We start from the raw sequence: 109108 nt of genomic DNA, 5'->3' as shown, positions 1-109108 counted from the left end.
CATTCCATTATTTTATTTCAGACTGTGTATCAATTGATATTTTTCTCGAGGTCAAAACGACCGTGCATCGGACAACTCGGTAGAGATTCGTGTTATAGGCTGAAATTATATACTCCTCGTATCCTTAATATAAGACCCATTTAATTAATTTGATCAGATTAAGAAAGTTAGGTAAGTTGGTTAATTATAAGAAATATGACACGTTTTTCCTAAAATACTATAATCATCTTTGTTAATACCCCATCTTCCTCTTTTACTTGATTATGGTTGAGGGAGTATCCATAGGGATAATGTAAAGAAAATTGATAAATATGAGAAATGGGTCTTATATTTAGAATCAAAACTAACTCAACAATTGGGTTATATATTAAGGATCGAAGGAGTATTTTTTATTTTGAACGTCTATGTAAAAAAAATTTTAAGTTAAAATTTAGCATAAATATATTATTAAATTTTTTATTTGATTGGCCTAAAATTTTTTTTTAGGAAATGAATATTTGATCTTTCTTATATTAAATAAATGTTAAATATGAAGATACTATGGTTAAGAAATAGTGGAATTGTGATTCATTTTCATAGCAAGAGATATTAGTGTGTATCTTTTTTTGACAAATAAAAAGAGGATCATAAGTAGTTAAAATGGAAAATATGTATTTTTTTTATAAGAGTGTAATTTTTCACTTACAAAATTCTAGGTGAGTTGAATTTCAAAACTCACTACATCATTATGGGCAAGGTCGATGAGCAGGGCTACAACTCATCCTTTGAGCTAAGTATTAGGCAAGGCCTTGGCCTATCATGTGTACCTCTAACCACTTGTGACAACCGTTCTTTTAAAACCCATTTAGATCAAAATTTTCAATTTATCCGAACGATTAACCATGATAGAAAAGAAGAAACCTTAAAATTTTAAAATTGCTATCATGGTTAAAAGAAATAGACTTCTAATAAGAGTAATATCGATCGTTACCTTGAGCCTTGGACTTCCAAAGTCCAGAAATATAATTCAACCATTAGCCCAAACCAAACTTATATTTTCAACCATACTAACTGATAAATCAGTTTAATATAAACTATATAGCTTATTAGTCAAAAGTCAACACTTTCAAAGGAGCGTTACATGCAGAGTCTAAAATGCCTCGGGCCTCCTCACGCCCTATCATACCAAATAGTAGTAATTAAAAGTATTATTTTACATCATGATAGTAGATGAGCCCTATGTGGCAATATATAACAAGTCAGCATATAAAACAAAAGCAGGGAGGCTATACAAGTTATAACAGCACACTATGCCTCCGGAGCCTTCCCTGATGGGCCACCACCTGAACTATCGCCTGAAAATGTTAAACCACGGGGTGAGACAAATGCCTCAATAACCAGCTTTCCAACTCATCATACATACTAACACGTGCTCGTGAGGTGTCAAGTGGGATAGTTATTAATTCTCGAGAAACATAGATATATCCATAAAAATATAATTTCAATCATCCAAACCCTCACTATGGGAACCAACACACAAGCCACATAAGTCTATCCCTCACTCTGGGGGACCAATCAAACATATGGGCCTATCCCTCACTCTGGGGGACGAATAAGAAGCCACAAGGGCCTATCTCTCACTATGGGGGACGAAAGAAGAAGTCAACCAATGTGCACCAATGGCGGCCTTACCACGTGGTAGGACAGGACTCAATCCAAAATCCAAATAACAACCAATCATTCATAATATAATAAAAATGTCTCAATCTTTTCTCAATATAATCCATAAGATATAAATCATATATCTTTTCCAAACTTCTCAATCACAATTCCAAAAACCCCACAAGACAATTTTCATAGCTCAAAAGATATAACATATCTACTCAAGTTTCAAATATCAAATATTATTCTAAAAATAGCAAAATACTCACAAACAACATATTAGCACATATAACAAGTGGAAAGTGGTTACCTCTCACCAAAGCAATACTAAGGATTATCACAAGGTCAATCCTTTGCTCAGCCAATAATTAATCTACACAATTAATATAACCACATATTAATATAAACTAATTAATTAATTAATTAAACTTCTCTATATTATTTAAATTTATAATTTAATTAAATTTTTACTCTAAATTCCCGCAACTCTCATAACTCAAAAATTATTAAGTATTTTAGAAACAACTTAAAATTTCTAACAACCCCAAATTATTTATTTACCACCTCCAAATTATTTACCTTAATAAAAAGGGTTTTCCACAATTTCCAAATATAAAATTACTATATTCTAAATTCTAAAAACTCTCATTTTCAGTTTAAACCTCAAAATCAAACTCTTAGAAATTTAATAATACTTTAAATATTTATAACTAAATAATATAATCAAAACTTTAATGGTATAACTACCATATATATATATATATATATTTCCATAAATAATAAAATTTTTAGCTACAATAATTATTTTAAAACCTCCAGTCACCCAATAAATAAAACTACACCGATTAAAATCTTAATAATACATCAAACAGTCCAAATAAATTATTTAACTTAAATTTAATCGGTAAAAATATGTTATATCCCATAAATAACAGATTTTTCAACTAGAAAAATTAATTTAAACACTAAAACTAACAAATAGAGAAATCTAAACCGATTAAAATTAACAACTCATTAACTTCTAAATTTCGATAATCATTTTTTGTAAAAACTCAATACTTAGATCATATATAAGTTTCAAAATTTTCTCTAATCACTATAGTAATACTACTATTATGAAGCATAAAATATATATGAAATATTTATGAAGAAAGTTTGATGAAAAGAGATAATTTCATGTACCTAAAATATCTTCAAAGCTTGCCGTCTGCTTCACCGGTATGCTTCTCTCACGCACACACACTTCTGCTTCACCAGTATGCTTCTTGCGCCTGCCGTGGGGGAAAAGGAAATGAATGGTGGGGGTATTTAACACCCCCACACAATTATTGGGGGAGGGGAAATTTCAAATCCATCTCCCACGTTTTCCACCCCCAACTTTCCACACCCCCCTCCAACTTTCCACCGAAATATCGGTGGAAAGTTGGACTTTTGTTTTTTTTTATTTTTTTATATTATAATAAAATATTACTATATTATATTATATTATTTTTCAATTATATATTTTTTTTAAGGATATTACACCACCTATAAGAGTGTTAGACATTACTTTTATATATGAATTTATGTATAAAAATATTATGATTCAATTTGATATATCTTTCCATAAATTATTCATAAATATTTATTTTTTAAAAAAAAACAAAGAGTTACAGAGTTATGTGATCTCTCTTGCTTGAAAAATAAATTATAATATTTTTAACTTATGTATAATGTCACTTTGAATAAATATTATTCCTCTGGTTTTAACTTATGTATAATGTCACTTTGAATAAATATGATTCCTTTGGTTCTTAATGTAGGACTAAATTGGAAAGTTGATGCTGGTCTTATATATAAGGCTTATTTTACATGTTTATTAACTTTTTACTATATTAATCCTATTGATGTCCTCCTCAATAATAATCAAGTAGAAGAGGGAGAGAGGGAATTAAGAAAGATGCTTAGGGTATTATAGAGAAAAAAACATATCATATTAACTAATTTAACTAACGTCCTTAATCTACTTAAATTAGTTAATTGAGTATTATATTAAGAACCTGAATACTATACAGTGAGTGGTTGGTTAATCAAATTCATGACATTGTGCATTTAGACTGTGTACTAATTATTTTTCTGCTCAAGGTCAAAACGAAGACTTTATGGCGGAAAAAATATCGATCAAAATGAAGACTTTAAGTTCCAGTTCTATCATCTCACTTCTGGTAGTAAAAAAAAAAAAAAAAAAATCTAATTACCAAATTTATTCATTTCTTTGACATTATGTGTTTAGAGTGTGTTTTAATTATTATTGTGCTCAAGGCCTAAACCGCCGTGTATTGTGATAGACAACTCAATGGAGGTTCATAACATCTTATAAGCTAAAATTATATATTTTCATGCCAACATATAAGTTTGGTTATCTATATTTGTATCAAGTTTCAGTTTAATTTCTTAAAATTTCTTTGAAAAATAATTTTTCAGTTCCTTAATATTAAGATGATTAGTTTTGTTAAAAAATGTTGACTCAATAAATTTAACCAACAAATTGAAATTATGACTTTGCAATTAAATACTGTCATACTAATCTTTAATTTAAAGTGAGCAAGTTGAATAAATATTATTAAATTTTTTATTTGGTTGGCAAAAAATATGTTTTAGTTTATATTAATGAAATGAATATTTGATATTTCTTATATTAAATAAATGTTAAATATGAAGATATTGTGGTTAAGAAGTAGTGCAATTGTAATTTACTTTCAAAGCAAGACAAGTCATTGTGGGGGCGAAAAGAAAAAAGATTTCAATGGAGGGTAGTTAGACAAGTCATTCCGGTCCAATGAGGCTTGTTCTTATTTGGATATCTTGAACTATGAACCAACAGCACACAATAAAGAGGGCCTAATTATTACTTTCAAATAAGGAGGCCATTGTGGTCTCAAATAAATTCCTAATTATGAAAAACATTTTGTTGAAATCCACTAGGACTATCATGAGATGGGAAAAGGCAACAGAACAGAAAACTCTTAATAATCAAAATCTCTGATTTTTTATTTTGGGGGCTTATATCGGAATTTTATTACTTCACAGAAAATAAAATAAGTTGAATTCTCCATCTCACGCATTGTCAAAACTGCTATTTAATTCTAAACTTTTCAGAGTTTAACAACTTTCCCGTCCTGTTCCCAAGGAAGTCAGACAATGCTCCTAATTAGGAGGAATTCATACCTAAATACTCCTCCGATTCTTAACATATAACCTAATTATTAAGTTGATTTTGATCCCAAATATAAGACCTATTTCTCATATTTACCAATTTTCCTAAATTATTCCTATGGATATTCCCTCAACCATAATCAAGTTGAAGAGGGAGGGAGGATATTAAGGAAGATGATTATGGTATTTTACCAAAAAATGTGTCATATTTTTTATAATTAACTAACTTACCTAACTTTTTTAATCTAATCAAATTAATTAAATAGATATTATATTAAGGACCGGAAGAGTACGATACAGTATAATTCTCACAGTCATGGCTGTAAACCAGACAGTAAATGCTAGTATAGATTTTTACCCATTGGTTGACTTAGTTGAATGAGAATTTAGGCGGATTCTAGATGAAGTTTCTGAAAGCTAAATCATTTAAAACAACTACTTACTCTACTTTAAATAAATCACTTGGTTTGTTAATACCATAGTCTTGAAGAATTATGCTAGAATTGCATGTCTATATACATAGTTGAATGCTGTGAATATCTTATTTCTATAAGAGTTTCTCAGCGAAGCTTCAATAAAATATTGTTTTCCAAATAAAGTTCTTCTAACAAAGGATTTAAACAAGAAAAGTGCTTAATGAGGTAAGCAAATCACTCACCATGTAAAAACTTGGACACAAATTTCAAAGTCTTGTATTCATTTCTCAAGTATAAAACAAGAGAATCTTTATCCATGGTAAGTACCCACAGTTTAATGAAGAAGGGAATCAAGTTGTTACAATCTGTAACCATGGCACCAGTAAATTATCTGCAGCAGCAATGCCGTTACGTCCTAGTGCAACCCCAAACAGCTAGAATTTTACTCAAGAAAGAAGGGAAGTTATGGTCCTACAATATCTACTGAAAAACTCAACTATTAAAAGACTAACAGAATTTTTGTTTAAAAAAAAAAAAAAGACTAACAGAATCTCAAAATTTGAGGAAGATAGGTTTGAGCAGCACTGAAAGCACACCACCTTCTTGGCAATCAATTTCATGGGAGTTGTACTTAAGAATGAACAATGAGCAGTTGGATGTGCTATCTTGCTCCTGATGTTAAGAGTAAAAGCGAAAAGGTGGTGGCCTTCCTTAGCAATTGAACATTATGAGGATAGGAGTCTCTCACGTTCACTGGACACCAATTAAGAGCCTGTCAAAGAGAAAAGTGAATCAGTCTCTGTTTGTAATGCCTCGAGGACTTTTCCATTGGGATTTCACAATGCAAGGAATTTAAAATGCAGTAAGTTCATTCCATGGATTCTTTAATGTTTTTATAACTAACAAGTGAACTTTAAGTTATCAAAATTTCTCACATTTTGCATGCTTCCAATCCATGGTCTTTAAAAATAAATTATTACCATTCACTCTCTTTCCAACACACATACTCAAGAACTGCACAAATACCCACAAGGATATGCTTCAGATCTGGATTTCGTAAGAAAAATGTTGTGTTGATTTCAACTTGTACAAGTATCGACTTAATGGTATGCTTGAATCAAGAAGAATGAAGGAGAAAGACAGATTTGAGTTAGATTTGAAGTTGGGAAAATATTTAAATCAAATTTTCTCTCCCATTCTCCTCAATCCAAACATGCCCTTTTCACAATTCTTTTCTCAAGACACTCCAGTCCAAGCCTACCAAATATTAGATATGTGACGTCTAGCAGTACACTTAGGACTCCTATTTACATACTGACCATCTATGGCCTTTCTTAAAAGGGTGTTGAGATATGCCGAGTCCTGTGCTTTGAAATTGTTGGAAAAGCTCATTAGCCACTTTTTTCAGTGTTGTGTCCGATAGCTTCTTAAGTCCAGTTTGAGCAATTATGTTCTCTGCATATTCTTCTGTTGAATGAAGAACCCATCTTTCACTGTAAAGCAAACATGCCAGTAGCAATCAATAAGTTATAGATTAATGGAAAATGATAGAAGATTAAACAAATACCTATGAGAGCCTGGCTTACTGCCCTCGTAATGAGCCCACCTTAAAATGCTAGAATTATTAATGAAGAAGCCTTTGAAGGGTGTCTAAAAAATTTGAACCACAGATTGAATTTATTTCCCAGAAGATTATCTTTAAGTATACATTCAAAAGACTAAATCAAGCCATTATTTTACTTTAGTATGATTAACTATAATAATTAGACAGACACCTCTTGTCTCCTCTACCAAGTTCAATTTTCAGTTTCGATAGCAAGCCATGTATACAGAAGGAAATAGAAAATGGCCAAGCCAAAACCAATCATGCGGTGAATAAGGAAATCAAACAAGCCATACAGATTTCATTCACTATTAATGACAACTTCAAAGGTGTATAGCTACTATCATACTGGGATTAGAGGCTCTACAAATGCCAGCATTACAGCAAAACATGGCCTAACAGGAAGATCATCCAACTTTGCTGATAACTCTGGCATCAAATTCATATCTGCATTCATCGCAAAAGTTACTGTTGACCATAGAAATGCCATAGTAAGTATCATTTGACATAAAGTACCCACAGTTTAGATGCTAAGTTTTCACCTTTCAAAATATAAACACACACACACACGACCAAACTAATTACATCAACGCCCCTGGGGCAGATTCAATATAAAAATAGTCAATACGCAGTCTATTTGTCCAGCTCATCAATTCCATGTTGGCTCATCTACTAAACAATAAACTAGCAAATTAATCTGATATCACTGTTAGTCAACGTAAAGGAATCTTTAATTCATCGCAAAAATGCTGGTTAAAGAGTCTCTCTACTTTCCTTAATCTCTATTTCTGTCCACTTCCCATCTCAACCATTAAGATTAAAAGTTTAACCATTCAAATTTCATTTTTTAGAAAATAATTTTATGAAATAATTTTTAGTATTTTTTGAATTATTCTGGCTAAAATTTAGTAGTTTTATTTTATTTTATTTATTTATTTTGAAAATTTAACATTTTATTTATAATTTTATGAATATGAAATCTAAACCATTAAAATTTCAATCTTATGATCGAGATGAGAAGTGAATAGAAAATGGAGGGGAAGGGAAGTGGAGACACCCCTAACCCCATTTTGTCTTTGGATCTTCTTTTTGAGCAAGGGACAGCCCATAATCTGTAGCATGTAAATGGAATTGGGAAAACCCTCCTTTGGAAAGTGCTGGAGTTTAGGGCAGTCGCGAAATCCCAATACTTCCAAAGAGGATAAGTCGCAAAGACCTATGTGTTCCAATGATCTAAGATTTGGGTAGTTATGGAATGAAAGATAAGTAATAGTAGGCAGATGTAGTCCAATATCAAAAAGAGACTCGTCATCTACATCTCCAATCCCTAAGTGACGTACCGAAGTAAGCCTACTTAGATGCCATCCCATTCGAGAGGCTACAAGTTTCAGGCATTCCAAGACATCAAGATGTTGGAGATTTGATGGGAAACCTTCCTCTGAAAATGATTCCACTTGTGGGCAACATCTTATTACCAGATATATGAGAGAGGGAATGAAAATGCGTATCTTCTCTGGCAGTGATTTCAAATTCTTCAATTCTTCAATGCAGCACAACATTAGTTTGGGGGCCCAAAACCCTCCTTTAGGAAAACGTGCAAATCTTTTTTTTTTTTTTACCAAAGGAAAACGTACAAATCTAGGACACTTTTGTATGTACAAGTCTACTAGAGAAAAACAGTTCCCCTCTAAAATAGATATCATTTCAAGATTATTACAGTCAATCAACTTCAATGATTGAAGCTTCGAGAATAATTCCAGAGGAAAAGACTTGAGAGAGTCACAGCTGCCTCTTATCTCCATCTCAAGAATGAAGTTATGAAAATAGCATAATGGGAATTCTAAGTGGGGACAATCAGAACACTTCAACTCTTCAAGGTTACAATTGGCAATGACATTCTCAATTTTGTCAACTGATAATAAATTTTTGAAGCCTCCAGAAATGCCAAGGACTTTTAGAGATGATGGAAGCCTTTCCAACTGCTCATTTATGCAATTTCTTAGAACCAATTTATCTAGAGATGGATCCCGGGGAATGGAAGATAAAAGCTCCTCACAATTGGAAATTACAAGCATCCTTAGAGAAGGAAGTTGTTGAGGAAGTTGCCCTTTCAATTTGGGACAATTTTCTATACTCAACTCTTGAAGATGAGGGAAAGTTAGTGACACAATTTCACACTTCCATTCCTCCTAGCTCTTCATATCTCCAAACCTCAAGATTTCTAGGGATGAAGCATTAGAGCTACTTCCACAAAATTCTGGACCAATAGCTACTATATTATCAAACCCTATAATTGACAGTGACTTGAGAGATGGAAAGAGGCCAATTGATGGCAAGGATATACAATATCTGCAATGCCTTAGCTCTAGGGACACTAAATCGAACAACGAATGATTTGCAAGCCAATTTGGAAACTCAATACCACCATAGTTGACAATTGATAGCTTTTCAAAATTTTTATGTGGTTGAAAGTTCTCCAACACATCCTTATCATGTGGTGATTTTTTGTTGTCTATGCACCATTCTAATGTTAACTCCTTTAGGTGTATCTTGCTTCTCAAATTGACCACTAAAGCAGCCGAGGAAGAAACCATATTTTGCAATCCTGAGATGGAAAATGATCCATGAGGATCAAGTCCTTGTAAATATTTGATGTTAGTCTCTCCAAATTTGTTTATAATAAATGATGACAGCACTTGAAGATTTTTCAATTTATCCAATTGCTTTGGCATCTCTCTCACCTAAGTTTCATGAAAAGCAAGGTGACATAGATTCATGAGTTTATGAAAATCCATTGGCAACTTTTCCAAAAGACAACAACACCACAACTTTAGCGTTTGCAAATGATGAAGTTGGCATATTGAATCAGGCAGTTTCCTTATTTTAGTTTCTGATAAGTCCAAATAACAATGTTTGAGGTTTCCTATTGAATCAGGTAACTGCATGATGAAATGATCAGACAAAGATAAAACTCGCATGCAAGTGAACTAGGATGGCAAATTGTGAGTAAGCTTGCCAGATATAAAGTGAAGAATGGAGTTACAGCTTGTACTTCTTTGACCTTGCATAGATAGAGGCAAGAAAGTGTGTAATTTATTAGCCCTGTGTACAACCTCAAATCGTTCAAATCTATTAATAGTATTTCTCAAAAATGAAATATGACGGGTCATTTCTATCAACTTATTTGCATCATTTAACTCCAACCTATGACAAAAATTTCCATATTCAACTTTTGCCATATCATTAATAAGAGCATGCATGACGAAATGAGTGTCATCTACTGATGATCGTTGAAAAAGTGACCTTAATAATAGGTCATGAAAGAATTGTTCTCCTAGTTCTCTCGTATCTCTGCTTTGATGAGCACATGTCAGAAAATTTTTTGCCATCCACAACTGAATTAAATGCTACTTATCAAAATCATAATCTTTGGGAAATAGTGAACAATAAGCAAAGCATCTTTTGAGATGAGAGGGGAGGTAGCAATAACTCAATCTCAAAGCAGGGAGAATCTTGCTATCACTTTTCTCCTCCCATATCTCACTTTCCAAAATTTCATTCCATTGCTCACGAGCTGATTCTGTGTATAAGAGACTTCCAATAGCTTTTAAAGCCAAAGGTAGCCCTTTGCATTTTTTACTAATTTTTCTGCCAATTTCTTCAAGGTCCAAGTTTGATCAAAGAACATTTCCATCATGGAATAAATATCTACTAAATAATGACCAACTATCTCCTTCTGATAATGGCTTCGATTGAAGTATATTAACAGAACGCATCGTGGAAGCAGCTTTTCTGCTATGGGTAGTTAGAAGAATTTTGCTTCCTAGAGCCCCATGATTAAATGGTGATTGCAAGGCCTCCCATAGCATATAATTTTCATTCCACATGTCGTCTAAAACAAGGAGAAATCTCTTTTGAGTTAGTTGTTGTGTCAATTTAATTTGAAGCATATTTAAATCATTGGTATCATCCTTAGATCCAGTGATTGCCTCATAAACTATTTTTATTACTCTCAACACATCAAACTCATCAGAGACACACACCCAAACTTTGAGGTTGAATCCATCCATCACCCTTCTATCATTATATACGAGCTGGGCAAGAGTAGTTTTACCCAAACCACCCATACCCACTATAGAAATCACAGATAGTTGGTTGTTATACTTTTCTGACAAAAGCCATTCAATGATGGTTTCTTTGTCATCATCTCTACCATATGTTCCGGCTTCATCCACTAAAGATGTAGCTGGCAATCTATCTGGTATAGCAGTTTTCAATCTTCCACGACTATCACGTTCATTCAATCTTAATATGTCCCTTTGAGATGCAAGATATTCCAGATTTTAAAGGACATTTTTCGTCCTGGATTCAATTTCCTTCTCAAATGAACTAACGGGAGTAGTAAAGAAGTTTCGTACCTTGCCAATAGCACTGGTTCGACTCTTTTGTTCAGCTTCCAGCTTGCGCTTGCACATTTCATAATCAATCTCATCCAAGACATCCTCAGCATCGAACATGGCATCTTTAACCAACTCAATCCAATCCTTCACCTTCGGATTAGTGATCTGCTTTTGCTCTGCATCATCAACCACAGCATCGATGGATAACAGTACGATCTTCAACTTATTGAGCAATGTCTGGTTCAATTTTGGTTTGTTGAAGAAGTCCAGAACATCCTGAGAAGCTAGCATATCAAAAGCCACCTGAAGAAAATCAGAAAGAAAAGCACCGCCAACCAAAGCTCCCGCCATAGATGAAGATGTTGTGCTTGTGCAAATGCAAAACGGAAAAGAACGCGATGAAAATGCGAAAGTGGGAAAGGTTATTGCAATGCAAGGAGTGTGTGACTTTGGACCGGTTGGAACAACTTATAAATAGCTTATATATAGCTTTTCAATAGTGATTTACGGAATGTGAGGCAAATATGTAAGAAGAGTTTTGTCTCGACTTACGTAAAACGTGCTTATAAGAGATTTCCACCGCTATCCCAAGCAGGCACTTTTGGGTTTTGTGAGTGTGGCTAGAAAATGGCAAAATGCGTTTAGTTTTTATCCTCCCGCCAACCACGCTACAAAATATCGATCAAAATGAAGACTTTCGAGGTCCCAGTTCATTCCATTATATTTCTTTGACATTTCGAAGTGTTTTGGACTGCGTATTAATCATTCCATTATCATCTTCGTCCCGTCAACCACGCGAGAAAATATCCATCACAGCACAGACTTGAAAGCGACATTGCATTGTGCTTTACGATTCAATGGAGATTCCTTGCCTCATACGCTGAAATTATATATCTTTATTATATACATTTATGTAAAACAAAATTTAATACAGTTTTTAATCTCGAAATTCGACTTCATTAAATATTAAAAAGAATATTAACCTTTTATATTTTTTTATATAATGAAATGAGTGTTTGATGCTTCTTTTTTTTTTTTTTTGGGTAAGAATGTAATTTATTTTATTAAAAAAAATGAGACAAGTTGAATTTCAGATACTCTCTACATCTTTGTGGGATTTGAGATCCATCTTTACCAATTACTACCTCCGGTCTTTAATATAAGACCTCGTTTGACTTTTATTTTGATCATAATTATAAAACACCAATCCACTTTGTCTCTCATATTTATGCATTTTTTCTCAAGGTAGTTTCTCTAATAATGGTATTTTTAGCCAATAAATTTGATTAGCGAGAATATTTTAGGAAAGACATGCCTATTTATTACAAATAATTAACTTCACTTATTTTCTTAATCTACTTAAATTAGTCAACTAGTTCTTATAGTTAGGATCGGAGGTAGTAGTTAGTTAATCATATTCATAAAAGTGTCTACAAATTTCAAACCCATTCAAGAGATGAGCACCATCAAAATATGTTTACAAAGCACCAAATTCAGGCCATCTATTAAGCTTCAAACAAATCCAAACCATGTTTCTTCTTCTTAATGTCCACTTTAGAGAATATATAGCTCATGGCCTCGACATTCGCTAAAGTTGACACATATGTTGCCAAATACCGATAAGTTTTTCTTATCACAGTTTATTAATTTCAATTTTATTTCAGTTTTCTTCTATCATTTGTAAACATTTCATGAGTTAATATATTTTCATTTTTCCTTTTTTTTCAAAAAGAGAAAAAAAAAAACTGCAGCCCAAATAGGAGGTTATACATTTGCCTTAGGGCAAACTTGGATCTTCATATATATACACACAAATATATATATATATATATATATATATATATATCAAAAACCTTGTATGGATTCGAAGTGTGAACTTAAGCAACAGGCTTTTACAAGTTCCAAATAAACCATATTCATAACACTATCTTTTTCAAGAACCAAATGTGGCGGCAGCAATTTTCCATTCCTCTCTGCTAATAAGATGAATCATCAGTCGTCATCAGTATCAAATAAAAACTTATAGTAAGCTACATTGTTCACAAGTTGCACGTAATAATAAGTCTTATTCTACTAACTGGGTAGATCAACATTCACACTACACCACTGAGACTTGTTTCTTAAACTCCATGAAATGTAGAAGATCTAACTTCTCCACTTCCATAACAGCACCAAAACTATTATAGGGAGTAGGTGACAGAGGTAGTTATGTATAGTAATAAGTAGCTGCAAGCATCAGCTGTATTTTTTTGTACAGATGTGGGTTAACAGTCTTTATTAAGTGTATCTATAAGACAGTGATACAAATGATTAATACACCGATTCTCCTTTCCCTGGAACCTCACAACTATGACACAAGACGGGGTGTGCGTGTGACATATATACACAATAGAGAAGTTGTCTATATACAAAAAAAATTTGTTTATATTCTCTTCTGCAAGACAACAAATATTACCATGAAGATAGGAGAAATAAGAAAGAGAAGATAGGGCAGAACTTGATTTAGTGCCTTTTCTTGCACATTGAGGTCTTCTTGTAAAGGGTAGTTAGACTTGTTTTCTATGAAAGCATCAAAATAATTCTGGTGACCCGTGTTCCATGAAAATGGAGATCCTGTTGTCACCTTCATCATTTCCATAGCCTGCCAGGTTTTAAGATTTAACCCATCATGCATGGCAACAAGTATATAAAACAAAAGGTTTCCTATTTTTGTGACGGGCTTAGGCAGAGAAGTCCGGGCACGCTAATATGTGCATTGTCAAATACTGTTTAATTATAACCATTTAATTATTATTAATTTTCAATATATGAAAGTATAACTATGCATTATGAGATTCGGACGTAAAATAAATAGATCTAAGGGAGAATTACGATGAGATCTCAAAGAAGAAAAATAATTACAAAATAAGTCCCAAATGTCATTTTCTCTTCTGGAACTTATCATTACAGGTTGATTAGGTTGTTATTAGGATTTTTTTAGAAATTATTTTTTTTCCTTGGGACTTGATTACACTTCTCCCTAGATCTAATTACTTTAAGAAGTCCTGATATATATTGTTACTGAAATAAAAAGAGAGAGGGAGAAGATTGAGCCCCACTATTGTCAATATGATCTCACAAATACGGGGCTTTCCTGTCCTCCCCACCTCGAAAAAAACAAAAAAACAAAAAAAAACAGCGGCAATATTTTCATGTGGAACAAAATAATTACCTGAAAGCTGAACACAAACTGTCTTGCTTTCTTGCTCACTTTAGGATTTGGGTGAGATTGGAGTTTCTCATACATAAGTCGAGCTTCATTGGACCTGTCAATTAATCAAGTTGTTACACGAGGCAGGAGAAAAAAGTAAAGAGCATCTACCTAGCCTTTCAAATCAAGAGGTTATTACGGCCCCAAAATAAGATTTGGATAACGCTGATCCTAGTTATGACAAAGAGTCAAAGGCAATAAAAAAGGCAACTCTTATTCAATAGATGGTATGTGATATAATGATCATAGCCAGGAGACTTTTGGTATACAGAATCAGCAACATCCTTAATATTCAATACCTCGAGCTTTTCTCTGGCCATATATTGTTCCTCCCATCAGGTAGGAAATCCTGCGAATTGGCATTATCTCCCTCACTGAGGCTTAAATTACATCGCTTTGATGGGAAAGATTTTATTTCTGGAATGACACACATCAAGGCTTTTGAGAAACCTTACTTAACCCGAAGGTATCAATGCCTGGTTGGGTTTGAATTTTGGGTCAGATCTCTGTATTCCCAATGTAATTATTAGTTTTTTTTGGCGTAAGGAGGTCTGGTAATAACATTTTCCTTTTGAATAAAAGACTCCTCCACCAAGAGATAGCCCCGGTTCTCTCTATAATGAAAATATTCAGAGATTTCTTCTAAACCAATGTGTTAAACTAAATTGAATTTCAAATATCATGTGAGAGGCTCTGTTTAGGTTCTTTTTTCTGGGATTATGAACATGCGTTGGAGGTATATATCCTTTGTCACATTGAAACATTTTGTATCTAAATAAAAGAATTTGGTGCTTGCATTTTGTCTTTCCATGCAAAACAACATGAAACATATGGAGGCAACTTATGTACTATTTGAAAAGAAATATAAAGATAAGTAGTAGTCATTGAAATAAATTAACCTTTTTTAATTCTCGAATGAAGAAATAAAAGATGCTGGATTAAACACATATAACACAAAGATTTGAATAACGCTGATCCAGTAAATTCAATTTTCTTTTTTTTGTATTCAAATTCAGTGGCAGGTTTATATATACCTGCTGAGGGAGTCTTGACAAATTGACCACTGCAAAGCAGCTAATCCATGCGGCTCACTCTGCAGAGACATGATTAATATAAGAAGTTTTCTTTTTCAGTATATTTAGTGAAGTCGAGAGGGAGATTAACAAACTTACTAAGCAAAAAGATAACTTGTACTTCTTTCAGTTTTAGCAAGTAGCAGTCACCTTAAAAGTTGATTTCTCCATAACCTTTTCATAGAACGGCAATGCTTCTCTCAGCTTTCCAGCATTCATTAATGAGTCACCTTCCTTCAATGCCTGTAAGCATTATGTTATTTGGCATAATTATGCCCCAAAGTCATAATAAGCAGCTCAAGATTTGGACAAATAAATCTATAAACAAAAATAGAGACTGAGTCAGTAGAAGTTTGTTGCAATGCAAAATTTGGACGTCATAAGATATGATTTTCATGAATACATAAGAACATATCTTTTACGAATGTGTGAAATCATAATGACATGAATTTCTTCAAACTATTTAACAAATGAAGTGTACATCTTATTTTTTGTAAGTCAACCAAGCAAATTAAATTCATTTAGCCGGTGATAGTGAGGCAAGAGTTGAAATACTTTAGATGCCATTATATGAACTTTCCTCCTCACACTCAGATTTTATCTTTGGCTCAATATTTAACCCAATTTTCTTCTTGTAGGCCGTAAGTAATTCTCTTGTTCGTTCTTCTTTAGCAGACTTTTCTTCTTTAGTCTCTAGGTCATCCCCAGGACGCATCACTCTTCCTCCACCGTACTGAAAACACCCAAAAAAAAAAAAATTAAACACACAAGATATTTGGGGGGAAACGGAGGCCAAATTGAGAAATATAACAATTCCCGAACAAGCGAACTGAATGTGAGCAAATTAAGGAAATTGCAAAATTGCAGAGCTCGGTATCAAATATTATATACTGTTTTTGAAATATTGCTGGGTCTAGGAAAGACACCCCAAGTAGAAACTTCTGGCTTGTAAAGATCTGATGCATCTTCCTCAGTTTGCTCAGGCTTGGGAGCTGTTGTTGCAGCATCAAACTTGCTCGTGTCCCCAACAATCAGCTGCACCTCAGGCATATCACTTCTTGAGAAAGAGTCAGAAATTGGAACCAATCCAGGTGGCAGTCCCCTCGTATTTTTCTTATCCGCAAATTCAAGTCCCATGAAATCCATTTTCGAAACTGACAGTTGTCCCTTCTTACCACCACTATCATCCACAATATTACTTCCTGAAGACCCTTCATTCCCTTCCTGCAATCCTAAGAACCAATTCAATTTTCAAATACACACAGCGCAAACTACAAACAGTGGAACACATAGCTTTCCATTTTTAACCATTTACTGAATTAACTACATGAATGCAAGAAATTTCTGCTTAGCACAAGATACGCCTGTAGAATTACCTTGACCCGTTTCATCAACCACTCCCCCTTTATTCTCCCTATACTTCTTGGCTTTCTCCATTGCGATCTTCAGAGACAGTGGCACTTCCTCCTGCCCACCATCATCAACAATATTTTGACCCGCAATCAACCCGTCATTCGTATTTGATTTTTCAACCGAACTCGCAGCAATGTTTTGCTCAACTGAAGAGAACCATGAAGGCTGTAAAGAAGCCATAATTTTGAGGATGGTAAGAGAACTAACAGAGGTTTGAGAAGGCGTTTGAAAGGTGAGAAAAGGGAGAAGCCATCGGGAAGATGGAATAACTGTAATAAGAAAGAGTGAGTGCTCCCCGCCTTCTGGTTAGATAAGGCAGTAACGGATCCCGCCGTTGGATTATTGGGCACATGTGGACCGTTTATACCAGACCGTCTAAACATAGTTTTTTATTTATTTATTTTTACCTCATGTTTTTTTTACCAACTTATTCTGCCCATTATTTAGGATGGAGAAATTGCTGAAAAAGTCGTGATTAAAAATTTATAATTGAAAATCGATGCAACTTTTTCAGTGATATACAACATATTTTTTCAACTCTTTTGTTTTATAAATGAGAAATCTCTTTTGAGTTAGTTGTTGTTTCACATTAATTTAAAGCATATTTAAAACATTGGTATCATCTTTAGATCCAGCGATTGCCTCATAAATTGTTCTTGTTACCCTCAACATATCAAACTCATCAGAGACACAGACTCATACTTTATGGTTGAATCCATCCACAGTCCTTCTATCATTATAAACAAGCTGGGCAAGAGTAGCCTCACCGGCCCATACCCACTATAAAAATCACATATGGTTTGTTTTTATATTTTCTAACAAGCGTTCAATGATGGTTTTTTTGTCATCATCTCTAGCGTATGTTCTATTTTCATCCACTAAAGATGTAGTTGGCAATCTGTCTGGCACAACACTTCTCAAGCCAGCACCACCATCACGTTCATTCAATCTTAATATATCCCTTTGACATGCAAGATATTCTAGATTTTCAATGACGTTTTTCATCCTGGATTCAATATCCTTCTCAAATGAACTAACAGAAGCACTAAGGAAGTTTCGTACCTCGCCCATAGCAATGGTTTCACTCTTTTGTTCAGCTTCCAGCTTGCGCTTGGACATTTCATAATCAATCTCATCCAAGACATCCTCAGCATCGAAAACCGCATCTCTAACCATATCAATCCAGTCCTTCACCTTCAGATTAGTGCTCTGCTTTTGCTCTGCATCGTCAACCACAGCATCGATGGATAACAGCACCATCTTCAACTTATTGAGCAGTGTCTGGTTAAATTTTGGTTTTTTGAAGAAGTCCAGAACATCCTGAGAAGCCAGCCGATCGAACGCCACCTGAATAAAAGCAGAAAGAAAAGCACCACCAACCAAAGCTCCCGCCATAGATGAAGTTGTTGAGCTTCTGCAAATGCAGAACGAAAAAAATTGCAGAAGTGGGAAAGGTTATTGCAATGCAAGCATTGGCAGTGTGTGACTAAGATTTAGAAGCAGTAGTGGGAACGTTTACGGCAAAGGCCTAGTGGGTTGGCGATGGTGGTTGAAAAAAGGTTTATTTTTATCACTGGCAGGGTGTCACTAAGAACTAAATGCAAAAGCGGCAGCGGTTGTTGCAAAGGCATAGTGGGTTGGCGATGGTGGTCGGAAATGGTTTATTTTTATCATACTGGCATTATTATACTCTTTGGCTTAATACACCACCTAATTATTGAGTTGATTTTAGTCTTTAGTTTAAATATAATATAAGATCTATTTTTCATATTTATCAATTTTTTTAAATTATCTGTACTGATACTTCTTAAACTATAATCAAATATGAGAGAGAGGGAAGATATTGAGGAAAATAATTATGATAGTTTATGAAAAAATATATCATATTTTTTATGATTAGCTAACTTATCTAATTTTTTTGATTTAATTAAATTAATTAAATAAATCTTACATTAAAAATGGGAGGGACTGTTATTATATTTCTTTGACATTGTAAAGTCTTATGGAGATTGTGCTTAACACCAAAACGATGGTGCATTGTGCTTTACAGCTCAAAGGAGATTCGTCGCCTCTTATACGCTGAAGTATGGTTTTTTTTTTTAATTTTGTTTTATTTGGTGAGCCAAAAATAAGCTTGTTTTATCTTTTTGGTTAATGAAATGAATACTTGATACTTCTTATATGGATAAAGTATATTTTAAGTCCGTTAATTTTATACAAAGTTTCAGTTTTAGTTCCTTAACTTAAATATATTTTTAGTTTTTTAATTTGAAAATCATTTGATTTAAATGATTATTTTTTATAACAATCTTGATTATTTTAAAAATTAAACTTGACATGTTAACATTTAAAAATGTTTTATTAACATTTGAGATCTCATTATCCATTTTCATATTAAATAAATGTTAAATATGATACATGGTAATTCTACAATAGTGCAATTGTAATCCATTTTTATAACAAGAGATATTAGTATATATATTTACAAAAATAGAAATGGATTGTAATTATTTTAAATAGAAAAAATATGTATTTTTTAATAAAGATGTAATTTATTTTTAAAAAAATTAGATAAGTTAAATTTTAGAAACTCATTGCATTCTTATGGGATTTGAGATGTATTTTTATAATGTTACCAATTAGTTGGTATGTCATATTATCAAGGTTCATCAAGCTTAAAACAAATATTGTGCGCTTGTTTAAAGCTATGATTTATAGGCACTTATAAGTATATATGTTTATGTAAATCAAGATACTTCTTCATATACTTGTTTCATATTCTATAAATTACATTTTAAGCCATTTTAAACAAGCATGCAAGCCATTCTTCTTCTTCATAATGTTCACTTTAGAGGATGCATAGCTCAGGCTTCTATATTCTAAAAAGTGGACATATATGTTGCCAATCAATTTTTCTTATCACAGTTTACTAATTTTAGTTTCAATTCAGTTTTCTTCTTATGAGTTAGTGTATTTTCATTTTTCCTTTTATTTAAAGGAAAAAAATTTGCAATCCAAATAGATGGCTGTACATTTGTCTTGGGGCAAACTTTGATCTTCTAGTATATGTATACATATATATCTCAAAATCTTCTATGTATTTGAAGGGTGAACTCGACAGGCCTAAAAGGTTTTGGTTAAGGTGCAATTTTAATAATATAGTTTTTCGCTAAGAGTATCTAGCACCATTAAGTTTTGACGGCTACAAAATTATACACAATTTTTAAAAAACAAGGCAACTTTACCACTACGTTAACTATGTCAAGCATTTGTCACCTTTTAGTTTGGTGGGTCCCACATTTGTACACGTTTCCTCCGCTTTCCCCTTCCCTTTGCCTCTATCTCTCCCTTCTCTCTCTCTCTCCCCTCGCCTGATGTACTTGTTTTTCTTATTTTCTATCTTTCTCTCTCCTGTCTCGGCCTCATTTAAACACTAGTCTCCCTTCCAACTTTCTTATCGAATAACAACAGATGCCAAGCAGTCAAAACAAATCCCAACCGTAAACAATTTTTAACGGTCTTCCTCACACCAAATACAAAACAGAGGACTCTCTTTCACAGAAGGAAATTTCTTTCAATAAAGAATACAATTTAGTCCTTTTCAACTTACCTAGCATGTCCTCTACAACTTGGAGCTTGACGAATGAAGCTAATTAATTCAAGAATTATGGCAGTCCAAGCAGATTAATTCCAAACAATTAGAGGCCTAACCATCTTTCTAAAAACTATCCTTTGATCATTCCTTCCAACTACATCAACCAAGCTGATTACCTTGACTTTTCTCCTATGTCTCATCAAACAAGCTCGACAAAATGTGGTTGGCCGCCTCCCAACTTGTTAGACCACATAGCATCTCATTTCCTTGCCTTGCCTTCTCTGTTCGCAAAGTCGATAGACTCTAGTGTCGATGCCTCTGTCTTCTTTTCAGATCCATCAAATACAGTAGTACACACTCTCCCCCTTTAAGGTTCTCATGGAGAACAGTCATTTGGTTCTTGAATTCTAAGTTGCCATTGCTAGAGGAAGAGCAGACGAATTTGCAAAGGGGCCAGAGAGAGAGAATTGAGTCTGATGTGTTTTGGGGGGGAGGAATTGATGTAAAGAGAAGGAGGAGGAGAGATAAAATTTAAAAGGGTAATGTGTAATGTTTGTAGTGGAAGGATTATGCTGAGCCAGACACATAGCGGGACCCAACTCAAAAAAAGAAACAGTCGTTTAGACCTATTAACAGAAGTGATGAAATTGCTACATATTTTAAAGTTTGTGTATAATTTTGCACCCTTCAAAACTTAATGGTGCCAGACGCTCGTAGCGAAAAACTTTATTATTAAAATTGCACCTTAATCCAAAAGGTTTTTGTAAGTTTCTAATGAATCATATTCATAAGACTATCTTTTCCAAAAACCAAGTGCGGTAACAGCAATTTGCCATTCTTTGCAAATAAGATGAGTCATCAGTCGTCATCAACCAAAAAAAATTCTGTTTATATGATCTTCTGCAAGGCAACAAGTATTACCATGAAGATAGGAGAAATAATAAAGGGTAGTTAGACTTGTTTTCTATAAAAGCATCAAAATAATTCTGGTAGCCTGTGTTCAATGAAAATGGACATCCTGTTGTCACCTTCATTTCCCCAGCTTGCGAGATTTTAAGATTTAACCCATCATGCATGGCAACAAGTATAAGAAAACAAATGGTCTCCTATTTTTATGCCAGGCTTAGGCAGAGAAGTCAGAGCATGTTAATATGCGCATTGTCAAATATTATTTAATTATAACCTTTCTTGGAATTTGAATCAAGCTCAGGGGACTCACCACACATAGATCCTCTTTTGAACCCTAGTTGTTCTCCTCAATTATAAACCTGATAACTTATTGATCCTAAAGCTCTTTAGAGGATTCTACTTTTCTCATTTCATGTCCATGACCTATTGCTGTTGGTTTTGCTTCATGTTCCTCTACATTGGCGTAGATTTCGATAAAATCCACTTCTGCATCATCACATGCAGAATTGTCATCATTAATAATCTGCTCAATACCAAAAATTTTCTTTTGAAGGGCACCTTTAATCTTTGAAGGCTTAATCTTACTTCATGTTCATGCTCTTCTGGGTCTTAAAAATTACTTCTCCTTTCCCACAAGAAGCTCTTCAGTGGAGGCAAAGGAGCATGCTGATAACCATTAAGAGAGCAAAGTGTCTATGGGAAAACCTTGATTGAAGTTCTCTTTGACTTAGTAACCGACGGATTAGGCATGGGGCATTTGGGCGACAGAGTACTTCAAAGTTGAACAACGGGTAGTTCTCGGTGCAAGCAGGGCTACTTCGAAGGATTTTCTTGGTCATTGTAATCTCAACTAATGTAACAAGCCCAAATCCAGATGTTGTGGTGAATGGGCCAGGCCTGGTACGACGCAGCCAGCGTGAAAGGAAAAAGACCTGGAAGCTACGAATGCTAGAGGAGAATACATGTTAAATAGGGTCAGAATCCGTTGAGGGGGGGCATGATTTGGGTTGATTCTCTCTCTCTCTCTCGGTGTAACCGTCTCCCCTCCCGATCTTTCTGTTGCTCCTTTCCCCACCTCCCGTATCTTTCTGTTTCCTCTGTTTCCTATGCGGGTTTTGCCTACGCTTGTATGGTGCGGACTGATTTTGAATAATACATACTGGTTAATCGATTGCTTGAGTATTATTGTTATTTGAGTGTTACAACTAAATTCCTAGTTATGACAGACAGTTGAAATCTACTAGGACTACCATGAGATGGGAAAACGCAATATAACAAGAAATTCATATCCAATAGATAATTATGTGATAATACGCTATCACAAGTACTTTTAGATTTTTGGTATACAGTATCAACATTTAGTGATCATGTAATTCTTAATATGCAAACTCTAGTTTTATTGGCTTTATATCGGAATTTTATCATTGTACAACAAATAAAAATCAATTGAAGTCCTCGTCTGATGCGTTGAGAAATCTTCCTTAAACCATAGGTAACATAACCTGTATTAGGGTCACCTGCCAAGTCATTGTTTTATGCTTTTTTCCAATGTTAATTTTCCCAAGGAAGCTTGAGAGTGCTACTAATACGAAGAGGAATTCATGCCCAAATAAAATATTTGTCACAGTCGTGGTCGAAAACCAGAATCAATAAATGCTTGCATAGACATGCACCCACCGGTTGACTTAGGTGAATGAGAACTTAGGCAAATTCTGAATGAATTTTCTTAAAGCTATAAATTAAAAATAAATATATAAGAGGAGTTGCCAAGTCGTTTTAAACAGCTAATTACTCTGCTTTGAATGAATCACTTCATTATTAATACTATAGTCTTGCATTCTACTAGAATCACGCGGGCGTGTGTATTTATATACTTGGTAAAAATGCTGTGAATATCTCATTTGTAACAGTTTCATAGCGAAGTTGCAATCAATAAAATATTATTTTTAAAATAAAGTTCTTCTGGCAAAATGATTTATACGAGAGAAGTGCTTGAAGATGAAGAGGAGATGAGGTAAGAAAATCAAACAGCATATAAAAATCTGGACACAAATTTGAAGTTTAATTAAGAAGGTAATCAAGTTTTTACTATCCGCAAGGATGACACCAACAAGCTATCTACAGCAGCGATGCCCTTTAAGGCCTTCACACCCTAATGCAATCCCAAACAGCTAGAATTTTACTCAGGAAAGAAGGAAAGTTATTGCTTACAATATCTACTCAAAAACTCAACTTTTAAAAGAACATATACTGCAAGACCAATAGAAACTCAGAATGTGAAGAATATAGGTTTTCAGCAGCATTGAAAGCACACCATCTTCTTGGCAATCTATTTCATGGGAGTTGTAATTCTGAATGAACACTGGATAATTGAAGGGCTGTCTTGCTCTATCATGATATATCTTTAAGCAAGGGATGTGCTATCTTGCTCCTGATGTTAAGGGAAAAGGAGGTGGCCTTCATTAGAAATTGGACTATATGAGGAGAAGAGTCTTATGTTCAGTAGACACAATATGAGAGCCTGTCAAACAAAAGAAAAGTGAATCAGTTTCTGTTTGCATAATGCTCTCAAGATTTTTTCATTGGGATCTCAAAATGCATGGAATTCATTTAATGGACTCATGATATATTTTGTTTTTATAACTAACAATTAAACATAACTATTTGAAAGATCTGGGATGCAGGGACATGCGAGAAAAATCTTATGCTTTGACACTCTAATAGTATCATGTTTATGTATTGGACTTATCCCTTTGGCATCACCCAAAAGAATAATAAAAAACAGTACAAAATACATGACTATAAATATATGTTTGTAAATGGCTAAATTCTAACATAAGGGTAGATAAGTTAGGTGCAATGCCGTCAGTTAGTTAACAAACTAGCCATCATTAATTCCTTATTCCCCTGCCCATAAATGTACCCCAATGTACAAACATCAAATGTCTGTACTTTTATGATTGCGTAGAAATGCAATTCTCAGTCGATCTCGTCCCTTTGTTCTCTCTTTTATCTTCCTTCATTTCCACTCTTTCCCTCTTTCTCATACTTCTAATATTAAAGAAGTATAACAGTTGCAATGTACCTTTGTGAAGCTGGTGCAATTTGTGGTTGATACAATCATCAAGTGCTCACTTTCAGACGATGTTCTGTCGATATGACCATCTAAAAACCTGTGTTACACAATCTTTAGGATAGATAGTATGTATGAAGTACAATTGGTAATCAGCGAGTAAAAGATCAATGTAACCTAAATAAGAACAGCTCTACACACTAGAGTCTAGTCTGAACGGGCTCTGGAGTTTGGACTTGTTGCACAATTAAACTCGCTTCTCCCAACTTTCAAATTCAACAACAACGGAAACCAAGTTAATTTGGGCGAATTTCACTAACCAAAGCTCATGAACCACATCACAATCACTCTTTTATTAAACAGTCAAGTTAAATTGAGTTTGATTAAAAAGAGTTCATAATATTTAAGGACTAAATCCCTTTTACAAATACTAAATTGCTCTTAGATTGAAACTAGAACTAGAATTGCATCTTTTCATCTGCTTTTAGTAAAATTAAAAAAAATTTGTCGTATTGGGACACAGCAAGATAATATGCTTGATAGGCAAATCATATTATTTCTTTTTGTTCAATTTTAAACCGAAGTTCTTCTCTAATGCATGATATAGGACCAATTGTTTCCTAATTAAATTTGAAGTGTATGACAGGAGAAAAAAGAGCTTATTATTTAAAGAAAACCATGTTCATTCTGCGCAGTGCTGCTATCTTTCATATCTACAAAAAGGAAAATAAAAATTCAAATAATCAAGTAAATCTATAAATAAATCGGTGCAAAAATAGAGGCATGTTTCTATGATTTGAAGTTCGAACAAAATCAACATGAGTATGGTAAAGTTGAGTAAAATTGAGTTTGGCTGACAAAAATTCATAATATGTGATGACTAAAAAGATTTGATATCATAACAAGATTATATACAGAATAAACAAATGATATTATTTCTTGTGCGTCAAATTTTACGATGAATTTTTTCCTCTTAGGGCATAGTGTCAGACTCTTGTATGACAGACACAAAAACAGAGCTATTATTGGTATCTACAAATATGGGAAACAATATACTACATTAAACCTGGTCAAAATAATATATGATTTGAAATCTATAACAAGTGAATTATTTGCGAATTGTGAATCATTGGGCACATTCTTTGGTTAACATTCAAATGCATGAATCTTTCAATCTAAAACAAATGGCCAAAAGAAAGGAAAATATGTTCATGATTTGACATTTAAAAAGGGACTAAATATATACCTAATGAGTGAATGGATAGCAGAAGAACTGATGCCATCATCAGTGAGAAGCTCACTTAAAGTTGCTACTGCATCATCTTCAGTGCTAACAAAAGGAATGCAAGAAACCTTTGCCCAATATTTTCCTTTCTACCTTTGGATATGCTTTTTGAGCAAGGGACAGCCCCTGATCCTTAGTTGACAAAGAGAACCAGGCAAACCCTCCTTTGGAAAGTATTGGAGTTTAGGACAGCCACAAAATCCCAAGAGTTCCAAAGAGGTCAAGTGGCAAAGACCTTTGTGTTCCAATGATCTAAGATTGGGGCAGTTATGGAACAGAAGGCAAATAAGAGAAGGTGGAAGTAGTCCAATATCAAGAAGAGACTCATCATCTGCATCTCCAATATGTATGAAATGTAGTGATGTAAGGCTACTTAGATGCCATCCCATTCGAGAGGCTATGAGTTTCGAGAATTCTAAGACCTCAAGATATTTGAGATTTGATGGGAAACCTCCTCCTGAAAATGATTCCACTAGCGGACAGCATTTTATTAACAGATATGTGAGGGAGTGAAAGAGAATGTGCATGTTCTCTGGGAGCGATTTCAAATTCTTCAATTCTTCAATGCAACAAAATTCTAGTTTGGGGGCCAAAAACCCTCCTTCAGGGAAAAATACAAATTTAGGACACTTTCGTATGTACAAGCTTGTAAGAGAATAATGGTGCCCCTCTAAAACAGATATCATTTCAAGATTATTACAGTCAATCAACTTCAATGATTGAAGCTTTGGGAATAAATCTAGTGGAAACGACTTAAGAGAGTCACAGCTTCCTCTTATATCCATTTCAAGGACGAAGTTATGACAAGATCTCAATGGGAATTCTAGGTGAGGACAATCGGAAAACTTCAACTCTTCAAGGCTATAATTGGCGATGAAATTTTCAATTTTGTCGACTGATAATAATTTTTCGAAGCATCCAGAAATCTCAAGGACTCTTAGAGCTGATGGAAGACTTTCCAATTGCTCGTTTCTGCAATCTTTTAGAACCAGTTTATCAAGAGATGAAACCCATGGAATTGAAGACAAAAGCTTCTCACAATTGGAAATTACTAGCATCCTTAAAGAAGGAAGTTGTTGAGGAAGTTCCCCTTTCAATTTGGGACAATTTTCTACACTCAACTCTTGAAGATGAGGGAAAGTAAGAGACAAAATTTCACATTTCCATTCTTCCCAAGCCTTCATATCTCCAAACCTCAGGATTTCTAGGGATGAAGCATTAGAGCTATTTCCACAAAATTCTGGACCAATAGCTACTATGCTATGAAACCCTATAATTGACAATGACTTGAGAGATGGAAAGAGGCCAATTGATGGCAAGGATCTACAGTACTTGCAATGCCTTAGCTCTAGGGACACTAAATTGGACAACAAATGATTAGCAAGCCAATTTGGAAACTCGATAGCACCATAGTTTCCAATTGATAGCTTTTCCAAATTTTGATGAGGTTGGAAGTTCTCCAGCACATCCTTGTCATGCTGTGATTTTCTATTATCTATGCACCATTCCAATGTTAACTCCTTAAGGTGTATCTTGCTTCTCAAATTGACTGCTAAAGCATGTGAGGGAGAAACTATATTCTACAATTCCAAGATGGAAACTAATCCATGAAGATTAAGTCCTTCTAAATGTTTGATGTTGGTCTCTCCAGATTTGTCTATAATAAATGATGACAGAACTTGAAGATTTTTCAATGTATCCAATTGCTTTGGCATCTCTCTCACCTGAGTTTCACGAAAATCAAGGTGACGCAAATTTATGAGTTTATGAAAATCTATTGGCTATTTTTCCAAAAGACGACAACGCCACAACTTTAATGTTTGCAAACGATGAAGTTGACATATTGAATCAGGCAACTTCCTTATTCTAGTTCCTGATAAGTCCAAATAACGTAGATGTTTCATATTTCCTATTGATTTAGGAATCTCTGAGATGATATGATCACACAAAGATAAAACTCGCATGCAAATAAACTTGGATGGCAAATCATTAATAACCTTGTGAGATATGAAGTGACTAATAGAGGTATAGCTTGTATTTCTATGACCTTGCATGAATAGAGGCAAGAATGTGCGCAACTTATTAGCCTGGTATGTAACCTCAAATCGTTTGGATGGATCAATGTCGTTTCTCAAAAATGAAATATGCCGAGTCATTTTTGTCAAATTATTTACATCATCTACCTCCAACCTGTGGCTAAACTTTCCATATTCAACTTTTGCCATATCATTAATAAGGTCATGCATGACAAAACGGGTTTCATCTATTGTTGATCGTTGAAAAAGTGACCTCAACAACAGGTCATGAAAGAATTGTTCTCCTACTTCTTTCCCATCTTTGCTTTGATGAGCACATGTCAGAAAATTTTCTGCCATCCACAATTGAATTAAATGCTCCTTATCAAAATCATAATCTTTGGGAAATATTGAACAATAAGCAAAGCATCTTTTCAGATGAGAGGGCAGGTAGCAATAACTCAATCTCAAAGCAGGGAGAATCTTGCTATCCTTTTTTTCCTCCCAAATCTCACTTTTCAAAATGCCATTCCACCTCTCATGAGATGATTCTGTGTACAAGAGGCTCCCAATGGCTTTTAAAGCTAAAGGCAGTCCTTTGCATTTTTTACTTATTTTTCTACCAATTTCTTCAAGGTCAGAGTTTGAACAAAGAATATTTCCATCATGGAAGGCATATTTGCTAAACAATGACCAACTATCTCCTTCCGATAAGGGCTTCAATGAAAGTATCTTAGTAGAACGCATGGTCGAAGCAACTTTTCCACTGCGAGTGGTTCGAAGAATTTTGCTTCCCAGAGCCCCATGATTAAATGGTGATTGCAAGGCCTCCCATAGCATATAATTTTCATTCCACACGTCATCTAAAACAAGGAGAAATCTCTTTTGAGTTAGTTGTTGTTTCAATTTAATTTGAAGCATATTTAAATCATTAGTATCATACTTATATCTAGTGATTGCCTCATAAACTGTTCTTGTTACTCTCAACACATCGAACTCATCAGAGACACACACCCAAACTTTGAGGTTGAATCCATCCCTCAGCCTTCTATCATTATATACAAGCTGGGCAAGAGTAGTTTTACCCAGACCACCCATACCCACTATAGAAATCACAGATAGTTGGTTGTTATACTTTTCTGACATAAGACATTCAATGATGGTTTCTTTGTCATCATCTCTACCATATATTCCGGCTTCATCCACTAAAGATGTAGTTGGCAATCTATCTGGTATAGCAGTTCTCAATCCAGCACGACTATCACGTTCATTCAATCTTAATATGTCCCTTTGAGATGCAAGATATTCTAGATTTTCAAGGACATTTTTCGTCTTGGATTCAATTTCCTTCTCAAATGAACTAACGGGAGTACTAAAGAAGTTTCGTACCTTGCCAATAGCACTGGTTTGACTCTCTTGTTCAGCTTCCAACTTGCGCTTGCACATTTCATAATCAATCTCATCCAGGACATCCTCAGCATCGAACACGGCATCTTTGACCAAATCAATCCATTCCTCCACCTTCGGATTGGTGATCTGCTTTTGCTCTGCATCGTCAAGCACAGCGTCGATGGATAATAGCACCATCTTCAACTTATTGAGCAATGTCTGGTTCAATTTTGGTTTTTTGAAGAAGTCCAGAACATCCCGAGAAGCCAGCCTATCGAAAGCCACCTGAAGAAAAGCAGAAAGAAAAGCACCACCAACCAAAGCTCCTGCCATAGATGAAGTTGTTCTGCTTGTACACATGCAAAACGAAAAGAATGAGATGAAAATGCAGAAGTGGGAAAGGTTATTACAATGCTAGGAAGGTGTGACTTTGTGGGTTTGGTGAGTGAAGCAAGAAAATGCGTTCAGCTTTCAGCCATAACCGTCAACCACGCCAGACAAGATTTGACTTTCAAGTTCGCAGTTCTGACTTCTAACGTCGGGTCACAAAAAAATAAAAAAATCTAACTATCAAATTCATTCCATTGTTTTGCTTTAAAAAAAAAAAAATCATTCCATTGGTTTTTTTATTGGTTTTTTTTTTGCCAAACATTGTTTTATTTCTGTTTTTGATTGAATTCTGGAGACTCACTACATCCTCATAAGATAAGAGATATATCTTTACTAATTAAACTAATCTTTATTGACTATAAGAGTGTAATACCTTACTTTTATATATGAATTTATGTATAGATACATTATGATTCAATTAATTATATCTTTCCATAAATTATTCATAAATATTTAAAAAAAAAAGGTTACACAGTTATTTGATCTCTCTTGGTTGAAAAATAAATTATAGTATTTTTAACTTATGAATAAGGAAGAATCCTACAAAAAGAAATTTGAAATTACTAAATCCTAAATCCGATTTGATAAAAACATCTTAATAAGTTTTGATAATACTAGACTTGTAAATAACAACATATTTTTGTTACAATTTCTTACTTAAAATTTAGTAATTTTCATTTTTTTTATTGGATGGTTAATCAAACTTATGTCACCTCAAAGGCATGAGCGCTACCAAAATACAGCGTTTCTTTAAATGTCATGTCATTTTTATGAAGCACAAAATTACAAGCCTTCAATTAAGCTTCAAACAAATGCAAGCCATGTTTCTCCTTCTTATTGGGACCAAGAGTTTGCGAGTAGATGGTCTTACTCTTAAATACTGCCATCCAAATAGAAGGCTATACATTTGTATAGGGGGCAAACTTTGATCTTCCAAAACACACATCTCTTAAAACCTTCTATGGATTTGAAGTGTGAAACTAACAGTCCTAACAGGTTTTTGCAAGTTCCAAATGAACCATATTCATAACACTATCATTTTTCAAGAACCAAGCGTGGTGGTAGCAAGTTTCTACCCTTCTCTGGGTTAATAAGATGAGTCATCAGTCATCATCAACATCAAATAAAAATTTATAGTAAGCTACGTTGTTCACAAGTTGCGAGCAACAATAACAAGTTTTATTTCATTGAGTGGGGTAGATCACACAGTCACATTAGACCACTGAGACTTATTTCTTAAATTCCATGTAATTTAGAAGATATTACTTCACTTACACAACAGCACCAAAACCATTATGGGGAGTAGATGACAGAAGTAGTTATGTATGGTTATGAGTAGTTTCAAGTATCAGCTGTAGCTTTTGTACAGATGAGGATTAACATTATTTATTATTAAGTGTATCTATGTGACAGTGATACAAATGAATAACACACCGATTTCCCTTTCTCTGGAACCTCACAGCTATGAAAGAAGACGAGGTGTGAGAGTGAACAGATGCCTATATTTATATACCAAAAAATTTGTTTAAATTCTCTTCCTCAAGGCAACAAGTATTACCATGAAGATAGGAGAAATAAGAAAGGGAAGATATGGCAGAACTTGATCCAGTGCCCTTTCTTGCACATTGAGGTCTTCCTCTAAAGGGTAGTTCGACTTGTTTTCTATAAAAGCATCAAAATAATTCTGTTAGCCTGTCTTCAATGAAAAAGGAGATCTTGTTGTTACCTTGGTTTCCCTAGCCTGCCAGGTTTTAAAATCTTCTTGCTTCATGTTCATGCTCTTCCGGGCCTTAAAAATACTTCTCCTTCCCGACAAGAAGCTCTTCAGTCGAGGCAAAGGAGCACGCGGATGGCCATTAAGAGAGTAAAATGTATCTAGGCAAACCTGATAAGTATATATTTTATAATTAAATAGGTTAGATATTGAAATATATTTAGCCAAATTTGTGAATATCTTATACCTATTTAATTAAATTTTGATATGTTTCCTCCTCTTCAGTTAGTTATAGGATAAAAATGAATCTTTGTGCAAAATCTACTCAATTTATTGTTTATTTTGCAGAAAATATTTTAAACATAAATGGAGAGTTAGGAAAGAATATATATATATATATATATATATCTCTCTCTCTCTCTTATGAGAGGCGTCAAGAGTGGAGATGAGAAGCAGCCGTGGGTCCCGTTGAAGAATGAAGGAATAAGTCAATTGCAATTGTAATAATATAATATATTATATTATATTGAAGGTATATGGATAGATATGGATAAGAGGCGGTGATCCAAGGGAGAGAAGAGGCACAACCATTATAAATAGGAATTGGGAGAGCAGCGAGTAGAGAGAGCAGTGTTGAATCAAATCACTGTGACGGCAGCGAGGAATTGGGACGAACAGGATTAAACATAGCGAGCAACCAGCGGGATAGCAGCGAAGCATTCATCTGATTCTTAATTCTTTTTCTAGCAATAGCAGCAAAAGGAAGAAGGATTATACAACGTTTTGCTATCTGCTCTTCATCTTTTGTTCTTCTATTATTTCATTCTGAATATTTATCTTTCACGTTATGGATTTGATTTTAGCCATGTGTGGCTAGTTTTCTTTTGACTTAGAGTAGCTATGAACTTATTTCTGGATTAGACTTTATTTTCATTTAATTAATTATGCTTGATGTTAATTTTGGTTACTTAGTCCTGTTTTAATATATCTATTTAATGTTTGGCCACCGTTAAATATGAGTTTGAGCATTAAGGTTAGCTTTGACGAAGGAAATCTTAGTTAGGCTCTAAGATTGAGTAATATGGAATTAGATTTTTATCTGATTTGCAAGTGGGATAGAAATATACCTAGGAGCCCCATATAATTGATGAAAAGTAAAATCAATTTATCCTCTTAAGTATTTGAGTTAGACATAACCTTATTATTTAGGAGAGGGTTATAAGTGAATCAAAAGACACTTTTAGCTATAAATACTCTAGATTAACTAAATTAACATTGAGACTAATTAGTTAAATAAAAGTAAAAGTCTATGAAACTAGTAAGCAATTAGTAACTCTAGGTTACCTTTAATATTGAATTTTTTCTGCCTTTATTTGTTTTATCTGATCAACCATAATTTAGCTTGCTTAACTTAATTGAAAATAGGAAATTTAATGCCTAAACACTATTTTATCTGATTCTCCGTGGGAACGATACTCTATACTTACTCTTTATTACTTGATCGACACATGCACTTGGGTTATTCACAATTTGTGTGCATCAAGTTTTTGGTGCCGTTGCCGGGAATTAAGGCAATTAGTTTTTAGAATTAGAGGACCTTTAGTAATTTAAGCTTAAGCATTTAGTTTTTTTTTTCTAATTTATTTTTGCTTATTTTGATAGTTAGGACAATTTTCTTTACTTAAATTTTTTTTTTCATTGTCCAATTCGATGCTTGATCTTTCCCTCTTTGTCTTTGCAGTAATTCATAGTATATACCACGTAGATCAAGAAATACACCTGTGAAGACAAGGATCGTGAACGACCTTCTAAAGACAACACCACCTGAGCATCCAGTTTGCAAAACTCTAGAAAAAAAGATGGCTGAAGATGAGAATGATAGATTGGGTGTTAGTGACTTCTTGGGAAAACAACCTCGAGGGTACCAATCTGGAATCAAAGTACCCCAGTTCCAAGCCACTAATTTTGAGATTAAGCAAACAATGCTCAAGATGTTGGAACTTATTGGACAATTTAGGGGATGCAATAACCAGGATCCCAATCGACATCTGGTCGAATTCCTTGATGTGTGTGACTCTTTTAAGCAGAATGGAGTTCCGAGTGATGTCATTCGTCTATGGCTCTTTCCTTATTCTTTACAAGGGAAGGCTAAAGAATGGCTCACCAACTTGGAAGAAGGAAGCATCTCATCATGGGATGACTTAGAAGAGAAGTTTCGATCCAGATTCTTTCCTCATAACAGGATAGTGGATGCCAGAACCAAATTGATGAATTTTAGCCAACAATTTGATGAACACTTGTATGAAGATTGGGAAAGATTCAAGCTGCTGGTCAGACAAAGCCTAAGACAAATCAAGAGAAGTGGGTCCTACTTAAAATCTTTAGTAGTCGGTTGACACTTGAATCAAAATCGGAATTAAATGCCGTTACTAATGGAGGAGTTAGCAAGCAACCGGTGAACCATGTTTGGAGTTGCTTGGACGACTTGGCTACTGATTATATTCAGAATAGTAATGAACGGAGACAAGTGAAGTCTGTAGAAAAAGTTGCTGATGACTCTTCTTCACAAGTAATAGCTATGCTCAATACTCTCAACAAAAGATTTGACCACTTAGAAGCTCAAGTTGACAGGTCCAATAGAGGACAACTAGGGGTTAATGCCATATATACCCCATGCGATTATTGTGGAGATAGACATGCTTCTGAACAATGCCCTACCTTTCAACAAGTAGAGCCAGTGAACTATGCTGGAAATTTTCAGGGTACTAATCAGAACAATCCTTATGCCAATACTTACAACCCAGGATTAAGGAATCACCCTAACTTGTCTTGGAAACATGGTTCAACACATGATCGAGTGTCAACTTCTAGTGTAAGGCAAGTTTCACCTCCTGGATTTTCTCAAGTGGAAAGGCAACATATCCCTAACCAAGTGCCCAAGGTTGATTTAGAGGAAATGATAGCTAAGCTCATGTCTTCTCAGATAAAAAGTACACAAGAGCAAGCTAACATAAATGCAAGAGTGGACGCGGCCCTCAGGAATCTTGAGGTGCAAGTAGGACAGATCCCAACTGCTGTTAATGCACTACAACAAGAAGGACTACCAAGTAATCCTATATCTAATCCTCGTGAAGATTGCAAGCAGGAGTGCAAGGCGATTACTTTAAGGAATGGCAAACAATTATCAGAGATACCTCCTTCTACATCAAAGTCTAAATTGAAAGAAGAGGTTGATCAAACAATTGAGATACATTCAGATTGTGAAACTAGAAAAAGAAAGGGTAAGATAGATGAGCGTCCTAAGGTGGTGCCATCCCTTCCTTTCCCGCATGTGTTTAGAAAGAAGGTTGAAGATCAACAATATTCCAAGTTTTTAGAAATTTTTAAGCAACTTCATATCAATATTCCATTCTTTGAGGCACTGGAGCAGGTGCCGAAGTATGCCAAGTTCCTTAAAGATATGCTCTGTAAGAAGAAGCGCCCTACTGAATATGCAACTGTGGCACTAACCAAGGAGACTAGTAGTATCATCAACCCACAAAGTCCCCTTCAGTGTAAGGATCCTAGCTCTTTTTCTATTCCATGCTCGATTGGTGAGAATTTTGAAAGTTGTGCATTATGTGATTTGGGATCTGCGATGAACCTTATGCCCTTATCTACTTTCAAGAAGCTTCATCTAGGAGAGGCCAATTCTACAATTGTTACACTTCAATTAGCTGATAGAAGTCTTTCTCATCCATATGGCATTATTGAGGAGGTACTTGTTAGAGTTGGATCGTTTGTTTATCCTGTCGACTTCATAATTCTTGACATGAAAGAGGATAAAGAGATTCCATTAATTTTTGGAAGACCATTAATGGCCACATCCAGAGCATTGGTAGATGTAGAAAAGGGGACAATAGCTTTACGGCTTGGCAATGAGCAAATTACATTTAGTATGGATAAAGCAACAAAGTATTCAAATAGAAAGAATCCATGTGAAAAGGTTTCTGTAACAGATGAGGTCAATTATAATGAACTAGATCTTTCTGCCAACAAAACCCCCCATTTAAGGTGGAAATAACCATTGATTATGGAAGAATGGAAATTTTAAGACTGATGCTCAGGAGCTTAATCGCCAATTAGGAGGTGATGTAGAGAGGCTTAAGATCTCTACTGATTGGTTAGAACCACCTTGATGATCTGAGAAAGTCCGACTGTGGACTATAAAACAAGCACTTGTTGGGAGGCAACCCAATAATTTTATTTTCATTTATTGTTATTTTTTGTTCTGTCTATTATTCAAGTTTGCAAAGCCTCGCTTGTGGTTCCAAGCCATTGCTCTCACTCACTCTTCTCTTTTTGGAAGATGGTGCATCATTAAAGGATCTAAGGAAGACCTCCAAATCATAGTTAGAAAATTAAATCAAGGGAGTAATAGTTCCTTTCTCTTTTATTTCCTTTATGTAACATTGAGGACAATGTTTGATCTAAGTGTAGGGGATGATCTAAGAAATTTAAGGGTTTAAGATTTTTTTTTTAATAACTTGAATAATTTGGAAAGAAAATAGGCATTTTGCTTTGATTTTGAGACTACGGGGACTTAAATAAGTATATCTTAGGAGCTAGTTGCATTAAGGGAAGTTGATTGCATGTACTGAAATTTATGTGATGATGCATTGTTTAGCTTGATTAAGTTGAGTAAGATGGTATAACCCTATTGGAAGGAATTTTGAGCTTGAACATTCAATTCTAGTGTGATTTTTCACTTGTTTGAACTTACTCTTCAGAATTTGTCTTAATTCTTTTCACAACTACCTTACACATGTGAAATTCTTTAATATGATTGAGGCATTCATATTGCTAGCCAGCTAGACCAAATGGCTGACCATTTAACATATACATCCTTTGTTACCCCTTTCAGCCTACTGGTTTTTTCTTCCATCTATTATTCATCACATAACACCTTTCATACATGAATGCATTAATTATTTTATTTTAACCCACCCTACTTGGAGTATTATCATTAATAAATAGCATTATGCAGTATTGTATCCTTATGATCATGTAAAACGCATGCTAGTAGTTAGGGTGTGAAAAAAAAACAGAGAGAAAGAAAGCAAAAGAAAATTTCAAAAAAAGGGAAAAATGAAAAAAAAGGGAAAAATTTTTGCAAAAGAAAAAAAAAAGGACTCTTACACCCCAATTACTTGATAGGAAACTCATTTATGAATAAATATTGCATATATTTTTGTACTCCAAGTTATTTTACATCAATCCTTCCCATTAATTTCATGCACTCTTGAGAAATTATTTTCATACCCTATGCATTACAAGCTACAAAGTCCTCTTGATTATTGAATGCACATGTAACCGGTGGTAGGGAACTAGAACTACTACAAGCCTATGGTAAAGTAACTGAGCAAGTGAACTGAGTGAAAAAGAACCCCAATGCTAGTAAGTTGAGTGATACACTTTATCTCCTTGAGTGACTATCTTGCTTGAATTCAGCCTTATTAAGCTTTGTATCTTAATGAGTTTCTTTATATGTGATTGATGACTTGGATTGTAGACTTAGTTCCTAAGCTATGTCTACTTTAATCTTTGAAGTCTCTTAGTCAATTCAATTTGTCTCTCTTCTTAACTCCTCTCTCTTCTAGATTAATTTTTGCCCAGGAGTGCAAAAGTCTAAGTGTGGAGGAATTTGATAAGTATATATTTTATAATTAAATAGGTTAGATATTGAAATATATTTAGTCAAATTTGTGAATATCTTATACCAGTTTAATTAAATTTTGATATGTTTCCTCCTCTTCAGTTAGTTATGGGATAAAAATGAATCTTTGTGCAAAATCTACTCAATTTATTGTTTATTTTGCAGAAAATATTTTAAACATAAAGGGGGAGTTAGTAAAGAATATATATATATATATATATATATATATATATCTATCTTGTGAAGAGGCGTGAAGAGTGGAGATGAGAAGCAGCCGTGGGTCCCGTTGAAGAATGAAGGAATAAGTCAATTGCAATTGTAATAATATAATATAATATATTATATTGGAGGTATATGGATACACATGGATAAGAGGCGGTGATCCAAGGGAGAAAAAAGGCACAACTATTATAAATAGGAACTGGGAGAGCAGCGAGTAGAGAGAGCAGTGTTGAATCAAATCACTGTGACGGCAGCGAGGAATTGGGACGAACAGGATTGAACGTAGCGAGCAGCCAGTGGGATAGCAGCGAAGCATTCATCTGGTTCTTAATTCTTTTTCTAGCGACAGTAACGAAAGAAAGAAGGATTATACACTGTTTTGCTCTCTGCTCTTCATCTTTTGTTCTTCTGTTATTTCATTCTGAATATTTATCTTTCACATTATGGATTTGATTTTAGCCATGTGTGGCTAGTTTTCTTTTGACTTAGAGTAGCTATGAATTTACTTCTGGATTAGACTTTATTTTCATTTAATTAATTATGCTTGATGTTAATTTTGGTTACTTAGTCCTGTTTTAATATATCTATTTAATGTTTGGCTACCGTTAAATATGAGTTTAAGCATTAAGGTCAGCCTTGATAAAGGAAATCTTAGTTAGGCTCTAGGATTGAGTAATATGGGATTAGATTTTTATCTGATTTGCGAGTAGGATAGAAATATACCTAGGAGCCCCATATAATTGATGAAAAGTGAAATCAATTTATCCTCTTAAGTATTTGGATTAGACATAACCTTATTATTTAAGAGAGGGTTATAAGTGGATCAAAAGACACTTTTAGCTATAAATACTCTAGATTAACTAAATTAACATTGAGACTAATTAGTTAAATAAAAGTAAAAGTCTATGAAACTAGTAAGCAATTAGTAACTCTAGGTTGTCTTTAATATTGAATTTTTTCTGCCTTTATTCGTTTTATCTGATCAACCATAATTCAACTTGTTTAACTCAATTGAAAATAGGAACTTTAATGCCTAAACACTATTTTATATGATTCTCCGTGGGAACGATACTCTGTACTTACTCTTTATTACTTGATAGACACGTGCACTTGCATTATTCACAATTTGTGTGCATCAAAACCTTAACTGAAGTTCTCTCTGACTCAGTAACTGGCGGATTAGGCATGGGGCATTTAGGAAACAAAGAGTTCTTCAAAGTTGAAAAACAGGTAGTTCTCGGTGCAAGTAGAGCTACTTTGCAGGATTTTCTTGGTCATTGCGGTCTCAACTAAATTCCTAGTTATGACAGACAGTTAAAATCTATTAGCTGCTTGTTTGGTAAGGCGTTGGTGGGGAGTAGCTTACAAGTGTGATAGTTCAGTTTGTAAATTTGAGAGCCCACCTTTTAGCCAATTTGATTTATGGGTGAAAAGCTATTTTTTTAAGTATGATTATAAAAGTATCTAAAACTTATTTATAACTTATGTTGTTCTTATGCTTCTCTCTATATATTTTTTATGCTTTCCAATTAGTTTTTACTTATTTATTTTTAATATTTTCTTAAGTAAAAATAATTTTTAAGTTTTTATAATATTTTTAATATTATTTTTATTATATATATAAAAATTATGTAGAGTATATCATCCAATTAATTATGTAATATTATTTGGTTCAAAATTTTTTATATTACTATGATTTCTAATTTAAATATATTTTATTCATTAATTATAACTTTTTCCTATTATAATAATTTAAAATTATTATATTTTATAAATTCATTTTTAATCATTTTTTATTATTTAATAAAGGCCATACCTATTTTGGTCATTGTACAAACTAAACTTACTTTTTTTTATCATAATCTAAATAACTTTTTTACTTTACAAACTAACTTTTACCAAAATCAATCTAAATATAAATCACATTATACAATCTAACTTTTTTAAAAGTTAAATTAAAAATAAGTTATTTTTTTTACAGCTAATCCAAATAGACCCTAGGATTATCATGAGATGGGAAAACGCAATAGAACAGGAAACTCATATTTAGTAGATAATTATGTGATATTATGCTATCACAAGTACTTGCAGATTTCTGGTATACAGTATCAGCATTTAGTTATTAAGTAATTCTTAATATATAAAAGGTCCATTTGGACTAGTAATAGAAAAAATAGTTTATTGTCAATTTGACTTTTGAGAAAGTTAGATTGGGTAAAAGTCAAATTAGGTAAAGCGAATTGTGTTTTGATTGAATTTTATAAAAGTTAGTTTATAAAAGTTAGATCAGATAAAAAGTTATTTGGATTATGATTGAATAAAAATAAATTTAGTTTGTAAAATTATCAAAATAGGTATGAGTTTTATTAGATAATAAAAAATAATAAAAAAATGAATTTACATAATACAATGAACTTAAATTAGCAAGTGTAGTTTGTAAAATTATTAAAATGAGTATGAATTTTATTAAATAATAAAAATCATTAAAAAAAATGAATCAATATTCAATGTTTAATGCATACATAAAAACTCTTCCAGTAAGCTACCTCAAAAAATAGCTTATCATTGGCTTTACACTGAAATTACTATTCACAAGCCATCATGAGGAATGTGTGGCTTGCAAAAAAAAAAGTTCTCGGGCTTTGTGTCTTATGGCTCATTTAAATGACTGTTTTAATAAATTTTGGGATCCGTACAACATTGGAGATTATATTTATATAATCTCGTAAAATTTTTATTTCTTGACTTTCTTTTCTCTGTTTTAAATATCTAGATTTTAAGTCTGGTAGAAAAAAGGGGTTTGAGATCTCTTTCTTCCCTTTCTTTTTATAAATTAGAGAAACCTATTTTTAAAATTATTCCATATCTTTAGGAGTTTCTTTTAAACCACCTTTTATTTTTTTATGAGCTATTACATTCACTACCTTTAATTATTCAATATAATCTTATAAAATTTTTATTTTGTATTTTTTAATCTATTTTAACGTTGAATTTTTTTTAAGATTATTTTTAAATTATTCCATATCCTATGAAGTTTCTTTTAAGAATAAAATCTCATAAACTCTTTTTTTTTTTCCAAATCTTGATACCTTTTTTTATTATTCAATATAATATAATTGCATAAAATTTTTATTTCACGTTTCTTTCTCTATTTTAAATACATGATAATAATTATTATTGAAAATATATAATTAGCTTTTCAGAACTTTTTAACATAAAATTTCATTGTATAACAATTAAAAACAATCTACCTTGGCTTGAAGACAGAAGGGAGACGGAGAGGGGAGTAGAGATTATAAAAAATAAAATGGTTCCATTTAAACCATGGCCCTTCACGCTGCTCGGGGATGGGAAGAACAGAAAAGGGTGAAGCGGTGAATTCAGAGTGGCAGTGATGCAGAACTGTAGGAGTCTGAATCGCAGGCCGAGAAGCATAAAGAGGGAGAAGAGGCCAAGAACTCTAGATGTGAGAGAATCTATTTCCATTTTCAGTCGGTCCTTAATGCTTGGAGAGGTAAGGTCCTTTCAAATTCAAAATTCAAAATTCAAAATTATTTCTCCCCTCCCTCAAGCATCAAACCCGATAGAAAGACTCCAGAAGGATGTGATCAAATTTCTCTCCCTTACATTCTCATCTCTCTAATCCTAGGTAGAAGCTGGCTTTATCAGTTTTATAAATGAACGGGAAAATAGCTTTGTCAGGCAAGGATGCGAGCGTGGAGAGGAACCAGTGAGGCAGAGAAAGAAGGCACCCTTGAAGCGAGATAAGTCCTTGTATCAAGCTTTCTCTGAATAACTCTCTCTCTCACTCCACTGAATCTTCTATCCCGAATGCAACATAGATTTTTTAGGAAGCTTGACCAAGAAAGCATGCATCAAAATATGTTTTCTTATGGGCAATTCAAATTTTTTGTCGTTCAGTTCTGGATTCTCTTATGGGCAACTTTTTTTGTGGGAGTAATTCATTGGTGGTGAGTCTGGAAATTAAACTTTTGGACACGAATATTTTCTCATTTGGTTTATATGCTTCTCCCTCCCTCTCTGCATTTCAGTTTCCTTTTATTCTTTGGCAGCTTTTCATTTTGCTTGCTTACCCATGGCCATCAACATTTCTTGAAATTTCAATCATCTTTATCTTTGGCTTGAACTACCACATTCTTACTGCGTTTTCTTTTCTTTTCTTCTCTCTCTGTTTTTTGTAAAATCGTACTTTGTTAACTTCATTGATCTCACAAGATTCTGGCAACTTGGCGAAGTATTGCCTTTTCTTTAGAGCATTTGTGCTTGCTCTCACAAGATTCTAAGCAACTAAATAATCAGCATAATCATGTAAAAGCTATTCTTCTAGATAAGTATATGATGATTATGTATCTTGATCATTGTCAAGTGCTTAAGACCGGAAATTTTCCAACACAGGCAAATGAATTTTCTGATGTGGAATATACTTTGTTTCAGACTAATGCTTATGTAAAGGTGGAGGCAGCAATTGCTGGAAAATTTTCAACACAGGCAAATGGAGGTAGCAAAAGCTTGTGTCATGTTTCTCTATCAAATCTGGCTTTAGTTTGGTGGCAATATATTTGGAATCTGCTCAGCCTTCAATCTACGGTAAAGTGCTTATCCTTTACCAACCTTTTTATTTCATCACATTCTGAATTCATTCATCTAGAAATCTCAGATTTGCTGATATATAGAAATTTTTTGACATGGCTAAATAAAGGCAGCAAAGTACAGCTAAATTGATCATTCATTTTCTTGCTTACAAATTCATCATTTTGAAATTTTTGACTTGTCATATCAGAGCTTCATGTTCATGTTGCAGAGATGTTGGCAAAGTGATGAGCTTTTTTTAATATTTGGATTAGATATTTACTCTACTAATGACATATATGACAGCATGTGCATGATTTCTTTTGACTTGGATGCAGGTGACTCTCCTTTGTTTCAAAAAGAATGCAAGTGGTTTGTATGACCATAATTAGATCTTTCTGTATGAAAGAAATCCTATCATAGATAACTTTAGTTTTGGAAATTGCTACTTTGTGCGTGTATTCGGTTTTCATGTGTGTTTTTGTTTTCATCTTGCTGGTCACTCTTTTTTGCACTTCTGCATTCAAAGAATTGGTTTTGTGGTTTTCTTGGATCTTCAAAGTTGCAATGTAGAGTGTAGATTCTCACTTGCTTCACTATTTGGGGTATGTTGAAGTTGTGTAAGGAGGATGATGCAAAGGAAACTAGTGTGCAGGGTAAGAAAATATTTAAATATCATCTTTAGTTGCTTGAAGATTAAATCCTAAGTTCAAAATAAGCTTTGAACTAATTGTACTTTATTCCTCATTTATTTTTGAATCTAAGCCACAATAATTTCATATTTAATATATGAATGTACTGAATATTTAATTTATTTGCATATACTCCTTTTTTTTTTTTATTATAATCCTTGCGTGTACTTTATTTGTAGATAGTGATTTATAGTTTCACTCTCGAGCATTTAAAACATACAAATAGGATTTTTTGCTCATGCCAAGCCTATCCACAAGGGTTAAATCTCATTACCTTCTTTTGCATAGGATGTTCTTATTGCATCTTCCTTTTATTTTTGCAGAAACTCCGCCTTCTTTCATTAGTTTTATGGTTGTCACTGTCATTTTTTTACATAATGTGAGAACTTCTTTTCTCCTTGAGAAACTTGTGTTTAATGCATGCATGCTCCGTAAGAAAACATCTGAAATGCTTACCGACAAAATTGTGTATATTTTCCTGTGCACAGTGCTGCAAGAACAAATGGAAGTAGAAAGCATAGAAGATCTGTGGTGAGACGAGTTGATAGAGGACATTGAACAAAAGGTTGTGGTTGAGGGAATCGGAATATATAGGAAAGAATTGATTGGAAATACTGTTTGCTGAAACACGATTATGTGATTTTTCTTTACCTTTACTTTCAATTTCAATTAATTTTGTTGTGTGGGATTTTTCTTGAGTGATTGCGTTTATAATGTGGGGGTATAACCGTGCCAATATGTTGCTTTTTAAATTAAGTCCAAATGTCCGATCTTCACTAGCCATAAGAGTAATGAGCAGCGATGCTATAATCTAACATAATGCAAGATTATTTGTTTTTACATCTTGGTAGGGACTGTGGTTTCTATTTAATGATATGCATTGTTTGAAATTGATGACTGTTTAAAATAAAATTGGAATTGAATATTTGAACAATTTTTTCTTTGGTGAAATGTTGGTTGAACAACTTACATTGATGTGAATTTCTAGCTAACTGAGACTTATACTTGAATATGCTTGTATTCTATTGCTCGTTTGATTTGAGTTTCCTTCTCCAAGTCTTCATTATTGTGAAGAGTTAAAAATAATTTCACATATGCACCTACTTTTACTCTAAGAGTATTTGGGCTTGTGACGTAATTTTTTTTTTTTCCACTTTATGTGAATTAGTTGTACTAATTTCAAATAAAAAATAGTATACTCCGCGTATTGCGCGGGGTAATATATGCTACTTTACATAATACAATTGATTTAAATTATTTTAATATGAAGAATCAAACTTTCATGACTGAAATATATTTTAAAACATTAGAGATATCATAAAAAATTATTGTAAATGTAAAGTGAAACATAATTTCAATGGATGAAATATTTTTAAATTAAAATTCATAGTAATGTGACAAGCTTGAAACCATTGGTGCCGAATTCACAAACCACTAGAAGGTTGTGTAGTTATTTTTTTGTTTGATTCAATGAAAAGGAGTTTCTCATTACTCAAAAGATATACACAAGCTTCAAAAGGCCAAAAGAATTACAAGAAGTTGGGAAACCAAAAGTGAGATTCAACCTATATCTGGGTGACTAAACTTTTCATTAACAAAAACAATATAATGAGTTAAGGTAATAGCTTCATTAACTACAGAGCGTTTCTTGTCCCTGTAATGGTTTGGGGAACGATGAAAAGAGCAATGTCAGAGGAGATAAACAATTGAAAAGAATGAGGACAGGGGATGCTCAGTTTTTTCAATCCCACTTTCTCCTCCTCTTTCATTAAAGCACTCATCATAACATCCAAAACAACAGTCTCTGCCTAATAGTTCAAAGAGGTAAGAAAAACGATATTGACACAAGTTTTAGACTTCCAATCAATTGCCTGAAGTTCTACGATGAAGCTCTTTTTCTTTAATTAAAAAAAAAAAACCAAATCCGGCCAATATCGTATGTATTGGCTAAACTTTTGAAACCAAAGATGTCACAGAGGAACAATACCAACGACACAGATTAGACAAGAACAGGGAACCAAAAACATTAAACAACTTAGCAAAGGCACAGATGAACAACACAAACAACTCCACATGGAAGGAACAATCAGATCGCATTGAAACTTTAGGGACTCCAATAGAAAAAGCAAGAGAAACAAATTTTCTGCCAACCTGTACTAGATCGGCGACAATGAAGGTTGATGAAGGTAGATCGGAGAGTGTATTCCACTGGGAGGCCAAGATCTCCTTGCACAACTTACATGTAAAGCTCAGACGGCAAGTACCTCAGCTGGGAGACGGTGACTGCAGATCAGACAAGGGAAAAGGTTTGAAGTGGCAATGAAAGAGTAACAGAAGGAGATGACCCTACGCCAAACCTAACGGGAGATGGAGCTCACAGCAGGGAGCAAACAGAACTGATGGCGGAGACACAACGGAGCTAACGGTTAGGAGTTAGGACACAACGGAGCTGTGATGTCCAGCAGCAGAGAAGAATGAGTGTGGGAGAAAACGAGAGCTTTAAGTGAACAATGAGAGAATAACGAGGGACAAGTGAGAGAAAAATGACGTGACAAGTAATTATTATTCCAACGGTCCACCAACCATAAGCACGATTTAAGTTCAAAAAGCATCTCAGATGAGCAAAAAAAAAGTCGCGCTTTCAATCCCACTTTTAGCTCATAAGTAAGATAGGCAAAAGCTCATCGAAACACGCTCCAATTTTTCAAGCGGACCTCAGCTGAAAATAAGTAACTTATGGAGAGCCAAATAGGCTCAAAATCTGTTGCTTTGTTCACCTTATATTGGAATTTTACCACCGTACAAAAAGAAAATCAGTTGAATTCCCCATCTGATGTGTTGTGAAAACCGTTATTTCATTTTAAACTTTTCAAATTTTAACAACTCCACCGTCTTGTTCCGCTTCCCACAGATTAGATTATATCTCTTTGATGGTAAAGATTGGAGTATTGTTTGAATGAAATCCATCAAGGCCTTGAGAAACAACGATAACATAATTAGTATTAAGGTCACCAGCCAAGTCATTGTTTTATGCCTTTTTCTAATATTCGTGTTCCCAAGGAAGCTTGAGAGTGCTTCTAATAAGAAGAGGAATTCATTCCCAAATAAAATGCAATTCTCAGAGTCATGGTGGAATACCAGAATCAATAAATGATAGTACAAACATGTACCCACCGGTTGACTTAGTCGAATGGGAATTTAGGCAAATTCTCAATGAATTTTCTTAAAGCTATAAATGAAAAATATAACAGGAGTTGCTAAATCGTTTTAAACAACTAATTACTCTATATCTGTCTATATTTATAAAATTGTAATCAAATTGTATTGTATATAAAATAATAAAGTATATTATATATAATATATTATATATTTATCTATCTATATAATAAATAATAAATTCTATTTAATTATTATTAATTATTAGAATATAAGAATATCACCACTTCATTATTAATACTATAGTCTTGAATTCTGCTAGAATTGCAAGTATATATGTACTTAGTTGAATGCTTTGAATATCTCATTTGTAACGGAGTTTAATAGCGAAGCTGGAATCAATAAAATATTATTTTTAAAATAAAGTTCTTCTGGCAAACGATTTATGCAAGAAAAGTGCTTGAAGATGAAGAGCAGATGAAGTAAGAAAATGACACAGCATATAAAAATCTGGACACAAATTGAAAGTTTAATGAAGAAGGCAATCAGGTTTTTACTATCCGTAATGATAACACCAGTAAGCTATCTACAGCAGTGATGCCATTTAAGGCCTTGACACCCTAATGCAATCCCACACAACTGGAATTTTACTTAAGAAAGAAGGGAAGCTATTGCTTACAGTATCTGCTCAAAAACTCATCTTTTAAAAGAACATATACTGCAAGACCAATAGAAACTTAGAATGTGAAGAATATAGGTTTTCAGCAGCATTGAAAGCATGTCATCTTCTTGCAATCTATTTCATGGGAGTTGTATTTCTGAATGAACACTGAGCAGTTGGAGGTCTGTCTTGCTCTATCATGATATAGCTTCAAGCAAGGGATATGCTATCTTGCTCCTGATGTTAATGGAAAAGGAGGGGGCCTTCATTAGAAATGGGACAATATGAGGAGAAGAGTCTCTTATGTTCACTGGACACAATATGAGAGCCTGTCAAACAAAAGAAAAGTAAATCAGTTTCTGTTTGCTCAATGCCCTTAAGATTTTTTTCATTGGGATTTCAAATTGCATGGAACTCATGGATTCATGATATACTCCTCCAGTCCTAAATATAAGACTCTTATACACACTAGTATAAGGGTCTTATATTTAGGACCGGAGGAGTATTTTGTTTTTATAACTAACAAGTAAACATAACTTTTTGAAAGATCTGGGATGCAGGGACATGCAAGAAAAATCTTATGCTTCAACACTAGTAGTATCATGTTTATGTATTGGACTTATCCCTTTGGCATTACCCAAAAGAATAATAAAAAGAAGTATAAAGTGCATGACTAAAAGATTTGAAATAAAACAGGGGGAAAAAATACTGACATTAAGTGTATATTATAACTTTTGTAATTCTGACACAAGTGTAGATAAGGCAGGTGAAATACCGTCAGTTAGTTAACAAACTAGCCACTATTAATTCCTCATTTCCCTGCCTATAAGTGTACCCCAATATATAAACATCACACGAGTGTACCAAGATTGAATAGAATTGCAATTCTCAGTCTCTGTCTCGTACCATTGTTCTCTCTTCTATCTTCTAATTTCCTCATCTCTCCCCTGCTCTTCCTTCATTTCAACTCTTTCCCTCTTTCTTATACTCCCAATATTACAGAAGTATGACAGTTACAGTGTACCTTTGTGAAGCTGGTACAATTGGTGCTCGATACAATCATCAAATGCTCACTTTCAGACAATGTTCTGTCAATATGACCATCTGAAAAGCTGTGTTAGACATTCTGTATGATAGACAGTATGTTTGAAGTATAATTGGTAATCGGCAAGTAAAAGATCAATGTAACCTGAATAAGAACATGCTCTACACACTAGAGTTTAGTCTGATCAGGCTCTGGCGTTTGGCGTTGTTGCAGCATTAAACCTGCTCATCTCAACTGTCAAATTCAATAGCAACGGAAAGCAGGTTAGTTTGGGCCAATTCCATCAACCAAAGCTCATGAACCACATCATAATCACCCTTTTTATTATATAGTTGAGTCAAATTGAGTTTGGTTAAAAGGAATTCACAATACGTAAGGACTAAATCTCTTTAACAAATTCTAAATTGTTCTTAAATTTAAACAAGAATTAGAATTACATTCTTTATCTGCTTTTAGCAAAATTTTTTTTAAAAAGTTCATATTTCGACGCATGAAGATAATAATAAGTAAATCATATTATTTCTTTTTATTCAATTTTAAATCGGACTTCTCTAATGCATGATATGGGACCTACTGTTTCCTAATTAAAATTTAAAACTGCATGATTTTTTTGGGATAATCCCATTTAAATCAAACTAAAATACTAAAATTTGAAATTACGCCTACACTTTGAACAAATCCCGAATCAGGCCAAGAGGTCAAATTAGTAATTTACAGATATTGTTAAAAGTCAAGAATACCTTCTATAATTATATTATGTGTTGTTATCTTTATATTTTTCTTCCTCACAAATTCTTTTCCTGAAAATTTTTTTGTCATATTTTCCTAAAATTTGAAAATAGTAAATTTTTAGTAAATGACATGAAATTACAATATAGTCCTTGATTCACATTAATAATTACACCAACACCATCATCAATGTAATAGTGTAGGTAATGATAGATTTTAATTTTGGATGAGTTTAATTTCTACTTAGTTTTAATATTGATCCATCCTTTATATATTTTATACACACGTACAATTTTTTTATTAAACTCGTATATTTTTTTTAATAGAATACACCTACATTTTAACAGTGAACAACTAATTCAGACAACAAACTTTTTACAGATTTTGAATCAAGGACAGTGTTATAATGTATTATTTTCATGTTTTAAGAAAAAAATTTATAAGGGAGAAAAATATATAAGTATCAACTCATATTTTAATTATGGAGGGCATTTTAGTCTTTTAACAACATTCATAATTTTGAATTTCTATTTCAAAGGGATTTAAAAAGGATTCTTCCTTTTTTTGGGGAGGGGGAGCTGCGTATTTAGAGAAATTTTGAGAATTTAACGCAGCTTTGCAGCTTTGGTATCATTGATATATACAAAAATGAAAATTTCAAATAAATAAGGAAGAATCCCACAAAAAGAAGTTTCAAGTTACAAAATTCTAAATTACGTTTGGTTCAAATACTTCAATAGGTCTTGACAATTCTAGATTTGCAAATAATAATACATTTTTTAGGGAATTCTTTTTTTGGGATTCAGTAATTTCAAGTTTCTTTTTGTGGGATTTTCCCGGTAAACAAGTAAATCTATAAATAAATTGGTGCAAAAATAAAGACACATTTTTATGATTTGAAATTCTAACAAAATATGCATGACTATAGAAAAGTTGAGTAAATTTGAGTTTGGCTAATAACTAAGGATTTCACATCGTAATTCAACAAGATTGTATACAGAAAGTAAATGATATAATTTCCTTTTCATCAGATTTTAAAATGATCTTTTCTTCTTAGTGCATGGTATGAAACCAACTACTGCCATATTTATTAGACTTATGTATGACAGACAAAAAATAAGCTACTCGCGTTAAGAAATGTTCATTTTTGGTAGTCTGAGCTATTAATTGTATTTACAAATATGGGAAAAATATTTTACATTAAATCTGAAAAAAAAAAAAACATATTCTTTGAAATCTATAACAAGAATGATTAATGAATTATGAATAATTTGGCACATTCTTTAGATACCCTTCCTTAGATGAACCTACATCTACATTTTGTGCAGCACATTGCTTGCCGCCCAAACACCCCCGGGGGGGGAGGTGGGGGACATAGCATCGAACACCACACTGTTCGTAGGATTGCTCGGCAACACTACAATGTGCAGCATTTGCACAACAGACAAAGAAAGCTTTTAGTTTTTAAGATTTGAAATTCAAATAATCAAGCAGACATTAAATCTAAAGAGACATGGCCAAAAGAAAGAAATATATGTGCATGATTTGAAATTTTAACGAGGAGTAAATATATACCTAATGAGTGAACGGATAGAACGAAAGCTGATGCCTTCACGAGAGAGAAGCCCACTTAAAGATTCGGCTGCATCCTCTTCAATGCTAACAAAAGGGATGTGAGAAATCGTTGCCCAAAATTTTCCTTTACGCTTTTGGATCTGCTTTTTTAGTAAGGGACAGCCCACAATCAGTAGTTGACAAAGGGAACTAGGCAAGCCCTCCTTTGGAAAGTATTGGAGTTGAGGACAGCCACAAAATCTCAAGATTTCCAAAGAGGATAAGTGGCAAAGACCTTTGTGTTGCAACGATCTAAGATTTCGGCAGTTATAGAAACTAAGGCAAGTTAGAGTAGGTGGAAGTAGTCCAATATCGGGAAGAGACTCATCATCTGCATCTCCAACCCCAAAGTATTCTAGCGAAGTAGAGCTACTTAGATGCCATCCCATACGAGAGGCTGTGAGTTTTGGGCACCCCAAGACCTCAAGATATATGAGATTTGATGGGAAACCTCCCTCTGGAAATGATTCCACTTGTGGGCAGCATTTTATTAAAAGACATGTGAGGGAGGGAAAGAGAATGTGCATCTTTTCTGGGAGTGATTTCAAATTCTCCAATTGTTCAATGCAACAAAATTCTAGATTGGGAGCCGAAAACCCTCCTTCAGGAAAATATACAAATCTAGGACACATTCGTAAGTACAAGCTTGTAAGAGAAAAATGTTGCCCCTTTGAAACATATATCATTTCAAGATTATTACAATCAACCAACTTCAATGATTGAAGCTTCGGGAATAAGTCTAGTGGAAAAGACCTAAGAGAGTCACAGCTTCCTCTTATCTCCATTTCAAGAATGAAGTTATGATGATAGCATAATGGGAATTCTAGGCGGGGGCAATGAGAAAACGTCAACTCTTCAAGGCTACAATTGGAAATTATATTCTCAATTTTGTCAACTGCTAATAAGTTTCCAAAGCGTCCAGAAATGTCAAGGACTTTTAGGGTTGATGGAAGACAATCCAACTGCTCATTTCCGCAATCTCTTAGAACCAATTTATCAAGAGATGGAGCCCGTGGAATTGAAGATGAAAGCTTCTCACAATTGTAAATTACTAGCGTCGTTAGAGAAGGAAGTTGTTGAGGAAGTTGCCCTTTCAATTTGGGACAATTTTTTATACTCAACTCTTGAAGATGAGGGAAAGTAAGAGACAAAATTTCACATTTCCATTCTTCCCAACCCTTCATATCTCCAAACCTTAAGATTTCTAGGGATGAAGCATTAGAGCTATTTCCACAAAATTCTGGACCAATAGTTACTATACTATGAAACCCTATAATTGACAATGATTTGAGAGATGGTAAGAGGCCAATTGATGGCAAGGATATACAGTATTTGCAATGCCTTAGCTCTAGGGACAGTAAATTAGACAACGAATGATCACCAAGCCAATTAGGAAACTCAATACCACCATAGTTTCCAACTGATAGCTTTTTTAAATTTTTATGGGGTTGGAAGTTCTCTAGCACATCCTTGTCATGCAGTGACTTCTCTTTGTCTATGCACCATTCTAACGTCAACTCCTTTAGGTTTATCTTGCTTCCCAAATTGATTGCATGAGCTGCTGAAGGAGAAAATACATTCTGCAATTCCGAGATGGAAATTGATCCATGAAGATTAAGTCCTCCTAAATGTTTGATGTTGGTCTCTCCAGATTTGTCCATAATAAATGATGATAGCAGTTGAAGATTTTTCAATTTATCGAATTGCTTCGGCATCTCTCTTACTTGAGTTTCACGAAAATCAAGGTGACGGAGATTCACAAGTTTATGGAGATCCATTGGCAACATTTCCAAACGATGACAACGCCACAACTTTAGTGTTTGCAAATGATGAAGTTGACATATTGAATCGGGCAATTTCATAATTTTAATTCCTGATAAGTCCAGATAACGTAGATGTTTGAGATTTCCCACTGACTCAGGCAAGTGCTTGATGAAATGATCTGATAAAGATAAAACTCGCATGCAAATAAACTTGGATGGCAAATCATGAATAATCCTGTTGGATATGAGGTGGAGATTAGAGTCAGAAGCATAGCTTGTGCTACGATGACCTTGTATAGAAAAAGGCAAGAATGTGCGCAATCTATCAGCCTGGTATATAACCTCAAATCGTTTAGATAGATCAACATGATTTCTCAAAAATGAAATATGGCGGGTCATTTTTGTCAAATTATTTACACCATCCACCTCCAACCTATGGCAAAACTTTCCATATTCAACTTTTGCCATATCATTAATAAGATCATGCATGACGAAACGAGTGTCATCTACTGGTGATCGTTGAAAAAGTGACCTCAATAACAGGTCATGAAAGAATTGTTCTCCTACTTCTCTCCCATCTTTGCTTTGATGAGCACATGTCAGAAAATTTTCTGCCATCCACAGCTGAATTAAATACTCCTTATCAAAATCATAATCTTTGGGAAATATTGAACAATAAGCAAAGCATCTTTTGAGATGAGAGGGGAGGTAGCAATAACTCAATCTCAAAGCAGGGAGAATTGTGCTATCACTTTTTTCCTCCCATATCACACTATTCAAAATGTCATTCCATTGCTCATGAGATAATTCTGTGTATAAGAGACTACCAATGGCTTTCAAAGCTAAAGGCAACCCTTTGCATTTTTCACTGATTTTTCTACCAATTTCTTCAAGTTTAGAGTTTGCACAAAGAACATTTCCATCATGGAATGCATATCTGCTGAATAATGACCAACTATCTCCTGCTGATAAGGGCTTCAATGGAAGTATTTTAGTAGAACGCATGGTTGAAGTAACTTTTCCGCTGCGAGTGGTTAGAAGAATTTTGCTTCCTAGGGCCCCATTATTAAATGGTGCTTGCAAGGCCTCCCATAGCATATAATTTTCATTCCACACGTCATCTAAAACAAGGAAAAATCTCTTTTGAGTTAGTTGTTGTTTCAATTTAATTTGAAGCATATTTAGATCATTGGTATCATACTTATATCCAGTGATTGCCTCGTAAATTGTTCTTGTTACCCTCAACACATCAAACTCATCAGAGACACACACCCAAACTTTGAGGTCGAATCCATCCAACACTCTTCTATCATTATATATGAGCTGGGCAAGAGTAGTTTTACCCAAACCACCCATACCCACTATAGAAATCACAGATAGTTGGTTGTTATACTTTTCTGACAGAAGCCATTCAATGATGGTTTCTTTGTCGTCATCTCTACCATATGTTCTGTCTTCATCCACTAAAGATGTAGTTGGCAGTCTATCTGGCATAGCACTTCTCAATCCAGCACCACTATCACGTTCATTCAATCTTAATATGTCCCTTTGAGATGCAAGATATTCTAGATTTTCAAGGACGTTTTTCATGCTGTGTTCAATTTCCTTCTCAAATGAGCTAACAGAGGCACCAAAGAAGTTTCGTACCTTGCCAATGGCACTGGTTCGACTCTTTTGTTCAGCTTCCAGCTTGCGCTTGCACATTTCATAATCGATCTCATCCAAGACATCCTCAGCATCGAACACGGCATCTTTAACCAAATCAATCCAGTCCTTCACCTTCGGATTAGTGATCTGCTTTTGCTCTGCATCTTCAACCACGGCGTCGATGGATAACAGCACGATCTTCAACTTATTGAGCAATGTCTGGTTCAATTTTGGTTTGTTGAAGAAGTCCAGAACATCCCGAGAAGCCAGCCGATCGAAAGCCACCTGAAGAAAAGCAGAAAGAAAAGCACCGCCAACCAAAGCTCCCGCCATAGATGAAGATGTTGTGCTTGTGCAAATGCAAAACGAAAAAGAACGTGATGAAAATGCGAAAGTGGGAAAGGTTATTGCAATGGAAGGAGCGTGTGACTTTGTGGGTTTTGTGAGTGGCTAGAAAATGGCAAAATGCATTCACTTTTTATCCTCCCCTCAACCACGATACAAAATATCGATAAAAATGAAGACTTCGAGTTCCCAGTTCATTCCATTATTATATTTGTTTGACATTTCAAAGTGTTTTGGACCGCGTATTAATCATTCCATTATCATCTTCATCCCGTCAACCACGCAAGAAAATATCCATCGCAGCACAGACTTGAAAGCGACCTTGCGTTGTGCTTTACGATTCAATGGAGATCCCGCGTCTTTTATGCGCTGAAATTATATATTTTTATTATAAACATTTATGTAAACAAAAATTAATCCAGTTTTTAATCTCAAAATTTGAGATTAAAAAGAATATTAACCTTTATTTTTTTTAATTAATGAAATGGGTGGTTGATACTCTACTTCTTATATAAATAAATGTTAAATATGAGATATTGTTGTTTTGAAAATATGTATTTTTTTATGAAAGAATAATTTTTTACTTAAAAAATTCTAGGTGAGTTGAATTTCAAAGACTTGTGATGTTGTTGTAGACAAGGTCAGGGAATAGGGTTGCAACTCATCTTTCGAGCTAGATGTCGAACAAGACTCTGGCCTATTCATGTGCTCCCCTAACTGCGTATGGGAGTATTACTCGTTATTTTTATATATGAATTTATGTGTAAAAACATTATGATTTTTACACAGTTATGTGATCTCTCTTACTTGAAAAATAAATTATAATATTTTTAACTCATGTATAATGTTATTTTGAATAAATATTACTCCTCCAGTCCTTAATATAGATACTAATTAAAGAGTTGACACCGATCTTATATGTAAAACCTATTTCACAAGTTTATCAACTTTTTACTTAATTAATCCTATTAATATCTCCCTAATAATAATCAAGTAGGAAAGGAAAGAGAAATTGAGGAAGATTCTTAAAGTCTTTTAGAAAAAAAACATATCATACTCCTCCGGTCCTAATTATAAGACCCAATTCACTTATTTGAGGAGATTAAGAAAGTAAGTTAAGTTAGTTATTTATAATAAATAAGTATTGTCATTCCTAAAATATCCTTGCTAATTAAGTATATTGGCTAAAACTATCATTATTAGAAGGATTATCTTGGAAAAAAATGCATAAATATAAGAGACAAAATGGATTGGGTCTTATAATTAGGACCAAATAAAAAGTCAAATTGGGTCTTATAATAAGGACCGGAGGAGTATTAATTAATTTAATTAACATCATTAATCTACTGTAATTAGTTAATGAGGGTTCACATTAAGCATTGGAGGACTCCACGGTGATTAATTGGTTAATCAAATTCATGACTCTGTGCGTTTAGACTGTGTACTAATTATTTTTGTGCTTATGGTCAAAACGAAGACTTTACCGTGGGAAAATGAAGACCGCGTCTAGACTGCGGCAAAATATCGATCAAAATGAAGACTTCTAAGTTCCAGTTCTTCTGGCCCCAAAAAAAAAAAAGGGACACCTAATTACCAAATTTATTCATTTCATTGTTTAATTTCGTTGACATTATGTGTTTAGACTAGGCACTAATTATTATTGAGCCCAACGCCTAAACCACCGTGCACTGTGATAGACAACTCAATGGAGGTTCATAACATCTTATAAGCTAAAATTATATATTTTCATGCGAACATATAAGCTTGGTTATCTATATTTGTATCAAGTTTCAGTTTAATTTCTTAAAAAAATTTTAAAAATAATTTTTCAATTCCTTAATATTAACATGATTAGTTTTGTTAAAAAAAAAATGTTGACTCAATAAATTTAATCAACAAATTGAAATTATGACTTTACAATTAAATACTGCCATACTAATCTTTAATTTAAAATGTGTGAGTTGAAAATTTAAGTTAAAATTTTACTGAAATATGTTATTAAATTTTTGGTACTTGGTTGGCAAAAAAATATGTTTTATTTTATATTAATGAAATGAATATTTGATATTTTTTATATTAACTAGATGTCAAATGTGAAGATATTGTGGTTAAGAAGTAGTGCAATTGTAATTCATTTTCAAAGCAAGACAAGTCATTGTGGAGTGAAAAAGAAAAAGGATTTCAATGAAGGGTAGTCAGACAAGTCATTCGGGTCCAATGAGGCTTGTTCTTATTTGGATCTCCTAAACTATGAACCAAGACCAAACAATGAAGAGTGCCTAATTATTACTTTCAAATAAGGAGGCCATTGTGGTCTCAAATAAATTCCTAGTTATGACAAACATTTTGTTGAAATTCACTAGGATTATCATGAGATGGGAAAAGGCAATAGAATAGAAAATTAATAATCAAAACTTTCGATTTTTTTGGGGGGCTTGTATTGGAATTTTATCACTTCACAGAAAATAAAATAAGTTGAAGTCTCCATCTCACACGTTGTCAAACTACTTCATTTTAACCTTTTCAAAGTTTAACAACTCCCCGTCTTGTTCCTAAGAAAGCCTCACAATGTTCCTAATAGGAGGAGGAATTCATACCCAAATACTACCTCAGGTCCTCATTACAAGACAGGAGATAGTATAATATAGTATAGTTGTCACAGTCATGGCCGTAAACCAGAATCAGTAAATGCTAGTATAGGTTTTTACCCATCAGTTGACTTAGTTGAATGAGAAGTTAGGCAGATTTTGGATTTCTTAGAGCTAAATCGTTTAAAACAGCTACTTACTCTACGTTGAATGAATCACTTGGTTTATTAATACCCTAGTCTTGAAGAATTCTGCTAGAATTGCATGTCCATATACATAGTTGAATGCTGTGAATGTCTCATTTCTATCAGAGTTTCTCTACAAATTTGAAATCAATAAAATATTGCTTTCCAAATAAAGTTCTTCTCACAAAGTATTCAAACAAGAAAAGTGCTTAGTGAGGTAAGAAAATCACTCACCATGTAAAAATTTGGACACAAATTTCAAAGTCTTATATTCATTTCTCAAGTATAAAATATCTATCCATGGTGAATAACCACAGTTTAATGAAGAAGGGAACCAAGATTTTACAATCCGTAACCATGACACCAGTAAACTATCTACAGCAACGATGCCACTACATCCTAGTGCAACTCCAAACAGCTAGAATTTTACTCAAGAAAGAAGGGAAGTTATTGTCTTACACTATCTACTGAAAAACTTAACTTTCAAAAGACTAACAGAATCTCAGAATGTGAAGAAGATAGGTTTTGAGCAGCACTAAAAGCACACCACCTTCTTGGCGATCAATTTCATGGGAGTTGTACTTATGAATGAACATTGAGCAGTTCGATGTGTTATCTTGCTCCTGATGTTAAGAGTAAAAGGGAAAAAGTGGTGGCCTTCCTTAGCAATTGGACAAGATAAGGAGAAGAGTCTCTCATGTTCAGTGGGCGTGATATAAAAGCCTGTCAAAGAGAAAAGCGAATCAGTTTCTGTTTGTAATGCCCCCAAGACTTTTTCATTGGGATTTCACAATGCAAGGAATTTAAAATGCAGTAAGTTCATTTCATGGATTCTTTATATAATGTTTTTATAACTAACAAGTGAACTTTAAGTTATCAAAATTTTTTTACATTTTTTATGCTTCCAATCGGTAGTCTTCAAAAATAAATTATTACCATTCTCAATCTTTCCAACACACATACTCAAGAACTGCACAAATTCCCATAGGGATATGCTTCAGATCTGGATTTTGTAAGAAAAATGTTATGTTGATTTGAACTTGTACAAATATCGACTTAATGGTATGCCTGAATCAAGAAGAACAAAGAAGAAAGAAAGATTTGAGTTGGATTTGAAGTGGGGAAAATATTTAAATCAAATTTTCTCTCCCATTCTCCTCAATCCAAACATGCCCTTTTCACGATTCTTTTCTCAAGACACTCCAGTCCAATCCTACCAAATATTGGATATGTGACGTGTATGTCCAAGTTGTAAGAATTAGCAGTACACTCAGGACGCCTATTTACGTACTGACTATCTATGGACTTTCTTAAAAAGGGGTTGGGATATGTCAAGTCCTGCGCTTTGAAATTCTTGAAAAAGCTCATTAGCCACTTTTTTCAGTGTTGTGTCTGATGGCTTCTTGAGTCCAGTTTGAGCAATTATGTTCTCTGCATATTCTTTTGTTGAATGAAGAACCCATCTTTCACTATAAAGTAAACATGCCACTGGCAATCAATAAGTTATAGATTAATGGAAAATGATAGAAGATTAAACAAACACCTATGAGTAGAAAGGCCTGGCTTGCTGCTCTTGCAATGAACCCACCTTAAAATGCTAGAATTCTCAATGAAGAAGCCTTTGAAGGGTATCTGAAAAATTTGAATCACATGTTGAATTTATTTCGCAGAAGATTATCTTTAAGTATACATTCAAAAGACTAAACCAAGCCGTTATTTTATTTTAGTATGATCAACTATAATAATTAGACAGACAACTCCTGTCTTCTCTACCAAGTTCAATTTTCAGTTTTGATAGCAAGCCACGGATACAAAAGGAAATAGAAAATGGCCAAGCCAAAAACAATCATGCAGTGAATAACGAAATCAAACAAGCCATTCAGATTACATTCACTATTAATGACAACGTCAAAGGTGTGTAGCTACTATAACTGAGGTTAGAGGCTCTGCAAATGCCAGCATTACAGCAAAACATGGCCTAACAGGAAGATCACGTAACTTTGCTGATAACTTTGGCATCAAATTCATATATGCATTCATCGCAAAAGTCAATCTGCCGCTATTGACAATAGAAATGCCACAGTAAGAATCATTTGACATAAAGCAATCACAGTTTAGATGCTAAGTTTTCACCTTTCAAAATACAAACACACACACACGACCTAGCTAATTACAGTGATGCCCCTACGGCAGATTTGAATATAAAAATAGTCAAAACGTAGTCCATTTGTCCAGCTCATCAATTTCATGTTGGTTCATCTACTAAACCACAAACTACCAAATTAATCTGATATCACTGTTAGTTAACGTAAAGGAATCTTTAATTCACCGCAAAAATGCTGGGTAAAGAGTCTCTCTACTTTTCTTACTCTCAATTTCCATCTACTTCCCATCTCAACATTAAGATTAAAAGTTTAACAGTTTGAATTTCATTATTTAGAAAATAATTTTTAGTATTTTTTGAATTATTCTGGCAAAAATTTATTAGTTTTATTTTATTTTATTTATTTATTAAAAATTTAACAGTTTATTTATAATTTTATAAATAGGAAATCAAATTATTGAAATTTCAATCTTATAATTGAGATGAGAAGTGGATGGAAATAAAGGAGAAGGGAAGTGGAAATACTCCTTGCCCTGTTTTATAAGAGACAAATGATAAAAGTAATAATGCATTGCAATCACTTTTCTTCTCTTCAATTTCTAACAAGGCTTCATACTAAAAATAGAAACAAGCATTTTATATTGATAGTTATTTCCTTTGACAATTCTCACTTTTTTAAGAACATTTCAAAAGCAAGTTGAGATCTTCTTCCATTACTCAACATTCAAAATTTGGGGGGGGGGGGACAGAATAGACACCTAATAAGAATACATGTAGCATTGCCCATGTTTAACAATTTGAAGTAAAAACAAAAGCAAACAACAAAATAATACTCAAGATTCCTAATTAGAATTTGAAGTGTAAAGGAGTTTCTTGCTTAAAGAAATTATGTTCATTTTATGCAGCTTTGCTATTATTAATATCTACAAAAATAAAAATTTCATATAAACAAGCAAATCTAAGAATAAATCAGTGCAAACATAAGGATATATATATATTTACAACTTAAAATTCCAACAAATAAGCATGACTATTGAAAGCTGAGAACCACCATGATGTGCAGCACTTGCGTAGCAAACAAAAGCTGAGTTTTTATGATTTGAAATTCAGATAATCTAGCAAATCGTTCAATCTTAAAAACATAGGCAAAAGAAAGAAAATTATATTCATGACTTGAAACTTTAAAAAAGGAGTGAATATATACCTAACGAGTGTATGCAGAATGGATAATCGGAAAATTGACGCCTTCATGAGTGAGAAGCTCGCCTAACAATGCTGCTCCATCATCTTCAGTGCTACTAAAAGGGATGTGAGAAATAATTGCCCGATATTTTCCATTTTGTTTTTGAATCTTCTTTTTGAGCAATGGACAACCAATAGCCCGTAGCACACAAAGGGAATTGGGCAAACCCTCCTTTGGAAAGTGCTGGAGTTTAGGGTAGACACAAAATCCCAATGTTTCCAAAGAGGATAAGTGGCAAAGACCTTTGTGTTCCAATGATCTAAGATTTGGGCAGTTACGGAACGAAAGACTAATAATAGTAGGTGGAAGTAATCCAATATCAGGAAGAGACTCGTCATTTGCATCTCCAATCCCTAAGTGACGCAGTGGAGGAAGGCTGCTCAAATGCCACCCCATTCGAGAGGCTACAAGTTTTGAGCATTCAAAGACATCAAGATATTGGAGATTTGATGGGAAACCTTCCTCTGAAAATGATTCCACTTGTGGGCAACATCTTATTATCAGATATATGAGAGAGGGAAAGAAAATGCGCATCTTCTGTGGCAGTACTTTCAAATTCTTTAATTCTTTGATGCAACACAATACTAGTTTGGGGGCCAAAAACCCTCCTTCAGGAAAAAGTACAAATCTAGGACGCTTTCAAAGGTACAAGTTTGCTAGAGAAAAATGGTTCCCCTTTGAAACAGATATCGTTTCAAGATTATTACAGTCAATCAACTTCAACGAATGAAGCATCGGGAATAAATCCAGAAGAAAAGACTTGAGAGAGTCACAGCTCCCTCTTATCTCCATTTCAAGAATGAAGTTATGAAAATAGCATAATGGGAATTCTAAGTGGGGAGAATAACACTTCAACTCTTCGAGGTTACAATTAGCAATGACATTCTCAATTTTGTCAAGTGATAATAAATTTTGAAGCCTCCAGAAATGTCAAGGACTTTTAGAGATGATGGAAGACTTTCTAACTGCTCATTTCGGCAATTTCTTAGAACCAATTTATCTAGAGATGAATCCCAGGGAATGGAAGATAAAAGTTTCTCACAATTGGAAATTACTAGCATCCTTAAAGAATAAAGTTGTTGAGGAAGTTGCCCTTTCAATTTGGGACAATTTTCTATACTCAACTCTTGAAGATAAGGGAAAGTTAGTGACACAATTTGACACATCCATTCCACCCAACTCATCATATCTCCAAACCTCAAGATTTCTAGGGATGAAGAATTAGTTCCACAAAATTCTGGACCAATATCTACTATATTATGAAACCTTATAATTGAAACCGACTTGAGAGATGGAAAGAGGCCAATTGATGGCAAGGATATACAGTATTTGCAATGCCTTAGCTCTAGGGACACTAAATCAGACAATGAATGATCTGTAAGCCAATTTGGAAACTCAATACCACCATAGTTGACAATTGATAGCTTTTTTAAATTTTTATGCGGTTGAAACTTCTCTAGCACATCCTTATCATGTGGTGATTTTTTGTTGTCTATGCACCATTCTAATGTTAACTCCTTTAGGTGTGTCTTTCTTCTTAAATTGACCGTTAAAGCAGTTGAGACATTCTGTAATCCTGAGATGGAAAATAATCCATGAAGATCAAGTCCTTCTAAGTATTTGATATTGATCTCTCCATATTTGTCTATAATAAATGATGACAGCACTTGAAGATTTTTTAATTTATCCAATTGCTTTGGCATCTCTCTCACCTGAGGTTCACGAAAATCTAGGTGACGTAGATTCATGAGTTTATGAAAATCCATTGGCAACTTTTCCAAAAGACAACAACGCCACAACTTTAGTGTTTGCAAATGATGAAGTTGGCATATTGAATCAAGTAGTTTCCTTATTTTAGTTCCTGATAAGTCCAAATAACGGAGATGTTTGAGTTTTCCTATTGAATCAGGTAATTGCATGATGAAATGATCAGACAAAGATACAACTCGCATGTAAGTGAACTTGGATGGAAAATTGTGAGTAAACTTGCTAGATATAAAATGAAGAATAGAGTTACAGCTTGTACTTCTATGACCTTGCATAGATAGAGGCAAGAAAGTACGCAATTTATTAGCCCTGTGTACAATCTCAAACCGTTCGAATGTATTAACAGTATTTCTCAAAAATGAAATATGGCGGGTCATTTCTGTCAACTTATTTGCATCATCTAACTCCAACCTATGGCAAAACTTTCCATATTCAACTTTTGCCATATCCTTAATAAGATCATGCATGATGAAACGAGTGTCATCTCTAAGTGATCGTTGAAAAAGTGACCTCAATAATAGCTCATGAAAGAATTGTTCCCCTACTTCTCTCCCATTTTCTCTTTGATGAGCACATGTTAGGAAATTTTTTGCCATCCATAGCTGAATTAAATGCTCCTTATCAAAATCATAATCTTTGAGAAATATTGAACAATAAACAAAGCATCTTTTGAGATGAGAGGGGAGGTAGCAATAACTCAATATCAAAGCAGGGAGAATCTTGCTATCACTTTTGTCCTCCCATATCTCACTTTCCAAGACTTCATTCCATTGCTCATGAGATGATTCTGTGTATAGGAGACTCCCAATGGCTTTCAAAGCCAAAGGCAGCCCTTTGCATTTTTTCCTGATTTTTCTACCAATTTCTTCAAGGTCAGAGTTTGCACAAAGAACATTTCCATCATGGAATCCATATTTGCTAAATAACGACCAACTATCTCCTTCCGATAATAGTTTTAATTGAAGTATATTAGTAGAACGCATGGTTGAAGCAACTTTTCTGCTATGGGTGGTTAGAAGAATTTTGCTTCCTAGAGCTCCACGATTAAATGGTGATTGCAACGCCTCCCATAGCATATAATTTTCATTCCACACGTCATCTAAAACAAGAAGAAATCTCTTTTGAGTTAATTGTTGTTTCAATTTAATTTGAAGCATATTTAAATCATTAGTATCATCCTTAGATCCAATGATTGCCTCATAAACTGTTTTTGTTACCATCAGCACATCAAACTCATCAGAGACATACACCCAAACTTGGATGTTGAATCCATCCATTACCCTTCTATCATTATATACGAGCTGGGCAAGAGTAGTTTTACCCAGCTAGGAGACTTTTGGTATACAGAATCAGCAACATCCTTAATATTCAATATCTCGAGCTTTTCTCTGGCCATATATTGTTCCCCTCATCAGGTAGAAAATCCTGGGAATTGGCATTATCTCCCTCGCTGAGGCTTAAATTACATCGCTTGATGGGAAAGATTTTGTTTCTGGAATGACACACATGAGGGCTTTTGAGGAACCTTACTTGACCCCAAGGTATCAATGCCTGGTTGGGTTTGAATTCTGGGTCATCTCTGTATTCCCAATGCAATTATTATGTTTTTTTGGCATAAGGAGGTCTCGTAGTCAAAATTTTCCTTTTGAATAAAAGACTCCTCCACCAAGAGACAGCCCCGGTTCTCTCTATAATGAAAATATCCAGAGATTTCTTCTAAACCAATGTGTTACAACTAAATTGAATTTCAAATATGATGTGAGAGGCTCTATTTAGGTTCTTTTTTTCTGGGATTATGAGCATGCGTTGGAGGTATATATCCTTTGTCACATTGAAACATTTTGTATCTAAATAAAAGAATTTGGTGCTTGCATCTTGTCTTTCCATGCAAAAGAACATGAAACATACACTACAAAAAAACAGTTGATTAGCGACGGAATTTGCGACGGAAACAAATTCCGTCGCTAATTACTGACAGAATTTACGACAGAAACAAATTCCGTCGCTAATTTCTGACGGAATTGCGACGGAAATTCCATCGCTAATTTTTTCGACGGATTAGCGACATAATTTTTCCGTTGCTAATATTAGCGACGGAATTTCTGTTCGTCGCTAAATTCCGTCGTTAATCTATCGGAAAATCCGTCAGTAAATATTTAGCGACAAAATTTTTTCCGTCAGAAATTTCCATCGCTAAATTGTTTGTCACAGAAGTTTTTGTCACTAATTCCGTCGCTAATTCTATTCCGTCACAATTTCGTTGCTAATCCGTCACTAATTTTAAATTTCGTTATTTTAAATTATAATCTTACAAAAATTCTATTATAACAATTAAGAATATAATGATTTAAAAACATTTTTAATTACAAAATAAATTGATATACTTATGGAGTTGGTATTAATAAAGATATCGTCATCATTCATGTCATCATTATGTATATACTGAAAATAGAAAAATAATTTCTTAGAAAACTTATTTATATTTTGTTAAAATAAATTCCTCTTGATTATTAATAATAATTAAAAAATACAATAAGATTATTAATAACTTTTTTATACAAAATGATATAAGAAAGAAATAATTTTATCTTATGTAAAATATATTGAAATATATAATATGTGATAGAAATTCAAAACGATTTAATAAATTTATATGAATGCAAATTAATATTGAAGTGAATTTTGAATTTCAATCATTAAACAAGAAAATTTAATCACGATATAATTAATACCCATGACAGATTGATTTTGGTCTTAATACAAAAACAAATGGTATATATAAAAAATTTTAAGAAAATAAATTACATAGGATATATATACAAGCAGGAGAATACTGTTTATCATAATCTATTCAAATTATTTAATTTTTTATGTAGAATAATTTATTAGATTTTATTATAGTAGTTATTTTTTGAATAACAAGATTTTTTGACTAATTATAAATTATTTTCTTCAAATATATAAAACACATATAGATAATATAATATAATATAATATAATACATATATCATTAAATTGTATATCTTATCAATGTTAATTAAAAAATAAATTTAAAAAATATTTATAAAAAAATTATTTATGATTTAAAATTCAAGATTAGTGCGGTTAGAAATTAAAATTATATTAAAAATATTTTTTAAGAATAAATAATTATTTAAAAATATTAAAAAATTATTTTTTCATTAAAATAATTATGATTAAAATTATCATATAGTATATTTTTAGTTTTTAATAATATATATAATTTTTTGTGTAAAATAATTTATATATATATATTTAATTTTGCCTAATAAGTTCACAGGTTCATTGCACTCCCGGTAAAGCCGCACGCGCGCCAGAGGAGGTCTTGGGTTCGAGCTGTGGAGAAGTCACTTTGAAGAGGAAATTATGTGGTCACGACACGTGACAGGTAGAGGTGAGGTGGCAGAGACACGTGGAGGTGTTCCCCAGTGATGATGTGGCAATTGGTAGAGGTGCCACGTGACATTTTATTTTATTGTTAAAAATTCGGGTTAGCGACGGAAAAATTCCGTCACTAATTTTGCGACGGAAATTTCGGTCAAGAATTAGCGACGGGAAATTTCCGTCGGTAATTAGCGACGGAATTTTCCGTCGCTAATCAATTAGCGACAAAGGAATTAGCGACGGAACAAATTCCTTCGCTAATCCGTCGTTAGTCCGTCGCTAATTTCGTCGCTAAATAAAAAATTCTGTCGCTAAAAGCATGTTTTTTTGTAGTGATATGGAGGCAAGTTATGTATTATTGGAAGAGAATTATAAAGATAAGTACTAGTCATTGAGATAAATTAACCTTTTTTAATTCTCGAATGAAGAAATAAAAGATGCTGCATTAAACACATACAACACAAAGATTTGAATAACGCCGATCCAGTAAATTCAAGTTTTTTTTTTTTTTTTTTTTGGAATTCAAACTCAGTGGGAGGTTTATATATACCTGCTGAGGGAGTCTTGACAAATTGACCACTGCAAAGCAGCCAATCCATGCAGCTCACTCTGCAGAGACATGATTAATATAAGAAGTTTTCTTTTTCAGTATATTTAGTGAACTCGAGAGGGAGATTAACAAACTTACTAAGCAAAAAGACAGCTTGCACTTCTTTCAGCTTTAGCAAGTAGCAGTTACCTTAAAAGTTAATTTCTCCATAACCTTTTCATAGAATGGCAATGCTTCTCTCAGCTTTCCAGCATTCATTAATGAGTCACCTTCCTTCAATTCCTGCAAGCATTATGTTACTTGGCATAATTATGCTCCAAAGTCATAATAACCAGCTCAAGATTTGGACAAATAAATCCATAAAACAAGAATAGAGACCGAGTCCGTAGAAGTTTGTTGCAATGCAAAATTTGGATGTCATAAGATATCCTTTTGATTCTGATTTTCATGAATACATAAGAACATATCTTTTATGGATGTGTGAAATCATATTGACATGAATTTCTTCAAACTATTTAACAAAGAAGTCTACATCTTATTTTTGTAAGTCAACCAAGAAAATTAAATCCATTTAGCCAGTGATAGCGAGGCAAGAGTTGAAATACTTGAGATGGCATTATATAAACTTACCTCCTCACACTCAGATTTTATCTTTGGATCAATATTTAACCCAATTTTCTTCTTGTAAGCCGCAAGTAATTGTCTTGTTCGTTCTTCTTTAGCAGATTTTTCTTCTTCAGTCTCTAGCGCATCCCCAGGACGTATCACTCTTCCTCCACCGTACTGAAAGCACCCAAAGAAATAATTAAACACAAGATATTTGGGGGGAAAACGGAGGGCAAATTGAGAAATATAACAATTCCTGAACAAGCGAACTGAATTTGAGCAAATTAAGGAAATTGCAAAATTGCAGGGCTCAGTATCAAATATTATATACTGTTTTTGAAATATTGCTGGTTCTAGGAAAGACACCCCGCGTAGAAACTTTTGGCTTGTAAAGATCTGATTCATCTTCCTCAGTTTGCTCAGGCCTGGGAGCTGTTGTTGCAGCATCAAACTTGCTCGTGTCCCCAACAATCAGCTCCACCTCAGGCATATCACTTCTTGAGAAAGAGTCAGAAATTGGAACCAATCCAGGTGGCAGTCCCCTCGTATTTTTCTTATCCGCAAATTCAAGTCCCATGAAATCCATTTTCGAAACTGACAGTTGTCCCTTCTTACCAACACTATTATCCACAATATTACTTCTTGAAGACCCTCCATTCTCTCCCTGCAATCCTAAGAACCAATTCAATTTTCAAATACACATTTCAGCGCAAACTACAAACAGTGGAACACATAGCTTTCCATTTTTAACCATATACTGAATTAAATACATCAATGCAAGAAATTTCTGCTTAGCACAAGATACGCCTGTAGAATTACCTTGACCCGTTTCATCAACCACGCCCCCTCTATTCTCCCTGTACTTCTTGGCTTTCTCCATTGCGATCTTCAGAGACGGTGGCACTTCCTTCTGCCCAACATAATCAACAACATTTTGACCCGAACTCAACCCGTCAGTCCCATTTGATTTTTCAACCGAACTTGCAGCAATGTTTTGCTCAACTTTCAAATCAGAGTTCGATTTCAGCGATTCTCTGTACGCCTTGGCTTTGCTGAAAGCGAGCTTCACAGGGTCAACCGGTTCGGGCTGAGATTCGGGCGTGGTTTCGGAAGATTCAGCATTTTCAGGGTTGAGAGCACAGAAAACTTTTATGGGCTTAAAGGGGGAGGAGAGGAGAAGAGAGGGTTTTGCAGGGGAGATGAGTTTCAATGAAGAGAACCATGAAGGCTGTAAAGAAGCCATCATTTTGAGGATGGTAAGAGAACTAACAGAGGTTTGAGAGGGTGTTTGAAAGGTAAGAAAAGGAAGAAGCCATCGGGAAGATGGAATAACTGTAAGAAAGAGCGATTGCTCACCGCCTTCTGGTTAGATAAGGCAGTAACGGGCGGTTCTCCCTCCCGCCATTTGGATTATTGGGCACATGCAGACCGTTTATAGGTGACCGTCTAAACATAATTTTGTTTTTATTTTTACCTCGTTTTTTTAGCAACTTATTCTGCCTATTACTTAGGATGGAGAAATTGCTGAAAAATTAGTGATTAAAAATTTATAATTGAAATTTGTTTAAATCATAGGTGAAAATAAATGCAACTCTTTTCAGTGAGATACAACATATTTTCAACTCTTTTGTTTTAAAGTGAAAATATAATGATTGGTCCTCATAGTTTACCTTCATTTTGCTTTTGGTCCTTGAAGTTTCAAACCAGAGCTTTTGGTCCCTCAAGTTTGCTCCGTTTAAATCCGTTAGTCCCTCTAATTTAAAAAGGACTTGGTGTTTGTGTTAACGGTGTTAATTATGCTGACGTGTCTTTTGACACCATTTAATTCGTTGACATGGCATGTTGACTGGGCAACAAGGCTTAGTGATTAGTTTGCCAACCTGGATTTGTGATTTTAAAAAAACAAGAAAAAACAAAACAATACCCACACTTGAAACAAAATGCACACGCATGATTGAGTGGGAAAAAAACAAAGACGGTTAAAGGCTAAAGGAAAAAACAAGAAAGTGCTAGGTCAAGTTGGACCCACAGCCAAAGAAGCCTTACATGGCCGTCGCTGGTGCAGTTTACGCCAACGACTGTGGGAGAAGGTCAGTGAAGGTCACAGAAGCATTGTCCTCTGCATTTCATTTTGTTGAAAGGTAAGGATTCTTCTTGTTAGTCTGTTCGAAAAGAGCACGAGCAATGGTCTGTGGTGGTGTGCTCTTTCAATGCTCTATTTTTATTATTATTGGTTCTATAATCAATAGAGCTTTGGTGCTATGCTTATTTGTAGTTTGTTCTTTGATGATTAGTTTTTCTTATTAGTTTTATATTGTAGATGGCATATAGAAAGTAAAGAGATGACTGATTTTTGTGGTTCTTCCATATCTTGTACAACGATAAAATGTGCTCTGTTTTAGTAAATGACAATAGCCAAAGTCATGATTCGATTCTTTGGTTATAGTATATGCTTTGTCTTTTTTTAAAAAAAAAAAATCATGGGTTTGCTATGCGTACATGTTCCAGACTGAAATTACATGTTAATGACAAATTTAGTCTATACTTTGTAGCATAGACTTTGGGTTTTTGTTGAGTCACTATCATTCTTTGCCATTTAGTAAATGGTTTGGACTGAAATCGTGGGTGATGCTATTTTGAAATTTGTGACAATGGCTTGCCTTACCCGGGATTTTCTTGCTTTTTACACTCAAGTGATCATCATGTGAAAAAAAAGAGTAAGCAATCTCTTGATTAAATGTTAATATTTGTTGTCTCATCATAGTATTCTTTGTGTATTACTGTGGAGAAGAATATTGTAACGAGACACTTATGTTGCTAGGTGCAAATGGAGTCAGAGAAAGAGACTGATTACATTGGTGATGGTAGTGACACTAGTGACAACAGTGGGGTGGAGGAGAGTGATGATGGTGCAGAGGCGTCTTTGTGTGATTTTGAAGATAGTGAAGAAGAACATGTGGATGATGACTATTTTAGGGAATATGTTGATGTTGGTGTGGGTGATGTGTTAGATGAAGTTATTAGTAGTTCACAATTGATGATAGTTGAACCTAATGAAGCAGAGCAAAGAAACTTGGTTGAAGAGAGAGAGGAGGACATCTTGGCTTTGTTATCTGATTATGAATTAGAGGATATTGATGAAGTTGATAGATTAAGTGATGATGAGGATGGTCTAGTGGTGAAAGTGAAACACCCCAAATATAATCCCTTGGAGATGTGCAAAGAGTTTCAATTTAAGTTGGGGATAGAGTTCATTTCACTTTAATAATTTAAGAATGCAGTAAGAGAGTATGCCCTACTCAATGGATATGAAGTGAAGTTCATGAAAAATGATAAGGCGAGGTGTCGAGTAAGGTGTGCACAAGCGGAATGCAAATGGTTAATTTTTGTGAGTAAAATAAGAGATGAATTGACATATAGGGTGAAGACATTACAATCTAAGCACACATGTGGTGTCTCCATAAAAGGGAAGAATGCCACTTACAAGTGGATTTTAAAAAAGATAGTGCATTATATGAAGACAAATAAAAACATGAAGTTGGTTGACATAATTGGTTCATTAAGGGAGCACTATATGGTTCAAGGAAAAGTGCAAAGGCAATTATTGATGATGATTTCAAGGAGCAATACCATAAGTTGAGAGATTATTGCAATGAAGTGAGAAAGCACAACTCAGAGACAACTTTTGCTTTAGTTACTGACCAACCATACATAGACCGCTCCCCTATCTTCAAGAGGTTATATGAATGTATAGGCACTGTGAAGCGGGGTTTTTTAGCGAGAGATAGGCCTATTATTGAGTTAGATGGGTGTTTTCTAAAAAGACCGTATGGAGGAATACTACTTGTGGCTGTTGGACGTGATCCTAATGACTAATATTTTCCATTAGCTTGGGCTGTGGTTGAGGGAGAAAATAGAGATTCATGGATATGGTTTTTACAAAATCTACTTGATGATATCGGTAGTATGAAAGAAAGAAGATGGGTCTTCATACCTGACCAGCAAAAGGTATTTTACTACAATTTATGCTTTTATTTCAAGTATATTAATTTGTGATTACATAACTGATTGTTTAAATAACTTGCAGGTGCTTGTTCAAGCAGTTGAAGAGTTACTTGAAGGTGCTAAACATCGATTTTGTGTGCGTTATTTGTATGCAAATATCAAGATCAAATATGGAGGAGGAACTATAGTTCATGATTTAGTCCTTCGTGTTGCGAAAGCCACTACTAAGGCCGAATGGAGGGAACGAATGAATGAGTTGAAAGCAGTGTCAAATGGAACTCATGATCATTTGATGGTAATCCCTCCAACTTGTTGGTCCAAGGCTCATTTTCACAAGGCTTGTAAATGTGACATGATCACCAATAATATTACAAAGTCATTCAATGGAAGATTGTTGGAGGTGAGAGAACTTCCAATTATAAGCATGCTTGACTAGATCCGAACCTATCTTATGACTCGATTTGCTGAAAATTGTGTGAAGGCTGAGAAGTACCGTGAAAAGGGAATAGTTTGTCCACGACCTCGCAAAAGATTGGATAAGGAAGTTGAAGAAAGTTGAAAGTGGATGGTTAGATATGCGGGCAACAATAGATATGAAGTCTCACTAAAGAGACATAAGTTTCAGGTTGATCTTACTACTAGAAACTGCTCTTGTTATTGGTGGCAATTGAATGGAATTCCTTGCAGGTAACTTTTTTTCCATATGTTTAATTTATAAAAGCTAATGTCATTTATAGCCATGACTGACTCCTTATATATTCAATGTAAAACAAAAAAGCCGCACACAATTTATATATGTTGATAATCTTGCCGCCAAAGTGAATATAATAAATGGCTGAATGTTATGTGTCTTAACATTAGAAACAATAAATAATAAATGCTTGAATGTTACGTGTCTTGTGTTACAAGCATGCAATTGCTTGCATATATGTCCAGAGGGAAGATCCACATGATTATGAGGATAAATACTTGAGTTTACAATCTTTTGTTGCCTATTACTCTCCTGTAATTGAGCCTATCAATGGTGAGAACATGTGGGAGAAAGCAAACAGTGAATCGATTGAGCCTCCAATATATCATAAGCGTCCTGGGAGACCAACAAAAAAATGGAAAAAAGGAGCAGATGAGGTCACAACTGGTATAAAGAAGGAGAGACACCAAAATATAACCCTTAAATGTTCTAATTGTAGGAAGCATGGACACAATAAAAGGTCATGCAAGGAACCATCCACAAGCAATGGTAGTAAGAAGAAACCTCCAAAGAAGACACACCGTCCGAAGATTCAAATCAAACAAAATCCAACAACTATGTGCCAACCTTCTTGCACACAAGAGTTTATTAATGTTACTCCTCCAGGAAGCAGTCAGCCTTGAGCTAAGATCTAATATTTTAGTGAAAATATTTTTGATGCAATACTTTAGTGAAAATATTTTGGATGTAATACTTAAGTGATATATTTTGGTTACTTGGATGTAATGAAACCTCACATGGATTATAAGTGATTGTATGGACCTTTTGATTATCCTAACCTTTATAAGTTGGATCACTATTTGTTGTGCAATCCCATACTCATTGGTTCTTGTGTTACTTGTTTTTATGAATATGTTTTTTTAATCATTAATACATTTGTCTGTAGTTGCACTGGGAATATATCTGGAATTTTGACAGTAGGGGAGTACTTATTTTTCTGGTAGATTGATAAATGATAAATTCATATTTATCATTCAGAATATATAGAAAAAATACATTTGTATCAGAAGTTCCATAGATGAACAATCATATTTCACAGACAACTTTGAAATGTGCAAATCTTCTTAAATCATGGCAACACTGTCAAATCCTACACAAAGACCCTTAAGGAAGATAATACTTCTTAAATCAGTCAAATATTAATGTTCAATTCAGCTAAAGGTTCCGTATTATAGCTGGACCCTTGAGGAAGAACAAAACAAGTTTTGGATCTTAAATAATCCATCTTTCACGACGCAAACTGTACTCCCAGGGAAATTCCAACTGTAATGATTATTGCAGAACATAAAGTTAAATGTTGATATATATATATATATATATATATATATGACATATGATTTGCTTGAAATATAAGCATAATATAATAGAGGACCAGGGTGAGATCTAACGATGGCATTAACATAGTAATCATCCTCAAGAAGTCTCTTGATGATTCAGGAACAAATAAAAGCTAGTACCACCAGTAACACATACTCTTCCTTTTCCCTCTTCCATTTGGAGAAGAAGAAGACAGATTCTTTTTATGTTCAATAACACATACTCTTTTTATGTTCAGTAAAGTTTACTAGAATTTTATAACTCCCATATGAATCTCATTGTACCGATTTATGAAAAATTGATCAATATAGATAACTCATTCAATCAAGTTAAATTTTTCTTTGCATTTAGCCATATGTATATGTTTAATCTCTATTCAGGTTTTTTTTTAACAAGTGCGCAATTCTCATTACAAATTCTCTTCAATTTCCCTACTAACCATATCAACATCAATCCTTTCAAAACATCTCTTACACAGTTACACAGATTACTGCACAACTTCAACTAAAATACAACTTTAGCTTCTAAGTTTACAAATTTAGATTGAGTACTTTCCAAACTAAGAACACATTCATAACAGCCATAACACATGTGATTTGTTCCACGAACTTCAATCTCCTTCTACAATCAATATTCTCTTGCTTCATCTTCTTCAGCTCATCTAAAATTGAATTGTCAATTGGTCCATCAAACCAATCAAAGTAGTTGCACCCCCAACGCTCCTGTATGTCAAACAATACACAATAACATAAATTCTTTACCCCAGTTGCTAACTCAAATTATTACGTGAAGATATAATCTACAAACCTTATAATTTGGGCACTTCACAAACCTCCTACCATAATTTTGCTCTGTTCATGAAGTCAAAATTATAACCTCATCTCCACATTTACATCGTTCACCACCCCTCTGGGCTACCCTTCTACCCATGATGTTCGATGAGGAACTTCTAGTAGAAGCCATGAAATTTCACTGCACATAAAATAAAATTATATACAAGGTTGAAGATAGAGAAGAAGGCGAGAGTGCAAAGAAAATCAAAGGCTGTAAATTGGGAGAAAATGAAAACGATTTACCTTTCAATGAAAGTCTCGAATGCTCATTAACCTTCATTGGACCTCCTTTGCATTCACCGAATATTCTCTGACCTTTGCTGAATCTTCTCTGTCTTCTCTAACACTCTGCCCAGCATCGATGCCCAAGTTTCCCTTTTCCTTTTTCCCCTTAACCTCAACCAAGATCTCTCCTGATGCCTTAGCCTTCCCTTTTCCTTCGTGCCCTGTGTGTGTTTTACATTCACATTTGTTTTTTTTTTTAATAAACAATTTTCAGGTCCAGGTCACCCACCCATATAATCACAAATTTATTTTTATAAAAAGGATTTCCAGGTCATAAGTCCATATGGCATGCCACGCCAGCAAATTAAACGGTGTTAAAAGACACGTCAGCATAATTAACATCATTAACACAAACACCAAGTCCTTTTTAAACTAGAAGAGCTAACAGTTTTAAATGGAGCAAACTTGAGGGACTAAGAGCTCCAATTTGAAACTTCAGGGACTAAAAGCAAAACAAAGGTAAACTATGAGGACAAATCATTGTATTAACCCTTAAATGAGAAATCTCTTTTGAGTTAGTTGTTGTTTCATGTTAATTTGAAACATATTTAAATCATTGGTATCATCTTTAGATCCAGTGATTGCCTCATAAATTGTTATTGTTACCCTCACACATCAAACTCATCAGAGACACAGACTCATACTTTATGGTTGAATCCATCCACCATCCTTCTATCATTATAAACAAGTTGGGCAAAAGTAGTCTCACCCGTCCATACCCACTATAAAAATCACAGATAGTTTGTTGTTATACTTTTCTAACAAGCCATTCAATGATGGTTTCTTTGTCATCATCTCTAGCGTATGTTCCATTTTCGTCCATTAAAGATGCAGTTGGCAATCTATCTGGCACAATACTTCTCAATCCTGCACCACCATCACGTTCATTGAATCTTAATATATCCCTTTGACATGCAAGATATTCTAGATTTTCAAGGACATTTTTCATCCTGGATTCAATTTCCTTCTCAAATGAACTAACAGAATCACTAAGGAAGTTTGGTACCTTGCCCATATCAATGGTTTGACTCTTTTGTTCAGCTTCCAGCTTGCGCTTGGACATTTCATAATCAATCTCATCCAAGGCATCCTCAGAATCGAAAACCGCATCTCTAGCCATATCAATCCAGTCCTTCACTTTTAGATTAGTGCTCTGCTTTTGCTCTGCATTGTCAACCACAGCATCGATGGATAACAGCACCATCTTCCACTTATTGAGCAGTGTCTGGTTTAATTTTGGTTTCTTGAAGAAGTCCAAAACATCCCGAGAAGCCAGCCGATCGAAAGCCACCTGAATAAAAGCAGAAAGAAAAGCACCACCAACGAAAGCTTCCGCCATAGATGAAGTTGTTGAGCTTCTGCAAATGCAAAACGAAAAAAAAAAAGCAGAAGTGGGAAAGTTTATTGCAATGCAAGCATTGGCAGTGTGTGACTAAGATTTAGAAGCAGTAGTGGGAATGTTTATGGCAAAGGCCTAGTGGGTTGGCGATGGTGGCTGGAAAAAGGTATATTTTTATCACACTGGCAGGGTGTCACTAAGAACTAAAAGCAGAAGCGGCAGCGGTTGTGGCAAAGGCATAGTGGGTTGGCGATGGTGGTTGGAAAATGGTTTATTTTTTATCATACTGGCATTATTATACTCTTTACGCATCTAATTATTAAGTTGATTTTAGTTTTTTGTTACAAATATAATATAAGACTTATTTTTTATATTTATTAATTTTTTTAAATTATCCATACTGATACTTCTTAAATCATAATCAAATAGGAGAAAGAGAGAAGACATCGAGAAAAATGATTATGATATTTTATGAAAAACATATCATATTTTTTATAATTAACTAACTTATCTAATTTTTTTAATTAAATTAAATTAATTAAATAAATCTGACATTAAAAACGGGAGGGTCTGTTATTCTATTTCTTTGATATTGTGAAGTCTTGTGGAGATTGCGCTTAACACCAAAACGATGGTGCATTGTGCTTTACAGCTCAAGGGAGATTCGTCGCCTCTTATACGCTGAAGTATTTTTTTTTTTAATTTTGTTTTATTTGGTGAGCCAAAAATAAGCTTGTTTTATTTTTTGTTAATGAAATGAATATTTGATACTCCTTATGTGGATAAAGTATATTTTAAGTCAGTTAATTTTATACAAGATTTCAGTTATAGTTCCTTAACTTAAATATATTTTTAGTCCTTTAACTTGAAAATCATTTGCTTTAAATGATTATTTTTTGTAACATTCTTGGTTATTTTAAAAATTAAAAATTTTTTTTACCAGATTTAAAAATTAAACTTGACATGTTAAAATTTAAAAATGTTTTATTAAGATTTGATATCTCATTATCCATTTTCATATTAAATAGATGTTAAATATGACACATGGTAATTCTACAATGGTGGAATTGTAATTCATTTTTATAACAAGAGATATTGGTATATATATATATTTGCAAAAATAGAAATGGATTATAATTATTTTAAATAGAAAAATATGTACTTTTTTTAATAAGGATGTAATTTATCTTTTTAAAAAATTAGATAAGTTAAATTTTAGAGACTGGTTACATTCTTATGGGATTTGAGATGTTTTTATAACGTTACCAATTAGTTGGTATGTCATGTCATCAAGGTTCAACAAGTTTAAAACAAATATTATGCGCTTGTTTAAAGCTATAATTTATAAGCACTTATAAGTACGTTTATGTAAATCGAGATACTTCTTCACATACTTACTTTATATTCTGTAAATTACATTTTAAGCCATTTTAAACAAGAATGCAAGCCATTCTTCTTCTTCATAATGTCCACTTTAGAGGATGCATAGCCCAAGCTTCTATATTCTATAAAGTGGACATATATGTTGCCAATCAATTTTTCTTATCACAGTTTACTAATTTTAGTTTCAATTCAGTTTTCTTCTTATGAGTTAATATATTTTCATTTTGCCTTTTATTGAAAGGGAAAAAAATTGCAATCCAAATAGATGGCTGTACATTTGTCTTAGGGAAAACTTTGATCTTCTAGTATATGTATACATATGTATCTCAAAATCTTCTATGGATTTGAAGTGTGAACTTGCAGGCCTAAAAGATTTTTGCAAGTTTCAAATGAACCATATTCATAAGACTATCTTTTCCCAAAATCAAGTGCGGCAACAGCAATTTGCCATTCTTTGCGAATAAGATGAGTCATCAGTCGTCATCAACCCAAAAAAAAAAATCTGTTTATATGACCGTTATAGTTACGGCCGCCGTTCACCGGGGCTTCGGTCGCCGGCTCCCCTGTCATCAGGTCACCAACTTCCTTGACCTTCCGGCACTGGGCAGGCGTCAGCCCCCATACATGGTCTTACGACTTTGCGGAGACCTGTGTTTTTGGTAAACAGTCGCCCGGGCCTGGTCACTGCGACCGATCTTCTGCAAGGCAACAAGTATTACCATGAAGATAGGAGAAATAATAAAGGGTAGTTAAACTTGTTTTCTATAAAAGCATCAAAATAATTCTGGTAGCATGTGTTCAATGAAAATGGAGATCCTGTTGTCACCTTCATTTCCCTAGCCTGCCAGGTTTTAAGATTTAACCCATCATGCATGGCAACAAGTATATGAAAATAAATGGTCCCCTGTTTTTGTGCCAGGCTCAGGCAGAGAAGTCAGAGCATGTTAATATGCGCATTGTCAAATATTATTTAATTATAACCTTTCTTGGAATTTGAATCAAGCTCAGGGACTCATCACACATAGATCCTCTCTTGAAGCCTAGCTATTCTCAACTTATTGATTCTAAAGCTCTTCAGAGGATTCTACTTTTCTCATTTCATGTCCATGACCTGTTGCTGTTGGTTTTGCTTCATGTTCCTCTACATTGGCGTAGATTTCGATAAAATCTACTTCCGCATCATCACATGCAGAATTGTCGTCATTGACAATTTGCTCAATACCAGAAATTCTGTTTTGAAGGGGGCACCTTTAATCTTTGAAGGCTTAGTTCTTCTTGCTTCATGTTCATGCTCTTCTGGGTCTTAAAAATTACTTCTCCTTTCCCACAAGAAGCTCTTCAGTGGAGGCAAAGGACCATGCTCATAAACTGTTCTTGTTACCCTCAACACATCGAACTCATCAGAGACACACACCCAAACTTTGAGGTTGAATCCATCCATCACCCTTCTATCATTATATACAAGCTGGGCAAGAGTAGTTTTACCCAGACCACCCATACCCACTATAGAAATCACAGATAATTGGTTGTTATACTTTTCTGACAGAAGCCATTCAATGATGGTTTCTTTGTCATCATCTCTACCATATATTCCGGCTTCATCCACTAAAGATGTAGTTGGCAATCTATCTGGTATAGCAGTTCTCCATCCAGCACGACTATCACGTTCATTCAGTCTTAATATGTCCCTTTGAGATGCAAGATATTCTAGATTTTCAATGACATTTTTCGTCCTGGATTCAATTTCCTTCTCAAATGAACTAACGGGAGTACTAAAGAAGTTTCGTACCTTGCCAATAGCACTGGTTTGACTCTTTTGTTCAGCTTCCAGCTTGCGCTTGCACATTTCATAATCAATCTCATCCAAGACATCCTCAGCATCGAACACGACATCTTTAACCAAATCAATCCACTCCTTCACCTTCAGATTAGTGATCTGCTTTTGCTCTGCATCGTCAACCACAGCATCTATGGATAACAGTACGATCTTCAACTTATTGAGCAATGTCTGTTTCAATTTTGGTTTGTTGAAGAAGTCCAGAACATCCCGAGAAGCCAGCCTATCAAAAGCCACCTGAAGAAAAGCAGAAAGAAAAGCGCCGCCAACCAAAGCTCCCGCCATAGATGAAGATGTTGTGCTTGTGCAAATGCAAACCGAAAAAGAAAGTGATGAAAATGCGAAAGTGGAAAAGTTTATTGCAATGCAAGGAGTGTGACTTTGTGGGTTTTGTGAGAGTGGCCAGAAAATGGCAAAATGCGTTCACTTTTTATCCTCCCGTCAACCACGTTACAAAATATTGATCAAAATGAAGACTTTTCAAGTTCCCAGTTCATTCCATTATTATATTTCTTCGACATGACAAAGTGTTTTGGACTGCGTATTAATCATTCCATTATCATCTTCTTCCCGTCAGCCACGCAAGAAAATATCCATGCCAGCACAGACTTCAGAGCGACCGTGCATTGTGCTTTACGATTCAATGGGGATTCCGCGTCTCTCATGCGCTGAAATTATTTATTTTTATCATAAACATTTATGTAAACAAAAAGTAAAAAATTAATACAGTTTTTAATCTCGAAATTTGACTACATTAAAGATTAAAAGAATATTAACCTTTTATTTTTTTTTATATAATGAAATGAGTGTTTGATACTTCTTATATAAGCAAATATTAAATATGAGATACTGTTGATCTGAAATAGTGCAATTGTAATTCATTTGTATAGCAAGAGATATTAGCAAAAAAAATTTTACTGATTTAAAAATGGATTAAATTATTTAAAAAAGAAAATATGTATTTTTTTTAGTAAGAACGTAATTTATTTTATAAAAAAATGAGACGAGTTGGATTTTGGATACTCTCTACATCTTTGTGGGATTTGAGATCCATCTTTACCAATTAGTTAGTTAATCATACTCATGAAAGTGCCTACAAATTTCAAACTCATTCAAGAGATGAGGACCATCAAAATATGTTTATAAAGAACCAAATTCAGGCCATCTTCTTAATGTCCACTTTAGAGAATATATAGCTCATGGCCTCGACATTGTCTAAAGTTGACATATATGTTGCCAAATGCCAATCAGTTTTTCTTATCACAGTTTATTAATTTCAGTTTTAATTCAGTTTTCTTCTATCATTTGTAAACATTTCATGGGTTAATATATTTTCATTTTGCCTTTTTTTTTCAAAAGAGGGGGAAAAAAAAAACTGCAGTACAAATAGGAAGCTATGCATTTGCCTCAGGGCAAACTTGGATCTTCGCACACACACACATCAAAACCTTATATGGATTCAAAGTGTGAACTTAAGCAACAGACTTTTGCAAGTTCCAAATAAACCATATTCATAACACTATCTTTTTCAAGAACCAAATGTGGCAGCAGCAATTTTCCATTCTTCTCTATGCTAATAAGATGAATCATCAGTCGTCATCAGTATCAAATACCAACTTATAGTAAGCTACATTATTCACAAGTTGCAAGTAGTAATGACAAGTCTTATTCTACTAACCGGGGTAGAGCAACATTCACACTACACCGCTGAGACTTGTTTCTTAAACTCCATGAAATGTGGAAGATCTAACTTCTCCACTTCCATAACAGCACCAAAACTATTATAGGGAGTAGGTGACAGAGGTAGTTATGTATAGTAATAAGTAGCTGCAAGCATCAGCTGTATTTTTTTTGTACAGATGTGGGTTAACAGTATTTATTAAGTGTATGTATAAGGCAGTGATACAAATGAACAGTACACCGATTCTCCTTTCCCTGGAAGCTCACAACTATGAAACAAGACATGGTGTGCGTGACATATATATACAATAGAGAAGTTGTCTATATACCCCAAAAAAAAAAAACTGTTTATATTCTCTTCTGCAGGGCAACAAATATTACCATGAAGATAGGAGAAATGAGAAAGACAGGGCAGAACTTGATTAAGTGCCCTTTCTTGCACATTGAGGTCTTCTTGTAAAGGGTAGTTAGACTTACTTTCTGTGAAAGCATCAAAATAATTCTGGTAGTCCATGTTCCATGAAAATGGAGACCCTGTTGTCACCATCATTTCCATAGCCGGCCAGGTTTTAAGATTTAACCCATCATGCATGGCAACAAGTATATAAAACAAAAGGTTTCCTATTTTTGTGACGGGCTTAGGCAGAGAAGTCAGGGCACGCTAATATGTGCATTGTCAAATACTGTTTAGTTATAACCATTTAATTATTATTAATTTTCAATACATGAAAGTATAACCATGCATTATGAGATTCGGAGGTAAAATAAATAGATCTAAGGGAGAATTACAATGAGATCCCAAAGAAGAAAAATAATTACAAAATAAGTACCAAAAATGGTTATTTTCCCCTCTGGAACCTATCATTATAGGTTGATTAGGTTATTATTAGGATTTTTTTAGAAATTATTTTTCTTCCTTGGGATTTGATTATACTTCTCCCTAGATCTAATTAATATTAAGAAGCCCTGATATATATTGTTACCGAAATAAAAAGAGAGAGGGAGAAGATTGAGTCCCACTTTTGTCGATATGATCTCACAAATATGGGGCTTTCCTGTCCTCCCCACCCCCCCAAAAAAAAAAAAAAAACAGCGGCAATATTTTCATGTGGAACAAAATAATTACCTGAAAGCTGAACACAATTAATTGGACCTGTCATACATAAGTCGAGCTTCATTGGACCTGTCAATTAATCAAGTTGTTACACGAGGCAGGAGAAAAAAGTAAAGACCATCTACCTAGCCTTTCAAATCAAGAGGTTATTACGGCCCCAAAATAAGATTTGAATAACGCTGATCCTAGTTATGACAAAGAGTCAAAGGCGATTAAAAATGCAACTCTTATTCAATAGATGGTATGTGATATAATGATCATAGCCAGGAGACTTTTGGTATACAGAATCAGCAACATCCTTAATATTCAATACCTCGAGCTTTTCTCTGGCCATATATTGTTCCTCCCATCAGGTAGGAAATCCTGCGAATTGGCATTATCTCCCTCACTGAGGCTTAAATTACATTGCTTTGATGGGAAAGATTTTATTTCTGGAATGACACACATCAAGGCTTTTGAGAAACCTTACTTAAACCGAAGGTATCAATGCCTGGTTGGGTTTGAATTCTGGGTCAGATCTCTGTATTCCCAATGTAATTATTAGTTTTTTTTGGCGCAAGGAGATCTGGTAGATAACATTGTCCTTTTGAATAAAAGACTCCTCCACCAAGAGACAGCCCCGGTTCTCTCTATAATGAAAGTATTCAGAGATTTCTTCTAAACCAATGTGTTACAACTAAATTGAATTTCAAATATCATGTGAGAGGCTCTGTTTAGGTTCTTTTTTCTGGGATTATGAACATGCGTTGGAGGTATATATCCTTTGTCACATTGAAACATTTTGTATCTAAATAAAAGAATTTGGTGCTTGCATTTTGTCTTTCCATGCAAAAGAACATGAAACATATGGAGGCAAGATATGTACTATTTGAAAAGAAATATAAAGATAAGTAGTAGTCATTGAAATAAATTAACCTTTTTTAATTCTCGAATGAAGAAATAAAAGATGCTGGATTAAACACATATAACACGAAGATTTGAATAACGCTGATCCAGTAAATTCAATTTTCTTCTTTTTGTATTCAAATTCAGTGGGAGGTTTATATATACCTGCTGAGGGAGTCTTGACAAATTGACCACTGCAAAGCAGCTAATCCATGCAGCTCACTCTGCAGAGACATGATTAATATAAGAAGTTTTCTTTTTCAGTACATTTAGTGAAGTCGAGAGGGAGATTAACAAACTTACTAAGCAAAAAGATAACTTGTACTTGTTTCAGTTTTAGCAAGTAGCAGTTACCTTAAAAGTTAATTTCCCCATAACCTTTTCATAGAACGGCAATGCTTCTCTCAGCTTTCCAGCATTCATTAATGAGTCACCTTCCTTCAATGCCTGTAAGCATTATGTTATTTGGCATAATTATGCTCACAAAGTCCTAATAAGCAGCTCAAGATTTGGACAAATAAATCCATAAACAAAAATAGAGACTGAGTCAGTAGAAGTTTGTTGCAATGCAAAATTTGGATGTCACAAGATATGATTTTCATGAATACATAAGAACATATCTTTTACGAATGTGTGAAATCATAATGACATGAATTTCTTCAAACTAATTAACAAATGAAGTCTACATCTTATTTTTTGTAAGTCAACCAAGCAAATTAAATCCATTTAGCCGGTGATAGTGAGGCAAGAGTTGAAATACTTTCGATGCCATTATATAAACTTTCCTCCTCACACTCAGATTTTATCTTTGGCTCAATATTTAACCCAATTTTCTTCTTGTAGGCCGTAAGTAATTCTCTTGTTCGTTCTTCTTTAGCAAAATTTTCTTCTTCAGAGACAGTGGCACTTCCTTCTGCCCACCATCATCAACAACATTTTGACCCGAACTCAACCCGTCATTCCCATTTGATTTTTCAACCGAACTCGCAGCAATGTTTTGCTCAACTGGAGAGAACCATGAAGGCTGTAAAGAAGCCATAATTTTGAGGATGCTAAGAGAACTAACAGAGATTTGAGAAGGTGTTTGAAAGGTGAGAAAAGGAAGAAGCCATCGGGAAGATGGAATCACTGTAATAAGAAAGAGTGAGCGCTCCCCGCTTTCTGGTTAGATAAGGCAAGAACGGATCCCGCCATTGGATTATTGGGCACATGTAGACCGTTTATAGCAGACCGTCTAAACATAATTTTGTTCTTATTTTTACCTCATGTTTTTTTTACCAACTTATTCTGCCTATTATTTAGGATGGAGAAATTGCTGAAAAAGTCATGATTAAAAATTTATAATTGAAATTTGTTTAAATCATAGGTGAAAATAGATGCAACTTTTTCAGTTATATACAACATATTTTCAACTCTTTTGTTTTATAAATGAGAAATCTCTTTGAGTTACTTGTTTCACGTTAATTTGAAGCACATTTAAATTATTGGTATCATCTTTAGATCCAGCGATTGCCTCGTAAATTGTTCTTGTTACCCTCAACACATCAAACTCATCAGAGACACAGACTCATACTTTATGGTTGAATCCATCCACCGTCCGTCTATCATTATAAACAAGCTAGGCAAGAGTAGTCTCACCGGCGCATACCACACTATAAAAATCACAGATGGTTTGTTTTTATACTTTTCTAACAAGCGTTCAATGATGGATTTTTTGTCATCATCTCTAGCGTATGTTCTATTTTCATCCACTAAAGATGTAGTTGGCAATCTGTCTGGCACAACACTTCTCAAGCCAGCACCACCATCACGTTCATTCAATCTTAATATATCCCTTTGACATGCAAGATATTCTAGATTTTCAATGACGTTTTTCATCCTGGATTCAATATCCTTCTCAAATGAACTAACAGAAGCACTAAGGAAGTTTCGTACCTCGCCCATAGCAATGGTTTCACTCTTTTGTTCAGCTTCCAGCTTGCGCTTGGACATTTCATAATCAATCTCATCCAAGACATCTTCAGCATCGAAAACCGCATCTCTAACCATATCAATCCAGTCCTTCACCTTCAGATTAGTGCTCTGCTTTTGCTCTGCATCGTCAACCACAGCATCGATGGATAACAGCACCATCTTCAACTTATTGAGCGGTGTCTGGTTCAATTTTGGTTTGTTGAAGAATTCCAGAACATCCCCAGAAGCCACCTGATCGAAAGCCACCTGAATAAAAGCAGAAAGAAAAGCACCGCCAACCAAAGCTCCCGCCATAGATGAAGTTGTTGAGCTTCTGCAAATGCAAAACGAAAAAAAAAAATGCAGAAGTGGGAAAGTTTATTGCAATGCAAGCACTGGCAGTGTGTGACTAAGATTTAGAAGCAGTAGTGGGAATGTTTATGGCAAAGGCCTAGTGGGTTGGCGATGGTGGTTGAAAAAAGGTTTATTTTTATCACACCGGCAGGGTGTCACTAAGAACTAAACGCAGAAGCGGCAGCGGTTATGGCAAAGGCAAAGTGGGTTGGCCATGGTGGTTGGAAAATGGTTTATTTTTATCATGCTGGCATTATTATACTCTTCGGCTTAATACAGCATCTAATTATTAAGTTGATTTTAGTTTTTAGTTCTAAATATAATATAAAACCTGTTTTTTATATTATTAATTTTTTTAAATTATCCGTACTGATACTTCTTAAATCATAAAAGAGAGAGGGCAGATATTAAGAAAAATAACTATGACATTTTATGAAAAACATATCATATTTTTATGATTAACTAAATTACCTAATTTTTATAATTTAATTAAATTAATTAAATAAATCTTACATTAAAAAAGGGAGGGACTGTTATTATATTTCTTTGACATTGTAAAGTCTTCTGGAGATTGTGCTTAACACCAAAACGATGGTGCATTGTGCTTTACAGCTCAAAGGAGATTCGTCGCTGAAGTATGCTTTTTTTTTATTTAAATTTTGTTTTATTTGGTGGGCCAAAAATAAGCGTGTTGTATTTTTTGTTAATGAAATGAATATTTGATACTCCTTATATGGATAAAGTATATTTTAAGTCCGTTAATTTTATACAAAGTTTCAGTTTTAGTTCCTTAACTTAAATATATTTTTAGTCACTTAACTTGAAAATTATTTGCTTTAAATGATTATTTGTTATAACAATCTTGGTTATTTTAAAAATTAAACTTGACATGTTAACATTTAAAAATGTTTTATTAACATTTGAGATCTCATTATCCATTTTCATATTAAATAGATGTTAAATATGATACATGGTAGTTCTACAATAGTGCAATTGTAATTCATTTTTATAACAAGAGATATTAGTGTGTGTGTGTATATATTTATATATTTGCAAAACTAGAAATGGATTATAATTATTTTAAATAGAAAAATATGTCTTTTTTTAATAAGGATGTATTACCTTCTGTCCTTAATATAAGATTGGAAAAACCATATTGGAGGTACCTATACTTTTTTTCAATTTTCAATTTGGTACCTATATGTTTTTTGTTCTTAACTAAATTTTTATTTTTCCTCTATTAACATCATTAATCCTTATATAGAGACTAAAAATATCAATAGAACAAAGTTATAAGAGCTAATGTTGCTAAAAAAATAAAATTATATGTTTAATTAAAGGGAAAAAAACACATAGGTACCAAATTAAAAATTGAGGAAAAGTATAGGTACCTTCAATATGGTTTTCCCTATAAGATTTTGTTTTTTTTTATATTTTGGTCTTAAATATAAGATCACAATCCACTTTGTCTCTCATATTTATCCAAGGTAGTCTTTCTAGCAATAGTAGTTCTAGCTAATACACTTAATTAGTAAGGATATTTTAGAAAAAATAACATTTATTTATTACAAATAATCAACTTAACTTCTTTCTTTAATCTCCTCAAATTAGTCAACTAGCTCTTATAATTAGGACCGGAGGTAGTAATTTATTTTTAAAAAAATTAGATAAGTTAAATTTTAGAGACTCGTTACATTCTTATGGGATTTGAGATGTATTTTTATAACGTTGCCAATTAGTTGGTATGTCATGTCATCAAGGTTCATTAAGCTTAAAACAAATATTATGCGCTTGTTTAAAGCTATGATTTATAGGCACTTATAAGTATGTTTACGTAAATCGAGATATTTTTTCATATACTTACTTCATATTCTGTAAATTATATTTTAAGCCATTTTAAACAAGCATGCAAGCCATTCTTCTTCTTCATAATGTCCACTTTAGAGGATGCATAGCTCATGCTTCTATATTCTATAAAGTGGACATATATGTTGCCAATCAATTTTTCTTATCACAGTTTACTAATTTTAGTTTCAATTCAGTTTTCTTCTTGTGAGTTAATGTATTTTCATTTTTCCTTTTATTTAAAGGAAAAAAATTACAATCCAAATAGATGGCTGTGCATTTGTCTTAGGGCAAACTTTGATCTTCTAGTATATGTATACATATGTATCTCAAAATCTTCTATGGATTTGAAGTGTGAACTTGACAGGCCTAAAAGGTTTTTGCAAGTTTCAAATGAACCATATTCATAAGACTATCTTTTCCAAAAATCAAGTGCAGTAACAGCAATTTGCCATTCTTTGCAAATAAGATGAGTCATCAATCGTCATCAACCAAAAAAAAAAAATCTGTTTATATAATCTTCTGCAAGGCAACAAGTATTACCATGAAGATAGGAGAAATAATAAAGGGTAGTTAGACTTGTTTTCTATAAAAGCATCAAAATAATTCTGGTAGCATGTGTTCAATGAAAATGGAGATCCTGTTGTCACCTTCATTTCCCTAGCCTGCCAGGTTTTAAGAATTAACCCATCATGCATGGCAACAAGTATATGAAAACAAATGGTCCCCTGTTTTTGTGCCAGGCTCAGGCAGAGAAGTCAGAGCATGTTAATATGTGCATTGTCAAATATTATTTAATTATAACCTTTCTTGGAATTTGAATCAAGCTCAGGGGACTCATCACACATAGATCCTCTCTTGAAGCCTAGCTATTCTCAACTTATTGATTCTAAAGCTCTTCAGAGGATTCTACTTTTCTCATTTCATGTCCATGACCTGTTGCTGTTGGTTTTGCTTCATGTTTCTCTACATTGGCGTAGATTTCGATAAAATCTACTTCCGCATCATCACATGCAGAATTGTCGTCATTGACAATTTGCTCAATACCAGAAATTCTGTTTTGAAGGGGGCACCTTTAATCTTTGAAGGCTTAGTTCTTCTTGCTTCATGTTCATGCTCTTCTGGGTCTTAAAAATTACTTCTCCTTTCCCACAAGAAGCTCTTCAGTGGAGGCAAAGGACCATGCTGATAACCATTAAGAGAGCAAAGTGTATACGGGAAAACCTTAATTGAAGTTCTCTCTGACTTAGTAACCGGCAGATTAGGCATGGGGCATTTGGGCGACAGAGTTCTTCAAACTTGAAAAACGCGCGGGTAGTTCTCGGTGCAAGCAGGGCTACTTTGCAGGATTTCTTGGTCATTGTAATCTCAACTAAATTCCTAGTTATGACAGACAGTTGAAATCTACTAGGATTACCATGAGATGGGAAAACGCAATATAACAAGAAATTCATATTCAACAGATAATTATGTGATATTATGCTAACACAAGTACTTGTAGATTTTTGGTATACAGCATCAGCATTTAGTGATCATGTACTTCTTAATATTCAAACTCTCTAGTTTTATTGGCCTTATATTAGAATTTTATCACTGTACCAAAAATAAAAACCAATTGAAGCGCTCATCTCACACATTGTCAAAACTGCTATTTCATTTTAAACTTCTTAAATTTTAACAACTCCCCCAACTTGTTCCACTTCCCATGGCTTAGATTATATCTCTTTGATGGTAAAGATTTTATTGTTTGAACGAAATCCATCAAGGCCTTGAGAAATCTTCCTTAAACCACAGGTAACATAACCTGTATTAGGGTCACCTGCCAAGTCATTGTTTTATGCCTTTTTCCAATGTTCATGCTCCGAAGGAAGCTCGAGAGTGCTACTAATACGAAGAGGAATTCATGCCCAAATAAAATATTTGTCACAGTCGTGGCCGAAAACCAGAATCAATAAATGCTTGTATAGACATGCACCCACCGGTTGACTTTGGTGAATGAGAATTTAGGCAAATTCTGAATTAATTTTCTTAAAGCTATAAATTAAAAATAAATATATAAGAGGAGTTGCTAAGTCGTTTTAAACAACTAGTTACTCTGCTTTGAATGAATCACTTCATTATTAATACTATAGTCTTGCATTATGCTAGAATCACGTGTGTGTGTGTGTGTATTTATATACTTAGTGCAATGCTGTGAATATCTCATTTGTAACAGTTTCATAGCGAAGTTGAAACCAATAAAATATTATTTTTAAAATAAAGTTCTTCTGGCCAAATGATTTATACAAGAGAAGTGATTGAAGATGAAGAAGAGATGAGGTAAGAAAATCAAACAGCATATAAAAATCTGGACACAAATTTGAAGTTTAATTAAGAAGGTAATCAAGTTTTTACTATCCGCAAGGATGACACCAGTAAGCTATCTACAGCAGCGATGCCCTTTAAGGCCTTGACACCCTAATGCAATCCCAAACAGCTAGAATTTTACTCAGGAAATAAGGGAAGTTATTGCTTACAATATCTACTCAAAAACTCAACTTTAAAAGAACATATACTGCAAGACCAATAGAAACTTAGAACGTGAAGAATATAGGCTTTCAGCAGCATTGAAAGCACACCATCTTCTTGGCAATCTATTTCATGGGAGTTGTATTTCTGAATGAACACTGAGTAATTGAAGGGCTGTCTTGCTCTATCATGATATATCTTTAAGCAAGGGATGTGCTATCTTGCTCCTCATGTTAAGGGAAAAGGAGGGGACCTTCATTAGAAATTGGACTATATGAGGAGAAGAGTCTCTTATGTTCAGTAGACACAATATGAGAGCCTGTCAAACAAAAGAAAAGTGAATCAGTTTCTGTTTGCATAATGCCCTTAAGATTTTTTTCATTGGGATTTCAAAATGCATGGAATTCATTCCACGGACTCATGATATATTTTGTTTTTATAACTGAAAAGTAAACATAACTATTTGAAAGATCTGGGATGCAGGGACATGCAAAAAAAATCTTATGCTTTGACACTCTAATAGTATCATGTTTATGTATTGGACTTGTCCCTTTGGCATCACCCAAAAGAATAATAAAAAACAGTACAAAATACATGACTATAAATGTATGTTATGTGTTTCTAAATTCTAACACAAGGGTAGATAAGTTAGGTGCAATGCCGTCAGTTAGTTAACAAACTAGCCATTATTAATTCCTTATTCCCCTGCCTATAAATGTACCCCAATATACAAACATCAAATATGTGTACTCCTATTAGTGAGTAGAAATGCAAATCTCAGTCTATCTCGTCCCTTTGTTCTCTCTTTTATCTTCCTTCATTTCCACTCTTTCCCTCTTTCTCATACTTCCAATATTAAAGAAGTATAACAGTTGCCGTGTACCTTTGTGAAGCTGGTACAATTTGTGGTTGATACAATCATCAAGTGCTCACCTTCAGACGATGTTCTGTCGAGATGACCATCTAAAAACCTGTGTTAGGCAATCTTTATGATAGATAGTATGTCTGAAGTACAATTGGTAATCAGCGACAAAAAGATCAATGTAGCCTGAATAAGAACAGCTCTACACACTAGAGTTTAGTCTGAACAGGCTCTGGAGTTTGGACTTGTTGCACGATTAAACTCGCTTCTCCCAACTGTCAAATTCAACAGCAACGGAAACCAAGTTAATTTGGGCGAATTTCACCAACCAAAGCTCATGAACCACATCACAATCACTCTTTTTATTAAACAGTCGAGTTAAATTGAGTTTGGTTAAAAAGAGTTCATAATATTTAAGGACTAAATCCCTTTTAAAAATACTAAATTGTTCTTAGATTGAAACTAGAACTAGAATTGCATCTTTTCATCTGCTTTTAGTAAAATTAAAAAAAAAAGTCATATTTGGACACAGCAAGATAATATGCTTGATAAGTAAATCATATTATTTCTTTTTGTTCAATTTTAAACCGAAGTTGTTCTCTAATACATGATATAGGACCAATTGTTTCCTAATTAGAATTTGAAGCGTATGACAGGAGAAAAAAGAGCTTATTATTTAAAGAAAATCATGTTCATTCTGCGCAGTGCTGCTATCTTTGATATCTACAAAAAGGAAAATAAAAATTCAAATAATCAAGTAAATCTATAAATAAATCGGTGCAAAAATAGAGGCATATTTCTATGAATAATATATGATTTGAAATCTATAACAAGTGAATTATTTACGAATTATGAATCATTTGGCACATTCTTTGGATAACATTCAAATACATGAATCTTTCAATCTAAAACAAATGGCCAAAAGAAAGGAAAATATGTTCATGATTTGACATTTAAAAAGGGACTAAATATATACCTAATGAGTGAATGGATAGCAGGAGAACTGATGCCATCATCAGTGAGAAGCTCACTTAAAGTTGCTACTACATCATCTTCAGTGCTAACAAAAGGAATGCGAGAAATCTTTGCCCAATATTTTCCTTTCTGCCTTTGGATCCGCTTTTTGAGCAAGGGACAACCCCTAATCCTTAGTTGACAAAGGGAACTAGGCAAACCCTCCTTTGGAAAGTATTGGAGTTTAGGACAGCCACAAAATCCCAAGAGTTCCAAAGAGGTTAAGTGGCAAAGACCTTTGTGTTCCAATGATCTAAGATTGGGGCAGTTATGAAACAGAAGGCAAATAAGAGTAGGTGGAAGTAGTCCAATATCAGGAAGAGACTCATCATCTGCATCTCCAATATGTATGAAATGTAGTGATGTACAGCTACGTAGATGCCATCCCATTCGAGAGGCTATGAGTTTCGGGCACTCTAAGACCTCAAGATATTTGAGATTTGATGGGAAACCTCCTCCTGCAAATGATTCCACTAGCGGGCAGCATTTTATTAACAGATATGTGAGGGAGCGAAAGAGAATGTGCATGTTCTCTGGGAGCGATTTCAAATTCTTCAATTCTTCAATGCAACAAAATTCTAGTTTGGGAGCCAAAAACCCTCCTTTAGGGAAAAATACAAATTTAGGACACTTTCGTATGTACAAGCTTGTAAGAGAATAATGGTGCCCCTCTAAAACAGATATCATTTCAAGATTATTACAGTCAATCAACTTCAATGATTGAAGCTTTGGGAATAAATCTAGTGGAAACGACTTAAGAGAGTCACAGCTTCCTCTTATATCCATTTCAAGGACGAAGTTATGACAAGATCTCAATGGGAATTCTAGGTGAGGACAATCAGAAAACTTCAACTCTTCAAGGCTATAATTGGCAATGATATTTTCAATTTTGTCGACTGATAATAATTTTTCGAAGCATCCAGAAATCTCAAGGACTCTTAGAGCTGATGGAAGACTTTCCAACTGCTCGTTTCCACAATCTTTTAGAACCAGTTTATCAAGAGATGAAACCCATGGAATTGAAGACAAAAGCTTCTCACAATTGGAAATTACTAGCATCCTTAAAGAAGGAAGTTGTTGAGGAAGTTCCCCTTTCAATTTGGGACAATTTTCTACACTCAACTCTTGAAGATGAGGGAAAGTAAGAGACAAAATTTCACATTTCCATTCTTCCCAGGCCTTCATATCTCCAAACCTTAGGATTTCTAGAGATGAAGCATTAGAGCTATTTCCACAAAATTCTGGACCAATAGCTACTATGCTATGAAACCCTATAATTGACAATGACTTGAGAGATGGAAAGAGGCCAAGTGATGGCAGGGATCTACAGTATTTGCAATGCCTTAGCTCTAGGGACACTAAATTGGACAACAAATGATTAGCAAGCCAATTTGGAAACTCGATAGCACCATAGTTGCCAATTGATAGCTTTTTCAAATTTTGATGAGGTTGGAAGTTCTCCAGCACATCCTTGTCATGGTGTGATTTTCTATTGTCTATGCACCATTCCAATGTTAACTCCTTAAGGTGTATCTTGCTTCTCAAATTGACTGCTAAAGCACGTGAGGGAGAAACCACATTCTGCAATTCCAAGATGGAAACTGATCCATGAAGATTAAGTCCTTCTAAATGTTTGATGTTGGTCTCTCCAGATTTTTCTATAATAAATGGTGACAGAACTTGAAGATTTTTCAATGTATCCAATTGCTTCGGCATCTCTCTCACCTGAGTTTCACGAAAATCAAGGTGACGCAGATTCATGAGTTTATGAAAATCCGTTGGCAATTTTTCCAAAAGACGACAACGCCACAACTTTAATGTTTGCAAACGATGAAGTTGACATATTGAATCAGGCAACTTCCTTATTCTAGTTCCTGATAAGTCCAAATAACGTAGATGTTTCATATTTCCTACTGATTCAGGAATCTCCAAGACAATATGATCACACAAAGATAAAACTCGCATGCAAATAAACTTGGATGGCAAATCGTTAATAACCTTGTGAGATATAAAGTGACTAATAGAGGTATAGCCTGTACTTCTATGACCCTGCATGGATAGAGGCAAGAATGTGCGCAACTTATTAGCCTGGTATGTAACCTCAAATTGTTTGGATGGATCAACATCGTTTCTCAAAAATGAAATATGCCGGGTCATTTTTGTCAAATTATTTACATCATCTACCTCAAACCTGTGGCTAAACTTTCCATATTCAACTTTTGCCATATCATTAATAAGGTCATGCATGACAAAACGGGTTTCATCTATTGTTGATCGTTGAAAAAGTGACCTCAACAACAGGTCATGAAAGAATTGTTCTCCTACTTCTCTCCCATCTTTGCTTTGATGAGCACATGTCAGAAAATTTTCTGCCATCCACAATTGAATTAAATGCTCCTTATCAAAATCATAATCTTTGGGAAATATTGAACAATAAGCAAAGCATCTTTTCAGATGAGAGGGCAGGTAGCAATAACTCAATCTCAAAGCAGGGAGAATCTTGCTATCGCTTTTTTCCTCCCAAATCTCACTTTTCAAAATACCATTCCACCTCTCATGAGATGATACTGTGTACAAGAGGCTCCCAATGGCTTTCAAAGCTAAAGGCAGTCCTTTGCATTTTTTACTTATTTTTCTACCAATTTCTTCAAGGTCAGAGTTTGAACAAAGAACATTTCCATCATGGAAGGCATATTTGCTAAACAATGACCAACTATCTCCTTCCGATAACGGCTTCAATGAAAGTATCTTAGCAGAACGCATGGTCGAAGCAACTTTTCCACTGCGAGTGGTTAGAAGAATTTTGCTTCCTTGAGCCCCATGATTGAATGGTGACTGCAAGGCCTCCCATCGCAGATAATCTTCATTCCATACATCATCTAAAACAAGGAGAAATCTCTTTCGAGTTAGTTGTTGTTTTAATTTAATTTGAAGCATATTAAAATCATTGGTATCATCTTTTGATCCAGTGATTGCCTCATAAATTGTCCTTGTTACCCTCAACATATTGAACTCATCAGAGACACATACCCATACTTTGAGGTTGAATCTATCCATCACCCTACTATCATTGTATGCCAGCTGGGCAAGAGTAGTTTTACCCAAACCACCCATACCCACGATAGAAATAACAGATAATTGGTTCTTATACTTTTCTGACAGCAGCCATTCAATGATGGTATTTTTTTCATCATCTCTGCCATATGTTCCATGTTCATCCACTAAAGATGTAGTTGGCAATCTATCTGCTATAGCACTTCTTAATCCAGCACCACTATCACGTTCATTCAATCTTAATATATCCCTTTGAGATGCAAGATATTCTAGATTTTCAAGGACATTTTTGGCCTTGGATTCAATTTCCTTCTCAAATGAACAACCGGGAGTACCAAAGAAGTTTCGTACCTTGCCAATAACACTGGTTTGACTCTCTTGTTCAGCTGCCAGCTTGCGCTTGGACATTTCATAATCTATCTCATCCAAGACATCCTCAGCATCGAACACAGCATCTTTGACCAAATCGATCCACTCCTCCACCTTCGGATTGGTGATCTGCTTTTGCTCTGCATCGTCAACCACAGCGTCGATGGATAACAGCACGATCTTCAGCTTATTGAGCAATGTCTGGTTCAATTTTGGCTTTTTGAAGAAGTCCAGAACATCCCGAGAAGCCAGCCGATCGAAAGCCACCTGAAGAAAAGCAGAAAGAAAAGCACCACCAACCAAAGCTCCCGCCATAGATGAAGTTGTTCTGCTTGTACAAATGCAAAACGAAAAGAACGAGATGAAAATGCAGAAGTGGGAAAGGTTATTGCAATGCAAGGAAGGTGTGACTTTGTGGTTTTGGTGAGTGAAGCAAGAAAATGCGTTCAGCTTTCCGCCATAACTGTCAACCACGCCAGAAAGGATTTGACTTTCAAGTTCCCAGTTCTGACTTCTAACGTCGGGTCACAAAAAAAAAAAAAATCTAACTATCAAATTCATTCCATTGTTTTGCTCAAAAAAAAAAAAATCATTCCATTGGTTTTTTTTTGGCCAAACATTGTTTTATTTCTGTTTTTGATTGAATTCTGGAGACTCACTACAATGACTACATCCTCATAAGATAAGAGATATATCTTTACTAATTAAACTAATCTTTATTGACTATAAGAGTGTAATACGTTACTTTTATAAATGAATTTATGTATTGATACATTATGATTCAATTAATTATATCTTTCCATAAATTATTCATATATATTATAAAAAAAAAAGGTTACACAGTTATTTGATCTCTCTTGCTTGAAAAATAAATTATAGTATTTTTAACTTATGAATAAGGAAGAATCCTATGAAAAGAAATTTGAAATTACTAAATCCCAAATCAGATTTGATAAAAATGTCTTAATAATTTTTGATAATACTAGACTCATAAATAACAACATTTTTTTGTTATAATTTCTTACTTAAAATTTAGTAATTTTCAGTTTTTCTTTATTGGATGGTTAATCAAATTTATGTCACCTCAAAGGCATGAGCGCTACCAAAATACAGCGTTTCTTTAAATGTTATGTCGTTTTTATGAAGCACAAAATTACAAGCCTTCAATTAAGCTTCAAACAAATGCAAGCCATGTTTCTTCTTATTGGCACCAAGAGTTTGCGAATAGATGGTTTTACTCTTAAATACTGCCATCCAAATAGAAGTCTATACATTTGTCTTGGAGGCAAACTTTGATCTTCCAACACACACACATCTCTTAAAACCTTCTATGGATTTGAAGTGTGAAACTAACAGTCCTAACGGGCTTTTGCAAGTTCCAAATGAACCATATTCATAACACTATCATTTTTCAAGAACCAAGTGTGGTGGTAGCAACTTTCCATTCTTCTCTGTGTTAATAAGATGAGTCATCAGTCATCATCAACATCAAATAAAAATTTATAGTAAGCTACGTTGTTCACAAGTTGCGAGCAACAATAACAAGTTTTATTTCATTGAGTGGGGTAGATCACACAGTCACATTAGACCACTGAGACTTATTTCTTAAATTCCATGTAATTTAGAAGATATTACTTCACTTACACAACAGCACCAAAACCATTATGGGGAGTAGATGACAGAAGTAGTTATGTATGGTTATGAGTAGTTTCAAGTATCAGCTGTAGCCTTTGCACAGATGAGGGTTAACACTATTTATTATTAAGTGTATCTATGTGACAGTGACACAAATGAATAACACACCGATTTCACTTTCTCTGGAACCTCACAGCTATGAAAGAAGACGAGGTGTGAGAGTGAACAGATGTCTATATTTATATACAAAAAAAATTGTTTAAATTCTCTTCCGCAAGGCAACAAGTATTACCATGAAGATAGGAGAAACAAGAAAGGGAAGATAGGGCAGACTTGATCCAGTGCCCTTTCTTGCCCATTGAGGTCTTCCTGTAAAGGGTAGTTAGACTTGTTTTCCATAAAAGCATCAAAATAATTCCGGTACCCTATGTTCAATGAAAAAGGAGATCCTGTTGTTACCTTCGTTTCCCTAGCCTGCCAGGTTTTAAGATCTTCTTGTTTCATGTTCATGTTCTTCTGGGCCCCAAAAATACTTCTCCTTCCCGACTAAAAGCTCTTCAGTCGAGGCAAAGGAGCACTCGGAAGACCATTAAGAGAGCAAAACGTATCTAGGCAAACCTTAACTGAATTTCTCTTTGACTCAGTAACCAGCGGATTAGGCATGGGGAATTTAGGAAACAGAGAGTTCTTCAAAGTTGAACAACGGGTAGTTCTCGGTGCAAGCAGAGCTACTTTACAGGATTTTCTTGGTCATTGTGGTCCACTAAATTCCCAGTTATGACAGGCAGTTAAAATCTACTAGCAGCCTGTTTGGTAAGGTGTTGGCGGGAGTAACTTATAGGTGTAATAGTTTGGTTTGTAAATTTGAGAACACAGCTTTTGACCAATCTCACTTATGTGTGAAAAGCTATTTTTTTAAGCACGATTGCAAAAACGCCTAAAACTTATTTGTGACTTATGCTATTCTTATGCTTCTTTTTATATATTTTTTATGCTTCCCAATCAATTTTTACTTAAAAATAATTTTTAATAATTTTTATAATATTTAAAATTTTTAATATTATTTTTATTACATATTTACATAAATTATGTAGAGTATATCATCCAATTAATTATGTAATATTATTTGGTTTAAAAATTTTCACATTACTATGATTTCTAATTTAAATATAATTTATTCATCAACTATAACTTTTCCCAATTATAATAATTTAAAATTATTATATTTTATAAATTCATTTTAATCATTTTATATTATTTAATTGATCATCATACAAACTAAACTTACTTTTTGCTCATAATCTAAATAACTTTTTTACTTTACAAACTAACTTTCATCAAAGTTAATACAAATATAAATCACATTACCCAATCTAACTTTTTTAAAAGTCAAATTGAAAATAAGTTACTTTTTCTACAGCTAATCCAAACAGACATTAGGATTATCATGAGATGGGAAAATACAAGAGAACAGGAAACTCATATTCAATAGATAATTATGTGATATTATGCTATCACAAGTACTTGCAGATTTATGGTATACAACATTAGCATTTAGTTATTAATTAATTCTTAATATATAAGGGTCCATTTGGACTAGCAATAGAAAAAATAGCTTATTATCAATTTGACTTTTAAAAAAGTTAGATTGAGTAAAAATTAAATTAGGTGGTGTGAATTTTGTTTGGATTGAATTTTATAAAAGTTAGTTTGTAAAAATTAGATTGGATAAAAGGTTATTTGAATTATGATTGAATAAAAGTAAGTTTAGTTCGTAAAATTACCAAAACAAGAATGAGTTTTATTAGATAATAAAAAAATGAATTTACATAATACAATAAACTTGAATTAGAAAGTGGAATTTGTAAAATTACCAAAATGAGTATGAGTTTTATTAAATAATGAAAAATGACTAAAAAATGAATTTACATAATCCAATAAATTTAAATTATTTTAATATGAAGAATCGAACTTTCATAACTGAAATGTATTTTAAAACATTAAAGATATCATAAAAAAATTATTGTAAATGTAGAGTGAAACATAATTTCAATGGATAAAATTATTTTTAAATTAAAATTCATGATAATGTGACAAGCTTGAAATCATTGGTATAAGCCAAATTCACAAACCACTAGACGGTTGCGTAGTTCTTTTTTGTTTGGTTCAATGAAAAGGAGTTTCTTATTACTCAAAAGATATGTACAAGCTTCAAAAGACCAAAAGAATTAGAAGAAGTCGGCAAACCAAAAGTGAGATTCAACCTGTATCTAGGTAACTAAACCTTTCATTAACAAAAACTGAGTTAAGGCAATAGCTTCATTAACTATACAAAGCGTTTCTTGTCGTTGTAATGGTTTGGGAAACGATGAAAAGAGCAATGTTAGAGGAGATAAACAGCTGAAAAGAATGAGGACAGGGAATGCTTTTTTTTTTTTAAATCCCACTTTCTCCTCCCCTTTCATCAGAGCACTCGTCACAACATCCAAAACAACAGTCTTTGCCTAATAGTTCAAATAGGTAAGAAAAAAGGTATTGACACAAGTTTTAGACTCTCAGTTAATTGCGTGAAGTTCTACAATGAAACTCTTTTCTTTAATTATAAAAAAAAAAAAAAAAAGTAAATCAGACCAACATCATATGTATTGGTTAAACTTTTGAAACCAAAGATGTCACAGGTGAACAAGACCAATGACAGAGATCAGCCAATAACAGAGGACCAAAAACATTAAACAAATTAGCAAAGGCACAGATGAACAACACAAAAAACTCCGCATGGAAGGAACAATTAGATCGCATTGAAACTTTAGGGACTCCAACAGAAAAAGCAAGAGAAAAATTTTTTCTGCCAACCTATACCAGATTGGCGACAATGAAGGTTGACACCAGTAGATCGAAGAGTTTATTCCACTGGGAGGCCAAGATCTCCAAGCACAACTTACATGCAAAGGTCAGATAGCAGGTATCAGCTGGGAGACAGTGACTATAGATCAGACAAGGGAAAAGGTTTGGAGTGGCTATGAAAGAGTAACAGAAGGAGATGACCCTACACTAGACCCAACGCGAGACGGAGCTCACGACAGAGAGGGAGTAGAACTGATGGCCAAGACGCAACAAAGCTAATGGCGAGGACTCAACGGAGTTGTGATGTCCCACGGCAGAGAAGAATGAGTGTGGGAGAGAACGAGAGCTTTGAGTGAATAATGAGGGACGAGTGAGAGAAAAATGATGTGACAAGTAATTATTATTCTGACGGTCCACCAACCATAAGCATGATTTAAGTTCAAAAAGCATCTCAGATGAGCTTAAAGAAAATCGTGCTTTCAATACCACTTGTGTTCATAATTAAGATGAGCCAAAAGCTCATCCAAATATGCTCTAATTTTTTTAAAAGGGCTGGAGTTGAAAATAAGTAACTTATGGAGAACCAAATCGGCTCAAAATCTGTAGCTTTATTCACCTTATAATGGAATTTTACCACTGTACAAACAGAAAATCAGTTGAATTCCCCATCTGATGTGTTATGATGAAAACTGCTATTTCATTTTAAACTTATCAAATCTTATCAACTCCACCATCTTGTTCCACTTCCCACGGCTTAGATTATATCTCTTTGATGGTGAAGATTGGAGTATTGTTTGAATGAAATCCATCAAGGCCTTGCAAAATCTTGCTTAAACCAATGGTAACATACTCAGTATTAGGATCACCAGCCAAGTCATTTTTGTATGCCTTTTTCTAATATTCGTGTTCCCAAGGAAGCTTGAGAGTGCTTCTAACAAGAAGAGGAAGTCATGCCCAAATAAAATGTAATTCTCAGAGTCATGGTAAACCAAAATCAATAAATGCTAGTATAGACATGTACCCACTGGTTGCCTTAGATGAATGAGAAATTAGGCAAATTCTGAATGAATTTTCTTAAAGCTATAAATGAAAAATAATACTAGTATATAACAGGAGTTGCAAAATCGTTTTAAACAACTAATTACTCTGCTTTGAATGAATCACTTCATTATTAATACTATAGTCTTGAATTCTGCTAGAATTGCAAGTATATATATACTTAGTTGAATGCTTTGAGTATCTCATTTGTAACAGAGTTTCATAGCGAAGCTGGAATCAATAAAATATTATTTTTAAAATAAAGTTCTTCTGGCAAACGATTTATGCAAGAAAAGTGCTTGAAGATGAAGAGCAGATGAAGTAAGAAGATGACACAGCACATAAAAATCTGGACACAAATTGAAAGTTTAATGAAGAAGGCAATCAGGTTTTTACTATCCGTAACGATGACACTAGTAAGCTATCTACAGCAATGATGCCATTTAAGGCCTCGACACCCTAATGCAATCCCAAACAGCTAGAATTTTACTCAAGAAAGAAGGGAAGTTATTGCTTACAGTATCTACCCAAAAACTCATCTTTTAAAAGAACATATACTGCAAGACCAATAGAAACTTAGAATCTAAAGAATATAGGTTTTCAGCAGCATTGAAAGCACATCATCTTCTTGGCAATCTATTTCACGGGAGTTGTATTTCTGAATGAACACTGAGCAGTTGGAGTGCTGTCTTGCTCTATATGATATATCTTTAAGCAAGGGATGTGCTATCTTGCTCCTGATGTTAAGGGAAAAGGAGGGGGCCTTCATTAGAAATTGGACGATATGAGGAGAAGAGTCACTTATGTTCACTGGACAAAATATGAGAGCCTGTCAGAGAAAAGAAAAGTGAATCAGTTTCTGTTTGCACAATGCCCTTAAGATTTTTTCGTTGCGATTTCAAAATGCATGGAATTCATGGATTCATGATATATTTTGTTTTTATAACTAACAAGTAAATATGACTTTTTGAAAGATTTGGGATGCAGGGACATGCAAAAAAAATCTTATGCTTCGACACTAATAGTATCATCTTTATTTATTGGACTTATCCCTTTGGCGTCACCCAAAAGAATTATGAAAAACAGTAGAAAATGCATGACTAAAAGATTTGAAATAAAACAGGGGAAAAAATGACTTAATGGCATGCCTGAGTCAAGAAGAATAAAGAAGAAAGAAAGATTTGAGTTAGATTTGAACTTGAGAAAATATTTAAATCAAATTTTCTCTCCCATTCTCCTCAATCCAAACATACCTTTTTCACGATTCTTTTCTCAAGACACTGCAGTCCAAGCCTACCAAATATTGGACATGTGACGTATATGTCCAAGTTGTAAGAATTAGCAGTACACTCAGGGCTCCTATTTACATATTGACCATCTGTGGGCTTTTTTAAAAGGGGGTTGAGAAATGTCGAGTCCTATGCTTTGAAATTCTTGGAAAAGCTCATTAGCCACTTTTTTCAATGTTGTATCTAATGGCTTCTTGAGTCCAGTTTGAGCAATTATGTTCTCTGCATACTCTTTTGCTGAATGAAGAACCCATCTTTCACTGTAAAGTAAACATGCCACTGGCAATCAATAAGTGATAGATTGATGGAAAATGATAAAAGATTAAACAAATACCTATGAGTAGAACGACCTGGCTTGTTGCTGTCGCAATGAACCCACCTTAAAATGCTAGAATTCTTAATGAAAGAGCCTTTGAAGGGTATCTGAAAAATTTGAACCGTAGATTGAATTTATTTCTGAGAAGATTATCTTTAAGTATGCATTCAAAAGACTAAATCAAGCCCTCATTTTATTTTAGTGTGATTAACTATAATAATTAGACGGACACCTCCTATCTTCTCTACCAAGTTCAATTTTCAGTTTTGATAGCAAGCCACGTATACAGGAGGAAATAGAAAATGGCCAAGCCAAAACCAATCATGCAGTGAATAAGGAAATCAAACAACCCATACAGATTTCATTCACTATTAATGACAACTTCAAAGGTGTATAGCTACTATCATACTGGGATTAGAGGCTCTGCAAATGCCAGCATTACAGCAAAACATGGCCTAACAGGAGGATCACGCAACTTTACTGACAATTTTGGCATCAAATTCATATCTGCATTCATCACGAAAGTCAATCTGCTGCTATTGACCATAGAAATGCCACAGTAAGCATCATTTGACATAAAGTACCCACAGTTTAGATGCTAAGTTTTCACCTTTAAGAATACAAACACACACACATGACCAAACTAATTACATGGACGCCCCTGCGGTAGATTTGAATATAAAAATAGTCAATACGTAGTCCGTTTGTCCAGCTCATCAATTTCATGTTGGTTCATCTACTAAACCATAAACTACCAAATTAATCTGATATCACTGTTAGTTAACGTAAAGGAATCTTTAATTCATCACAAAAATGTTGGGTAAGGAGTCTCTCTACTTTCCTTCCTCTCCATTTCCATTCACTTCCCATCTCAACCATTAAGATTGAATGTTTAATAGTTCAGATTTCATTTTTTAGAAAATAATTTTATAAAATCATTTTTAGTATTTTTTGAATTATTCTGGCTAAAATTTAGTAGTTTTATTTTATTTTATTTACTGCAAATTTAACAGTTTATTTACAATTTTATAAATGTGAAATCAAACTATTGAAATTTTAATATTACAATTGAGATACGAAGTGGATGGAAATGAAAGGGAAAGGAAGTGAAAATTCTCCTTGCCCTTTTTTATAAGACAGATGATAAAAGTAATAACGCTTTGCAATCACTTTTCTCCTCTTCAATTTCTAAAAAGGCTTCATACTGAAAATAGAAACAAGCATTTTATATTGATAGTTATTTCCTTTGACAAATCTCATTTTTTTCAAGAACCTTTCAAAAGCAAGTTGAGATCTTCTTCCATTACTCAACTTTCAAAATTAAAAAAAAAAAAAGAAAAGAAAAGAAGAGAAACAGAATAGACACCTAATAAGAATAGCCGTAGCATTGGCCATGTTTAACAATTTGAAGTAAACACAACAGCAAACAACAAAATAATGCTCATGATTCCTAATTAGACTTTGAAGTGTAACAGCAAAATCATACTCATGGTTCCTAATTAGAATTTGAAGTGTAACGGCGCTTCTGGCTTAAAGATAAATGAGTGCAAACATAAGGATATATGTATTTATGATTTAAAATTCCAACAAAATAAGCATGACTATTGAAAGCTGGGAACCACCATGATGTGCAGCACTTGTGCAACAAGCAAATAAAGCTGAGGTTCTATGATTTGAAATTCAGATAATCTAGCAAATCTTTCAATCTTAAACACATGGGATAAGAAAGAAAATAAACTATTAACTATCAATCAACTATCATCAATCATCAACTATCAACTATCAACTATATTTTTAAAAACTTGTAATACCCAGTTCATTTAAAAACAAGACGGGTATGACATTGTGACATCCGAATATATTCAATTAATTAATGAAATTTGAATAATATTTTGATTGGGATTTGGATATATTGAATTAAATGAGGGGATCATTATTAAATTGGATTTCAATTGGAGGCTCAAATGAAGAAATTAATAATTAATTTTGAATTCAAATATATTGAATTAAATAAGAAATATCATAGTTAAATAATATGTCAATTGGGGCTTAACTAGAGAAATAAAATAATTAATTTTAAGTTTTTATATGTTCCTCCTAATTTCCAAATTTCTAATTCAAATCTCATTTGAATGAATAAAAAAAATTACACTTCTATAAGAAGTGAATCTTAATTAAGCTCCCTTAGATAATATAATTTATTGAAATCTAAAATTTAATCAAATATTTTATTCTGTGCATTACATGGGGAGAAATTTCTAATTATGTTCATCACTTGAAACTTTAAAAAAGGAGTGAATATATACCTAACGAGTGAATGCGGAATGGATAGTGGGAAAACTGATGCCTTCATGAGTGAGAAGCTCGCCTAACAATGCTATTCCATCATCTTCAATGCTACTAAAAGGGATATGAGAAATAATTGCCCGATATTTTCCATTTTGTTTTTGGATCTTCTTTTTGAGCAAGGGACAACCAATAATTTGTAGCATACAAAGGGAATTAGGCAAACCCTCCTTTGGAAAGTGCTGGAGTTTAGGGCAGCCACGAAATGCCAATCCTTCCAAAGAGGATAAGTGGCAAAGACCTTTGTGTTCCAATGATCTAAGATTTGGGCAGTTATGGAACATAAGACAAGTAATAGAAGGCGGAAGTAGTCCAATATCAGGAAGAGACTGTTCATCTGCATCACCAATCCCTAAGTGATGCAGCGAAGTAAGGCTACTCAGACGCCACCCCATTCGAGAGGCTGCAAGTTTTGGGCATTCCAAGACATCAAGATATTGGAGATTTGATGGCAAACCTTCCTCTGAAAATGATTCCACTTGTGGGCAACATCTTATTACCAGATATATGAGGGAGGGAAAGAAAATGGGCATCTTCTCTGGTAGTGATTTCAAATTCTTCAATTCTTCGATGCAACACAATACTAGTTTTGGGGCTGAAAACCCTCCTTCAGGAAAACGTGCAAATCTAGGACACTTTCGTATGTATAAATTTGCTAGAGAAGAATGGTTCCCCTCTGAAATAGATATCGTTTCAAGATTATTACAGTCAATCAACTTCAATGATTGAAACATTGGGAAGAAATCCAAAGGAAAAGCCTTGAGAGAGTCACAGCTCCCTCTTATCTCCATCTCAAGAATGAAGTTATGAAAATAGCCTAGTGGGAATTCTAGGTGGGGACAATCAGAAAACTTCAACTCTTTGAGGTTACAATTGGCAATGACATTCTCAATTTTGTCACCTGATAACAAATTTTTGAAGCCTCCAGAAATATCAAGGACTTTTAGAGATGATGGAAGACTTTCCAACTGCTCATTTCCACAATTTCTTAGAATTAATTTATCTAGAGATGGATCCTTTGGAATGGAAGACAAGAGCTTCTCACAATTGGAAGTTACTAGCATCCTTAGAGAAGGGAGTTGTTGAGGAAGTTTCCCTTTCAATTTGGGACAATTCACTATCTCAACTCTTGAAGATGAGGGAAAGTTAGTGACAAAATTTCACACCTCCATTCCTCCCAGCTCTGCATATCTCCAAACCTCAAGATTTCTAGGGATGAAGCATTGGAGCTACTTCCACAAAATTCTAGACCGATAACTACAATATTATCAAACCCCATAATTGACAATGACTTGAGAGATGGAAAGAGGCCAATTAATGGCAAGGATTTATAGTATTTGCAATGCCTTAGCTCCAGGGACATTAAATTAGACAACAAATGATTTGCAAGCCAATTTGGAAACTCGATAACACCATAGTTGCCAATTGATAGCTTTATTAAATTTTTATGCGATTGGAAGCTCTCTAGCACATCCTTGTCATGTGGTGATTTTTTGTTGTCTATGCACCATTCTAATATTAACTCCTTTAGGTGTATCTTGCCTTTCAAATTGACCGCTAAAGCAGCCAAGGAAGAAACCACATTCTGCAATCTCGAGATGGAAAATGATCCATGAAGATTAAGTCCTTCTAAATATTTGATGCTAGTCTCTCTAGATTTGTCTATAATAAATATTTGAGTTTCACGAAAATCAAGGTGAAATAGATTCATGAGTTTATGAAGATCAGTGGGCAACTTTTCCAAAAGAAGACAACACCACAACTTTAGCGTTTGCAAATGATGAAGTTGACATATTGAATCCGACAGTTTCCTTATTTTAGTTCCTGATAAGTCCAAATAACGGAGATGTTTAAGGCTTCCTATTGAATCAGGTAACTGCTTGATGAAATGATCAGACAAAGATAAAACTCGAATGCAAGTAAACTTCAATGGCAAATTGTGAGTAAACTTGCCAGATATAAAGTGAAGAATAGAGTTACAGCTTGTACTTCTATGACCTTGCATAGATAGAGGCAAGAAAGTGAACAATTTATTAGCCCTGTGTATAACCTCAAATCGTTCGAATGTATTAACATTATTTCTTAGAAATGAAATATTGCAGGTTATTTCTATAAACTTATTTACATCATCTAACTCCAACCTATGGCAAAACTTTCCATATTCAACTTTTGCCATATCATTAATAAGATTGTGCATGACGAAGCAAGTGTCATCCACTGGTGATCGTTGAAAAAATGACCTCAATAATAGGTTATGAAAGAATTGTTCTCCTACTTCTCTCCCATCTTTGCTTTGATGAGCACATGTCAGAAAATTTTCTGCCATCCACAATTGAATTAAATGCTCCTTATCAAAATCATAATCTTTGGGAAATATTGAACACTAAGCAAAGCATCTTTTCAGATGAGAGGGCAGGTAGCAATAACTCAATCTCAAAGCAGGGAGAATCTTGCTATCACTTTTTTCCTCCCAAATCTCACTTTTCAAAATGCCATTCCACCTCTCATGAGATGATTCTGTGTACAAGAGGCTCCCAATGGCTTTTAAAGCTAGAGGTAGTCCTTTGCATTTTTTACTTATTTTTCTACCAATTTCTTCAAGGTTAGAGTTTGAACAAAGAACATTTCCATCATGTAAGGCATATTTGCTAAACAATGACCAACTATCTCCTTCCGATAAGGGCTTCAATGAAAGTATCTTAGCAGAATGCATGGTCGAAGCAACTTTTCCACTGCGAGTGGTTAGAAGAATTTTGCTTCCTTGAGCCCCATGACTGAATGGTGACTACAAGGCCTCCCATCGCAGATAATCTTCATTCCATACATCGTCTAAAACAAGGAGAAATCTCTTTTGAGTTAGTTGTTGTTTCAATTTAATTTGAAGCATATTAAAATCATTGGTATCATCTTTCAATTTAATTTGAAGCATATTAATATAAGACCTATTTAACTAATTTGATTAGATAAAGAAAATTAGGTAAGTTAGTTAATTATAAGAAATATAACATATTTTTCCTAAAATACCATAATCATCTTTCTTAATATCCTCCCTCCCTCTTCTACTTAATTATGATTGAGAGAATATCCACAGAGATAATTTAGGAAAAATTGATAAATATGAGAAATAAGTCTTATATTTAGGACCAAAATCAACTCAATAATTAGGTCATATATTAAGAACCCTAATTAGTATTAAATATGAGATATTGTTGATCTGAAATAGTGCAATTGTAATTCATTTGTATAGTAAGAGATATTGGTAAAAAAAATTTACTGATTTAAAAATGGATTAAATTATTTAAAAAAGACAATATGTTTTTTTAGTAAGAATGTAATTTATTTTATAAAAAAAATGAGATAAAGTTGAATTTCGGAGACTCTCTACATCCTTGTGAGATTTGAGATCCATCTTTACCAATTAGTTAGTTAATCATATCCATGACATCTCAAAGTGCCTACAAATTTCAAACTCATTCAAGAGATGAGGACCATCAAAATATGTTTGTAAAGCACCAAATTCATGCCATCCACTAAGCTTCAAACAAATACAAGTCATGTTTTTTTTTTTTGATATACTGGAAAATACTAACCAAAACAAAATACCAAGTAAAACAAAACACTCTAATCTCCTGTGTCTTCTTGAACGAGACGCATGACGGCTTCCAGACTCATAATTTGCAAACCCACACTGTTAGCTAAAGCATGCTTCGCCATTCTATCTGCCAAATGATTCTCCTCTCGTGGAAGAAACTGAGTCACCACCTTCCAGTCCCTCTGCAATATGTCTCTAACTTCTAAGATCAGCCTCAGGTTTTCGTGGAGGTCCGAAGGTTCAGTCTGAAAGAGCGCTAAGGCTTCTTGAGAATCACTGCTTAGCCTGATATTTCTGAAGCCACAGTCCCAAGCTCTCTTGAGGCCTAAAAGGCAGCCCCATATCTCTGCAGAAAGAGCGTCACCCATTGGTAATTTAAATTGAAAGCCTTCAATGATCTTCCCATTGCTATCTTTAAGGACTCCTCCACAGGCAGCACTTCGGTTCATAAGAGAGAAAGCTCCATCCACTTCGACATACGCTTCATAACCAGAAATGGCAATACTGTCCAGATTAGCAGATTTAGAGGAGTTACTAAGATGCGCTCCTCTAACTTTGGCAATGGCTCTTGTCATGCTACCCAGAATTGCTATGGCTCGAGCCACGAGGCTGGATGACTTCTGACTAGAATTATTGTGAACTCTATTATTTCTATCACACCAAATTAGCCAACATATAATGATAAATAACTCCTTCGACGCTCCTTGGGAAATACACACATTACGTTTCATATTCAACTCACACCACTCCTTAGACTGTGCTAAGAAGAAATGATTCTGGGAGGAGGGCTTAATTATGGATTTCCACATTTGTTTGATGCCGTGACAGTCTCTAAAGGCATGTAAGCCATCTTCCACGTCCGAGTTGCATCTATCACAGAACCCTGTAGGGTGAAGGTTCATTTTCTACTTTCGGGCATTGGTTGTAAGTCTTCCATGTAACATTATCCATGCAAAAGTTTTGCATCTTTGGGGAATTTTAAGTTTCCAAATATCCCTCCATTTGCCAGTGGCATTCAACAGGATGGTATTAAGAGATTGATAAGCAGAATGGACTGTGAATTTACCACTTTTCTCCTACTTCCACCTAGCTTGAATCTTGCCGTGTCGATCTGGAACCTGTTGAATGCCTTCCTCTACCTTGCTCCAGTTCTGTTTTATGCCGTTCCAAGTATTAGAACCTGGTTTTTTCAAATTGACTCTTGGTAGAAGGTCGTTGCCACACCCATACTTTCCCCTGATAACTTTAACCCAAAGTGAACTGCGATCATTCACGAGACCCCATCCAAGTTTCATCATAAAAGCTTTATTTTGTTGCTTGATATGCCTCATCCCCAATCCTCCGAGTCTTTTTTCGTGACAGACTGTTTCCCAAGAAATAGAGTGCAGCTTCCTTTTCTCCTCAGTGGAGCCCCACAAAAATTCTCGGGCCTTCCTCTCAATAGCATCACAAGTAGTAACTGGGATGTTCGCTGTTTGCATAGAATAATTCGGCATGGCTGAAATAACAGATTTGACCAGAGTATCCCGTCCAGCAAGCGAAATACAAGAAGCGTTCCAGTTATTCAATCTATCTCGTACTTTATCAATCACATAATTATAAGTGCCTGGGTTCACTTTCTCATGATGAAGAGGTACTCCAAGATATTTGCCCAAGTTTGCAGTGCTTGCAAAGCCTAAGGCCTCACTCATCTGATTAACTCGAGTGTGGTTGATATTGCGAGAAAAGAAGACCTTGGTCTTGGAAGTGTTGATCTTTTGTCCTGACATTTTGCAAAATATATCTAGACAGCTTTTCAAAATGAGCACTTGCTCCATGCTAGCTTCTGCAAACAATAACAAATCGTCAGCGAAAAAGAGATGGGATATAGGAGGTCCTTTCTTACCAAGACGAATAGGTTGCCAACGTTTAGCCGTAACCTCTTTTTGAATTAAAAGGGCGAGTTTTTTCATGCAAATAACAAACAGATATGGGGATAAAGGGTCTCCCTGTCTCAAACCACGGGATGGCAAGAAGCTTTCTGCTTTACTTCCTTCCCAAAGGATCTGCATGGACGAAGAAGTAATGCAAGCCCGAATGACCTCACTAATTTCTGTAGGAATTTGGAGCTCCTCAATACATTGCATGACAAAATCCCATCGGACTCGATCATAAGCTTTTTCTAAATCGATCTTAATCGCCATAAAACCTTTCTTGTCAGTCATGTTTCTCATAGAGTGTATGACTTCCTGAGCTACAATGATATTATCTGAGCTTGTTCTGCCAGGTACAAAACTGCATTGGTTGGGAGAAATTACCTGCGGAAGAAAGCATTTAATACGATTAGATATAACTTTCGTAATGGCTTTATAAATAACATTCAAAGACTAATAGGTCGGAAATCACGTATAGTTTCAGGAAACTCCCTTTTTGGAATCAAAACCAGGAAAGTATGATTAAGGTCTTGAATATTGCGGGGATCCTCGAAAGCTTTCCTAACCACACGAGTAACTGAAGGGCCCAAAATCTCCCATTGACTTTGAAAGAACAAAGCATTTAGACCATCCGGACTCGGTGATTTAAGAGCTCCCATGCTGAAAATAGCAGAACGTATCTCATCACTTGAAACCTCCTTTCTCATATCTTCTTTCCACACGTCGTTGATCGAGGTAAAGGAGCAACCATTGAACGTTGAAATGGGGCACACTTCATC

At 34.1% G+C, this 109108-nt stretch overlaps 3 protein-coding genes and 1 long non-coding RNA gene across 5 annotated transcripts; 1 reads left to right on the top strand and 3 right to left on the bottom strand.

Moving 5' to 3' along the window:
• Window positions 1-13418: 13418 nt before the first annotated feature.
• On the bottom strand, window positions 13419-67298 carry LOC114716556 (uncharacterized). The gene is made up of 7 exons (XM_028901577.1): window positions 66788-67298; window positions 66300-66640; window positions 65993-66145; window positions 65552-65644; window positions 65363-65421; window positions 14467-14560; window positions 13419-13896 (listed from the first exon to the last, which is right to left on the bottom strand). Exons 1-7 carry the CDS (start codon window positions 67212-67214, stop codon window positions 13678-13680), a joined length of 1386 nt encoding a protein of 461 aa, XP_028757410.1. The 5' UTR covers window positions 67215-67298; the 3' UTR covers window positions 13419-13677.
• On the top strand, window positions 40937-43251 carry LOC114716582 (uncharacterized). The gene is made up of 2 exons (XR_003737650.1): window positions 40937-41886; window positions 43049-43251. It is a non-coding gene; the product is annotated as an uncharacterized LOC114716582 (long non-coding RNA).
• Window positions 46200-53628, bottom strand: LOC114716536 (putative disease resistance RPP13-like protein 1). 2 transcript variants are annotated; one of them, XM_028901552.1, is made up of 4 exons: window positions 49727-53628; window positions 47592-47656; window positions 47402-47481; window positions 46200-46706 (listed from the first exon to the last, which is right to left on the bottom strand). In XM_028901552.1, the coding sequence occupies exons 1-2, from the start codon at window positions 53506-53508 to the stop codon at window positions 47653-47655; spliced, it is 3786 nt and encodes a 1261-aa protein (XP_028757385.1). In that variant the 5' UTR covers window positions 53509-53628; the 3' UTR covers window positions 46200-46706; window positions 47402-47481; window positions 47592-47652. The 2 variants fall into 2 exon arrangements, with proteins under 2 accessions (XP_028757385.1, XP_028757377.1); XM_028901544.1 differs by having other exon boundaries at window positions 47402-47656.
• A 12119-nt stretch (window positions 67299-79417) lies between the features above and the next one.
• LOC114716424 (putative disease resistance RPP13-like protein 1) lies at window positions 79418-93671 on the bottom strand. The gene is made up of 6 exons (XM_028901432.1): window positions 89896-93671; window positions 83036-83684; window positions 82305-82421; window positions 81752-81844; window positions 81563-81621; window positions 79418-79496 (listed from the first exon to the last, which is right to left on the bottom strand). The coding sequence occupies exons 1-6, from the start codon at window positions 93669-93671 to the stop codon at window positions 79418-79420; spliced, it is 4773 nt and encodes a 1590-aa protein (XP_028757265.1).
• Window positions 93672-109108: the final 15437 nt, after the last annotated feature.

This window comes from Neltuma alba, unplaced genomic scaffold (assembly GCF_004799145.2).
Source record: "Neltuma alba isolate B1F8T4 unplaced genomic scaffold, ASM479914v2 tig00002069_pilon, whole genome shotgun sequence".
Taxonomy (NCBI): Eukaryota; Viridiplantae; Streptophyta; class Magnoliopsida; order Fabales; family Fabaceae; genus Neltuma; species Neltuma alba.
The sequence above is the reverse complement of the archived record's forward strand: the minus strand, read 5'-3'. Positions and strand labels throughout refer to the sequence as shown.

Bases quoted from the DNA above. Each gene is read 5' to 3' on its own strand.
- LOC114716536 (XM_028901544.1), bottom strand. From the start codon at position 53,508: ATGGCGGGAGCTTTGGTTGGCGGTGCTTTTCTTTCTGCTTTTCTTCAG.
- LOC114716556 (XM_028901577.1), bottom strand. From the start codon at position 67,214: ATGATGGCTTCTTTACAGCCTTCATGGTTCTCTTCATTGAAACTCATC. The intron at 66,146-66,299 runs GTATATAATATT...GGGTGCTTTCAG, and splicing joins CCAGCAATATTTCAAAAACA to TACGGTGGAGGAAGAGTGAT. The intron at 14,561-65,362 runs GTATATATAAAC...ATTAATTGACAG, and splicing joins TGTCAAGACTCCCTCAGCAG to GTCCAATGAAGCTCGACTTA.
- LOC114716424 (XM_028901432.1), bottom strand. From the start codon at position 93,671: ATGGCGGGAGCTTTGGTTGGTGGTGCTTTTCTTTCTGCTTTTCTTCAG. The intron at 81,622-81,751 runs GTAACTGCTACT...ATGTCTCTGCAG, and splicing joins TGGGGAAATTAACTTTTAAG to AGTGAGCTGCATGGATTAGC. The intron at 79,497-81,562 runs GTATATATAAAC...TCCCTATAATAG, and splicing joins TGTCAAGACTCCCTCAGCAG to TTTTGGTGCTGTTATGGAAG.